The 120,036-nt window shown below is 37.6% G+C and overlaps 5 protein-coding genes across 19 annotated transcripts; 3 read left to right on the top strand and 2 right to left on the bottom strand.

Moving 5' to 3' along the window:
- The first annotated feature begins 2,954 nt into the window (after positions 1-2,954).
- ORC2 (origin recognition complex subunit 2) lies at positions 2,955-40,327 on the top strand. Its single transcript, XM_010991966.3, has 18 exons — positions 2,955-3,367; positions 6,435-6,483; positions 7,408-7,511; positions 7,982-8,125; positions 15,492-15,581; positions 17,047-17,139; positions 17,810-17,841; positions 20,563-20,623; positions 22,847-23,040; positions 24,007-24,105; positions 26,977-27,086; positions 29,188-29,320; positions 30,048-30,144; positions 32,089-32,235; positions 32,829-33,000; positions 35,641-35,702; positions 36,387-36,505; positions 38,526-40,327. The coding sequence occupies exons 3-18, from the start codon at positions 7,415-7,417 to the stop codon at positions 38,610-38,612; spliced, it is 1,737 nt and encodes a 578-aa protein (XP_010990268.1). The 5' UTR covers positions 2,955-3,367; positions 6,435-6,483; positions 7,408-7,414; the 3' UTR covers positions 38,613-40,327.
- A 252-nt stretch (positions 40,328-40,579) lies between these two features.
- NIF3L1 (NGG1 interacting factor 3 like 1) lies at positions 40,580-72,626 on the bottom strand. 11 transcript variants are annotated; one of them, XM_031452026.2, is made up of 9 exons: positions 57,469-57,492; positions 56,727-56,894; positions 56,328-56,516; positions 55,172-55,623; positions 54,121-54,283; positions 52,013-52,139; positions 50,196-50,334; positions 48,475-48,558; positions 40,580-44,026 (listed from the first exon to the last, which is right to left on the bottom strand). In XM_031452026.2, exons 4-9 carry the CDS (start codon positions 55,596-55,598, stop codon positions 43,842-43,844), a joined length of 1,125 nt encoding a protein of 374 aa, XP_031307886.1. In that variant the 5' UTR covers positions 55,599-55,623; positions 56,328-56,516; positions 56,727-56,894; positions 57,469-57,492; the 3' UTR covers positions 40,580-43,841. The 11 variants fall into 11 exon arrangements, with proteins under 11 accessions (XP_031307886.1, XP_010990264.1, XP_010990261.1 ...); XM_010991962.3 differs by lacking the exon at positions 57,469-57,492 and adding an exon at positions 57,064-57,434 and having other exon boundaries at positions 56,767-56,894; XM_010991959.3 differs by lacking the exon at positions 57,469-57,492 and adding an exon at positions 57,064-57,434.
- On the top strand, positions 57,553-66,607 carry PPIL3 (peptidylprolyl isomerase like 3). 4 transcript variants are annotated; one of them, XM_031452033.2, is made up of 7 exons: positions 57,553-57,606; positions 58,448-58,528; positions 59,737-59,811; positions 60,866-60,959; positions 61,314-61,381; positions 64,034-64,152; positions 66,201-66,607. In XM_031452033.2, exons 2-7 carry the CDS (start codon positions 58,526-58,528, stop codon positions 66,325-66,327), a joined length of 486 nt encoding a protein of 161 aa, XP_031307893.1. In that variant the 5' UTR covers positions 57,553-57,606; positions 58,448-58,525; the 3' UTR covers positions 66,328-66,607. The 4 variants fall into 4 exon arrangements, with proteins under 4 accessions (XP_031307893.1, XP_010990267.1, XP_031307895.1 ...); XM_010991965.3 differs by lacking the exon at positions 57,553-57,606 and adding an exon at positions 57,636-57,926; XM_031452035.2 differs by lacking the exon at positions 57,553-57,606 and adding an exon at positions 57,968-57,995.
- Positions 72,627-72,696: 70 nt separating the features above from the next.
- CLK1 (CDC like kinase 1) lies at positions 72,697-81,931 on the top strand. Its single transcript, XM_010991957.3, has 13 exons — positions 72,697-72,853; positions 74,260-74,420; positions 74,828-75,056; positions 76,078-76,168; positions 76,587-76,653; positions 78,633-78,749; positions 78,833-78,999; positions 79,538-79,632; positions 79,726-79,855; positions 80,451-80,533; positions 80,993-81,072; positions 81,345-81,435; positions 81,557-81,931. Exons 2-13 carry the CDS (start codon positions 74,260-74,262, stop codon positions 81,698-81,700), a joined length of 1,455 nt encoding a protein of 484 aa, XP_010990259.1. The 5' UTR covers positions 72,697-72,853; the 3' UTR covers positions 81,701-81,931.
- Positions 81,932-91,726: 9,795 nt separating this feature from the next.
- BZW1 (basic leucine zipper and W2 domains 1) lies at positions 91,727-108,168 on the bottom strand. Of its 2 annotated transcripts, XM_010991956.3 has the most exons (12): positions 108,027-108,168; positions 106,725-106,798; positions 104,206-104,382; positions 102,085-102,179; positions 101,232-101,297; positions 100,481-100,616; positions 99,538-99,647; positions 99,219-99,389; positions 98,769-98,915; positions 97,937-98,075; positions 96,608-96,730; positions 91,727-96,252 (listed from the first exon to the last, which is right to left on the bottom strand). In XM_010991956.3, the coding sequence occupies exons 2-12, from the start codon at positions 106,786-106,788 to the stop codon at positions 96,221-96,223; spliced, it is 1,260 nt and encodes a 419-aa protein (XP_010990258.1). In that variant the 5' UTR covers positions 106,789-106,798; positions 108,027-108,168; the 3' UTR covers positions 91,727-96,220. The 2 variants fall into 2 exon arrangements, with proteins under 2 accessions (XP_010990258.1, XP_064341186.1); XM_064485116.1 differs by lacking the exons at positions 104,206-104,382; positions 106,725-106,798; positions 108,027-108,168 and adding an exon at positions 102,484-104,171.
- Positions 108,169-120,036: the final 11,868 nt, after the last annotated feature.

The following is a 120,036-nucleotide window of genomic DNA, read 5'->3' on the forward strand; positions in this document are numbered from 1 at the left end:
AACTGCTTTGTAATACCACATCCAGTTTGTATTACCATACTCTTCCTGAAATTCTTCTCCACCTTCAATCTCTACCATTGGACGTTGGCTTGGCCTTTCCTCTGCTACCTGGCCCCCTTACTCACTTACCCGTCGGCCTAAGCTAAATGGTATTTGTCCTAGTAGTTCCTTGGTAAATTTTACCTTTGCACTTAACACCTCAGTATTGAAATTATGTGATTGTTTCCTAGATACTTAGTTCTTTAAGGGTAAGGAGCATACCTGGGCACTATGTCTCTGGTACAGGTAGGCGCTCAGAGTTCACTGAATAAACTGAACTGTTCAAAGAAAAGTACCTAGAGATAAAACGGATCTTTTCAAACAGCAAAAGTATCAATATAAAGCTTTTCATGAAACTGGCAATAAAAATAAAAGTTAACTGAGTTTCCCAAATTTAGGAACAAATGCAAATATCTTTTAACTTGTCCACAAGACATTCTGATTTGTTGTGCTGACAAATGAGATCATTGGTGAAGAAAAATGTGCAGCTCATATCTTGATACTGCAGTCTGCTGTTTAAAAATTAAAACTTTAATTTTTTTTCTTTAAAAATCTAAATTTGATGACCCATATTCCTTTTTATGTTCCTTCTTTTACAGATATAAAATCTTGGTCTCTGAGGTATTTTTAATTACAGTTCTGAGTAAATTTTCTTCTGGATTCTACATTGTCTGTTTGCTCTTGTTCTATTTGTTTTGTCTCTTTCACAGTTTAGGCTTTATCATGAGTTTGGTGCAGCCAAAACTGATTGGAAACTCTGCTTGCAGGGCAAGGCTTATCCGCTAGTAGGTTTCAGTGTGGATCAACAGATGAACTGGCTTTTTCAGTTGGGGCCTCCTCATCTTCTGATTAGTCAGTCCGAAGAGGAGGTATTTAAATTTAAAGGCCAAGGGATATATGACTAGTTGCCAGTGTTCTGGGAGCCAAACAAGAGAAGATTCTTTGTTTTCCACATAATCTGTCTAGTTTCACCCCCCCCCCCCCGTTTCAGTATGACTTCTGATTCTTACCCTGTTGAGTCTGGACTCTCTGGTTCACCTTGTAAACTGCTCTTCCACCAAGTAGGACAAGAGATCTAGGATCTAATTGTTCCTTGTTTCAGACTTTGACCACTCCTCCAGTTCTCAGTCCCATCCTGCTCTTCTGATCTCAGAGGTTCCTGTAGACTAATTCCTGAGACTAACCTGAGTTCCGTGACTGGAATAGGCTTCTTCTTAGAATCCCTTTGCTAGCCTGACTTTCATCTTACTCTGTTTGCCTGATCACCACACATCTTCCAAAATTTTGTTAACTCATCTCACCTCCTCTCCTGTTCTTTTGTGTGTATGTTTATACTAAAAAAAACTTTTGTGACTCTTTAGTGGCATTTCAAGACAGTGTTCAATTCACCATGTTTGAGAGATTATATTAGAGACTTTTAAAGCCAGGCCCTTAATTTCAAACTATAACCCAATTTAGCTGCTGGCATCTCTGCCCCCTTAAGATGTATGTAAAATCAACCTGGTCCTCTCTTTCTCTATGGAAAAGTCTAATGTTCTACCCAAAATGTCTGTGAATCCATGGGGGAGTTGCCATTTTATAGTCACCTCTGTCTTCAACTTTCGGCCACCCCTGAATTCTGGTTCTCCATTCTGAATGGTACAGCTCTTTGTTTTTTATCTATCCTAGTATCAATCTGAAAGGAAGACTCAGTTCCTTCTCTCCATTTTCCACACATACACCCTAAAAACAAACCACCACTCACACCAAGTCCTCTAAGTCTGTAGAAGACTTTAAGATTTGCAGGGGAGATGGAAGAGAGTCTACACCACAGAAACATGAAGAACATATTAGTTGAATAGTCAATATTCCTAGATCTTCAAGTTTTTAAGATTTGTTCAAGTACTTCATTGTTAACTGTTGGCTGTGTTCTCTTTCCTCTTCTCTCAACTCACCACCCCCCCCCAAATTATTTATTTCTAATGTAGAGACATTTACCTTTCTCTTTTGTTTTCTTAAATCCTGCTAACCAAAATGAAATATTGAGGTATCCAGGCTACTATCATTCCCATTTCTCAACTGGATTTCCTAAACAGCTTCCAAAATGGTATGATTTCATCTCTTCCTTCCTTACCTCTTTTATCCAGACTGATCTTTCAATACCATTATGACTAGTGCCAGAAGGGCCAAACTAGCCCTTCTTAAGAACAGATCAAACTTTGGCACCTGCCTCTTGTCCCTTTGTGCATCTGCTATATTGATTTGGGCTTTCCACCTGGAAAATTTTACCCCTCCTCTTTGCCTGGCTTAAATCTACTCAGTCTTCAAGTTTTAGTATAAATATCTCTTCCTCCAAGGAAATTGTTCCTGAATCCTTCTGTCCTTTAATTAGATACTCCTGCCACATGGCTCAATAAACACTGGACTTCCCAAATCGTAGCATTTTCTCAATATTGTCTGTTCAGTATCTTTCCCTATAGAACCTACTCTGAGGGCAGAGATAGTGTTTAGCTCACTCAATAGAGTAACGTTGCCACATGGGTGGGAAATACTGTTACCCCAGCAAGTTCATTTCTTTTCTTCTATTTTACCCATTTCTTCATCCTATTAGCAGCCTGATCCCACTTCCATATTCAGTGCCCAGACCCTAATTTTCTTAACAGACAGCATTTCTCCTCTTCTTGAGATGCTAACTTTCACACCAAATGAGGAAAAGTTTAAAAATAAATAAATAAATAAACGCAAATTCATCCCCACTATCCTTTTCCCTCAAAAGAAGACATCCAAAGAAACCAGTGAGCACTTTTAAGATTGCCTAAACACAGGGAGACGGCTCAGCCCGCTACAACTCCTCAAGTTTCCTCAGGTGTAACCAACACTTCCTTCTCCCTTCCCCGGAAACGGAAAGAGAAAAGGCAAGCCCCAGAACCCAGAGCTTAGGGATTCGTTTTCCTCGGGTTTTGGTGGGCGGAGCCAATAGGCTGGCGCCCATTGGTCCGCAGAACCGTCGCTTTCGGCCGACTCCACTTCCTATTGGCTCCCCAGGGCTCCGCCCCCGGAGCAGGGCGGGAGATTCGGTGTGCTGCAGGCAGGCCTCCCATCCCCCCGCCGGCCTCCGGGGCTCCCCTGCTCGACCTTGCGACCCTGCGACCCTGCGACCCTGCGACCCTGCGACCCTGCTCCCGCACTGTCTACAAGAATCTGGCTTTCCCTGCTGGGGCGAAGCCGCTTTCCCAGCGCCGACCATTCAGCGGAGTGGAGTCCAGTAGGCGCGCCTGGCGGAGACCTGGCGGTGCGTGGTGGGGCGGCGGGGCAGCCTGCCTCCTCCTGCTTAGCTGGGGCTTGCGAGGTGAGTCTAGGGGAACCCAGTTCCCGGCCTTCGCCTCGGCACTCGGGGCAGGGACGCCGCACCTCCATCTCTGCCCTCCTCAGGCTGTCCCCAGCCCGGCCGGCCTGAGGACCCCCAGCTGGCGGAGCGCAGCCAACTAGTCAGTTGCGCGAGGCTCAGACCGAAGTCTGTAAATACTTGTTGGGGTGACAGGCTCCCTCTTTAAAGACCGTTCGTCTGTCCAGCAGTGATGGGTCTTCTGTGCAAGGGATGTCTGTTACCAGCATACATGTTTTCTGGCCTTAGAAGCCTTGTGCTTGCAGAGAGAGATCTGTAAAAATCCGTAACGAAAGTAGTAAAGTATCCTGGGAGAGGAGCAGGTACAGTGAGGGCCAAGAAGGAGAGATCTTGTCCCAGAACTGGCTGCCACTGGAGCGAGAACCTTTTAATGTCATCCCAGCCTGGAAGTACCAAATGAATCCTCCTAACTGAACAGTCACCTTGGGACAGTGCTTGATTGTAAAATATTGATAAACGAGGCTCGTTTGACGGAGCTTTTTAAGTTAAAAGGATGTTTATGCATTACTTTTCGTTTTACAAGTGAAATCCTGATAGAACCATTACACTTTTCCCTAATTAAATTGCAATCTGAAGAAAAATAGCACGGCCCCACACCTTTGTGTAGTAGCACTGCACGTGAAATGGACATCATTTATTCAACATTTGTTTAGCACTTTTGCTGTTAGTTGTGTCAAGGAAAATTAATCAGTAGTCGATCAGTTGAAAGAAATGGAAAGTTTTGTGCCAAACAGGATTACCACCTGGGAACAGCCTCTTAGAAAACTCTGAAGATTGTTCCATCTGTTAGAGGTCAAAGCACAGTTACATGTTTTTAAGACTGTGGACAGTACATTAAATGATGTATTATCGACAGTTTACACAATCCACATCTACACATTACAAAGCGAGTCGTGGGTCAAGGGTCATGGTGGCCCCCCAAGATTAAGAAGGAATGTTATCTCCTAAGGAGGTCTGGTTAATGTAGATGTGCAATACACACTAAAGGGGAGGGAGGAGGCCCAAATAGGCAAAGAAAAATTTTATGTTTAAATTCTTCTCATCATAAAATATGAATTTTATCTCATTGGATAAAATTGGTGGGATATAGAGGTGTATAAGAGATCAGCATGGTTAAGTTGAAGTGTAAAGTGAAAATACCCATAATAGAGAGCCTAATTAGCATCTTCATAGGTAGCACGTGATCTCAGTCGTCACAACTTTGTCCGAAGTCACACAGCTGTGTGTATGTATGTGGAATTAAGATCAGAACCAAGGTTTATCTGATATTCAGATTGGTGCATAACCACTAATCTATACAACCTTCTTTTCTTTTTTTTTTTTTTTAAGGATTATGTTTTTTAAAATTTTAGCAAATCCTTTATTTGCTCTCAAAGGACAGTGTCTGCTGTTAACACTCATTTTGTACTGCTGTATTACCTTGTTAACTCCCTGAAAGGAGTCCACTTAAAATTAAGCACCCAAGGCAGTGCCTTGAACAGTAAATGGTCATTAAATATTTCCATTTAATTGTGTGATGTTAGTGGGGGTTTTTTGTTTTTGTTTTCAGGAATTGTTGGAGAAGAACGAAGGAAAGTTTTCTTTCAAGGTCTTTGTAGAAATTTCTTCAATTTGGTGATTCTGTACTGTATAATAAGATGCCTTAAAAATCTAGAAAAGGAAATTACATATAAGTGCAGTCGGCTACAAACAAGACAAAGGCTGCCTCTGTCCAAGCAGTAAGGCAATTCTTATGTAAAATACCACAGGGAAATTGCCTAGGACAGTATTCAGTTGTCTAGACTATTTGTTTGTAAATTTTCCTTGAAAAAAAAATTTTTTTTTTTGCCCCTGAAGGAACTACTAAGCTTTTGCTAATAAGACTTATATAACTGACCTTTACTCCTATAGATTACCAGGAAGCTCAGAGCCAAAATTCTTTATATAATTTTCTGCCTTTACATTTTCCCTGATCCAGATTCCCTTTAGTATTTATAGTTTATCATTTGTTTTATTGCATTTGCTTATTGTCACTGCTTCAATTCTTGCAGAGCACAGCAGTATATAATTTTAAATAATATAGATTATGCTGCTCTTAAAGGCATGCTTGGTGTTCTAGTGATGTTTAACCTAATGAAGTGGAAAAATAGGGGAACCATGGAAGTCCTCGGATATTTGAACTGCCGTGTGGGAAAATGACTAAACAGGTTATGAATAGTTTCCAGAGGTCAAGACAAGCATTTAGGATAGCAGATTTGTATTTAATAGAGGAGAAGTGTGTCATTTAAAAGAATGATCAGTTTCTTTGGAATTAGTCAGACTTGGATTTCAGCCCTAACACACTTTCTAATTGTGTGAATTTGGGTAATTTAAAATATATAACCTCAATTTACTCATCTGTAAATTGGGGAAATTACATACATTTTTAACTACCTCAGAGAATCTGAGGATTTATTGATCTGGTGTATGTAGAAGTGCCTAACACAGAGCTTGACAAACAGCCCCTCAAAAAAACCTTTTCTTTTATACAGGTAGAAAGAAATTGTGTCTCTTAATTTTATATAAATGTCACATAGATGCATTAAATTTTTTCTCTAGTACACTCAAATTCCCTATAATAAGCAGCAGTATCATGACTGCAAAGTTCGCCCCAAAGTACATGTTCTACTGGCAATGGTCATACAAATTATAGATGAAGTAATACCTTTATATATAAACCTAATAGAATTGTTCTGAGGATTGAATAAGAATACATATAGAATATTCAAAATGGTGTCCAGCACATAGTGAGTGCTCAAATTTCGACCTCCTCCCTCCACCCACCTGCCCCCTCACAGTTTAGATCTCAGTCTCTAAGGCTTCCCGGCCAAAATGGCAGTGGTCGTTTTGCTGTTTCCTTGCCATCGTAACAACTTTAGCTTTGTAAGAACTGCCTTTGTCTATACATCTTGTTTGTTAAAATTCATAAACTTCTCTGGTTGCTTTCATTTTCCCATTAGCTGATCTGACTGAGTTCTTTTTCCATTTATAGGTGGCCCGACCTGAATTTTCCAGCTGCAGAATGTGTAGTACCTTTAAAGGTAAATGAAAACTGAGACAAAGCATTTAAGTGGGCTAGTTACAAAAGAAAACTTAGCAACATTTAGTAAGTAATCTGCATGCAAAACAACAGATTCATGCGGGACTCAGTAGATCCTCTTGCCAGGAGAAAAGGCATGAATAGGATTTATAAGTGAGAGAGGAGACAAAAATTCTTTTTTGGGGTTCACTGATTAGCTGGCAGCTAGTTGGAATCATTCATTCATTTCAGGCCATTAGCATTATAAGTTCTGAAACTAAATTTTTGTCAGAGTAGCCAGAGTTGATCAAAGTTTTGCTTGCCAAACTCTGAAAATTGTTCACTGAAGAACTAACTATAAAGTATTGCAAAAATTTATGCTTATTGTTTAGTTACCAGGATGCCTAGAAAGCCATATTCATAACTGTAAAGTTGTTTGGTAAGCATGCAATTCAATAGTAAAGGAGGGTGCCTGAGAATTATTTGGTCCAGGCTTGGTACACCAGTGAAGTACACAGACTTCCCCCAGTGGACTATCTTTCTAGTGAACAGATAATAAAATCCACCGAACTATTATTCTTTGTTTGGCTGTCCCTTTTCTAAACTGTCATGTATTAACCTCCCCTTTCAGGTTATGTTATTCTGTAGATTGGTTAGAGCTTTCTTTACAGGAAGAGTTGTTTTCCTGTCATTACATTTTAGTTACCTTGATTGGGTTTGGCTTTTTCCTATCTCAGACACTTCTTCCTCTCTTCCATTTTTCAGATAAAGAATTGAGTTGCTTATTATCAAAAACACAGTATTTAATATAATAATACATAATATATTTTTCATACTTAAAAGACTTAAAAATGTTATACAAATACATATATTCATTATATGAATGTTTATTTGGCTGTTGTTATGAATTTTCATCACTTTTGAGTGCTTTATTGCTTTTGTTTAGGTTGGCAATGATGAGTAAGCTGGAATCAAAGGAAGAAAAGATGCTGGAGGTTCAGTTTGTGGGAGATGATGATGTTCTTAACCACATTCTTGATAGAGAAGGAGGTACTGTGTGATTATACAATTGAAGAGATGCTTATACAATGGTTATGTATCATTTCACTTTTTAAAATAGTTTAACTTTTCATTTTGAAAATATAACAGAATGTTTGATCTAGTAGGACTGCAAATAAAAACTACTTTACTTTTTAGTTTATTCCATTGAAACTTTATTGAAAATTAGAAATAATAAAACCTCATCTAATATGAAATGTTCCTTAGTAATGGTAAGTGATAACTACCCATTGTAATTAAAACGTATAGTTATTTTGACCCCCCAAAATACACACTTTCAAGGTTTTTTTTTAACTTATATAAACTGGAAGAGAGGTCTGTACTTGAATCAAAGACAAAACACTGAATTTTTTTCCAGCTTTTAAGTAATGATAACATCATAGTACAGTTTACTTATTTAAATGTAGTGATTAGAAAGAATTTATACCTGTCATGTTCTAATTCTTTTGATATTCTTATAGGAGCTAAAATTAAAAAGGAGCGAGCCCAGCTTTTGGTCAACACAAAAAAAATAGTAAAGAAGCCAGAATATGGTTTGGAGGAAGACGACCAGGAAGTCTTAAAAGATCAGAACTATGTGGAAGTTTTAGGACGAGATGTTCAAGGTACTGGCAGGATTGGGGGGGTGGCTGGAGTTGGGAATGCATGCTTATATTCCTGCAGGTGGCTGAAATTACTTTGCAGGATACATAAAATTAATCTAGTAGGTTAGACGACATTGTGCTATTTTTTTTTCTAATTTTTATGAATATAAAATATACATAACATAAAATATACCATCCTTATTGTTTTTAAGTGTATAGTTCAGTTGTATTAAATACATTCATAATGTGCTACCATCACCACCATCCACCTCCAAAACTCTTTTCGTCTGGTGCACTGTGTTATTTTATTTCTCATCAGAAAAGCATTGCTTCATGTTTTTTTCTCTACAGTTGTAAAGGTTGGATGCACTGAATTTCTACTATAGGTTTTTCTCTACAGTTCTTCTTCTTCTTCTCTTTTTATTTTACAAACAACTAGTCTGGCACTTAATTATTTTTAGGAAGAGAGTCTACAGACCAAGCACTCTAAAATTATTTTTTAAGATATTTATACTTTTAACTAATTTGAAATAATTTTATAAAGCGAGCCACTTTACCTTGATCTTCTTTACAGAAATAGTTAGAAGGAAGATTCCAAGAAGTCCTATGTTCTGACCTAGGCATGCTAGTGTTAGTTTTTTTTTAACATCTAAGCCAGATTCCTGCCAGGTTATACTTACAATTTTTTAGACTTGTATTATAATTTATGGAAGTTAGGGCTCAAAGAGCACTAGACTTATATTACAGTGCAAGGAGCACAGATCTACTTAAGTTGACTTAAAACAAAGAGGAAAATCAGTACTGTTGGGCACGAAGGACATTGGAGCTGGGACCACATTAAAAAATGAGGGACTTTGCTTTCATGGACCTCCTGGTCTCCCTCATGTCATCTCTGTGCATCTGTTCTGTTCTCTCTGGGCCTCCTATCTCCCTCGTGTATGTGTTTTTTACTCCCTCATATTTGGTTTATAAATGGCCACTGTGACTACTCCTGACATTTGTCACTTCTTAAGTGATAACGCTCCTGGTTTTGTTCCCAGTGTTAAATGACATGATACAAAAAATGACCACTGTCCCTCAATAGGTTCAGTGGGCCAGGTAAATTCTTTTAAAAGAGCTCTCAACTAGACAGTTGACATTTTTAGAGCATATTCTGAATAGAACTTTGGATTCTTGACTGCCTATTACGCTAGACCTAAGAAGAGATTGAAAACAACATTTAAATAAAAAGTGTTTTCTTAAAAATTGTTACTTACTGTAAAAGTAATACATCTCTGCAGTAGTAACTCAGTGTCTCCGACCTTTTTCACATAATAGCACCCACAGCAGATGATATTTGGAGGCGCACCCGAATAAAGAGGAAGACGCTCCAGACCACCCCCTCTGCAGGCCCTGACTGCATCCTCAGAGGCCTGAGAGGATCACAACACTCAGCACTGCAGGTTACACGATACCTGTAACCCATGTCTTTAATTTCTGCATACTGGTTGGGGAACTTTGCTTTAAAGCAATATTTCTCAACCTTTTTTTTCATTATTATCCCCTAAGGAACCTTTTTAAGATTTTTTCCTCCTAATCACACTCACCCATGAAATTTTAATACTACACATATGCTGTATGTTTCCTTATGTACTATGACCCGTTGGAGGGCCACAGACCATTGTAATAGCGAAGGTGTTTTTCACATTCCCCCTCTTGCCACTGAGAACCATTTTCATTGCGACAGGAGCAACGTTATTCCTGTTGAGAATGCATGGTTTAGAGAACATGGACCTGTTGACAGTTTGGTGTGTATCTGTCTGTCTGTACAAGCATGCACACACATAGGTTTGTCTCTTAAATCCAGGAAGTGAGGCTTCCATTTGGCTGTGGGCATGTGCAACAGAGGAGCCCATAAAGTATAATCAAGTCTTGCAAACGTGACTCTTCCTGTTTGGATTTGGTTTTTTGTTTGTTTGTTTGCCAGAGCATGTAGAGGGGTGGAAAGTGGTGTTCCAGAAAAGGTGTAGGAAGGAGCGTTTTCTTTTCATCTTTTCTTCAGGGATGAAGAGGTAACATCTATCAGTTTCCTTTAACCTTATTTGAGATACTGAACAATAAGTTTTTGCCTAATCTTTGATTATAAACAGAAAATAGGTGAGCATTATTTTTTAAAACACAGAAGGATATTTGACAGAGAATCTTCAGGAATATTTAAGAGAAAAAACACATTCAACAAGGAGCTTTAAATTAATAGTTTATAAATTAATCCCTTTCTATTGAAGTGTAAGCTGCTACTTATAAGCAGCACCCATCATGACATACCTGGCATAATTCTCATATTCTATTAAGCCATCCACTCTGGTGAAAAATCATTTCATGGAGGTGCTAGGTGATCACAGGCAATAAGTAGAAGATTATCCTAAAGATCTCCCCAAAACAATCAGACAGGTTTGCTCAAGAGCAGTTTGTCTCATTGATGCCCCTCTTGAATAATTGTTTTTTAATTTTATGAACAGTATAATTCTATAGTTGATTCTTTATAAGTTGGCGGTTAGAAAACTCTAAGACAAATATGTGGTCTGTCCGTGGTATTTTTAATTTAGCCTTATTCAGAGTTCCATTTTTTAACTTAAGGACTATATTAGGTTTTTAATTGCAGTTAAATTTAAAAATGTACTTTTAAAAATTGTGGAAAGATATACATTAATATAAAACTTACCATCTTAACCATTTTTAGTGTATAGTTCAGCACTAAGTACATTCACATTATTTTACAGCTCATCTCCAGAACTCTTTTCATCTTACAGAACTGAAATTCTGTAGCCAATTAAACAACTCCATAGCCCCTGGCAGCCACGATTCTACTATATTTGACTTGATGTATTTGACTACTCTAGGTACATCATATAAGTGTAATTGTACACTATTTGTCTCTTTTGTGTCTGCCTTATTTCACTTAGCCTCAAGGTTCATCCATGTGATAGCATGTGTCAGAGTTTCCTTCCTTTATGAGGCTGAGTAGTATTGCATTGTATGTATATACCACGTTTGGTTTATCCATTTATATGTTGGACATTAGGGTTGCTTCAGCCTTTTGGCTATTGTGAATAATGCTACTATGAAGATGGGTGTACCAATATCTCTTTGAGATCCTGATTTAAATTCTTTTGGGTATATTTCCAAAAGTGGAATTGCTGGATCATATGGTCATTCTATTTTTTTTTTTTTTTTTACTATTTTAACATTGGTCATTCTATTTTTAATTTTTTGAGGAACCACCTTACTGTTTTCCATAGCAGGTACATCATTTTGCATTTCCACCAACAATGCACAAGTGTTCCAATTTCTCCACATCCTCATCAACACTTGCTTTTTTTTTGTTGTTTTTGATAATAGCCATCCTAATGGGTGTGAAGTGGTAGTGCTCTTTCTAAATTTAACATATTGTTAAATTCTTAGAGACTATTCTCTAGACAAAAAGAACTTTAATAACTGAATAATAATGCACTCTAATCCATAAACAATATACAGTTTCCTCTATTAGACTTTTGAATTGTTTATAAGTTTTTATTATAATAAATAATGCTGTAGTGATTACCCTTGGACATAAATCTTTGTTTAGATATCTTATTTTTTCATCAGAGACTCCGAGAAGTGGAATTACTGGTGAAAGTGTATGAACTTTATAAGGCATACATATTGCCACATTACTTTCTAGGAAGATTGTATCAACTAGTATTAAGATCCCTCATCAGTATTACACATTTTTTCGTATATTTATTAGACACTTTAATTACTTCTGGAATTATATATTCATAGTTTTTTGGTGTGGTGTGTTTTGAGTAATTTAAAAACTTTTTAAAAGTTTTATATATTATAGAAAAGCCCTCTTGGCCAGTGCGATTACAACCATTGTTTGTTGGTCAGTTAATCAAAATGTCAGAAAAGGAAGTCATAAAAATAATTTATATACTCTAAACATTTTGTTTTACACATAAACATATATATAAGTATACATGTATCAGAGTCTTTGAATATAAGTTTGTCAGAGGTCAGCTGATTGAAGAACAACAGCACCTTTTTGTTTTGGGGTTTTTTTAGACAGCATAATGCATCAGCTAGGATTTTCGGTTTTATTTTCTTCCATTAGATTGAGCATTTAAAGACACTTGATGCAATCTGAGTGTGATGTGCTTTTATGTTTTTTAAAATTTTTTTCTTAAGTGTTTTATGATTTCTCATCCATACCTAATTTTTTTTTAACTTTATTTTTTAGTGACATGTAGTTGATTTACAATGTTAGTTTCAGGTATACAGCAAAGTGATTCAGTTATACACACACACACACACACACACACACACACACACACATATATTTAGTTTCTTTTTCTTTATAGCTTATTACAAGAAATTGAATATAATCCCCTGGGCTATACAATAGGTCCTTGTTGTTTATTTTATATATAGTAATGTGTTATCTGTTAAACTCCTAATTTATCACTGTCCCCCTTTCCACTTTGGTAACCATATTTTGTTTTCTATGTCTGTGAGTTTATTTCTGGTTCATAAATAAAATTTGTATTTTTTTTTAGATTCTACATATAAGTGATATCATATGATATTTGTCTTTCTCTGTCTGACTTATTCATCAATACCTAATTTGAAACCAATTTTTAATTCATAACTTTTATCAAGTCTTTCTAAAGCAATTACTTTAGTTTACATAGAGACCATTTTAAATTCATGTTTTGTCTGTGTGCCAAACAATTAACTTATGTAATTACAGTAGCAAGTTCTCAATAAACAGACTCATGCATATGTGGAAACTAGATATATGATAGAGGTAGCATTGTAGATCACTAGGCTAAGGTCAATAAATAGTGTTGGGACAATTGGGTGTCCTTATGAAAAATAGAAGTGGCAGTCCTAAATGCCATCATAAATAACTTAACTGCCTTGATTAAAGATTGACACTTGAAAAGGAAATTGTAAATGTTTTTACAAGAAAATATAAGAGAATATGATTTTGGTCTTAACTATAGAAGAATTTCTTTAAAAATACGTAATCAAAAGAAAAAACTGACAAATTCAACTAATTAAAATTCAGAGCTTTTCAAGAAGACAAACCATAGACTAGAAGGAAATATTGCAAAAGCCATATCTGTTGAAGAACTATATATCCAAAGTATACAAAGAGCTCTTAAAATTCAACAATAAGAAAACAAACAGCCTGAGTAAAAGATGGGCAAAGTCCTGGAAATCGCACCAAAGAAGATACACAGATGGCAAATAAGCATATGAAAAGATGCTCAACATTATGTGTCATTAGGGAATTGCAAATTGAAACAACAGTGGGATATTACTACACACCTGTTGGAATGGCCCAAATCCCAAACATTGACAACACCAAATGCAGGCAGAAATGTGGAGCAACAGGAACTCTCATTTACTGCTGGTGGAAATGCAAAATGGTACAGCTCTTTGGAGGTCAGTTTGGCAGTTTCTTACAGATTAAACATATCTTACCATAGGGCATAGCAGTTGTGCTCATTTGTATTTATTCAAATGGGTTGAAAACTTGTCTACCCAAAAACCTGCACACATGTTTATAGTAGCTTTGTTTATAATTGCCAAGGCTTGGAAGCAACCAGGAAGTCAACCAAGGATAAATAAACTGATATATTCATGCAATGGAATATTACTCAGTGCTAAAAAAATAAATTATCAAGCCATGAAAAGACATGGAGGAGCTTTAAATGCATATTACTAAATGAAAAAAGCCAATCTGAAAAGGCTACATACTGTAAGATTCCAACATTGTGACATTCTGGAAAAGGCAAAACTATACAAACAGTGAAAAGATCATTGGTTGTCAAGGGTCAGGGGGAAGGAAAGGATGAATAGATGGAGTGCAGAGGATTTTTAGGGCAGTAAGTCTATTCTGTATCATACTATAATGGTGGATACATGTCATCATACTTTTGTCAAAACCTATAGAATGTACAATAGTACCATAAACCCTGATATAAAACTATGGACTTTGAGTAATAATGAGATGTCAGCATAGGTTCGTCAGTTGTAACAAATGTACCACCCTGGCGTAGCAGGTTGATAATGGGAGAGGCTGTGCATATGTCAGGCAGGAGGTATATGGGAAATCTTCTGTACTTTCCACCCAAGTTGGCTGTGAACCTAAAACATAAAGTCTATTTTTTTTTTTAATTCAGTACTTCTCTTCATCAAATGACACTGTAGAGAAGAGGAAAGACAAGACACGGGATAGAGAAGATAAATTTTCTTCTAGAAATAAGAAACATGTAAAAAGGTATTCAGCCTCATCAGTGATTAGGGAAAGGCAAGTTAAAACGCCTCTTCCTGTGAGATTCATTTTATACCCACTAGATTGGCAAAGATTAAGGAGTTTAGATAATATCAAATGTCAGTGCAAATACACATCAGTGGGAACTCTGAAGCAGTAAGGAGAGTGAACACTGACTTTGGAAAACTTTGGCACTGTTTTCTAGAAACCATGATAAACCCATTGGATGTTAACATAAATTACATATGTTTTGATGAAAAACAACTATTTTCCCAAAAAAGTTATTAAAGAGAGCATTGTTTTACATTTTTACAAATGTTTTTAATGTCTGGCTTAAAAGACAACTGGATTTTCCTACCTGCTTCACATATTCCATTAGCTGACAGGGTAATGATGTCACCATGCATCATGTAGTCTCTGGAATACCTCACTACACAGTCTTGATTGAGGGTCAGAAAGTCAGATCATGTCTTAGTGTTACTGTGAAATAGTTTTGGCCTCAGGGACCTCAGAGACCACCCACCAAACTACACTTTGAGAATTGCTGTGCTAGAGAGGAGGCTACTAGCCATGGGTGTCCAGTATGTTATAGGTAGCAATTGTTATTTAAAGGGAAGATTAAAGAAAGAAATCAGTGTCTTAATTGAGAGTAAGAAAGCTTCTATAATGTAACTACTGTTTAAATCTTAACCTCAGTTGACAGTTGGCTTTGCAGGTTTGCTTCAAGAAGGAAACATAAGTAATATTGTCCCTTCTGTCCTCCCTCCTCAGGGGCAACTGCTGTCATGAATTGAATGCATATTCCTCCAGTCTGGAGTTTTTTAGTGGACTTCTTATTGTTGTTGTGTTCTTATATATATTTTTGTGTATCTGAATAACATGTTTTCTATGTTTTAAAATTTATATAAACAGTATCATAGTCCAATGTGTATTTTAAACATTTTGTTTATAAATATATATTGTTGAACCTTTATACAAGACAGTAAGGGGTACAAATCTTAACTTTTTAGTTAAAATTTTATCTTTTTTTCCATTAATTAACTTCGCCCATTTTCCCTAAATACATGTTGCATTTTTTTCTTTCAGAATCCTTGAAAAATGGCTCTGCTACAGATGGTGGGAATAAAGTGTATTCTTTTCAGAATAGAAAACACCCTGAAAAGATGGCTAAATTAGGTATGTTGCTTTTCTGATTTCTGTAATCACTTTAGTTTTTTTTTTTATTAAGTGGAGGTTCTGGGGATTGAACCCAGAACCTTGTGTGTGCTAAGCATGAGCTCTACCACTAAGCTAAACTTTTCCCTCTGATTTCTGTAATTACTACTCACCCTTTCTCAGAAGGTATATTAACCACATTTCCCCCAGTTACCATCTCATTGCATTCACTAAAAGAATGATGAGGTAAACAGCAAGTTTATACTGTATAGCACAGGAAACTATATTCAATATCTTACAGTAACTTATGGTGAAAGAGAATATGAAAATGAATATATGTATGTTCCTATATGACTGAAGTATTGTGCTGTACATCAGAAATTGACACAACATTGTAAACTGACTATACTTCAATAAAGATTTTTTTAAAAAGCTAAAAGAATGATGAGGGGTATTATTTTATATCATATAATATTGAGCATACTTTATTATATACAGTAGTTTTTTTCATGCTCGGATGTCTCCTGTTCTTAGCTAGGTTATAAGCGTCTCATAGTAGAAACTCTCTTTAATTTCTCCCACAATATCTAGCATAGCTTCTTAACTAATTTTTGTTAAGTAAATGAGTGATATAAGTCACACAGATATTCTGAATTTATTAAATAAGAGTTTTACACTTATAGACATACAAAAAAAGTATTATTTGTATTATAGAAAACTATATAAATTGTTAGGAATCAGTTGTTAATAACATTTTTCTTACCCAAGTTACGACTTATACTAATTACATATGAATTCCTGATTTTCAGAGGACTAGACTTAAATAAATTACATAGAACATTAAAATTAAACTGGCAATTTAATTCCTTTATAAAATTCAGATGGCACTATATTTGGACCCTGTGGTATAGAAGCGTCATCACTTTTGAAAGCTTGAGGAAAGGAAATAACATGTGAAACACTTTAAAAATTAAGTAGATCCACAAGTATATGAATGCTTGGGAATACCAAAAAAGTTAAGAGCACGGGAATAATAATAAACTACCTGCTAAAACGTAATTGTTGTGTAAGAGGACTTTTAATCTATAATTATAGAACATCTATATATATTTCTTAAGTGGTGTATTTTTGTGCAATCATTCTAGCCAATGATTATGTAAACATTCAAGGTAGAGTGAAAATCACCCTTATTAAATATTGACACTGATGAGGGACATATAAGAAGTAATTATGAAACCTGTATTTCTGAACATAATATAATTTAATCATTTGCAAAATCCACTTTTTCTGAAAGGTATATTATATGCATCGTTAATTTTGAACTTAACATAGTACATACAATAATTTACATTAGTTGATGTGTTTCTTAGTGTTAGTGTCTACATCAAGAAATCAAAAGTTTTTTTTAACCTGTTAAAATGTATATATATATATATATATATATGCACATACATATATTATATATTTTTTTCTGGTCTCTTTACAGCTTCAGAACTAGCGAAAACCCCCCAAAAAAATGTCTCATTCAATTTGAAGAATGATCCTGAAATTATGATAGACATTCCTCAATGTAGCAAAGGTAAGATTTTTATCTCAGTTGTTTAAAGAGAGTTTTCATAGTCGCTTCAAGTTACAGAATGTTACTTTTTTCTTGTCTAAATGCATTTTTATATATATTTTTTCTGTTCTGAAAATTCATTCAACCAATGCAATTAATACCCTAACCTGTGTACTTCAGTATATACGTATTTAGCTGTCAATAAAAGGGAAAAATACCTGTGCTGGTTGAGGCTGTACAAATTGACAGGGCCAATTAGAAGCAGTCTTAAAATCCTGTTGTCATTTGCTTGAGTAGCCAAATGTGCATGGAAGATTTGCTTTGGCAAATACTACTTGAAATAAGGCTTTTGAGGTTTAGAATTCTTACAGTTTGTGGAGAATTGTGGAGTAGTTGTTTCTGAATAACCTGTTCCAAGTAGATTAAACAGTGTACTTTTTAAATAATAAGCAATGAAAAAGACTGCACTTTTTCTTGTTACATGAATGCTATGGAAGTGTAGGACGTAGATGTCACTAATGGGAGTAATCATAAAATGAATAGTGACCTTTCGGCCTGTAGTGGAGATGCAATTAATTGAGAATTCAATAATATGTAGTGGTTTCTGGGTAGAAACTGCGACCCTGCTTTTAATGAAACTAGGCTATGGTGAAAAATGTAGTAAGTAATGGTTTTTTGTTTCATTTTTTAGGGCATTCTGCTTCAGACAAAGTTCAGTTGAAGGTAAGCAGTTGACTAAAAACAAGCAAAAACCTTAGTGTTACAAAGTAAGACATGATATAAATTTTCCATTTCATCTCTTTGGGTAGTATTTTACAGGTATTTGCCCATTAAATACTTTACTCATAGATGAAGAATCTGAGGTTCAGAGAGGTGAAGTGTCTTGTCTAAGTTCACCAAACTAGGAAGGAGAAGAGCTGGAAAATGAAGCCAGGTTTTTCTGGATCCAACTGTCATGCCTTTTCTGTGCAGGAACTATTCCTGGGTATTTTTAGCTTGGCCTGGAAATGTGTTGACTTGGTTTTTCTTTTGTATATAATGTTCTTTTGTTTCTTGGGAGATTGATCCCAAGATCCATTAAATCCATTAATCTATCGTTTTACAATTTACACTTGAAAACTAAGTTGGCTTTGGTAAATTCATTCCATGGTAGCTGACAATAATTGACAAGTTTATCCTCTCCTTTGTGTTTTTGTGGTTTTGTTTTTTCATTATACATTGTCACGTGGCCCTGCCTGGATGTGGGCAAGCCCAGATGGGCATGGATGAATCCAGGACAATGAGTATGCAAGTGGTGAGTGTGTCCAGGCCTGGTGGCTGTAGATTTAGACATGCCTGGACTTGTGTACAGGTTAAGTTGAGGAAACCCCTCATAATAATGTGAGTATAGACATTCAAGGCCATGTGCAGGAGTGTCCTATTCAGGCAAGTCCAGGTATGGGATTAGACATGTCAGAGCTTCCCTTGTCTTTAATAATGTTTTTTTCCCATGTTATATCTTGTATATTGCACTACTATAAAAGGAAAAAACTTTCCCATAATCCAGTCAAGAATTTAGATATATTAGCGCATTCTTTTTCAAGTTGTGGATTACAACACATTAGTTGATCTTGTTGGTTCCCTAAAAGACCATCAGAAAACCTGTTAATCAGTGGTATTATACCTACCACGAAAAGAGAGAATGCCGCTCTGAGAAAGTCTCAGTGCATTGTCTTAGAAGGGGGAGTTCAGGAAAGAATATGTGTAGGGCTTGGGGATTTGGACTTGAGGGATTTAAGGCACATCTATCAAGATGGGGAACTGATCTGTATTAGACAAAATTCATGACATGGTGTTTTAGGAGTAGTGGACATAGTGAGGAGAGGGTCTTGAACTGAATTTTGATAAGTAAATCAATATTTGATAAGCAAACTGTTGGCTCTGGTGACTAATCTACTGCCCTGATGGTAGAACAGGTTCCCCAAATGAGCAAACTGTCAAGATAAATTAGTTTGCAGAAATATCAGTAGCAAACAGTGACGTTATTATTTGATAGCCTTGTCTTTTTGAGCAAGAATTTTCTGAAATGGTTATTTTGACACAAATATTCTCAGACCTGATAATTAAGCTCTATGGATATAGGTTGTCTCAACTCTCAATCTTTTTATTTGTTTGTTTTGTTTTGGAGGGGGGTAATTAGGTTTACTAATTTATTTTTATTTAGCAGAGGTACTAGCTAGGGATCAAACCCATGACCTCGTGCATGCTAAGTGTGCACTCTACCACTGAGCTATACTGTCCCCCTTCAACTTTCAATCTTGAAATCAGTTTAGTATGACATGATCTACAGTTTTAAAAGTGAAATTGTATAAGCATTATTTTATTATAATTTGTTTCAATTGTATAGGCACGTGTGTACTGGATCAAAGTAGCAAAATATGAAAAAAGAATTTTGAGGATCTGGATCAAAAAAGTTTGAAATATACTGTGATATACCTTATAAACCCGTTGGGATCAGCTCCATTATTATAATACTCTTCTTAATACCCCAAATCAAAATTTAGTTAGTTATATTTGTAACTAGCACCAACAACCTATCACAAGACAATAGACTTAAATTTTTTGTCCTATTTTCATGTTACCAAAAGAAAAAAAAATGGTACTTTATTTATCAGTACCGTTGAAAGTTAACATGTATACAACAGTGGGCATCTTAGTGTGCTAGGAATTAAATGGTGGTAAAATATTATGTTCTGTGAGGAAAAGAAAAACATACTTTATACCTCTATAAAATGTTAAAAAATTTACAAATACAGGGGGAGGGTATAGCTCAAGTGGTAGAGCACATGCTTAGCATGCATGAGGTCCTGGGTTCATTCCCACTAACTACTCTAAAAATAAATAAACCTAATTACCTCCCCAACTCCTGCCAAAATAAAATAACTAAATAATACAATGATAAATATATAAAAATTTAAAAATTCAGAAGTAAAAAGTAAAAATCTCTGTGTATTAATTCTGTAAGGAGGGGAGAAAAAGAGATTTCTACTTTTTACTTCTGTATTTTTACATTTTTAAACATTTTACAGAAGTATAAAGTATGTTTTTCTTTATAAAAAATACATTCTGTTAATATGATGGTGAAGAGTGGTAGATAAAATTATGTTTTTTCTTGACAGAATAATAGAAGTACATACTTCACAGATGTCTGGAATACAGCTTCTAGAATCACTCTACGAATCCCTTGGAGTTTTGTCTTACCATTTTTGTTGTTGTATTCTATTTTTTTCCCCAATGAATTCATTTGTTGTCTTGTAGGACGTAGGTTCATCTAGTGCTAATGTTATCTGTTGAAAACAAAATGTCTTTCTTCTTTTCTTGCCTTTCACTCAGATCTGTCATTAATTTCCATGTCATTATTATTGGACTATTTAAACTATTAATTGCTTTTTTCTTTTTAAACAGAACAATGATAAAAGTGAATTTCTGTCAACAGCACCTCGTGGGCTACGGAAAAGATTAATAGGTGTGTATTTCTTTTTACACTGATTTTTAATAAAAAAAAGATATAGATCTAAACAAGGGCAGTAATGGTTAAGTATAGAGGTTTTAGTCTTGGAATGCATGTTTTTCTCTTTGGCCTGCCACTTACAGGGACCTATGTCTCAGGTGTTTCATTTGCAGAATAGGGATAATAATGGTACCAGCCTCAGAGCTGTTTTGAGATTAACTGAAGTAAAGGATGTCAGAAGTGCTTAGTGTAGTGCTTGACCTTGATATTTGCTTAACAGGTGTTAGCTATTATTATCTTTTATTAATATAACTACTTATTGCTATTTCTTTTCATGAAAAAAAGGATTTGTTCATGTCCTCAATTAGACTGTAGATTCCTTAAGGGCAAGGACCGTAATATTTTAACTTTAACACTTAGCACTGCCTTTCACATTAAAATCAATAGATACTGAGTTTAGTTAAGATGTCTCTCCAATAAAATAACATGCCTTTTAGTATATTTGCTTTGAGACAGTTTGGGAAGTGGTTCTATTGATTTATTTAGAAAATTTATATTGAAATAATTTTAAATATTCACAGCTGTACTGGATGTTATACAAAGCCAAGTAAACAGACATGGGTCCCACTTTCAGGGAAATTAAAAATGGTTTTGGGTTTTTAAATATTTAACTTTGGAGCAAATGACTTTGTTGACCTTTATATTTCAGGATGTCAACTCCTTTCTTAGGGTTGACCCCTTGACAGTAATATTAGCTAATATCGTCAAATTGATGCTATACCCCTTCTCTTTTCAAGGGTAGAGTTGATAATACTACATTTTTATCAACATAAAAATAATAATACTAAGTGATTGGATATGTGAAGCTATAAGAGATGATATATGCAGTTACGATTATTATTTTGTCAGATAACATCCCACCTCCTAAGTTTCCTACATACCCCGCAGAAGAATCCTTCTTCAGAGAGAAGGTGAACTTCCTCTTCCTTCTCAATCACCACCAAACAAATATACCTACGTGTGTGATGTATACATGTAAATAGGGTAAAGATGTTTTCTGGCACCTCCTACCACTTCTAACCCATGCGTCTACCGTGGGCAGCAATCAATGGAAATCTGAATCTGCTAAGCTATATGTGTGCCCACAAAATCAGGCATTTTTTTTTCCTTCTTTTTTTTTTTAGTATTATATTTGTTATATGCTGACTCTAGATATTCTGAAATATATCTATTGTTCAAAATAGTGATTTGCTTAAAGTTATTTCATTCATATTTTGAAAGTTAATCTTTTATAATAGTTTTATACTTATTGAGTGTAACACTAATTTTATCCTTAATGATTATAAAACTAGCTTTATTATTTCTGGAGGGTGGTGAGGGTGGCCATGGTTTGTTTAAAAATATAATTCTTATATCAACTCTGGATGGATTCTGCCTGTGTATTGGTAGTACTTATAACTATCCTTTATCAAGTGCTATGTCAGTTAGGATGGCATTTTCAGTAGGAAACAATGGAAAATTCTACAATAATGGCTTAAGCCATAGACATTGAAGTATCTCATAAAGAAATCTAGAGATACACAGTTCCCTGGTTGATGTGGTGACTTAACAGTCTTGAAGGATCCAGTTTCTTCCTATCTTTCTGCTTTGCCACTGGCATTATGATCTTTAGGCTTGATATTTTATACTGCAAAATGGCTTCCATAGCATTATGCCGTGGGTATAAGTAAGGGGCTTTTCTTCTGTAAGTGAGAAACATCTTTCCTAGAAGCTTCCGGCAAATTTACCCTGAAGTTTCATTGGTTAAAGGGTTACATAGCCAACCGTAGTTGCAAAGGATGCTGAGAGAGCACGTATCTGGCAAAGGTGAAAAGACAACTAAATTACCATGATTGTTTATCCCATAGGGTGGAGCACACTGCCAGATTTTACAAAGAGTTCTATTAGCAAGGAAGAAGGATAGCGTTCCTATGTGTCAGGCATTGTTAGTTGCTCTACGTGTATTTCAGTGTCATCTTCACAATGGTTTTTTAAATTAAGTACTGTTAGCCTCATCTGATAAGTGAGGAAACTGGTACTCAGAAAACTTATATAACTGGCTCAGGTGAAACCATCATTAAGTAGTGACAAAACCAGAAGTCCCAGTCTCTTACTTCAAAGCCCACACTCTTCCTTTAACCCCACAATGTCTCTCTTGTCAAACTGTCCAATTTCCCCAATTGCTTGTTTCCCCCACAGTTCCAAGGTCTCATTCTGACAGTGAAAGTGAATATTCTGCTTCCAACTCGGAGGATGATGAAGGGGCTTCACAAGAATATGAAGAGGACACTAATGAAGTCATACTGAGTGAAAAGATTCAAGCTCAGAATAGAGTAGCTTCAGCTCCTGTTTGCAAAGAAACACCATCCAAGAAAATGAAAAGAGACAAAACAGTAAGTGGAGAGAGAGACTTCAGCCTTAAAGAAAAATTATGTAATATCTCAAAGTTAAGCTACCTGAGGGAAAAGATCCAAATTGGAGGATCAACATACTTTTTTTTCTTCATTTTTCTACATTTTTGCAGCGTTTCACATACATTCTCATATATTGTCTGTTTCTGAACTTTGTGTCCTGGCCTGTCTGCATCCATATTCATTTATCAGTACCATAACATGTGCTGAAGGTGACAATTCAGTTGGATAAAAATGAGCTTTTAAGTAAAGATTGATTGGATAATCGGAGGCAAGACTTTTCAGTACATACTTTTTTATATACTTTCATTTTTGTAACACGTCGATGTGTGCAAGTCAGTGTAAGTAATAAATGATGTGACTGTGGATCCACGCTGAGTTGTTTGGAAGAACACTGCAGACACCTTGGCCTGAGAATAGGCTCAGGACCCTGGCGTTCTCTGTAAAGACGCAGAGCAGTGCAGGAAGCCTGCTGCTTGAATGGCTTTCCATTCCTTGCTTTCCACCATGGAGTCAGTCCTGCCCAACAGTAGAACATGAGGGAGTCATTTTACTGGCATAGTAGGCGAGTCTTCTTTTCCCTCGCTGTTGCTGTCTCTCTCATGTTCACAGTTCCTCAGCTGTGCTAATATTAAAGGATTTGTCAAGACTGTGTGAGGCAAAACAAAGGTCCTGATATCTAAATGGGAATTATATGTTGGAATTTAGGAATCATTTTTGGGAACAGTCTGCTTCAATCTAGTCATTTCTTTAACTTTATGGTCCTAAAAGTTTTATTACTAGAATTAAATTTGCTTGGTCCTTAATCTGTGTTGTTTCAAAAAGAAAATGCTGACTACCAAATAAAGAATTTCACATATCCTATTTTTTTTGCTAATATTACTGTCTAGTTTTGATATAAAGCAAGTATCTGAAACTAAGAACTGGCATTGCTTTGTCCCCTTTTAGAGTGACTTAGTAGAAGAGTATTTTGAAGCCCACAGCAGTTCAAAAGTTTTAACCTCTGACAGAACGCTGCAAAAACTAAAGCGAGCTAAACTGGATCAGGTATGTTGCAAGGAATGTTACTTCTAAACGTTCTTATTGTGAGCTGAAAAATATACTACGTAAGCACCAAATCTAAAGAGTACGTATACACAGACAGCATTAATGTCCCAATAAAATGGAACACAGATTAATGTCATGTAACTATTACATATTTTATTATGTACATGGTAGACAGTTCACTGGATTAGAATTCTGTTTGACACACTATAAGTATACATTTTTTTCTCTTATTACTTTATCATTTCTTCAGCATCTATAATAATCATCAGGGTCATAGTTTCTTTCCTATCTGTGTACCATTAATCTCTGTTCTTCATTTAACTCACATATTCACTGAACCTCACACTAGTCATAAAGCAAAGACTGTGACCCGACTCAGTTACAAACTTTGCAAAAAGCAGAGGGTATTCTGCTTCTTGATATTATGGAAAGTCTGTCCAGTGTAATAAGGTAACAAGGTTACTATATACTATAGTCCTGGGGCGTCATTTTATAATCAATACCATATAGTTATTCTCAGGGCTTTGATACCTCCCTAGGAGAGGACACAGAACCATCTGAATAAGAAAATTTTGTATTAGAAAGTGGGCTGGGTAATTTAAGTCAAGAAGAAGAGTTGGTTGTTGGTTCAAGGAGTAGCAAGATATTTTATTCTCTGCAAACTAGAATTCAGTGCAGTTTTCTAAGGTGCACAGACAAGGCTTTTGACAGAGTTTTCAAGCTACAGAAGAGAAGAGAATATGGGGTAAGCCTCTATGTCCTGGATGGCCTGGTGCTTTGTGGTTGGGGTTTTTTATTTTATTTTCTGTAGGTTTTTTTGTTTTGTTGTTTTCCCCTCCCGGCTCATTGGTACTACAACTCAGATCACAGACTAGGTGAAAACATGTATCAGCAAACCAAGTTGTTCCAAGGAAGAAACGGCACTAACGTGTGTTTAGTGCTTGTATTTTCATATAAGCAACATGGGGGAAGGATAAATGGATCTGTGGTCAAAATAGGACTTCATAGGACCTGGAGACTAAAAGATCTCTCAGTGGCTGAATGGAACACCTGTTATCGATAATGAGGGAAAGGAAGTTCTTTCTTTGATTGTGGACATAGCTAACGGATACAGTCTCAGTAGCATGTGTAAATTATTTATTTCTCATATCTGTGGGTCAGCTTGGGTGGGGGAGTTGGCTGATCTAGGCTTTGCTCCATGTCTCTTTTCCTTGTTGGATCTCCTTGGAAGGCTAGCAGAGGCATGTTCTTCTCATGACAATATCAGAGATATAAGAGAATAAGTGGAAAAATGCAAGACCTCTTGAAGCCTGGGCTCAAAACTGGCTCACTGTCACATCTCCCTCATTCTAGTGGCCACACTGAATCACATGGCTGAAAACAAAGTCAAAGAGCAGGGAACTGGACTCCACCTGTTCAGTGGGAAGGATTACAAAGTCAGGGCAAAGGGTAAGGATGTAAGGCGGGGCAAGTACTGGGGCCAGTAGTGTGATCCTGCACAGATACTAAAGCCTGAAATGAAGGCTCATAGGTACAATAACATTTCAGAGTTCATGCTAAGTGTGAATATGCGCTGATACTTCGGTATAAACGGCTACTGCAAAAAGTGAGCTGTGTTTGATTCAGCAGCGAGCGTGAATTTCCAAGTTTTAGGTGCAGAACAATTCATCTTCCTTAGTTTATTTACGTTACTATTTTTAAAACTATACCATACTTATCAAAGATAAAGGATTTGTTAGAAATAGCTTTTGGCAGTCCCACTCCTGGGCATATATCTGGTGAAAACTATAATTCAAAACGACACATGCACCCCAGTGTTCATAGCAGCACTGTTCACAATAGCCAAGACACGGAAACAATCTAAATGTCCATCAACAGATGAATGGATAAAGACACACACACACACACACACACACGTATTACTCAGCCATAAAAAAGAATGAAGTAATGCTATTCGCAGCAACATGGATGAACCTAGAGATTATCATATTAAGTGAAACAAGTCTGAGAAAGAGAAATATATGATACCACCTATATGTGGAATCTAAAAAAAATAGGAATTTTATTTACAAATTAGAAATAAACTCACGGACATAGAAAACAAACTGTGGTTACCAAAGGGGAAAAGTGGAGACAGATAAATTAGGAGTTCAGGCTTAACAGATACACAATACTATATATAAAATAGATAAACAACAAGGACCCACTCTACAGCACAAGGAACTGTATTCAATTTCTTGTCATAAATTATAGTGGAAAAGAATCTGAATATATATATATATATATATTCTGAACTGCTTTGCTGTATACCTGAAACAGACATTGTAAATCAACTACACTTCAATAAAAAATAAAAGAAATAGCTTTTGGAAGAGGAGCAGTGAATTTTACTGATGATAATAATAAATTATAAAAAAACTTTAATATTTTCTGAGAATTAACATTGAACTCTTACCTCAAACTTTTACATTTTTCAAATCCATAGGTTTTTAAAAGTCTGGATTTGTTGTCAAAGCTGGGAGGCAGGTTTAATCATCTCCTTATGGTAGCAATCTTTTTAGAAATTAAAGCCTTATGTTTGAAATTTATAATCACTGTAAGTAGTTCTAGACAAAACTTAGCAAATTGTTTTCTGTTTTACGTATTTGTATTAAAAGGAACATTTAAAGTATTTTAAGAAGACATTTAAATCGTGTTTGAAGTATTATGTGTATTCGGTTGATGCAGTCATTACTGAACCTGATTAAAGTAATACGTCCATTAATGACCTCTTCTAACCTCTGCCTCTAAGGAAACATTTTTAGTTTGGATTGATTTGATGTATGTGGCTTGAGAGTGATTTTCTTCCCTCCCTCTTCCTTTTCTTTAAAGCAAACTTTGCGTAACTTATTGAGCAAGGTTTCTCCTTCCTTTTCTGCTGAACTTAAACAACTAAATCAACAATACGAACAATTATTTCATAAATGGATGTTGCAGTTACAGTAAGTACTGTCGTCATTGCAAACCCTTATAAAATAAAGAATAATATTTATTTATATAGTCTAAGTTAAAAGCAAAGCAATTTGACATTTAATTTTCTTTTTGCAGTGAACTTGATATGTATTTTTATTTATATATAAAATCTGAAAAATAGGTGTTTTCCCAGTTTTATTATGCAAATGTAGAAATGTAATATTGTTATATGACTCTTTTTAGAAGTTCCAGTTTTCAAGAAATTTGTCTTTTCTAAGTTTATCAAATTTGAAAGCTATCAGTAAAACAGCCTTTCTTAGAATGATAGATAATTACTAATAAAAATATTTGAAAATATAATTTGCCAAGATTGATAAATACATCAATTAGATTTTAATCCAGTTTTTCACAGCAAAATTCCTAAAATGAAATACATTTTCTTTTCTCTTAATCTCATTATATACATATACTATAGACCTTCAGAATTTCATATCTGTTCTTATAAACATTATTTTACCATTTAAAATTATTTCTTAGAATATTTTTTCAATTTTATCATTTTTCACATACCTTAGGTTAAATTTTAAATTTTCATTAAAATACCTAGAATAACAATTAAAATTAAGGGTTTTTTTTTTTACTATAATTACTTTCATACTTGTATTAAAAAGGACCTTAGTATAAAGAAGTGCTTAAAGTTTATGTTAAAATGTGAATGTCCAGTAAATACATAGGAACTGCCACAGTTTTCCGCAATTGATCCTGGTTTTCTTTTGCCAATAATACATCAAAGGATTATGCTAGTAGGAGAATGATTATCTTCCCTGTTAGGACCTCTGCTTCTCTCAATCATCATTTATGGATCTGTTCATTATAAGTGTTTTTAAGGTAGATCTTCACTCTGATCCCATCCCCCAGTTCACCAAGTCTTCCTTCTTCCCGGATGTCAGCTTCGATAGCTGGATTTGCTTTACTTGTCAGCCCAGACCTCATAGTCAGCTCCTTCAATAGGATTGCTAGTTCTCTGAACTCCCTTGCTGTTTTTCTGTTGCTTCTGCCTTGCTAATCTCGGCCTTTGGGGGTTATCTCTTTTCTGTTTTTCTATTTCTATGCTATCCTGCATTGCTACAGAGCATTACACTAGTAATGTTTCTGACTGGCCTCCGTACACAATGATGGAGTTGAACTTCAGCTTAACCCCTAGTGCTTGGTGTTCTGGGTCATCTCATTCACTCTCTTGTCTTCAGCTGCTTTTGGTATGTGAATAGCTCCCATAACTGTATCTCTTGCCCAACCAGATCTCACTCCTCAGCAGCAGACATGAATGTATATTGGAAATTTCCATACGGATGTCCTATAAATAATTCAATACACATAAAATTTAACTCATCTTAAACCCATCATTCCCACCTGCCCCTACTACCTAGTGTAATGTCACCCCCTTCATGTAGTTGCCTATGCCAAAAAACTGAGCCACTCTTAGTATTCCCTCCCCCTTCCCTTCCATATCTAATCATTCTCCAAATCCAACTGATTTGACCTATAAAGGTCTTGACACCTTACATTTTTCTCCATGACACCTAATTCTAGTCCGTAGTCTTTGTGGTTTTGCTCTCCTTATCCATTCCCCGACTCAGCCAGTGTAATCTTTCTAAAAAGATTATATTACTTTCCTACTTAAAACCTTTCAGTTAACACCTATTACTTTTCAGTGCTTGTATTCCTTAGAATAAAATCCAATTAGTGTCTTAGTTGACTTAACAAGACCTTTGTGACCTGGCCCCTGCTTACTTTTCCGTTTTAATCTATCAATTAAAACTACTTCAGCCTCTAAAACGTTTTAGTGCCTTGTACGTACCATGTTCTCCCTTGCCTCCAGGCATCTGTCACTTGAAAGGTAATAGGAGCTGGAGAGAAAGCTACTGAAAATTGGAACTATAAGCTTGGTGTACAGATAATAAAATTGTGTTTTTGCTTTATATATAAGCTGGGAATCAGTATAGTTAGCCATTCCCATTCTTCCTGTATTTTTTATAAGCTCAAATTAAGGAAACTGATTGATTATAAAATTCGTAGTAAGAAGTACTGAACTTTAATTAATTTAATAAGAAAGTGTTATCTTTCTTACAGCCTGGGGTTCAACATTGTGCTTTACGGTTTGGGTTCTAAGAGAAATTTACTAGAAAGATTTCGCACCACCATGCTGCAAGATTGCCTTCATGTTGTCATCAATGGCTTCTTTCCTGGAATCAGTGTGAAATCAGTAAGTTTTAAAAATGTTAAAAGAAACAACATCATATCCACTGCCAACCCACACCCCCCATGTTAATGACGATGCTGTTTCACATTCTGGAGTGTCCGATTTTTGTTTTTAGCCTTCACAACAGGAGGACTGCATAGTGCTTAAGATCATGTGTTTGGACTAAGAGGGTTCTAACTTTGAATCCCCATCCTTGGATTTCCTTTTTGGTGACTGATAATGTATTAAATCTTAGGGAAATGTTAACTTTGTTTATAACACCGAATATCAACAGTACTTCTCTGAAAGACAGAATTATGGGGCACTTCAATTTTATTATACTTTTTTGTCACTTTCATACTCTAAAAATAATAAAAATATAAGTAATAGTTTATAGTTGTTTTTAAAAATGTCCTTAATGTTTGTGTCCTCTTTCATCTGATAAATCTACAGTGTTTAGTATTTCTCATGTTGTAGGGGGGTGGGGTGGTTTGTTTGTTTTTACTACCTGCTTGTATTATTTTTACATCTTTGCTATTTCTTCCATTTCCTTTTAGCCATAACTTAAGCAAAAATGTGAATTAGATATATTTAAGTACCAGTTGAATTTTTGAAGTGATTTTTTAGACTTTTGGTGGGAAATCCAAATTCATTTTTAATTTATAAGGAAAGAATTGGTCTGCTAGTTGTATTCATCCTACATGACAGAGTAAGTTATAATTGATAAACCTCTTGCGTTTTTATGGCATAGATCCTGAATTCTATAACAGAAGAAGTCCTCGATCATATGGGTACTTTCCGCAGTGTACTGGATCAGCTAGACTGGATAATAAACAAATTTAAAGAAGGTAACATGAAATAGATGCTCTGGTCTTAGGGTGTAGCTAAGCATACACTTCTACTTATTTGTGTACTAGTATACACAAAAATGAGGATTATTTTAATAATGGCACTTCTCTCAGTGCTGATTTAGATTTAGATTTCTTTAAAATACTTTGTCCATTTTCTGTGAGCTTCACTTACCTAACAGGGAAGAATTTCTCCCACTACCTTGAATTTAGCCAAAAGCCTCTTATTTCAGAATAATTTTCAAGTTTTCTTTGGCCGCTGTGAAGTGCCTCCAGTTAATTGGTACATCTTTGTCTGATATTTTTATATTGTTTAATATGTTTATAAAGCATACTTACATCTTTATCCTGAGTAAATATCAATGCATTTGAATAATTTCATTTCTAAAATCTGTGGAATGAGGAAACACATTTGTTATTCTTTTGGTGTGAATGTTTTGTTTATATGCGTATTTCAGAAAATTAGAAATAAAATTAATTAGGTTCTAACAGTTGGCATTTAGTCATTGCTTAAGAATTAAATGGGGGAGGAGGATATACCTCAAGTGGTAGAGCGCATGCTTAGCATACACAAGGTCCTAGGTGCAATCCCCGGTACCTCCTCTAAAAATAAGTAAGTAAAACCTAATTACCTCCCCCTACTAATAAATGGAGTAATTGGTTATGCTTAATGATTTGATGGATAATTTCAATATTGTTTATATGCTTATTAAAATAGGTGCCTGGGTCCTTTTATATATTTATATACATATTATATGTTATAATAAATATATATATTTATATAAAATATATCTATAATTAGATGTTATGTTTTTACATAGTTATATAAATGTTATATAATTATGAATTATATAAACTAATTTTTATATTACATACATAATAATTGTATATGTGTGTTTATGTATAATTTAAATTAAAAAAGTGACTGTAGTCACTTCTAGAATTTAAGGAACCTTGGACTTTCAAAATGTGTCATCTCAGAATCTTCATCACTATATTGTTCCTCTTTTCCCTCTATCCCCAATGGAAGAGAAATTTACTTATTCTTTCTAAAAGTCTCATCTTCCATTATAAATGCCAATGTCCCATTTCTTACCAACTCCTGAGGGACTTAGCAATGGTTTTAAAACATGTACAGAACTTTTTCCATCTTAAGAAAAAAATCTGCTTGATTCTGTTGCCCTTTCACACTATTTTATTTCCCTGTTTCAGTACAATTTGAGGGTTTTTGAAGACGAGTCTTGCCTTGTACTTTTTACTGATTTGTTTCTTAATTTCTTGCTTCTGTGCTACCTGAACTGTATGCTCAGAGAGGACCTGTAATTTCCTTCTTACTGAACACATTGACCTTGGCTCATCTTTTGTTTATATTGATCGCTCCAGTATTTGTTGGTGTTGACATCTCTGTCATGCAAATTCTTCCGTCATTGACTTTTGTGATATTCTGCCTCTCTGACCCTACTGATGGATGCCTTGAGCAATATCCTAAGCCCCTCCTCTCTTTTTCTGTCTCTTGACTTTTCTGATAATCAGGGTTTACTATATTCTCAATGACTAATGAGAACTTTTTTGGGGAGCATGTCCCCACTCCACTCCCACCTTGCAATTCAATATGTGCAAATTCACTTTCAGTTCAATATCTGTCTTGCCTGATTAAAACTGCTTTCTTCATGGTCTGATTCAGGTGCTAACCATTCCACTTAAGTCTCTAACCACTCCAGTCCTTAGTAATTTCCAGAGAATTTCTTTTTTTCAAAGACTGTAATAATGTCTTGCCTATCTTATGAGTGACTGACATATCTTCCCCAATAAATTGCATACCCCCAAGCAATAGTTTATTTTGCCCTGTACTACTTTGCTGTGTTCTAATACAGAGGCATTGCATGTGGTAAGGACTTCACAAGTACTCGCTGAAAATAATAATTGAATTCTCTTTCCTTTCAGATTCTTCTTTAGAACTCTTCCTTCTTATCCACAATTTGGATAGCCAAATGCTGAGAGGAGACAAAAGCCAGCAAATTATTGGACAGTTGTCATCTTTACGTAACATATACCTTATAGCATCTATTGATCACCTCAATGCTCCTCTCAGTAAGTTGAAGTGTTACTATTTTTTCCTTCTTGAGATACCAGTCTTACAAAATTCACTTTCTCAATGTTGTAAGTCGCAAGATTTTTGTTTTGCAGTACAGTTTTCCTTTGTTGCCTGTTTAAAGACATGGTTGCCAAAAATATGTGTCCTCAATCTGATTTAGAATGTAATTCTTAGAAATAAAAATTTAGATACTAAAGGGTGTGTTTTATAGCTAAAGTTTCATGAAGGAGACCCAACCGTTATTTTGGTTTCCTTCTACTCTTCTCTGTGGTATTGCAAAATTTATTTTATGCATTTAATTCAGGGACTTTGTGATAATTGTATAAAACAAAATGTTACAAGAATGCCTTGGCAGTGCTAATATATTCTGACTTGTATTTAATATACAAATAAAGATTTAGATGTCGATTGACAATGAAATTAGATTGTGATTTGGATGGGGAAATGGCAGAAATGAAAAATTTTCAGGATTCACTTTTTATTTAACGCTTTCTCGTTCTTTCCTAGAGTGGAATCTAATAACATGACAACATGAAAATAATTAGTAATTCTTGTTTTTTGGTTTTTTTTTTTTGCTTGTGTGCTGTAGTGTGGGATCATGCAAAGCAGAGTCTTTATAACTGGCTCTGGTATGAAACTACTACATATAGTCCTTATACTGAAGAAACCTCCTATGAAAATTCTCTTCTGGTAAAACAATCTGGATCACTACCACTTAGTTCTCTAACTCATGTCTTACGAAGCCTTACCCCTAACGCAAGGTAAGATTGAAAACTATGGTTTCTTTTAAAAAGCTCTATACATTTTAAGATACACACTACGAGGTTTTAATGGCAATGGTAAAATCCTTACTTAGTTTGCACAATTAAGAGAAATAGTAGTAATAATAGTTGCCAGTACTGGGTTATGCATTAGGTAGTCTACCAATTAGCCTGATAATTAGGCAGAGTATCAAATTTTTTTTCTTTAATAGATTTTTATATTTCTGAACAAAAGCATCTCAGCCATCATAGAGAAAGAAGCAGGATTTGAGATTTTAATTCTTAAATTTGATAGTCCTTTTTTTTTTTTTTTTTTTTTTTTTTTTGAAAAGGAACCTTTCTCTTAATTGAAGTGTAGTTGATTTACAATATTGTATTGGTTTCAGGTGTCCAACACAGTAATTCAGTACTTCATTTAAAGTTGTCAGAAAATACTGGCTATATTCCCTATGCTGTGTAACATACCCTTGTAGCTTATCTAATTTTATTTGTTGAAGTAGCTGATTTACAATGTTGTGTTAGTTTCTGGTGCACAGCAAAGTGATAGTTATCTATATGTATGTATTTTTCATACTTTTCCTTTTTGGTTTATTACAAGATATTAAATATCATTCCCTGTGCTATACAGTATATACAGTAGTTTGCATCTGCTAATAACAGACTCCTAATTTATCCCCCCATAGTTGTTTAATTACATAATGAACATTATGATTCGAACACAGGGCCCTTATGTGAAATAGTTCATTTGATCCGCACAGTCACTCTAAGGTAGATAGTAAAGGGCACAGAGATTTTGATCCAGATCTGCTTGGCCCCAAAGCTCAAGCTTTTCAATATCTTTGTATAATGTCTGCAGTGAAGCCCTTCAGCAGCCTAAGAAAGAGGCATGTCTGAATTAATAAAAGCTAAGGAGAAAGTTGAATATAGTGTAAGCCAGCAAGAGATAAGCTGCGCAATTAACCTGTTGAAAAGGCTTTTAGTAGCTTCACAGGAGGCTACAGAGAAACGTACAGGGAGGTCCTGAGCACTCCTTCCCCAGCCAGCGCGCTGCCAGCATCACACCACAGAGCAGTGGGAAAGCCGACACACTGATACTGGCACAAGCCATGGAGCCTGTTCAGATTTCACCTTTGATATGTACACTCGTTTGTGCATGTGTGTGTGCGTGAGTTTTGTCACGTGTGTGGCCTTATATAACTGCTACCACAATCAAGATACTCAACTATATCATCATTAAGACTTCCTCATGTTAACCCTCGAATGGTAATTTTAATGAATTTTGTTACTCTGTAAAGCTGTTTTTGTATACTTGAAGATTATCATTGCATTAATGCATTAATATTGAAATATGCATTAAATGGGTAAGTAAAATTTTTGATGGCACTGGAAAGAGAAGAAGCATTCATCCAATTTTAGACTTAATTACAAATGGACTGTTGCAAGTGGCTACACATAAAGCTGGGCATCCATGCAGTGCAAGTATTCACAGCACTAAATATGACACTGACTGCTCTAATGCAAATATGTTTTAGTTTGGCATACCTGAATAGCTGTGTGCTAGCCTCCAGTCCTTTTTATAAAAAATTTAAACTATTTTGAAATTATGGGTCATCCTGTATACTCCAATATCATTTATCTTTACTTGGTATGAATGTGATTGATCAAAAACCTTCACCAAAATTTAGCTGTGTAGTCAGTGGTAGTACTTGATTATAAAGTGGTCATATGGATGATCAAAAATATGCTTGTAGAAATTATCTTCTGGACTATCATAAAAGTGAAAGTGCAAAGGTTTAAAATTTTCACCACACTCAAGGACTCCTGGGAAACTTAGTTTGTGTAGCACTGCTTCCAATCCCATAATTCTACCTGGTGTACTCTCCTACAGAAGCAGTTTAAAATATGAAAGAATATTTATGTACAGTTTTATTAATTAAAATTGGAAGTAATGTGGACATCCAAAACCAGTAGGGAAGTGGTAAATCTGTGGTATGATGGATGAGCAGCCATTAAAAATAGTTTAGGAAGAATTTTTAAAGACATGGGAAATCAGTAAGTGAAAAAGTGAGGTATAAAATGGTAGTATCATATATAAATGCCTGAATTTATATTTTCACCATTTCATTCCATAAAGATTTGAGAAGGGAGCCATACGCAAATGTGATCTCCACATCAGTGCTAGCAGCTGTTACCTTGGTTTTTATTACTTATTCCAGGTTTTCTGTAGTGAACTTGTAGTCTAAAAAGAAAATAGTTGAGCCTTGAACAACACGGGGGTCAATCTGTGTGTAACTTTCACAGTTAGCCCGGCATGGCCACGGCTACTCTACATCCGCAGAGCCGGCTAACTACAGGCCATGTCGTGCTGAAGTACTTACTGTTGAAAAAAATCTGCATATACCCACATAGTTCAAACCTGTGATGTTCACGGGTCAATGGTACTCCTAGATTTTCCGTAAAAGGAAATAAAGCTTCTCCTTTTTAGGTAGACCAGGATATGACGTTCCTTGGAGAAAGGAACAGAAGGTAATACAGACAGACCAAATGTTTCACTTTCTCTTTGTGTATTTTACTGTTAGCTGTTATCTTTTGATGTTAACATTCTGGCTTTGAATTCCTGTTTGTCTGTTTTTTCCTTAGGGGGATTTTCAGGCTACTAATAAAGTACCAGCTGGATAACCAGGATAACCCTTCTTACATTGGTATCCAATATTTATGATATTAAATTGTGTGACTTTTGTTTTATCCCATAAATTCCTTTTTCTAGAATCTACTAATAGCACTGCAGTTTTTCCCAGCAGTGAATAAATGGTTTGCTCTGGGATCAGTGTGTCTGTCATATCGCAGACTTTCAAGTAGCCCTTATAGGTACACTGCGGAACAGGCTGATTGTCAATACGAATTGAAAGACAAACCCAGCTTATTTTTTTTTATTTCCTTTGCTAACTATGGATGTTGTGTCTACCAATTACACATATTTCATATGCTGGGCATCGTAGATTTTCATCCCCTTCGGTAAAAATAACGTTAATTTAAACACATTTTAATAATCATTCAGCTCTCATTTGACTTACTAGTTCCCTCTTTAAAAGTCAACTTTATTCATGTTTAAACTGCCCACAGGATTATGTTATACTTGATAGTTGACTGCTTTGAACTAATCAATTCTCTTTAAAAAATGTAAGCCACAGTATATATAACACCTAAATATTTGTAGTTTTGCTTCTTCCAGAGGTAGTTATTTCAGTACTGACTGCTTTGACATACTTTGGTAACAGTACGTTGTTTTTTGGGGGTTTTTTTCCTGCTCTTCAGTATGGGTATCCATAAATGGGGTCACATCTTAAATACTGACTTACGTTCACATTTCCTTTCAAATTCTCCAGGACTTTCTTTTCAAGACTTTTACCAGCAGTGTCGGGAGGCATTTCTTGTCAATAGTGATCTGACACTTCGGGCCCAGCTCACTGAATTTAGGGACCACAAGCTTATAAGAACAAAGAAGGTGAGACTTTGCTGCTATAACACTGTATGCGAGGAATAGCATATCTCATTTACTCAAGGACAAGTATGTCTGATCATGAAAGTGAGGTTCTGTGATGGGTCACAAGGATCCATTTAAGCAGATGGACCATTTGAGTTGTGTAGGAAGAGATAAGGTAGAAGTACTCTGCTTCAGAGCAGAGCAGAAGACTTAAGACTTCTAGTCCAGAGTAGTAGGCCATTAGAAATGAGTCAAATAATTCTATTCCCTTCTCCCTCTCTTCCTTCTGCCCCATTCATTAATGCAGTCTGTATTCATGGGACACTAACTTTACATCAGATACTGCACTAAGCATCAAGATACAGTAGTAAACAAAATCCTAACTTATTTCCTCACAAAGCTTAAAGCCTAATGGAGGAAATGGACATTTCTCAAATAATCACACACACGTAAAATTTTAACTGTGGTAAGTCCTGTGATCAGAAGGGACATGGTTCTGAAAGAGCCATTACAGTAGGTGGATGTGACCTAGTTATGGATATCAAGAGACCATGAGCTGAGACCTAAAGGAAGACTAGGAGACAACTAGTCAGAGAGGGAAGGGAAGAGCATTCCTGGCAGAAACAGCACGTAGAGGCCCCAGGACAAAATGAAGGCCAGTGGGGCACAAATGAGGCTGTAAAGATGGTGATGTAAGAGCTAGATCATGCATGACTTTTAGGCCAAGGAAAGGGCTTTAATTTTTATTCTAAAATAACAGGAAGTCATTAAAAACTTGTTCTGACTCTGGTATGGAGAGTGGTATGGGGCAGGGTGAGATGGGGATTGCCAAAAGTCGATGCACAGAGACCAGCTAGGAAGGTGTTAGTAATCTGGGTGACTAGGGTAAAGAGAGAAAAGTGGCTGGATTCAGGATACACTTAGGAGGCAAAATTGACAAGAACTGATGATAGATTGGATGTGAGAGCAAAGGGAAAGTGTCAGGAGTGATTCCTGGTTTCTGGCTTGCATCACCAGAACGATGGAAGGATCACTGGATGGGAAACTAGAAGAGCAGCATTATAGGGGAGACACATCATGAGTTCATGATCTTAGTGCATTTGGACTTACTTTATTTTGGGGTTCTTCTGAGATTTCCAAGTGGAGATGTCAGATAGGCATTTGGATTCCTGGGGTAAGAAACCAGAGGAAAGATCTGGGCTAGAGATACAAGATTATGATTCCTACATATTCAGATTATAACTGAAACCAGGCATCGATGGGACTACCTAGAGAGAGGACATACAGTGAGATTAGAGGGCCAAGAACTAACCCTAGAAGTGTGGCATTTCACGGCCAAGGAGAAGGCAAGCCTGCAGGGGTGAAAGAGCCCGAGAGCCAAGGAAAACAAGATATCACAGACAGCAAGAGAAGCATGTTTTAAGAAAGAAAGGTCAGCAGTGTCAGATGCTGCTGAAAGGCCAAAAAGACAGACTGAAGATACCGAATTGAACTTAGGAATACGAAATTCCTTGGCAGTCTAAGCAGAAGCTCTCAGTGACATGATCATAGTGGCAGTAGCTCTGTTGGCCTGGGTCGAGTGAAAAGTGAGGAAATGAAGACCAGCATTTATAGACAGCTCTTCTGGAAAGGTGCCATGGTTATACGATAGTTGGAGAGGAAGCAGCAGTCTAGTGAGGGTAATTTTAAAATGAAAAATACCTGAACCCACAGCCACTGGGAAGGATCCAACGGAAAGGGGAATAAAAGCACAGAGAATTCAGTGGTATAAGGTTCTAGAAAGAAAAGGAAGGCGGGGGGGAAAAAATCCTCACCTACTCATCCTCCAGTCTTCTTTTCCACTATGAAGTGGTTTAAGTATGAACTCAATGTATTTAAATATATATATATGTATGCCTGTGTGCCCTTGGGCCTTAATTTTTATACTTTTATATTTATATAAAATATTAAAGAAATCAAATCCATTTTGTTTAACCTAAAGTAGGATTCAAATATATCTCTTTAAAATGACTAAAATCCAGGGTATTCTTACATCTTTTAGGGAACTGATGGAGTGGAATATTTATTAATTCCTGTTGACAATGGAACACTGACTGATTTCCTGGAAATGGAAGAGGAGGAGTTTTGAAGCTCTTGAATCTTCTGTGGGAGGGTTTTTGTACCCCAGCTGCCAATCCTCTAGTCTGAAGTGTTGTGTTTACATTCAACATTAGACTCTTTTTCCAATGTATAAGATTTAAAGTTGGGAGGGGGGAATGTCATCAGTTAGAACCTTGATTAGCCTGGCTGGTGTGCCATCTCTAGTACTATGCAGCGGTCCTCAAGTTGGAGAAAATGTGCCTTTCGTTCATTACCTCTCTGGAGACTTCTTGTCGGAATGAACAGGGTGTGCTCAGGGACTATTTGGAACTGGATGTTTCTGAATTCTTTTATACCAGAGATGATATTATTCCTAGTTTTTTGAGGGCCTTTTAGCACTCCTGGAGCTGACTGCAAGTGTGCTTGTTCCAGAGTGTGGAAGTACAAAGACATTGATTGGCATCACATAAATCTACTTTATTTACTATTCCTTGTGTCAGAACTGATGAGTATAATAGAGAAAGAAGGTCATCTCTTACTGTTTTTGAAATGGCTTAACAAAAAAGGTGTGAGACTGGGGCCAAGTAGGTGATCCAGCTTTCTCCTCTTGGATTTAGGCTACATACTGGTAGAGGAAGAGGGAGCAGGACACTATTCGGTTGGGAAAGTGGGAAAAACATAACAAATATACAAGGTGTTTACCCACCCCGGAAAGCACAGAACAACAACATACCGCGCTACTCAGGACAGTTAAGGTCTGTGCCATCACCTTCATGATACAAGTGAGAAGCCAGGCTAGAGAAACACAATCCTGAATTACACGTTAGTCATTTTCTTCTAAGACAACAGAAGATACAGATTTGTTCCTGTATATCAGCATATTTTTCTTCTTGAATAACATGCAGGTGAGTAGTAGCATATTAATTTAAATTAATCTTGATTTCTCTGTCAAGTAGACCTAAAATTCACTGTTAAGACATTTCAGTTTTCTTCTTAAAGTGATGATTTCAAGCCTCCTTAAATACTCACACAAGCCTTTTTTCTTAGGAAGGAAAAAAAGGCAAACCTTGGCTCCTGTAGTCAGATGACAGTCTTCACATACTCCATACTCGTATTTCATACTTGGAAATGAAATTCTTTAAAATATCACTGTAATACACTGCATCAGCATTTTTCACTCATTTCTTATCTTGTAAACCCCTTTCATGAAAGTATTTCCCAAAATGCTCTAATTTAATATTTCTTTGTCATATAATGAAATAATTTTGTTAAATCCACATATTAAGGGGTTTAGTCTTAAATATAATTACTAATCAAAATACTTAAACAAATTTGTACTTGAATATGATTCTAATTGTTTTTAATTGTACCAAAGGATATTCAATGAAAAATCAGTTTCCTTACCATTCCCAAATCCAGTCCACTAGGCAGCACTGACAGCAGTTTAAGCATTCTTCCAGATGCACATCTAAGGGTATCTGTCTCTGTATCTCATTTGAAGAACACAAATGGTAGCATATGACACTTGCTGGTTTGCACCTTGTTGTTGTGTTTTTGTTTTTGTTTTTTTTTTTGCTTAATATATCTAGTTTATAATAACTTAGTGTAAAAAGTATATAAAATCTTTAATGACCTAATGTGCAAACTTTGCATTTGCCCTTAAATATCAACTGGTTTATTTTTATAATTTTTGTGTCTATACTGTTTGCAAGCAGTATGTGTGAACAGTCTTTATTATCAATAAAGAAACCAATTTGGATAGAATCACTTATTTTTCATTTATGCTACTGGTTTTTGCTTTGTTTTGTTTTGTTTTACTAAAAATATCTTGAAGTGCTTCAAAAATTTCACAACTGCATCTTACAGTTCTGATGATGATCTTGGCAGAATTATATGTTCTTCATTAACTTGTGTCAAGGTCAGTGTTGCTTAAGCTCTATCAGTTTGACTGCTCAGGCTCTAAACTTCTGCTGTTGTTTGATTCTGGCAAGATGGAACAGACCTGAAACCTTGAAAAATTTTTCTGGATACTTTTAATAAAATGGCCAAAAAAAGAAATAGGGGATGTAGGACAGACAGTTGCACTCTACAGACTTGGCACAATACTGAACTCCTTATGCAGGAAGGGCCACACCAGCTCTTGTGAAACTCCAGAAACTGGACTTTCTTAAACATCATGTTTGTTGTTTTAATACATGAACATTTCATTCATCTAAAAGATCAGTAAGTTTGAGGGACAGTTAATAGATTCTACTTAAAAAATTACTAACAAAACTCTAGAAGTCTACCACTGACCCCTGAACAGCATGTGTTTGAACTGTGTGGGTCCACTGATAGGAAGATTTTTTTCAATAGTAAATACTACAGTACTATATGATCCACGGTTGGTTCAATCCATGGGTATATAAAGACAAACCAAGCCTACGAAGGGCCAACTAAGTTAGACTTAGATTTCTGACTGTGCGGAGGGTCAACACCCCAACCCCTGTGTTGTTCAAGAGTCAGCTGTACTACCTGCCCCCTCTAGCTAATTCACACCTGGAGCCAGTAGCATTATTCTGAATGTATTTTCCTGCATTCTAGGAGATGCGGCAACTCTTCCAGCTTAGTCCTGAGTAGCTGCCAGAGATGACAGTGAGTCATGAGAGTCTGCCTCATCATAGGTTGTGTCCCTTCTAAAAAACAAGGGATGAACACTGTCATGTAAATGACTTTCTCAGGCTTTCTGTAATTACTTGATTTCTCACTCATGAGAGTCTTCCACATTTAAATTTTTTAAATTGTTGCTTAATGATTTAAATTCATGTTTGTTGAGCACTTACTAGGCAGAAAGGTCTGTGCTAGACAGCTGAGAGGATACAAAGATGTAATGTGAAATATCCAGCTGAGATTTTAATAGCATTAAAATTACAGTATCTTTATTGTGTTGAATAAAGTAAATTTGAAATAACTAATGCTATGGAAAATATAACTTTAAGTGTGCGTATAACTAAGCTCATTACCAGATTTTTACAATTTTGGCATATATCCCTTTGGCTGTAAGTCTTCCAGAGTTCTCAGGTCACCACCTTTACTTCTGCCACCCAAAGTGTGGTCCTCAAAATGGCAGCATCAGGAGCTCCTGGGAGTCTTAAGAAAAGCTTGGGCCCTACTACTGCATCTGAATCAATCTGCATTTAACTCAGTCTCCACATGTTCTTGTGCACATTAAAGTCTGACAACCACTAAGCAATCAACACGTTAAAATTAACAGTTCAGAAAATCTGATAGCTGAAAGTGAAGAATAATCTTGAGTGACACTTCATTTTTAAAAAATTGTAAAGGATGTGTTTGAGGGTGTTTTTAATTATCTAGAAATGCTAACATGCCAATAAAGAAACTTTAAAAATATATTACAGTAATAATGTCATTCTTAAAACTATGTGGCAGTAAGTGTGTCCAATCATAAACAAATTGTTTGATCCCCTAACCCCTTCTAAAACTCTACCAAAGGAATTCATCTACAACCTTCAACTCCTCATTGCCGTCAGCAGTCACAGTTACAGATGAAATCACATCACACTTAAAAGTGTCCTATAAAGAAAAAAGGGTTTGAGAGCCATTGGCCTCAGGCTATTTCTTCATCATCAGTTCTGTTCATACCTTTCCTGCCTCCTGATTTCCACTGTCAGGTAATGAATTAATTACTTGGGCTTTTTCAATTTACTGTGCTGTTTCTCTATTTAATGCATTTATTTGTTCCAGCTGTCCCTCTTGACTTTATTCTACCCCTTTTTCCCAGAAGACCTTCCCTATAAACCCTCTGCATACCTTTGTCGTAGTTACTTAAGAGTTTATTGAAATCGTCACAAATTTCTGTCCTGCCCTCTCCACATCTCTAAGGGCCCAGCACACAGAAAGCAAACAATGAGTAAGTAAAGAAATACCATTAAGATAGTCTCTCAAAGCTGCTATCTCATTTACTCTGCTTCGACAAAGGTGACCATCTCTCACTGAAGCTTTCTCCTTCTTGGCTTCTGACACTTAGCTGTCCTCTTCCCACCTTTCTTGGCGGCTCCTCCAACTCTGAGGGGCATTTCATAAGGCTCACTCCTACTGGTTATTTCTACGGTGAATCGGTATTATAGGCAAACTACCAAGAAGAATTTATAAGTTAGTTTCCCAAATCCTCCAGGAGATAAAAGATTGGTAGGAAAAGGGCCTTACAAAAGAAATACAAAATTCTATGCTTTCTCATCTTAGTATTGTAAAAGATTTGCTGTTGTCATTATCACAGTAATATGCTCAGTAGAGAAATCAGAAATAAGTATAAAAGCATTAAAAAGAAAAATCTCGCATACCACCCAGAGAAAATTACAGTTAAATGGATTTTTTTCCCCTTTAGGATTTCTCCCATACCTCTTGTAACAATTCCATCATAAATGTATTTGAAAGATACACGAGGGTTAGCACACAGGCTCTGGAGCCAGACTGCCTGAATTTGGGCCCTGACTCCTTCTCTTCCCAGCCATGTAGCTGGCCTTGGGTAACTGATTTAACCCGTGAAATGGAAATAATACCTACGTGCTTGTTTATGAAGGACTGAAAGTGTTCATGAAGCACCTAGTAGAGTGCCTGGCACAGAATTAACACTGTATAGTAATCTTGAACCAGTATTATTTTGAGAGCTAACAATCTTTATAATAATTTATAACCATCTTCATAATAAAATTACAGGTGAGTAAACCCAAAATGCAATAAAGCAATAGTTATATGAATAATTATTACGTATATTAAAAAAACGCATCCTGATAAATCTTATTATGATTCTGAAACTTAGGTGGGAGATTAGTGATCTAGGAACAGGAACATACAAGACTATCTGGAGGCTACTACCTAGAAGTAGGTGCTCTAATCCCAAGGTTTTAAAGTATATTTTTAAAAAGAGATCTAGAATGACACAGCTCAGCTACAATTCAGTAAAGATGGTTACTTGAGCTACTTCCCAAAAATGTTAAGTAAACAGACTTTAGTCCATCATTCCTAGATTTTATAATGAATATATATTATACAATATATTCTGTTTTTTATAAGTATTTGTTCTTTAATGGTAGTTACGTTATAGATTTTACCTTATGAGCTATAGTACATTCAGTGAAGCAGATAAGAAACCAGAAATAATAATGTACCTTCTAAGACACTCTTCCAGAAGAATACCAACCCCACTGACTCATGTTATCTATTCAAGTTGGGAGCCAATCAATTTGTAGACTGTATCATCCTGTTGTTCCTATATACATTATACCACATGAAGAGGGTCCCTGTCTGTTTCTGACAGGATAATATTAATCTTATTCTCCAAGTGAGCACCCAGCATATCTTGAAGATCAGAAAGAAAGCCTCTCTCAGTGTTGCTATGTTCACAGAGGATGACACTTATTCCTTGGGAAGCAGCATCCAGAACATCATGATGGGACATCTCACCTGCCAACAAAGGAAAGAGCAAATACTTAAATATTATACAGAGGTCCGTGGAATGCTGAACCATAACACTAGAAATATCAAACTTATATTTTATAAGAGGCAAATGTAATATAGCAGAACTTTACATATAAATCTAGAAAGTTATGTGCATGTTTCTTACACGTCCTCCAATTTAAAAAGAGATGGAGACCATCCCACTGAGAATACCAAATTCCTTCTTGGTGGATCCAAGGCAAGAATCCAAACTCACATATCCAATAGTATCTAATACTGCCACAACTAGGCCTGTAAGAACACCCACTCAGTGTTTCCACAATGAAAATTAACAACTGCTAAGTAAAATGGAGCTTTCAGAAAGTTTCTTATGTAAGTATTAAATTAAAAATACCTTAAGAAAATCGTAGGTTTACTTCCCAAACACTCCTTTATGCTTTGTGAGTACCAAAATTTTCAGCATCAATCCTAATCTAATTCATAAAGATGAAATGAGCTGAAGGTTATTTTCTAAATTAAAAACAAGGTGTTTTCCTTTGACTTAGGCAAACCTGCTAGAAATTCTGAAGTTACTGGTGGATGAGGATCTCATCTTTTACGAAAAGATTTTGGGAAAACTCAAGTGTTTTGAATTTTAAAGAACACCATTTGCAAATCTGGTGACTTCTAATTTAAGAGAAAAAATACACTGTACACAGTTTGGCTTGTTCATAAAAAGCATAATTTTGAAATATACTTAAGGACATAAAGGCATAAAAAACAAGGGAAAAAAAGGTTCTTAAGGAAAAAAAGTCCCCCTACCCCAATCTTCAATTCCCCACACTCCCCCCACCCCAATGTGTCATTTCATTATAAGGAATAGTGTTTAGTCAAGCACTTTTTAAGACATCTTCATCTAAGTAATGGTAGAGGTAAAGTGAAAGGAGAAAAAGACACTATGGTGGCCCAGTGAGAAGTCATGCTCTAGGAAAGACAATCTGGCTGCCTGGACTGTTATAAATGCACTGGCTGGAGAAGGCATCAGAGTGGGGAAATCCATAAAGAGTAAAATAATAGGTGAAGACAAAGGAAAGAAAAGCCTGGCTCAGGATGGCAGATACGGAAAAGAAAAAGCAAGTGAGACTGTTTATACCTGCAAGGAGCAAGCTCCCCATCTGCTGGTCTGTCTAGGGTATTGCCCTTAAGGACCTAACTGTCAAGCTCAAAGGAAGGGTGATGAAATCAGCAGAGGCCTGCCTTTGATCTTTTGGCTGGGGCTTCCCATGCCTGAAGGTATATTCAAAGTGATGCCTTACAGATCATAGACATCTAAAGTTAGCCAGATAAAAAGATATTTTCTATTTCCCCAAGTAACCAGAAAGGGAGGACATTTTAACGTTCTGGAACTGTGTATACTTATCTTCTGCACATACTGTTTTATAACAACAACAACAAAAAAAAACCCCTAATTTTAAAAAAGTCATTATTTATGAGGAAACAATCAGACACTCCAAACTGAAAGATACACAACAAAGCAAATGACCTATGCTCTTCAAAAATGTCAACGCTCTGAAGACAAATTTGAGAACTATTTCAGATACGTTGTGTAATCATGGATTGGATATCAATTAGAAAAAAGAAATGCTATAAATCTTGGTCAATCAGAAAAATTTGAATATAGACTGTATATTAAATAAGTTATTGTAACAATATTAAATTCCTGCATTTGATCATTATAACATGATTATATAAGAGAATGTCCTTATTCCTAGGAGATATAATGCTGAGGTATTTAGGGGTCATGTCTACAATTTCTTACAAGTTTGGGAGTAAACAGATAAATATATATAGATACACAAATGTATACACACATATATATTACATTACATAGAGAGAGAGCATACAAATGGAGCAAAACATAACCCTTAGTAATCTAGATGAAGAGCATACAGGAGTTCACTATACTACTGCAACTTTTCTATGGTTCTAAAAGTCCTTCAAAGTAAAATGTTACAATTAATTTTAAAATGGTCACACCGCATTGTAAGATGTCAAACTGCCTATACACTGAAAACTTACTTCACTCTGGTATAAATGTGAGGGCTTATAAAAATCTCACATATTGAGAAGGACAGAAAAGAAAGCAGATAATGGTCACATACATTTTTAACTGGTTCAAAGCAATTACATCAGGCTTGTTTAGATGCTGCACCTTTATACTTGGGGGTGTGACAATGTTTCAAGTGCAGCAGCCTTTGTAAGAGGGTGTGCTAGATAATAAGGCATGGGTGTGGGTGGCAGGAGAGGCTGAGTGATGGAGAGGCTCAGATGTAGCCAAAGGAATGGGCAGAGGGTTAAAACCCTTGAGTCTAGTTCTAGAAGTGGGAAAAGGAATCTTAAACCCTTGTCTCCTAACCCTCAGAAGGCGCAGAGGTGGAAATGCGGCTGGCAGCAGCAAGTGTACAAAGTGTTTGTACAAAGTACAGAATTCCTTTGGAGGAATGATGGGCCAATTAGGTGTTACCTGCAAGGACAGAGTGGAAAGCCTGGGAGCCAAACAACTGCTCTCCAACAGAAATGCATATTGAAGGTTAAGGACAAAGAGACAGGAATCAGGAGAGAAAGGCATGACCATCAGGGGCAGGAGCCGGACATGGTCAAGAAAAAGCTTCTCAGAGGAGCTATCTTTGAGCTTATCACTAGAAGTACAAGAAAGGAACAAAGAAAAGGCATCCTAGCCAGGGAAGACTGCATGAGCTAAGGCTGCATGAAAGAGGATGACACGTTCAGACTTCACCAGGACAGATAAATCAACAAAGGGTTTTTAGCCAGGATAGTATTATACGCCACCATATTTGTACTTTTGAAAGTTAATTTTGGGGGAGTGTGTGGAAGACTAAGACGAGAGGCTTGATGAAATATTTCAGGTAGATGATGCCTAGATGGAGATAACGGAAAAGTTCTACAAGGATTTGGGGCCGAGCAGTCAGACCAGCCACTGAGAGGAGTGCTTCCTGGGGGCAGGCTCTGCACATCATGGGGAGACAGACGCTGCGGCCTGGGAGCCCTGGGCCCTGGCAGCCGAAGGAGAGCAGGAGGAAGAGGCAGGACCCAGACCCACAGTGGGCAGTGTTCGAACAGCCAGGCTGTGGAGGAGATGGGGCTGTGTGAGGAATCAAGCCCTTGGCACGGGACTGAGGATATTGGGGCTCAAAGACAACGTTGCTGTGGGGATCTGGGCTCCAGATGGGACTTAGGGAATGGGGGCAGATGTGAGTTTGGCACCCAAGGGAAAGCGGGCTGAGAGGGACCATATTTTGAGGACCCGTGCTTCTAAGAGGGTTGAAAGGAACGGGGCATGAAGACATGGGCTCCTGAGAGAGCGGAGCGGTGAGGACTTAGGCTCCTAAGAGGCAGAAGCAGGACAGTGAAAACCCAGGCTTTGAAGAGCTCAGAAACAGGGCAGCGAAGGCTTAGGTTCCTGGGAGGCAGGAGCAGTAAGAGAACACCTGGGTTTGGGAAGGAACAGGAGCGGGCGGTGAATACCTGCTTCTGTGTGGACAGGATGGGGGCTTAGAGACGCCGAAGTACCTGAAGGACCAGGGCTGTGAGGACCTGTGCTCCTAAAAGCGGAGAGTGTAAGGGGCCGTGGCTGTGAGGAGATCAGCCTCCAGGGAAAGGGAGAGAGTCTGGAAAAGATATAAGGATCCATTTCTTTCATATTCTCTGAACTGAGAGTGGTAAAGGATGTATTCAGGAAAGACGACTCCTTCACGCTGCCTACTTGGCTTTTGGTAGGTTTCTTGCGTCAGATACAATCTCAGAAGCCCACTTGCAAGCATCTTCACTTTCTGCTTCATTCTGGGGAAGCACTGGTATGAAGCTGAAGCAGTTTGAACTCAGTTACACACTTGCTAAGTGCTTTCAATACCATTCCACGCAACTCTGACTAAACACAGATCTCTGCATCTCAAATAAGAGAATGTCAGAGATGGAAAATCTGGGTTCTTTTAAACTCATATTTTATGTGAAGGGAGGCTAAAGTCCAAAGAGGCAAAAAAAAAATTTTTGGAGCCAGAACTCATATAAACTGATGATCGTCTTTAGGACTGAGTAAGAGGAAATATTTTCTACCTAAGGCAACAAGGTGAAAAGTGTCCCATTAACTTACATATGAAATCTGAGAGAAGTCATGTTTAGGAAGAAGACAGGTTAAATAAATGCTGAACAGCAGTGTTTTAGAGAACCTAATTCTGAGACTGTTACTTTTTCCCTCCTCAAAGAATATGGTATGGTATGTCCCCAATTTTGGCATAGTTTCTGTTGAGTTCAGGTTCAAAGAACATCATTTAGATTCATCTGCATGCCAGGTGCTGTCCTAAAATGTGCTATTTTATAACTTGTAAAAATATAAATCAAGGTAGGGAAGGGATGCACAAGGAAAGGGTAGAAAACAGATGCAAAGGCTGTCCTACCTGTGAGATAAAGGTCGGCCTCGGCCCCCTGCAGCACACTGCTCCCAGAACCCGCGCACAGGGCCACGACTTTGACTGGGGACTCTTCAAGATAAAGGAGACAAGAGAACAATACTTTACAATTCCCCTTCATTTTAGTATCATAATTTGTACTGAGAATCCTAAACGTAGTGCAGATTTCACTCCTGATGTTATCACCAGTGTATGAATTTTGCTTACTAAATTAAAAAATATATATGTCTTTATATAGGTGAACAGACGATTCCTCGGTGTTGCAGAGTTAGCCCAAGGCAGGGTTATCATTCCTTTGGAACGTACACTGCTGCACAAGCCCACATAAGGCAACTCTGAACAGTGTTCATCACTAACCCTAGGCTTTAGGCTTCATCACAATGCTGCTCAGAAAGCAGCCTCACGTGGGTCTCCAGGCAGCAGTGAGAGGTGGGCAGGTACCACCTCTGCTGCCCGGTGAGGAAGCTGAGGAACTGAAAGGGCTAGTCAGTGGATACTATGAGTGCATTTGCCACATTTTTTTAGTGGCATATTTATCCTAAAAGAGTATCCTCTGAAGAGTGGAATACAGAAACTTTCAAGCCAGAATCCAACAAGTGTTTAGCACTTAGGTTTCTAGAATGGACGCTTCATTAGGGGTATTTCAAAAGAGGGGCTTTGGAGCTGCTCAGAAATCAAAGCCTGTCTCCACCATCCATCTTCTTTGGAAACGAACTCTCATGAGTTGTTTGATCCAACTGTGGACTTTGGATAAGTTACTTATCTCTCTGAACCTCAATTTTTTCACCTGTACAACAGGAATAATAATACCTACCGTGCAGCTAACAACAGCTAGCACCTATTGTCCTTAACCTGCGGCAGTCACTGTGCCTTGTCACATGAACTACACCACCTCCTCAGTGAGTCAGGTTTTATTATTACTGCAGTTTTTACAGCTAAGGCTACTTAGGACACAGAGGGGTTGAATAACCCGTCAGAGTCACACAGCAGACAGGACAAATCTGAACCCCAGGTGTTCAGACTCCACACTCATAACACCTGCGCCCTGCTCACCACCTTTGTAGCGGGAACTCACACACGCAGGACACTTGGTACGGTGCTAGGCTCACAGCAAGGGTCCAACAAATGTCCTGTTCCTGTTGTTCCCCAAAGTACTGGGAAGAGTCAGAAGGAAAGACTGGCTACAAGACTCAGAAAAGTGCAGTGGATCGTTTCACTTGGCAGCACCTCACTGTGACATATCACCAGCACTGTAAAACTTGAGATTTGCGTGGTAATTGGAGCAGCCACAATTTCCAGCTCTCTTCCTGTACTGTGGTAAGGCTCTCTTCATGTCCTCACTAGGCTGTGCTGAGCAATAGGACTGATAATAGACAATGAGTTGAACAGAACATGTGTCATTTCCAGGCTAGAATGTTTAACTGACAGTTAGACCCTCCCTCTGCAACAATGACCAGTTAACAATGAGCAGACTTCCCCTGCTGACTTGAGATGAATGTGGAGTGTGACTGAGAAATAAATCTTGTCTAGACCAATGAGATATATACCACAGCATAACCTAGCCCAGCCTCATCGATAAAGTAAACCAGTCGTCTTCTGTGAGCTGCTAACCAGTCTACTATCACTTATATTGATATAACCAAGAGTTTGAATTTTTGCCCCACATTATCAGTAGGTACATACTGGACAAATAAAGGGGACATATTTACCTAAGGTCCTCCCTACTCCAAGAGCAAGGCGAACATGAGACAGTTTTAGGTGCCTTTTAATTCGCTCAATCATAGTTGCCAAGGAGACAGACTCATCCAGTGTGCATAACCGTCCCATTCCAGTATGTAGAAGCAGAGGCTGAAGAGAAACAGAGGTTAGAAAAACTGTCCATCATCAGTCCTAGAAAAGTCCTAGAAAACAAGCCTACAGAAATGCTGAGATCAATAAAACAAGCATACCATGAACTTACTATAGCCAGCTCCAGGTTACAGTTTGGGGATGCAAACCTGGCAAAAATATTCTGGCTTCTAGGAGCTCACAGTCTCCTGGGAAGACAGATGTTTAAAAATCATAATAAAAGGTGCTTAAATACAAGATAAGTGCTGTCTTTTATGGGAGCATAAAGGAATGACAAAATAAGTGAGTTGAAACTTGGTGGGTACTTGGAGCAAGTGGAGTCTAACAAGGACTTGGATCTCGAAGACAGACCAGAAAAAAGTTAAAAAAGGAGTGTGAGTCAAGTGCAGTGTGGCAGGTTAGGGATAGGGTGAGATCTGGAAAGGCATTCTAAGCAGAGAACGCGCAGAAAGGTGCCAAGGTGTGAGAGAGCACACTGAGGGCAGATGCAAAAGCAGACAGAAGACCTGGTGTGCAGAGCAAGGGATGGGGATGGAGAAGAGGCTGGAGACAGAGGTCATGACCTGTGAATTTTTGCCCCAGCTAAAAAGCCTGGATTGTCCCTTGTAGGTACCCACTTAGGAGATTATTCACATCCCAAGTGAGGGAAGATGAGAGCTTCAACTACTGTGGTTGCAGACAGAGAAGAGAAATATTGTTTAGATTTAGGGACAAAATCAGCAGGTCTTGGACTTATGGGGGCAAGAGAGAGTTGGGCAAACCTGTAAAATAAGGTAGATGATGATGATGTCACCAATAGAAGAGAAAAAAGAAAAGTCGTATTTAAAGTAGTGGTACAGTTAATATTTGTATATATTGGATTTTAAATACTTGTGCGATTAGTAAGTGGAAAATGTCCAGAAAGTGGCCAGAAATATGGCTTCTTTTTTAATTTTTTATCTTAAGAAAGCATTCCGAGCCAGAACGTGAAGACACAGGAAACATCAAACAAATGGCTGTCAAGTTAAAGGAGTGAATAAAATGGTCCAGGCCAAGGGTATAAGAGGCTGAACTTATAACTGAGTCTCTAATCCTGAAGAAGTAGTGCTATGGTCTGGGAGTTTCTGTCCCCCCCAAACTCATATGCTGAAATCGTAACCCGCAAAGGTGATGGTATGAGGTGTAGCTTTTGGGAGATACTTAAGTCATGAGGCTGGAACCCACATAAATGGGATTAGTGCTTTAAAAAAGAGGCTCCAGAAAGATCCCTAGTCCCCTCTACCATTTGGGGACAAGAGAGAAGGTGTCATTTTGAACTATGAAGTAGGCTCTCCCCAGACACCAGTCCAAAGCTGCCAGAGCCGCGATCTCGGACTTCCCAGCCTCCAGAACTGTGAGGAATATCTCTGTAATTTATAAGCCATTCACCCTGTTACAGCAATCCAGACGTGTTCTAAGCCATCCACTCCGTTGCTACAGCAATCCAAACGTGTTATAGCAGCTCAAATGGACTAAGACAAGTACCAACATTTTTCTATTCCTGACATGTCTCCCTTTTTCAATATACTTCTCAGGGTATAATACGCCCTCATCACCACTTTGTGCTTCTTTAGGTAATAGTTAACAGTCTGTTTATCTAATGATTTACATATGAACTTGTCAAACAAAAATGCACAGTAATATAAGACATTTTTATTACCTTCTCCAGTGAGAGAATTTCAGTCTTCTGATAAAACTCTCTGTTCTGGGAAAGAAAAGCCACCACCTGCATCAAAGCCTGCTGACTACAATTCAGACTGAGTCGTGTTTGTTCTTCATCATCAGTCCTACAAAAAAAGTCACTTGCTGGCTTAGGATAATCATAAACAATATATTTAAAACAATCCACAGTTTACAACATCCTGTAATAGATGAGATTTATATGGAGCTTAGATTTCATTCCAAACCAAGCTATTTTCTAGAATAGTGTTTCTCAAACTTGAGCATGCATCAAAACCACCTTGTGGCCTTATTAAAACACGGACTGCTAGGCCCTAGCCTCAGAGTTTCTGATTTAGTAGGTCCTCACTGGGGCTGAGAATTTACCTTTCAAAGAAATTCCAGGTGATGCTGATGATGCTGGACCAGGGACCTCACTTTGAAACCCCTGTTACAGAACTGCTCTTAGTCCTAGCAGTGCATCAGAAATCTCCTGCTAGTTTCTTAAAATAACAGCTGCTGGACCCTTCTACTGATCCAGTGACATCTATGAATGGGGCTGGGACAAACTGAAAAAAATTTTTAAAGCCCTAGAGAAGTTAATTTTCAAACATCATTGAATACAAGAATCTCCTGGACAGATTCTCAGGCAAACCCCTCCTAATTACATAGACCTAGGATGAAAACAAAAAATTTGCATTTTTCATAATGATTCTAGGGGTCCGTGAATCACCTTCTGAGAAGCAATATCCCAAAGCCTCTCCAAAAAGAAGGCATCAAGAAAGTTGTGTATTTAACCATAAACTTTAAATATGATCACAGAATTCTAGAACTAAAAGACACATTAAAAGATAATCTAGAAGTATAGTTTCAACATTGGAATCATCTGCGGAGCTTTGAAAAAACAAGGGAAAAGCAGTGCCTGGGCCCCAACCTAATGGTAAAACCCAGATACTATCTGTAATGTGGAGAAACTGGAGTTAAACTAAATATGCATCCGTTCTTTAAAAAGTCCATCAGTTAGGAAGAGGAATGCTTCAAGAAACTACTGTACATCTATAATAAGAAACACTACACAGCAGCTAGAGAGAGATAATTACACGGAAAAATTTCTATGACTTAAGTTAAAAAAGGCAAATACAGCACAGCATTTAATTAAGAAAGCAATGAATAAAGCAAAACTATTCACGTCTTCATTTCCCTGTACGTGCTTGGAAAGGTACCCACTTCTCTGAAAACAGGAAAAGGTGAGTTGAAGATACCCGGGACTGAGTAGAGGCGACAAGGAAGACCCGTTGTCATTTGAATTTTTCATGCTTTATTGGTGTAATTTTCTTTTTATTTCAGTATTTACACAGTATTTTAGGATGGTTAAAAAACATCTATGACTGGAATCTAATTTTCCTTGAGATTCTTGAAATTCCCCAGTAGTATTAGAGGACATTTAAAATGATTTTACTGTAAGATATCCACATTTAAAAACTACTCATTAAAGAGTCACTTTTTGGTGTAGCCTGATATAAATCTCCGTTTTATTAAAAAGTCACTTTCTTTGTTTTTAAACAGTTATTAAGTCCTAGCTTTGTTTAACTTGTCTTTTATGAAGCTTCAGCAGACATTAGGATAAATTAGCCTAAAAGAAAATCTCCTAGGAGGCAACATTTTGGTATCTCAACCTTAATTAAAGAAATGATTGAGCTTGTAAGAGGCACTTTAATGTATTTTTCCCTTTCAAGTGTTTGGGAATCATCATTTGCTGGGAACAGATAAAAGTAAACCTATGTCATCAGTATATCACTAGGGTTTATCCATATACCCTAAGGGAAAAATAACTGCCTTTCAACATCGCCAGGATTAGATATACTGTAAGATGTGAAGTATAGCTCCTCCCACATAGAAAATAGTCAATTAGTGTTACTTATCATTTTTACTGTTTTGAAAAGGTCTCACATTTTTCTTCTTCAAGAACCCATATGCAAATAAGTATACTGCTTTGTAAACCCACCAAGGGAAAATAATTTGTTGCAAACTAAAATAACAAGGCTATGGAATTTATAAAGAAGATCCTCACAAATGAACAAACATGAAAAAGAGGAAAGCACATTGTACCTCGCAGAAAAAGAAGTGACAGAAACACCTGCAATTCCTTTCACTGCAGAAATGACTCTGTCCAGGTCCTGGGTGTGTGTAACATTGAGTTCTACTCTGTGTGTTCCCTCCGTGGGGTAGTCAGGAGCTTTGGAAGGATGGATGGGCCTGGAGGTACAAACTCCTAGAAGAAAAATTGTCAGGAGCTGGAGTTTTTGTGGAGTTTTTTTTTTAAATTAAAAAGATAAACGATTATGGGCAAAACTTCTAAGAAATGAGTATTTTTCAAAAGACTCATTTTCAGATGCTTATATAATACACACACATATACATATCCCTAACATAGACATCCAATAGCTCCCATAATTTAGGATTTACTACAGACATACAAAATCAAATTTATTTTCAGAATTATTTTCCAGAAGACTCTTAAATGTCACAAAAACTTGGACAAGAAAGACTGACTCATGAAATTTTTTTTTCTGACTCATGAATTTTTAAAGGACATATAGAATTGTGACTGCTCACTAAATTTACTCATGTAAACCATGATTCAAACTGCAAATGCTCATTATCTGCTTGACCACATTAATCCAGATTATATCATCATAAAAGCTTCAGCCCCAAATGAGTAAACTAAAAAGACTTCCTAAAAATAAAACTAAAACACACTTGTTAAATTCCCTCACTGTGGTCATAAGTAAGCATTCAATTAAAACTGTCTATTTGACTGACATGTGAATTAAATTCTAAAGAGGCCTGAGCCTTTAATTTAAGCAGCATTTCTGGACTGCCCAAGTGCTAGGCACTGTGCCACATGAGTGAGGAATCACAAAACTCAGTCAAAAATGAAGATTTCCTATGCTCTCCTTATTCATTAACGATAAAAATTTCATTTTTCAAATGCAATTTAATTGCCAGAGTTCTGCAAGATTATTTTTAAATATATCATATAAAAATAGAATAATGGTCCCTACCCCTAAAGCAGTTAAAACACATTGGAAAGACATTCTAAAATGCCAAAGCATTGGTAGGAAAAATACTAAACACGAAAGAACAAGAAGCTTCTCACCAAGCCCTTTAGCTAACCAGTTGTTGACTCCCTGGGGAGCAGCGTCATAGGCCGTGTGAGGAGAGTAGATTGCAACTCTGTTCTCCAGAGCCTGGATCACCAGGCGCTCCTTCCAGCTTTTCCAGGTAATGCGTTTCATGGGTCGGAAAATAGGCGGATGGTAAGAGAGGATGAGATCAGCCTTCTTTTGCAGCGCCTCCTCCATCACTTCCACTGTCAAGTCATTGGTCAGGAAGAGTGTGTTTACAGTGTGTGGTGGGCTTGGTTCCACCAGTAATCCAACATTGTCCCAACTCTCAGCAAATGAGAGGGATGCAAAGTCATTCAAGGATGAAAGGAGAGCTTTCAAATCCATGAAGGAACGGGAAGAACTGCAGATCAGGGAACGGACTGTCGTGGGGACCAGGCGGACACGAGATGACAACATACAGAAATCAGGTAAAACTGAGTATCTGAAGTGAAAACACAGAAAATGGAACACATGTACACTTAAAACTCAGACCTCTGAGGCAGCAAAGCACATGAGCAAAAGAGCTGCAGCCACACATACCTGGGTTTAAACACTGCCTACACATGGTATCATAGGTAAGTCATTTAACCTCTCCAAGCTTGTTTTCTCATTTACAAAGTAGAGATACTAAAATTTACCTCACAGGCCACCCAAAAGGAGTAAATGGATTAGTATGTTTCAGTCTCCTCGCACAAGCCTGGTACATAATACACACTTACGCCCATCCCCTCCTCCCTGGCCCACACGCAACCTTGCTATTGTTCTCCCCAAACTTGCTTCAACCACCTCCTCCCTTCTCTACTTCTTTAAGTATTACCCTTTTTTCTAATTTCCCTTCGACTTCCTAAATAAAGTTTTTCTTGACAAACCTGTCTTTTCAGTGTCTCCCACTCCCTGCCCCACACCTGCTTCTGTCCTAGTTATTCTTATAATGTTATATTCCTGTTTGTCTGTCTCCTCCAGGACGCTAAAGCTACTGGAGAACAGTAACTCTTTTCTGTATCTCAGTATCATCATCACAGGCCAGCACTAAATGCTCACTGCACAAATTGACACATTCTCCATTCCCCCATGAGAGCAGAATGTGGAGTTAAGGGTGGTATATCTTGACATTAAAAAGTGCTTTATCAAAAACAGTAAACATACTATAGATCAGCAGCCAGAATCATGGGATGCATAAGTGGGTCACTCTAGGAATGGGCAGGGTCCAGGCAGTAAAGGGCAGCAGCTGCTGCCCCTGAATCAACGCCTGCCACACAAAGGGCTGGCTCACGAGGTGGGGGAGGTTAAGTTGCAGGGTATTCTGCCCACACAGTCTGTCAGCCTTCTAGACAGCTATATCCAAAACAAAAGACAACACTGTCAACTCCATTCTTAAATTTAGTATCTACGAACATTATTGTTCTTGAAAAAAAGCATTTAATAATATGCAAAATAACAAGCATAATCAATTGTGAACATGGAATATTCATAGCCCAATGATTTGAAAAGCAAATTTTTTTCAGTATTTCTACAGCAAAAATATTTAATATTTAATGTGAGTACTTAAATACGCGGTTCGGAGAGATGCAGAGCCTCCACAAACCGCTAGAGCCAGGATCATGGAAGATTTTCGAAGGGTCCTTATACCACACTACTTTCCAGACTCTTCTTAATCTGGCAAGCGCAGAAGTGAAGCTCTAGTGGGCCACCACGCTGGTTCTGAATTATCTCCTGTTACATATAAACGAACCGTTGGAAATTATTAATAAAATACCCCCCCATTTCCTACGAAGCTACGTAGCGTGAAGCCACAACAGTGAGAGGCAGCAGAGCACAGTGAGAACAATGACTAAAACCAGACTGACTCCCAGAGCCAGAGCTTTGTATCAGATTACTCTACCTCCGCGGTTACCACCTCTGAAGAATGGAAAAAAGTGCCCAGCTCACACTGTTGTCGCAGAATTAAAAAATAAACCGTGGAACAATGCCTGGCCAAGTCAGCACTGTTATTACAATTAGCAGGGCCTAGTTTACAGCCTTAAAACTGCGCCCTCTTGTCTCAGTTCCACTTCAGGCCTTTTCCAGGACAATGAAGAGCCCAGGTGGCATGGTCGGTAAGCCCGTGAGTCAGGACCCTGTCCCCTCTAGAGCCTTATGCTCTCGTGCGGCCAGCCGGTTCTCTCCGCCTGGCTTGTCCCCGGCCGCCTTTCCCCACAGCACCCCCATAACTACAGCCTACACGGACCACAGCCTACCGCCAAGGCCTTAGCTACCCACATTGAAACGTAATTCGCCCAAGACTCACCAGTTCCGGGACTGCGCGAGCGCTACTTCCGGTCCTGCGCGGAACTTCTTGGCGTAGTGGGCGGGGGTGGGAGGAACCCGGCGGGGGTGGGAGGAACCAGGCGGAAGTGGGCTTTCCCATTTTACATCTGAGTCCGAGGTATTTCTAGAGGTTGCTCAGAATTACGCTTCTTGTCCTAGTGTAATTATTAAGCGAGCCCCCCTTTCGCGGTCAGAAGTGTTCTGGTGGGGATAAATTACATTGTCTCCCTAGTTCTGGTCCTTTTGGTTTGAGATCGGAGGGAGGAGGCGGGGAGGAAGAAGGAGGCGAGCAGGCGAGGGGCGTTCTCGCAAATGGGTCCCCTTCTCGACTTCCGGTGCCTGAAGAAACTAGTTTCGAAAATACAGACCCAAGGGGGCACCCGCGATTGCGTCTTTGCTGTTTTAACAACAGCTGTGCTAATCGAAGTGGTTAAGTAGGTACGGTGTAAAGTCACTTATTCTTTCATTCACTTAACTCAAATGCTTGCAGGGTGCTGTGTTTTTCGAGTGAGTTTCCTGGACGGGTAATGTGTTGAAATAAGACAATAAAGCATATAGTGTATTAGTACTAAGCGTTGTGGGTAAAGGAAATTAAGGCAGCTTTAAATGGAGTTAATCAGGTCAGTGAGACCTGACTTTTGAGCAGAGGCTTGGTGAGGAAAATAACCATTTCAGGTAAAGTGAACCCCCAGTGCCTAGATCCCAAGGCGGGAATATCCCGCCTTGTTAGAGAATTGCAAGGAGGCTCTTAAAAGAAGAGTGAACAGGGGAAGTAAGAGGTTGAGGGGTTTAAGTTGTGTAAGATAGCCTCATCCGTTTCCATAACCGGATTTTTATTACTTGCCGGGGATGGGGTCGGAGTGGGGAGAGTGTACTTCGAGAGTTTTTCTTTTAAATATTTAGTAAAAGATGAGCATGTTTGAGTTAAGGAAATGAACTTTATTTTTTTTCTTTTGTAGAGACTCATTTTTAAACTTATCCCAATAAACTGAGAAAGTAACAAACAGTAAGTACTTCCTGAAACTATCAGAAGAAAAATGGTAAGTTTTATAGAATTATTATGTCTTTCATTATAAGTAATTTTTAGAAATTCAAGGGAAATAAAACTGCATGGAAATTGCAATGACAAGATAGAGAAAGGATACAGTGTAAAATTATTCTAAACAAAACCAGAAATAAGCGAAATAACTTTAAATCTTTGTTTTTCACTTAAAACACACAATTTACCTTTTATGGAAAAAGATTGATTACAAAGTGGATAGAGATAGGAAGAAGGTGTTGCAGGAGTGGAAGAGTGTAGCCAGGTGTGGTAATTTTAACTGAACAATTTTGCGCATGATCTAAGGAGGGCAGCTAGAGCTTAACTGGAAGAAAAGCGTTGTGCCCCACCTCCACCACACACACATTTACACTCATACTCCTGCCCTCTGTTCAACCTAGTCATAACTCTCACTACTAGATATTTTTGTAAAAAAGAAGTGAAATTAAAAAGGAAGCCTCAATAGTTTTCTACCCTTTCTGGAATGGAGCAACAAAAGGAGTATTCTAGCTACCAAAACAACAGATTAAACAAACAAGCAAGCAAGAGCCCTATGGTTAACCTCTGCACATTTAGGATCTGGGAACACTTACGATTTTTATGTCTGTTGTCTTTAGTGTAGAAAGAAATTGTCTTTTAACTGTCTCTCACAATTAAATTACATAAGGGAAATGGTGAAAACTACGTAAAATTCATTTTCTTAGTGGGTGTATAGTATAGCTCAGTGGTAGAGCACGTCCTTAGCATGTGCAAGGTCCTGGGTTCAATCCCCAGCACCTTCATTAAAAAATTTTTTTTCCTAATTCATTTAACTCATTGTCTGTTTTTCAATAAATATTAATGATTTAGTGAATTGCCATTTAAATCAGTAATGCTAACATAAAAATATTTTTATTTATGAAAAATTCAAATTTAATGTAATTATTTCCATCACAATATTTGCTCCTAAATTTTTAGCATAGATACCATTTTACCTTACCATTCATATTTATCTTCTGGAGTTTTTTTTCTACTGATGAAATAAATTTTGAAGAAATACAACTTATCTCTCAGAGCTACTATGTGAACAGGTCATCTCTGTAATGGTGTTTCTTTTTATTTTTGTTCAGTTTATCATCTTTAGTATCTAGTTACGGAGATGATAAAGTGCATAAAGTCACTTGAAGAAATCTCATTTTTTTTCTCATGTTCTCTCCCTCTCTTTTTTAGTCGGTGACATTGCATACAGACGTAGGTGATATTAAAATAGAAATCTTCTGTGAGAGGACACCCAAAACATGTGAAGTGAGTACCATAATGTACATATGAAAAATGAGTTAATGCAACAGGATAACTATTTTGAAATTGAGTCATCTAACTTAACATAAAAAAAACTTTTCTATAAAAACCATTGTCAAGAAAAACCACCAATCATAATTTCTGGCCTCATTTCCACTTCCTTTTCTGATACCAAAGGTGGACAAAGAAAAGGTAGATAATTTTTCTCTAACCATAGAGTAGCTGGTATCTTTTTCTTTTAGCTTGTTTTCCTCAGGAAATGTAAATAATCATTAGATATTAGGTAATAGAACTGTTCCATACATTATTTCACTTTTTTAAATGACAAGGATGGAAGGAAAGAGTCAGCTATGTATATTCATTAATTCAACAATTTATTTGTGAAAGGCTGTCTTGCCCGTATCTGAAACACAGTGATGAACAAAAGACATTCCTTGCTCTTGTGGAGCTATTATTCTACCTGGGAAGATAGGCTGGGGGTGGGGGGTGGGGTAAAAATTATTTCCAGAAAAAAAGCATTTCTAAAGGTTGACAATGCTTTGAAGAAAATGAAGTATTGAGATAGAGAATAATGGGAAATGATTTATTTAAAAGGAGGGCAAGCCTAGCCAAGGAAGTTATACTTTAAAAACTGAGTGTGAAATGTAATGAAGGCATCTCCATGCAAAGACTTATAAAAAGAACATTCCAGGCATAGAGATAGCAGGTACGAGGGCCTCAAGGTGGGATAGTCTGCCTTTTTTAGATGAGTTTTCAGAAGGCTGATGGGGTTAGCATAGTAAGCAGCAGGGAAGAGTATACTGTCATTTTGAGATGTAGAAGTGTAGGCCAGGTCATGCAGGCCTTGTTAGACTCTGCTGAGGACTTTGTGTTTTAGTCCAAGAGCAGAAGAAAGCTATTTAAATGTTTTAGGCAGGGAAGTGACATTGTCTAAAGTAATGCCTTAAAAAGACATAGTTTAAATATGCTTTTGTGGTGTTTTCAATAAATACAGTTGGTTCCTTATCTTAAATGTGTTTCTGCTACATCATATCTCAATCGTTATTTTTATTCTCTTCAGAATTTCTTGGCTCTTTGTGCCAGTAATTACTACAATGGCTGTATATTTCATAGAAATATCAAGGGTTTCATGGTTCAAACCGGAGATCCGACAGGTAAGTTATCCCAATAATATCTAGGGAATTGGGTACACAGTGTGAAGAAGAGAATAGACAAAAAAATAGACAAATAAAAGAATGTGGAGTTTTTATAACTTATTTTTAAGCAGAAGCTACTAGCACTGAGCCCTAAAATATGAAAAATATTGATAAAGGAGGGAGAGTTTTTGGTTTTTGTAGAGACATTTTATTTTTCTGATCTTTAAAGTTAAATTTTGGGAAGTAAGAGGACATATCAAATTTTATTTGTATTTAAGTTATACTATGTAAACTAGCCCTTATGTTTAGAAAATGAACCCTTTTTCAACTTTAATTAAATACTTCTTTTCATGTATTTGTCTGGTAATACAGGTACGGGAAGAGGAGGTAACAGTATCTGGGGCAAGAAGTTTGAGGATGAATACAGTGAATATCTTAAGGTATATCTGAAATACTTCAAAATCTATTTTTTCATGCCTTGTTTATGGGAACTTTGATACATATGTTGTAGTAATACAAGTTAAAATAATTAGTAAACAAATACACTTTTTTGGTATTTTTTGCACACTTGATAAATGATGTCAGGAAGAAGATATAAATGGCAGTTCTAGCCTAATATATACTGGAATCTCACCATCACACGGATCTTGACACAAAGTGAGCTCATCTTTTGGTCCAATCTGAAATTTTAAATCAGTAATATACCTAAGGGGCTTAATGACTCACTACAAAATTCATGTTGAATGACATGAATCATTGGTCTTTTTTGAGAGTGGGAAGGAAAGACTATCAGACCTCCTGGTGGCAATAATGCCCATTATCAGTCTCCAACTTTTATCATCTTTTGTTAAATGTTTGAATATTCCTGAATTAACTTTGTCTGTGGTAGATCTCAACTAGGTTAAAAAGAAGTGCATATAAATAAATCTTCAGCATGGTAAAATTAGATATTTATATTTCCTTTGGGGTTTTTTTTTTGTATTTTTCAAACTTTTTAAAGAAATTTTTTTCTAAAGTTAAGAAACTAGTACATACCTTTTTTTAAAAAAAAAAATCAGTTCCACTCCTTAGAGAAGACATCAGTTAACAATTTATTTTGTGATCTTTCAAACTTGTACCTGCATAGAATGATAACTTTATAATTAGAAAAAAAGAGATCAATTCTCATCAATCAAAATATATAATTTAGTATATTATATTTCAGTTACAGTAAAATATACTCAGCAAAACTGAAAATTATTCACTGCAGTTTTTATCTCTAGATGGGGGAACTCAGAGTAGTTTATCTTTTGGCTTTTCTATCATAAAGAAATATTGTTACAAAGTTTGGGTTGGGAGGTGATAAATTGTTTAAGAAGTCATCCTTTTCCTGAATTGGAAACAAAACAATTTTTTAGGCATTAATTATTGACTGCTTCCATGGTACTAATCTGCTATCCTATACCAGTGGTTTTCAAACTTTGCTGCTACAGACTCACCTATGGAAGTTTTAAAAATATAAAAGATTAGGGCCTTACCTCCTAAATCTAGAGAAAAAGTCAGTAGAACTGATTAGGACCATGATTATAATTTAAGGTTCTCTGGTGATTCCTATGTAGCCAAGGTTAAGAACTATTTTCTTATATACCACAGTTGAGAATGTGCATTGAATATTCATATACTCTAACCCAGAAATTCCATTCCCAAGTGTTTACCTTAGAGAAACTCTTGCATGTGTGCACCAGGAAACATGTACAACAGTGTTCCTAGGGTTGTACAAAACAACCCAAATGTCAATTAATCTTTAAATGGACAAATTGTAATATATTCAATTGTAAAATATTATACAGCAGTAAAAGAAATCAGAACTATAGCTATATATACATATATGTATCTTAGAAACATAATATTAAGTGTAGAAAGCATTTCCCAGAAGGCTACAAATAGTATGATGCTATTTTATTGAGCTCAGAAATGAATGAAAGGAAACAATATATTGTTTAAGTAGGTATAAAGATATTAGAATAATGTTTACCTGTTGGAGAGGCTAAGGTGATAGCTGAGAGGAGCACATAGGCATATGCAACAGTTTGATAAATTTTACTTCTTATAGTTTGGAAACAGGTTGATGAGTGCTTATTTTATTAAGCTGTAAGTGGTACATACATTCTTATGTATGTATCAAATACTATACTTGATTGGAGGTCACCTTTTAGGGAGACAATAAAGCATTAGTATCTCAATGTAGCTGCATCTCTGTGGCTTGTCTCATTTGGGTCCCCTGACGAATAGCTAATCATTGAGTTACTTATATTTGGGCACCCCTGGGTAATGTGGTCCTATCTGTCTTCAATCTTATCAGTAAAGTGTACGTAGTCCCTTATATAATGAATGTTAGAGCTCGATGAGGCCTTCCTTAGATCATCCAGTGCTGGGGTTATGAACTAACTGCCCATGGGTGGAAGACCCGCAGATGCATTCTCTATGGCCATTGGTTCCAAAAATATTGTAAATGTCATGAGGCAAGAGATACATTATTCCTTTTGCCAGATCCGACCACTCTCTTACATTCATGGGCATGGGTAAAATTGGGCATGTTTATATTCTGCCCACTTATCAATTTATTATTTGCTGAGCCTTGTGAGCATTTGAATTATGAATAAACCCCTGAATAGTCCAAACTCCCTTGTTTTACAGATAAAGAAACTATCCAGAGTCCACTGTATGTGTGAAGAGATTATGGGGATTTTGGTTTTGTTGTCTGCCTGATCATTTGTCTCATGCCAGCACACTGTTACTTAATAAAAATGTAAGGATTATTTCTATCATATACTGCTATTGCCAAAAGTGTTTGTGGCTGTACTTTTCCAAAGTGAAAATGAAATTAATTGTGGAATATGATTGGATATATAAACAATTTACATACAAGTTTTCAGAGATAGAGATAATACAGAAACTGAATATTTGGACTAGCCCTAATAGAAGCTGATTAGATGTTTTCTTGATCCCTTAAATATTGGAAAAGTAAAGAGTACATGTCTTGTTTTAGTCCTATTTTGGGGATACTTATGTAAAGACACAGTTAAATTAATAGTGTGGTCTCTCTTTTTCAGCACAATGTTAGAGGTGTTGTATCTATGGCTAATAATGGCCCAAACACCAATGGATCTCAGTTCTTTATCACCTATGGCAAGCAGCCACATCTGGACATGAAATACACAGTGTTCGGAAAGTGAGTATTCTGGTTATGGTTTTCTTTAAGTCTACCACTAAGTCTAGCCCTGTGACCTCAGGAAACTTAGAATTTCTCTCAGAATCAGTTTCCTTATTTTGTAAAAGAGGGGCCAGTACTTTTTTTCAGGATTATTATGCAAGTTAGCAGTAATTTATCTGTTTTCATTAAGAATAGCATATTGCAGCAGCTAACAGATCTGAATTACAGTGGCTTAAAAAAGATGGACTGGGGTGGACTCAATAAAATCAGGCTTCTGTGAATAAGGGGACAAGGGAGGGTATAGCTCAAGTGGTAGACTGCATGCTTAGTATGCACAAGGTTCTAGGTTCAATCCCCAGTACCTGCTCTAAAAATAAATATAAATAAACCTAATCACTCCCCTCCAAAAACACCCCAAAATAAAAAAATAAAGATTAAAAAATGATAATTAAAAAAAGAAGGGGAGACTGGATCCTAGGGAGGTGTTCAGCAGTCTCTGCCAGAATATCCATTACAAGAACTGTACCTGGGAATTGCTTTTATAAATCAACAGAAAGTCAGTTTGTCAACAAATATTTACTATACTCCATAAACCAAGGCACAGTTCTAGGGTTTGTTTTATCTAAAACAATGGTTCAGATGCCAACCTAGGTTACTTAAAAATACAAGAGTCAGCAACTTTCTTTCTCCTTCCATATCATGTCTAATTTATAGATTAATAATAATCAACGAAGAGGAATTTTACAGCCTGTAATAGTTTTTGTGTGTATATGGATAATCTAGATTCCTTTCCTTTTATTTTCTCCCTAACCTACCATTCAGAATTACTGATCAGTAATTACCAGGACTTATTTTACATGATTTGTAACAAAACTATACTTTAGGACAAGGATTCTTAACCTTCGGTCTAGTAACTCCTTGAAATTGTGTTTTGTGTAAATGCACACACAGTTTTTTTGGGAACATGATAGACAGCTTTCCACTGGTTCCCAAAGGGGCCCATGTCCCAGATACTTAACTAGACTTACCTCAATGCTACATGCCCTTTTTTTCTTCTTTTTTTTTTTGCCTGAGATTTGTTTCCTGTATCCTCTGTTTCTGTTACTGACCTAGAAGGTAGGAAAGCCTTTAAAACTTAACGATTTAAAGACCTTAATTCTCCTACATTTGGGAGTAAAATCAAAAGCTTTTGATTATAGTACCATTTTAGTGGAAATGTAAAATAAAATGTAAATCTGATACTTCTTTTAAAATTTATTTTTATTTATTTATTTTTTGGGGTGCAGTAATTAGATTTATTTATTTATTTTAATGGAGATACTGGGGACTGAACCCAGGACCTTGTGCATGCTAAATGTGCACTCTACCACTGAGCTATACATTTCCCTGCTGTTACCTTTTTTTTTTTAAGTTCATTATGTTTTGAGAATTGATTTGAATTGCACTAAAAGGTATAATCTAAAAAGCCACATTTTCTTGGCAAATGTTTCAGACTAACTTTCGAGAACATATTTGAAATACAGCTCTCAATATTTTTTTTTCTTGCAAAAACATGAAATGAGCTTGCTGGAAGTGGGCTTAACTATCTTTTCTGCTATTCTAATGACTGCTTTTAGTTGTCCAGAAGCAAAAAATAAAACACCATATTTAAACAATAAAGTGCAAAGTGGCCACTTACTTCAGGACCTTCAGTGTAGGGCAGAACTGATGATGGTGTCATTCTTACATACTTTCTTTAGGTATTTTCTATAGCAAAGAAAACCTATGACTGGTTATATTGGCTCCACTTTTAGCTATTTTGTGTGAATGAGGCAGAATACAGTGTTTGGATACATTAGTGGAAATATTCCTGCCCACTGCTATTGTTGTCTAAAGGCATAAGAATGTTGGCCCATACCTATGGCAGAAAATCAACACAGCATTTTATCATACACTCAACTAGGGAATTCAAAGAACTATGAGGCATGGTTCTTTTTTCTTAGGGAGAGTATAATTGCTATAGGTATCTGGATATTATGTTTCAATCTCAGAAAAAATGTTCAAACATGATATTGTTTTTCTTTCAGGGTAATAGATGGTTTGGAGACTCTAGATGAATTGGAGAAGTTACCAGTCAATGAGAAGACATATCGACCTCTTAATGATGTACACATTAAGGACATAACTATTCATGCCAACCCATTTGCTCAGTAGCTATAATAGACCTGAAAAAATATTTGGCAGACTACTAAAGAATCACACCTATTTTGGTTTACCCAGTGTTAATTATGTCAAGAGATTACATCATCGGCTGCTTGTTTACCAGTAGGATATTCTATGAGTTGGTGGTAACAAAGGGAGCCAGTTTTTACTCTTATTCTTATAGCATGTTCTTTACTGTAACTATTATCCAATGTATTTTTTAAAGTTTAATTAAAAAAAAAAAAAAACCCTGTTTAGATTTGTTTCTACATATAAACACTCATTCTTAAATGCTGAGTCTTGGGGGTGGGGAGGGGATAGCTCAAGTGGTAGAACACATGCTTAGCATGCATGAGGTCCTGGGTTCAATCCCCAGAACCTCCTCTAAGAATTAAATAAATAAATAAGCCTAATTACCTCCCCCAACCGAAAAAAAAAAAAAAAAAAAAGGATAAATGCTGAGTCTCAAGTCCAGGCATTTTTGATGCACCTAATTACATCCTCATATATAGTTCACATTCTGGAAGTATTATTTTCTATTAATTTATTCGCTTGGTACAGTTAGAAAGAGGAAGGACAGATAAAGAGATGGCCTAGAAAGGCCAGTCAATCCATTTGCTGTTTTCCCTGGACTTTAAATTTATAATAAAGGCTTGGAGAAGTCCTGGAGTATAGTAAACACTCAGAATTTCCCAACTGATTTGCCCATGGAACTTTTTTTTAAGTGTATCTTTTAGGAGTAGGCAGTGGCAGAAAAAAAAATAAAAATAAAGTATACCTTTTAAAACATTGCAGGATAGAGTTCCACAGATAATCCACTTGAAAAATACAATTAGTTGTAGAGTCCTAGTCTGTCTGAACCACAACTCTGCCCCCTACTAGTGACTTTAGGCAAGTTAACATTTCTAAGCTTTAATTTTCTCATCCATAAATAATATTCCTTCATATGACTATTGTGAGGATTAAATGAAATAACATGTGTAACACTTCTGGCATGTAACAAGTGTTCTGAAGCAAGTAAATGGAAGCTGCTCTCCTACCATAGCAGGGCTCTAACCTAATCAAGCCATTTAGCAGGCTCTCCCATTGATTTGATCAAGAATTATGCCCCACTCACTGTCTAAATCACCTTGATTAGATTTTGGGTATTACTAAAACTGATAGCAAAATTCTTGTTTTGTATCATTTCTGCAGATGGCTGATATAATGTTTTGATTCTTCCTTAACTGCAGTTTGGGAGTTAATTTGTAGTTATACTCTTGTTACTATCAGTACCCTCCATACCTTCCACTAAACCAAGGGGCCAATTATACTAATTTGATCACTTAAATTTAATCATTAGTATCTAGAATTAGCATTAAGGCTTTTTTGGGCCAGAATTTGGTTTGCCACTTCTTATACTTGATATTTTTCTTTTCTAAACATGTCACTGAATTTTTCGTCACCACCCTTGAGAGGATTTCACTGATTATCAGGATTTTTTTTACTGACTGACATTCCTCAATTTTTATTCCAAACTGCCATTTTTTTAGTGGTGCCAACATGGTGACTTTTTAGTTCTTAGTTCTTAGTTCTTAGAGCTCATTCTTAGGTCTACTCAGTTATAGACATAAGTATCTCATAGATGAGGAGGTATACTGGCTGCCCACCTTGGGCCTCTTGTAGGTACCATGAGGATCAAAATCCAGAACACTGATTTCTGTCCACTCATACTGAATTGACCTGTTCACTGATCACATTAGCAGTTCTGTTCCATGTATTACTTGGCAGTAAATATGAACTACTTAGAAGACTAGAATATTGCTGATCAACTCAAATTCTCTTTAAAACAAAAGTAATATAGTTCCCCATTTAGATCAGAGTTTGGCAAACTACAGCTCTCAGACTGGCTACCTGTTTTGCAAGTAACATCTTCTTGGAACTCATTCCCATTTGTTTATGTAATGCCTCTGGCTGTTTTGTGCTACAACAGCAGAGTTGATTGGATGTGACAAATACCAAATGGCCGGCAAGCTGCAAGCCTAGAATATTTACTATCTGGCCCTTTAGGAAAGTTTGGCAACCCTTGATCCAGACTATCAGAAGTTGCCAGATAATTATGGTTTCACAGCAAAGGGAGTTGGATGAGTTTAAGGGATAATATAATCAAACAATATCTGAAACCTCCTTCACCACTCTAGAATTGTACCTGACCTATCCCTTAGAATTCTTGAGTCCTATTAAATCTTGGTTTGGAGCTCTCTTTTGAGTAGAAGGCCTGCAGACCTTCTAGTTAATGGCAAATTGAATAGTTATAATTTATACCTTGTTGAACTTGGAAATTTGCAAATCCATTTAGCATACATTTATAAGCTACCTATGTAAGGCATTTTTTTTCTCTATTTTGGTTTTTGTTTTGTTTTTGTGTGTGGGGGAGTGTATGTATTTTTTTTTTTTTTTGCATTTTTTTTATGTTGGGTATTTCGGAAGATATGTATTTTTGTTTGAAAAACTAAAACTAGTAATTTACTGAGCTGCTTCCAGATTTGGAAACAAAGGTGCACAGGACAATGCCTACTCTATGAGAGCACTAAGGAGCTAAAAGATACGTACATCGATACATTTTAATACACAGGACTTAACTTTTAATCAGTTTAGTGAACTGGATAGATTAGTTACTATTTCACTAGTGAATTAAAAAGGAAACTGATGGTTCTTTTCCATTCAATTTGTACCAATTGTGGTTCAGGTAGTGGATGGGAACGCCACATAATAATTTTAAAGGAAATCTAGAATATATGACAATGGAAATTAAAAAAAAAATAAATTATAATGAAAAAGGAATTAACCCCAATCTTTTTTTTTTTCTATGTAAAGTATGAGTATTTATTTCAAGCTTTAGATCCCAATTGATTTCAAAAAACAAAATCTGATTTCTCTTCTCAGAGTAGTTGAGGCCTCCCTCCTTGTTAGGATGATTTTCTGGGGGCTGAAGGGGCCCTGTGCCCTTAGCAACACAATTCACCAGGCTTAGCAGAGTCCCTGATGCCCACTGTACCGCAGTCTTAAGAAGAGAAAGAAACAAAACTCACCACCAGGGGCTGAACAAATGCACACACGCTAATGTAAATGAGCAGCTAAACCTTGGCAAATTTGCTTTTTTTAAAAAAAGTGTTTTGTGTGGGTTTTAGCCTTTTTTTTTCTTTTGCTACCCAGCATATGCAGCACTTGTGAACTCCCAATGGGTTCCCAGCTTTAAATACATTAAACATCTTGATGAAAGACTAATTCTTCAAGAATCTAAAAACAGACCAAATGTGTTTCACTGTGAACACTTTGTAGAGATGATGTGAGGTGGGAGTTTGGGTTTAAAGAAACGGAAAAAAAAGAATCAATCCAGTGATGGGAGGGCAAAGAATGCAAGAATTCAGACATTCTGTGGAGGGTTCCGATCTGTCCGTTAAGAGGTCCATAAAAAGAAGCAAACTGAGATCCACAAGGGGAGTCAGCAGGAGCCGTGTTTGTTTTCCCCACCCCTGTGATAGGTTTTTGCTGAGGGGCCACTGCTAGGTCCCTACTTGCTCCCCTCCCTTTGGCCTGAGACCCAAATCTTTATAAAGTTGCAAATGTTAAAACTGATGGTGTAGGGAATAATAAAATAATAGAACAAGAATATAAAAAGCAGTGTATATAGGAGTTTAATTACTGCAGTATCCAAAATTATTTTAAAAAAGAGAAGTTATTCCATAAATTGTGTTAGGATAACTGATAAATGACATGGATGAAAAAAAGCAAAAGAACTTTAGCTCACAGGATACACCAAAATTCCACATGGATAAAAGAGCTGCTTTTTAAAGAAAACACAATAAACTTAAAACATTTCAAAGAACTCCTCTGGAGACAAATGGAATTTCTCAGTTTACAAACTTGACAAAAGCAAAGATGGACTAGGTTTAACTACATGAAAATAAAAAACTTTTTTTGCAATTTAAAAGGACAAAAGAGAACTGTATGATCAAAAAACCAGTAAGGTATGAATGAGCAAGTCACAAGAGAAAAGAAAAAATGTTCAATTCCACTCATTAAAAAATAAAGTTACAAGTTCAGTTTCCACCCAAATAACATTTTTTAATGTTACACACTAAGTTAGGGTGGCCATAACAAAGTACCAGAAACTGGGTGGCTTAAACAGCAGAAATTTTTCTCACAGTTCTAGGGACTAGAAGTTGGTGTGGGGAGGGCTGTTTACTCTGAGGCCTTTTTCCTTGGCTTGTAGATGACCATCTCCTGTCTACATTATCTTTCCCCTGTGTGTGTGTGTGTATCCTAATCTCTTTTCATTTAACACCAGCTAAATTGGATTAGGGCCCTCCCTAATGACCTCATTTAGTCATAATTACTTTGGTAAAGACCCTATCATCTGGTTCTGTAAGAATGAAGTCACTAGCCCGTAGAGTCACTGATCTTCAACACACCCTGAAAGGAGCTCAGGGTGGAGATCAGGAATGACGCACTCTGTGCTCTGGGAGAAACTGGCAAAACAAGCCCTCAGACCAATATTTTTAGAAGAGTTCATGAGCCCAGTGTCTTGCACCTCCTCACATGTAGAAAAGCGCTAAAATCATTATCAAGTCTCTCAAGGAGACATCTGCTCCTCAAGACTAGCAGCAAACCTCTGCCAAAATGTGTGCCTGACTGCATGTAACTCCCTTCACTAAAATCACATATAATACTGACCTCTCCACTTACCTCTTTTGAGCAGTTCTTCAGAATAATCTGAGAAGCTGCCTCCTGGGCCATAGTCCTCATTTAATTCACAGCTCTCACCTTTTCTTGGTGCACTTTTTTCAGTTGACACTCCAAATACAGTCGCACTCTGAAATAGTAGGGGTTAAGACTTAAACATATGAGTGTGCGTGTAGGGGGTGGGGGTAGGGAGGGCATTGTCCTCCAAACATTCAACCCGTAACATGCACTGAGACACTAAAACAGCTAATTTCATTAATGAAACTTTCAGTTTATCCCAAATCAGTAATTAGTTGGATGCGAGCTTTGCTACATTTAAAACCGTTCTGCAAAGCAGTTTTGGCAATACGTTCAAGATTTTTTTCAGTCTTTCACCCTGTAGTTTTACTGTGTTTTCTCCTAAAGAAATTTCTCTCTACACAGTCATTCACTGCAATTCTTCCCTGTAAGAGAATATGGTTGATGCCCATCTTGTAGACTGTTGTTAGGATTGAGAACTATGCAGTGTTTAGCTCAATGACCATGATTAGCTGTTAAACTCCAAAGACTAGGATTCCCTAGGTTTCCCTAACAATTAAATATGCTGTTAAACACATCCCGAACAGCTATACATTTTACAAGTTATTGTGAGGAATTTCTCCCTCACAGGTGAAATATTTACCTTATATTCAGTGATCCTGACCCCATGTAACAATTTGGACACTAATGGTTTTAAAGCATTTTCAAATCTGTTAGGAGAAGCGGCTTAAGAAAAGCAAATCAGAAGAGGAAATTTGGCAATGTGTATTCCTCATCCTCTACCAGACAGTAGTTGTGAATCCGTATTGGGCTGGTTATCTACGTTGCTCTCCTGTGCAAATGACTAGAAAATTATGCTTTAACGTAACGCGTGATAATTTTACGTGTTCTTCCAAGTTTGAATGCCTTATGTGAGGATTTTTTTTCAGGTGACACAATGGAGAAGGGGCGGAGCGTGGGGGGGGGTCAGGATCAGCAACTACTTTGTTGTATGAAATCGCAGCTTGAATTTTGTACAGAAGTTGCTTCATGATAATTCTGTCCTCTCTTAATGACTTTCCCTGTTCCCCTTTTACAGTTTACTTGAGCTTTACATCGCAGAGGCTCGCTTAATGCGAAAATGTTGCGTAATTATGAAGAGTCCCCACTTCCTGTCTCCAGGCTCTTGCTCACATTTCTTCAAATTTTCAAACCCTGGGGAAAACCTTTCCAATTCAGTTTCAGTGCGTGTGGGTCCCAGCCACTAAAGATTTTACTAGTTTTAAATAGGTCTCAAAACCTTAGCAAAAGCCCAAATCTAGACAGTAACTAATTAGGCTCTATTCAATGCAGGTGGCTTCATTTTTTTTTAAAGCATTGTTTTAGTAGTTGCACCAGGGCACAGGCTATTTTGTATCTGCTTCCCTCACTTTCCCTTATTTCTAGCGTTCACATGCGCGAATTTTAAAGAGCATGGACGAGTCTCTTCCCCCCAACACTTACTCTGTTTTCTCACACTCCGAACGGAGAGCCTGGCCAACATGGCCGCCGCCAACAACCTCCCTTCTTCCTCCCTCCACCTTCTGCCCCAGCGCTTCCGAGCCCGCGCCTGCGCACGAGGCGGCCAAGGCGCGCCGGCCAAGCCCCTCCCCGCGGCGGAGACGCGCTTGCTGTGTCATCGTGTTTTCCCGGAGAGTTCGGACGCTGCGGCTGTCAGCTCCATCTTGTTTTTGGAGTCCGTCGCAGCCGGCTGAGGTTTCTCTGTCGTTGTCTTGCAATCATCGTCTCCTTGGGCTTGGAGTCTTTGGCCAGGACGGTAAGACACAAGAGGAAGCGGGCTAGGGGTGAGGGCCTCTTCTGTGCCTCGAGACCGCTGGTGACGGTCCCCTCCAGGCTGGTTGGTCGCCCGCAATCTCCAGCACGATGACCCCCTTTCCCCCCTGCATGCCCCCGCCCCTGGCTGCACAAAGGTGGCCCGCTCGCTTTCTATGCTTTGCCGAGCCCGACGCTGCGAACTTCTGTTCGAATTGCGACGCCCCCAGACTCTGTCGGAGGGGAGTCGCAGGGTTTGCTCGGCAGGGAGAGCTTCTCGAATGTTCGTCCTCCCCAGAGGGAGTGGGGAGGGCCGAGCCCGGGCACCCGCAAGCGCCATGTTGTCTGCGCCCGCGGCCGAGCTGTCGCCGAGCTGTAAGATGGCGGCGGGGCGGAGGCGGCCGAGTTGTGGCCTGGGTGGCGTTTCCTTGGGTTCTGGAATTTGTGTAGGTCACGCTCTTAGAGAACTTGTTTATTAACAGATGGAGAGAGAGATGACAGCGATACCACTGATGCTGAGTCTTAAACAGTTCGAGGGAAAACGGCGAGTGTCTTTGCCCGTAGTGGTGTCAACAAAAATCGGGTTTAGGAACCCGGGGAAAGAGAAATAATGTTACATCTGAAGGAGTGGGTGGGAGAGGTCAGGCGACCGGGAATTCTAGGCGTAGGAATTTGCCTCTCCTCCCCCATTTCTTGGGAACAGTAGGAGCTTTTCATAACAGAGTTGTGTTCAGCGACGAGATGGAGCCGGGCGGATGGTTCTCGTGTGAACTGCAGTTGATGAAAAGTCGTTTTTATATGTCTTTTTCAAGTTGTTGGGCATTTTTGTTCGCAACCTTTCTGAAAGGAAAGTGGCTTGCACATTGATAGTGTAAGTTGTTTTTAGGCTAAACTAGGTTTTGTTATATATAGGACGTGCTGGGGAGTGGTGGTTTTTACCAATGCCATGGTTGGCTTCCGTGTATAATGAAAGGCCTTGTTAGTTTGATTCACCTCCCTTAAGGAAGTATAATGATGGTTCTGTTGCGAAGAAGAAAATTAAAATTGCGTTTAAGTTGGAGTCAGGTTTCGGATACACATGTAAATGGGTGAATTACGTGTAATAAATGTATGTTCCTGCCGGGAAAGGGTTTTTCCCAAAGTTGATAAATTGAGATTCCTTTGTTTTTTCCCCCTTACACTCTTCCAATAAATTTGAGCATGACGTATAAAGTTCAGGCTCCAGATTTTGGGACAACAAAATCATTGGGCTTATCGGTGATTTCCGGTTGGGTGACAGTGACTTTTGAACTTAAATTTAAAAGAACAATTAAAACGTCACAACTACAGTTAATTTGCAAGGAGGAGTTAGATTAAACAGTGTTGACGTGTGGGTTACAATTTAACTGGAGAAACTTGTCTTGTTTGTAGATGAGACACTCAAAGAGAACTTACTGTCCTGATTGGGATGAAAAAGATTGGGATTATGGAAAATGGAGGAGCAGCAGCAGTCGCAAAAGAAGGAAGAGATCACATAGCAGTGCACGGGAGAACAAGCGCTGCAAATACAATCACTCTAAAACATCTGATAGGTAAGGAGGGTATTTAAAGTGTCTCAATATAAAAGTGCATTTTTCCTACCATGTTACATGTCGGTTGTATCTCAGTAAAACGGGGCGAAGATACATTTTTACAGTTAAAACTTAATGTATCAACTTAAAAACTGATTATCATTGGTTTCTGTTTCCAATAATGGCTTGTGATGGTTGCAAAGTTGTATGTGGTTTTTCTGTTTGTTTTTGGGTGGGAAAAGCATGAAATTTTATTAAGAGTACTGTTTTGGGAGGGGAGGATGTACCTCAGTGCTAGAGTGACTCTTAAGCATGCACAAGGTCCTGGGTTCAATGCCCAGCACCTGAATCAATCAATCAATCAGCATTTTAAGAGATTGAGAATTTGAAGATATTTTGTGTTAACACAAAGCACTTTCTTCTTCTAGCCATTATTTGGAAAGCAGATCCATAAATGAGAAAGATTATCATAGTCGACGCTACATTGATGAGTACAGAAATGACTACAGTCAAGGATGTGAACTTGGACATCGCCATAGAGATCATGAAAGCAGATATCAGAACCATAGTAGCAAGTCCTCTGGTAGAAGTGGCAGAAGTAGTTATAAAAGCAAACACAGAATTCACCACAGTACTTCACATCATCGTTCACATGGGGTATGAGCTCTTTTAAAATATTTTGGAAATTTTATTTCCCATGTGGAACAGGAAAACTTGAATTTGTGTTTGATCATTTGAGGAAGTTCTGTTTAAGATGAAGTCATCTCATTTTTAACTTGCAGGATTCTTTCTGTGTTTGTGCATTGGATTAGGAAATTCCTGAAATACAGTACATGTTTAGTTATATAGTAAGATTTTATTAGTAGTTGGCAACTAATTGTCGTTACAGTGGAAAAGTGAAGGTAATTTGATTTAGGTTAGCTTATAGCAGGGATTACAAGATATTCTGAAAGATTTTTTTATGGTACTACAAGAAATCTGATTTGTTTTGATAAAGTCTTATTACAAATAGGAATAGGATTTTTATTTTTGTATAATTGAGGATTATGCGTGCCTCTGATTATTCTGGCAAAGCATGTGCTCTAGTTTTTTTCCCCACTAAACCACTTAACAGATTTGAAGATTATGGGTTATGTGTTCATTTGGAGGTCAAATTCAGATGACATTTTAAATACCTTAGTGTAATTGTGTGCCAAATATTTTTTTCTCCCCAAAATTAAGATTTTTATTTTATTTACTGTTTTAATATTTGTTTTCTTAGATAGCTAGGAAATTAATTTGGCCACGGTCTACTTCTGACAAGTAAATATTAACATCCTACAATTTTGCAACATTAAATTAGAACACTAGAAACGTAAAATTATGTTTCAGTGAATGCTACAACTAAGCATTTTTTTTTTTAAAGAACAATTGTATTATGTTTTGTTGCCTTGCCACTTTGAGTATCTTATCTGAAAATCTGTTCCTTGCCATGTTTTTCTCCTGTTAACATAAACTATGTGCCCTGTGAATTTCTGGGGACTGAATTTGAAATTGCTCCTGCCAACCGTTTGTGGCCTGGCGCGTATCTGAATGCCTGAATATCTCCCCGCTGAATGAATTTCGTATTCTGCCCTGAATTCACTCGGGTATATTGATTGGCTGGATGATCTTGGTGCCGCCCACTTGACGTTTCCAGAAGAGTCACCGAAGGAAAAGAACCAGGAGTGTAGAGGATGATGAGGAGGGTCACCTGATCTGTCAGAGTGGAGACGTACTAAGTGCAAGATGTATAGAATATTTTTCAACACTTCTTAACTTTTCAGATAACATAATCTTTATATAGATTAAGATTTCAGGGATTTGGAAATCTTTTTTCTTTCTCTGTTTTTGTTTGTTTTGTTTTTTTTTTTGTTTTTTTTTCCATTTCTTTTGGTGGGGGGGGATTGTGTTTTTACTTTCTTTAGAAATTTAATGTTTGTTATGCAGAACTTCCAAAACAGTAAATCAAGTTAATGAAATTAGCTTAAAAATGGAATTATACCTAAAAATAGTTTTGTTTTGGTTTTTTTGGCAGTGTTGACCAATAAAATGTCTAGTGATGAGGAAATTTGTAGTATCAACTAGAATAATCTGCATTTGATAGCCTTTATTATAAGTAAACTGTTTCCACTTCTTGATATAACTAAGTTTTATTTCTTTTTTTAGATGAAATTGTTGATACTTTAGGTGAAGGAGCTTTTGGAAAAGTCGTGGAGTGCATTGATCATAAAGCGTAAGTTTCCTGGCCTTGGATTGCACTTGGGAAGGTGAACAGTATAGAAAATTAATTTAGCTTCAGGATATAGTCTGACCATAAATTAGACATGTCATTGTATCCTTTTAGCTGTGGTTTTTGACTTAGGTGTAACAAACTCCCAGTAAAAGTTACTAGCCTGTTGTATTTTGAGCAGTAGCTATTAATAGTATGTGTAAGCCTCTAATTTCAAGCTGAGAACAGATTTTGTTTCAAGAAGTATTTTGTTGTCCTACTAGGACATTGTTAAGGCCTTTTTTTTTTTTTTTTTTTTTTTTGCTGTTGTTTGTTTTTGTTTTGTTTTTTTTCCTAGATCAGTGGTTTTCAGCCTTTGTTATATGTTAGGAGTCCATGAGCTTTGCTTACCCCAGGCATTGAACCAGCCTTCAGGGTAGTTACCTAGGAACCTTTATTTTTAGAAAGTAACGTAGTTGATCCTGATGATACATCTAGGGCTGAGAACTCTTTTGTTTGATGTCACAAGTTTTAACTTTTTATGCCCTTCAGACTTCTGAATGAAGTTTCTTAAGATAGTATAAGAATAGATAAACAAGTTTATACTTGTTTGAATGAAAAAGTAATGAAAAAGAATACGAAAACAAATAAATGATTGAAACAGACGTATGATTGAAACATTGTGCTGTACACCAGAAATTGAGGCAACATTGTGGACTAACTATACTTAAAGTTTTTTTTTTAAATGTTAAAAAATAAGATAGTGTAAGAAATTTTTTCTCTAAATTTCTTGTTTGAATTTTTTTCCCATTTGGAATGGCAAAGCTTTTGTAAATGAAATACTAGAAGAGGTTTCCTACCATTGGTTGATAAGGTTCTGAGAACTAGAGCTTTAAACTTTGCTCCCAGTTTGGTAACCTGGACCAAAGAAAGATTGAAATATTTGCCAGTGATTGGTACTGTAAGAGGAAAACTGTTTTATGTACATTTGTTTTAAGTCTTAGTTTGAATGTCAATAGAGGTGATACCGTTAGAGCAGGCAGATAGCTAGGTATGAGCAGAGAAAGGAGGACACAGGCCAAATGGCAGGAATTGGGCAGAAAGGAGGGACACAAGCCAAATGCAGGAAACCACACATCATGTAAGCAGCAGGGATCCTTGGGCAGACAAAGAAAAGCAGGAGCCTTGGGGCTGATAAGGGATCATGCTTTTTGGGGTGACTAGTGGCCTGGAGAAGAACAAAGGTGAGAAAAGGCAGAAATTTCTAGTGTCAGAATGTAACCTTTTGCTCATTATGCCCTCATTTCAATAAAATTAGCCTTGCAGATCAGATGTACCCATCATGCACTGATGCCTTGACACTTCCAATCCAGACTAAATAAGGACAAAAATCCCTCCTCCCTTTGGGAAGGTGGAGTTGGGATGATAATCAGGGAATACGATCCCAAACCCTTCCCTCCCCAGTGAATATTCTGCCCATTCATTTTTACACCCTATGTAGCTAACTTGCCAAAGAAACTTAGGGCAGCCACTCACCTGAGTCTGCCCGCTCTCCCCCTGAGAGTGTACTGTCCATCTTTTAATAAATCCTCACTTTACCTTTTTAACCACTACATCTTGTCTCTGAATTCTTTCTGGGACGGGACAAGAACCTGGAACACCGGTTGCATCTGTTGGCAACAGTACTATCCCAATATTGTGAAGTTAAAGCTATTGATACCTAGTTGAAAGGACATCATGTGAGTGGTGGTCTGATGAAAGAAATTTGTGTCATTCAACATGTATTGACATGTTGACCCTACCAAATGCCCGAAGATCATTCTAGTTTCTTAACATTGACTTGAAGTTAGAGTACTTACATATAATCAGACGAAACTGAATGCTACACCATAAATTTTAAAAAGTGGGTCAGAGAAGTAGTAGTAGAGTTTGAAGAGTGATAAGAGAAATGGAATTGGATATTATCTTTATCATTTTTCTAACTTGGACTTACTCTTTAACAGGGGAGGTAGGCATGTGGCAGTAAAAATAGTTAAAAATGTGGATAGATATTGTGAAGCCGCTCGCTCAGAAATACAAGTTCTGGAACACTTAAATACAACAGACCCCAGCAGTGCATTGTAAGTATCAAAATAAAATTTCAAAAATGGCCTCAGTTGGAATTGCGAGAGGCTGTACTCAGTTGTTTTTCATGTGTTTATAGCCGCTGTGTCCAGATGTTGGAGTGGTTTGAGCATCATGGTCACGTTTGCATTGTGTTTGAACTACTAGGACTTAGTACGTATGACTTTATTAAGGAAAATGGTTTTCTGCCGTTTCGACTGGATCATATCAGGAAGATGGCTTATCAGATATGCAAGTCTGTGAACTGTAAGTACTTGGCATATATTCTAGAAACTTGAGTTTACTGAGACTGATTTTAATGCCAGATCAATTTGGATCTTTAAGGAAAAAATAAGGTCTAACATATAGGACTTGGAAGCCTGGCTTAAGAGTAGGTAGGAGAAAGGTGGTGTTGATTACAAAACTGTTGGTAAGTTTATTGCATTTCATTGAGTAATATTGTTGTGTCTAAGACTGTCATTTAGCCTTTCTGGTTTCTAAAAAAAATAATCTAGAATCAGTGAGTTAAAATTAAGGAAAGACAAATCTCAGCTTCAGAAGGGAAGGATACTTCTTTCTTCACTTTTTAAGCAGTTAACTGTCCGTGAACTAATTTTTTAGAAGGGTGGTGGATTTTATTTGGTCCTGATGGTTTTCTAGCGGGCTGTTGAATGTTGACCACTTCTTTGGACATGTGAGAAGGCATCCAGAGAGGATTTTTGTTACCAGGCTTTGGGGTTTTGTTAGGTTAGGTTTTCTGGTTTTGACTTTTATAATACAGGAACTTACTCTGTTTTGTTCTCAGTTCTGCACAGTAATAAGTTGACTCACACAGATTTAAAGCCTGAAAACATCTTATTTGTACAATCTGACTACACAGAGGCGTATAATCCCAAAATGGTGAGTCTTTGATGTTTTGTCTTCACAGTTCCAAATGAGTGTTTTATGCCTTCTTAGTATTATGCATCTTTAATCATCATTTATGATTTTCAGAAACGTGATGAACGCACTTTAATAAATCCAGATATTAAAGTTGTAGACTTTGGAAGTGCAACATACGATGATGAACATCACAGTACACTGGTGTCTACAAGACATTATAGGGCACCTGAAGTTATTTTAGGTAAGTATTTCTTAATTGTGCTTTGAGAACCAGTATATGTCTTTATTGAAGCTGACTTTAAAATTTATTTACAGTTCTACATTTTATTCTTTGTGGGACTTTATCTTTTTCCCTTTTAGGGATTAGTATAATAAAACACATTAAGGATTTTAAACTCTTTATTTGTTCCAGATAGCCCTAGGACTTTGAGTAAGTGGCTTAACCTTTCTAGAATTTAGTTTGCCTGTTTGTAATATGTGGTGGGATTTTAAAACATAACCATTTAATGCCTGTTATATTCCATACACTTCATGTCTGTCTAGTCAGTCTTCATGTGGTATAGATGGCTCCCATTTTATAAATTAGGAAGTGGAGGCTCAGGAAAAAATGCTTTTCCTTAATCAATACTCCCAGAAGAGTGTGCCAGGTTTGGGACTTGAAATCAAATGTCTCCAGAGCCCTAATTATATCCTATGCTACTGTATTATGTTTAAACTTGGATTAAGTGATTCCTTTAGGTTCTTTCCAGCTCAAACATCAGATTATATACTTTTTAAAAACATGTTGTTGAGAAGTATTGAGGATTTTTTCATTAACAGTTTGGTTTGATTTGCAGCTCTAGGTTGGTCCCAGCCATGCGATGTCTGGAGTATAGGATGTATTCTTATTGAATATTACCTTGGATTTACAGTATTTCCAGTAAGTGACAATGATCTGTTTCAGTGGCTTTGCAAAAGTAAATTGCTATTATATGAATGAACACTTTAACACAAAGTACACACATTTAGGTCATGCTTTTTTCTTCCTTGTTAGAGACTATCAATTGTGGATAAATACAAAGAAGTAAAAATCTCATGTCATCTGACACTGTTGGGCATTTGTATTTCCTTCATAATTTATCATTTTATTTAAAACATTTCTCACTATATTACAGTACATTACATTTGTTTTATTTAGGGAAATTATTCGTGAACTTGTTCTGTAGGCCTTAATTTTTTCTTGTGCTGTATAACTTGCTAAAGGTATGCCTTTTTTCAGCGATCACCTTCCTTGTGACTTGTAATAATCTATGGACTAAAAATTTAGCAGCTCTGTTAAATAAGAACAAAGTGTAGTATGCAAGTAGAGATAATTAAAAACTTTTCTTTATTATTTTAGACACATGATAGTAAGGAACACTTGGCAATGATGGAAAGGATTCTTGGACCTTTACCAAAACATATGATACAGAAAACCAGGTATGTCTTATTTAAGAGTAAGTGCTATCATTAATACTACTTGCTCAAGTGTTCTGGTCAGAACTTTATAACACAGTGAAGTCAGACCTAATGCTTTATCACTTTTAAATAGTAGACTACCTTGCTGGGGAAGCCTGTTAATACTTCTGTGCTGCTTTTTAAATCTCTGGAAAGGCGTTGATTTAATTGATAGATCAGTCACCTTTGCTAGATGTTCTAAGTTTTCATTCTCAGCACTCATACACTCAGAATGGATATTGACTTACTCTTAGGAAACGTAAATACTTCCATCATGATCGCTTAGACTGGGATGAACACAGTTCTGCTGGCAGATACGTTTCAAGGCGCTGTAAACCCCTGAAGGTAAGCCTGGGTTTTTGCTTAAATGGTCAAAACCTTGAGTTACCCCTCTTAACGGGGTAGAAATGAAATTACAGTAAATGGTAGTAGAAAAGGCTATTGACTGTATTTCTTTTCCTTTCAGGAATTTATGCTTTCTCAGGATGCTGAACATGAGCTTCTCTTTGACCTCATTGAGAAAATGTTGGAGTATGATCCAGCTAAAAGGATTACTCTTAAAGAAGCCTTAAAGCATCCTTTCTTTTGCCCCCTTAAAAAGACTATATAAATCTTTAATTGTTCCACGCTCTTAAAAGAGATTGTATGGACTGTATCAGTCTAATTTTTAACTATTAAGTTATCTTGTACAGTTTTTGTAAATTTCTACATTTTTGTATTGCCGTGTTTTGTTTGGATAACTTGATTTAAGTAAATAGCGAAATAATGAACATCTTTTTCAGTAATTACTGTATAACCTGATTTATTGAGAATAAATTTGTGCTTATGAAATTTATATGAATTACACAGTTTTTAGCACCATTTTTATTCTACCTCTGTTATTATGAGAATGGTGGTGTGTCTCTTTCTTGGAGGTTTTTGAAAATACTCCCCTTTGATTCCATTTTAGGACTTACCCCTTCTCTAAACGAAATGTAATGAAACTAAGTTTTAGGATACAAAGAACTAAAGATTAGCCAAGGAAATTTTGTTCTCCCTTTATTCCTATTCGTATTTAATACTTCTTTTTAGAGTATTTGTAGTTTCACAGCAAAATTGAGAGGAAGATACAGAGATTTCCAATATACCTCTTGCTCCACATACACGGTCAGCCTTTCCCCATTATCAACATCCCTCATGTATCCAGCGTTATAGTTCACAGGGTGTTTTCACTGCTCTCAAAATCCCTTCTGTTCATCCTCCCCTCACTCCCAACCGAAGGCAACCACTGAAGTTTTTAATGTTCACAGTTCTACGTTTTCCAGATTGTCACATAGTTGGAATCACAACCATATGTGGTCTTTTCAGACTGGCTTTCACTTTTTGAGTAATACGCATTTAAGGGTCCTCTATGTCTTCATAGCTTTACAGCTCATTTCTTTTTAGTTTACAGTTTATTTTAAAATTCTGGAAAGGTGCTTGCAAGATCTAAACTTTGGTAGTGCTCCCCACACACACTTTTAAAAAATAATTTATCCCAAAATCACCGTGTAGAATAATGGCAACTTTTCGTTCAACAAATTATTTTATACTTCTTCAAAACTCAAGTGAGCTTGGAATGTTTTCCATAATAAAGATTTAGCATTACTATCTAATGCTGTTTTATCCCAGTGTCTTCTGAAACATTCCTGTTTAGTTTGTTTTTATCTCTTCATTATTGTGTTTGTCATAAATATCTTTTACACAACCTATACAGGCATTATTTTTCAAGGTGTTTTGGTCCAGTGAAAAAGTTGTGTACTAGACAGGACTATCTGGAACTAAAGAATTCTGGTTGCAAATTCTAAAACTCCATTCCTTGATTAAGATTCTGGCCATTTTAGACAAGTAGCATTCAAACATTTTCATAGGCCATCTGGAGGAATGGGCTGTGTTTTCAACTCAAAAACTGACTCCTCATCTTGTTTTCTTTTTCAGTAGTAATTTTATCTTCCATTATCTGTAGTTCCTTTTTTTTTTTTTTTTTTTTTTTTGAGTACTGAATCAGTAGACCATTGTCTGGATGTACCACAGTTTATCCATTCACCTATTGAGGGACATCTTGATTGCTTCCAAATTTTAACAACTATAAATTTGCTGTTAACATCTGTGTGCAGGTTTTTTTGTGGACATAAGTTTCCAAGTTCCTTTGGGTTGATATCAAGGAGTGCGATTGCTGGATCCAATAGTAAGAGTATGTAGTTTTGTGAGAAACAGCAAAGTTGTCTTCCAAAGTAGCTGTACCATTTTGCATTCCTACCAGCAGTGAACAATAATTTGATCAGGTGGTTTATTTTCTTATTGTTGAGTTCTAAGAGTTCCTTGAATATTTTGGACGACAATGTTTTATCATTTAATAACTTATACTAGTGTTTCCCTGAAGTCTGGCTTGGCTTGTTCTCGACATTGTATTTCACGGAATAGAAATTAATTTTTAAGAAGCCCAGTTTATCAGTTCTTTGATAGATTATGCCTTTGGGGGTGTTTCTGAAAAGTCAGTGTCATCCCCAAGATGTGTAGGTTTTCTCTTAAGTTATCTTACAGTTTCGTTTTCTACATTTAAGTCTATTTAATCTTTGTGAGGGAGATTTAAGCCTATAGATTAAGTTTTTTGCATGTAGATATCCAGTTCCTGCACCATTTTTTGAAAAGAGGGTTTGTGTTGAGGGGAAGGTATATTAAGGCTGAGATATTTTAAGCAGATTTGAAGGCCATGCTATACTTGTTGCCGAGACAAGGCTCCCAACTCCAGAGCCAAACTGCCTAGGTTCAAATCTAGCCCTTATGAGGGACCTTGGAATGTCACTACAGTTCTGCGTTCCTGTACTTGTGTAATTACAGATTATAGTATTTACTTCAGAGTTAGGAGTAGAAATTAGTTTAATATATGAAAAGCACAGTTGGAATAGTGGCCTATCTACATAGGCTACTTGTTCTGGGAGAAGGAACCCATGTTTTGACTGGTATTTTGCATATTCTGGTATTTTTCTTTGGCGTATGCAATAGTCTTAATTTACTTCCCACTCAAAAATTACATCAAGGTTACGTATATAGAGGATTTCTGAATTTTTTAAAGAGTAGACCCTAAATTGTTGGCATATTTTAAATTACTTAGGTACCTTAAATTATGTACTATAGTGTAACCTAAATTTTGAGTTTTGTAATTTGCCATTGACGATGGTGACTTGGATGTTCAGTTACACTAATTGCTAGCTAACATCTGAGAGTCACAATGCATTGGTTATGTGTTTGACTGAAAGATACATTAGAGTGGATGACACAAACCTATAGGGCCTGTATTTTCCTAAATTTAAAAGAGAGGCAGTTTCAGGCTTTGAGGCTTACCCTGCTTCCTCAGGAATGGTGTCCCAGAGCCAATTTGCTGACACCCTATTGGTCAAAGAAACAAACATGCCTGGGCCCCAGAATCTACATGGGAGGGTATAACAATATTACATAGCAAAGGGTTATGGACAAGGCAGAAGTGGAGAATGTACACCATCAACAGAATCATCCACCCTACCTCCTCCCAGTCTGTTACTAGGAGTCAGAGTGAGACTTTTGAGTATCAAGTCATTCATCTCCAAGACCTTCAAGTGTTTCTGTATCAGTTTTACCAAAGTCCTTATAATCACCTTAATATCTGTTAGTCTCTCCATCTTTCTGAACGCATTGCTGAGTCTCTTCTCTAATGCAGGGCTGTGTCCTGACTGGTCTCCTTGTTCCTCAAACTTACCAAGTACTGTCCTTCCTTTTATAGATATGTACGTCTCAGTCTTTCTCCTTCAGGTGTTTAATTCAGTAAGGCTTTCCCTGACTACTTGAAATATTGCCACAATCTCCCTTGTCAAGACCATCCATATGCCTCTTCTCTGTTTTATTTTTCTCTGTGGGCATTTATTTTTACACCTCTGAAAGGTAAACTCTATGATATTAAAGATGTTTTGATTTGTTCACTGTGTCCCAAGAGCCTGTAACAATGCCAGGTAGATAGAAGGTGCTCAGTAAATGTTGGTTGAATGAATGGATGATAAACTTTGATTTGAGCAGAGTTGTTAGGGAGAGATCCATGTAGATAAACCAGGAAAGATTGCAGACAGAGGAAACTGCCTGTGAAGCAGAAGCATCCTTAGTATGTTCAATGAGCAGCAGTAAGGATATCAGTGTGGTTGAAGCTGAATGGGTGTTTGAAAAAAGATGTTAGTAGATAAGGTTAGAACAAAGGGGCCAGGTCATGTAGGGTTTTATAGATTGTTGTAGTAAAGGCTTGATTGTGTTCTGCATGACATAGAAAGTCACTAGAAGTTTCCACATGGTTGCAAGAATGGTTGGCTGCAGCCCCTGGCTTATATTCTCGCAGTAGAAGAGAGAAAACTGTTTCCCTTTCAATGGCCACAGAACAGGATTCCCAGAAAAGTTATGGTATCTTGGTATTTATTCAAAAAAAAATCCAAGGGAGTTGGAGGAAGCAGTTGGGGTGAGCACAGACAAGATTGGCCATGAGATAATAATTGAGACTGGGTGATGGATCAGTAAGGGTTCACTGTATTTTTTTTTTTTCTTGTATATGTTGTAAGTTTTCCAATAGAGTTTGGGGAAAAAAACCCTTTCCTTGGAGCTGGACCACTTTGTGAATGAATGTTACTGTATTCCAATGAAACTATTTACAAAAAAGGGCAGTGGGTGGCTGGATTTTCAGAAGTTTGATGTGTCATGCTGTATAATTCTTACGGTTTTTTCTATTTGGTTGTACTCAGCTTCTCAAATATATAGGTCAAATTTGGGAAGTTTTCAGCCATGTTTCTTTGACTATTTTCAGCCTTGTGGTTTTTCTCCTTTCTGAGATGTCAGTGACATGAATACTAGATGTTTTATTATGGTGTCACAGATCCCTGACCCTCTGGTCATCCCCCACCAACCCCCCATCCATTGTGTTTATTACTCAGTTTGGATAATTTGTATTGTTCAAGAGTATGAGTTCTTTCCTCATTCCCCCCACCCCTTTCTGTGTTTAGCCTATCCACTGAGGATTTTCCCCCAGTGTGTTTTTCAGTTAACAAAATTTCATCTGGTTCCTCCTTATGTCTCCTTTTTATTTGCTGAGAATTTCTAGTTTTCCATTTGTTTCAAGTGTGTTTGCAATTGCTCACTGCAGCATTTTTATGATGACTGCTTTAAAATCATTATTGGATAATTCCAAGATCTGTGTTATCATGGTATCTGTTGTTTATCTTTTCTCATTCAAGTTGGGGTTTTCTTGATTCATGATATGATAAGTGATTTTTTTTCATTGAAACTTGGTCATTTTTGGCATTTGTGTTATGAGACTCTGGATCTTATTTAAGTATTCTATTTTACGAGGTCTCCTCTGACACCATCCTGGTGGGAAAAGAGGGGCACCACCTCATTACTGCCAGTTTGGGGGGTGGAAGTCCAGGACCTCCACCTGGCTTCTGTTAACACCCAGGGTTGGGGAAGGCCTTCTCATCACTGCTGTGCCCAGTGGAGTTCTGGCTCCACACTCGGCTTCTATACAATGCTGGCTGGGAGAGGCAGGATTGCTTCATTGTCGATATACTTCAGAGAGGTATTCTGGGTTCAATTCCAGACCACTGCAATAAAATGAATGTCACAATAAAGCTTTCAGTTTCCCAGTGCATATAAAAGTTGTATTTACCCTATGCTGTAGTCTATTAATTGTGCAATAACACGAAGCCTAAAATAAACAATGTGATTTTTAGAAACTGAACGTGGCAACCCTGTGGCGAGCAGGTCTGTGGGCGCCATTTTTCCAACAGCATTTGCTTACTTTGTGTGTCTGTGTCACGTTTTGGTCATTATCACAATTTTCAAACTTTTTCGTTATTATCATATTTTTATGGTGACCTGTGATCAGTGATTTTTGATGTTACTATTGTAGTTGTTCTGGGGAGCCGCAGGCCGCACCCACATAAGATGGCAAACTTAATTGGTAAGTGTTCTGATGGCTCCATGGACTGACGTCCCCATCTCTCTCCCTCTCCTCGGGCCTTCCTTCCCTATTCCCTGAAACACAACAATTTTGAAATTAGGCCAATTAATAATCCTATAATGGCCTCTAAGTGTTCAAATGAAAAGATGAGTTGCACATCTCTCACTTTAAATCAATAGGTGGAAATGATTAAGCTTAGTGAGGAGGGCATGTCAAAAGCTGAGACAGACCAAAAGCTAAGCGTCTTGCGCCAGCCAGCCAATTTGTGAATGCAAAGGAAAAGTTCATGCAGGAAATTGTAAGTGCTATAACTCGCGAATGAGAAGAAAGCGAAACAGCCTTATTGCTGAAATGGAGAAAGTTTAAGTGGCCTGAATAGAGGATTAAACCCGCTACATTCCCTTAAACCAAAACCTAATCCAGCCAAAGCCCAACTCCCTTCAATTCTGTGAAGGCTGAAAGAGATGTGGAAGCTGCAGGAAAAAAAGTTTGAGGCTAGCAAAGGTTGGTTCATGTGGTTTAAGGAAGGAAGCAACGTCCATAACAAAGGTGCAGGGTGAAGCAGCAAGTGCTGATGTGGAAACTGCAGTAAGTTAAGATCTAGCTAAGATCGTTAAGGAAGGTGGGAGGCTACCCTAAGCGATAACTTTTTCAGTGTTAGATGCAAACAGCCTTACCTTAGAAGAAGCCGCCATCTGGGATTTTAATAGGTAGCAGTCAGTGCCTGGATTCAAAGCTTCAAAGGACAGGCTGATTCTCTTGTTAGGGGCTAATGCAACTGGTGACTTTAAGTTGAAGTCAGTGCTCATTTACCATTCTGAAAGTCCTAGGGCCCTTAAGAATTATGCTAAATCTACTCTGCTTGTGCTCTATAAATGAAACGGCAAAGCCTGGGTGACAGCACATTTGTTTTATAACACAGTTACTGAAAATTTTAAGCCTACTGTTTAGACCTACTGCTCAGAAAAAAAGGATTCCTTTCAAAATACTGCTGCTCATTGACAATGCACCTTGTCACTCAAGAGCTCTGATGGAGATGTACAAGATGAATATTGTTTTCATGCCTGCTAACAGCATCCATTCTGCAGCCTATGGACCAAGGAGTAATTTCAGCTTTCAACTCTTATTATTTAAGAAGTAATAGGCTGTAACTGCCATAGATGGTGATTCCTTTGATGGATCTGGGCAAAGTCAATTGAAAACTCTCTGGAAAGGATTCACCATTCTAGATGCCATTAAGAACATTTGTGATTCATGGAGAGAGGTCAAAAATTCAACATTATCAGGAGTTTGGAAGAGGTTGGTTCCAACTCTCCTGGATGACATCGAAGGGCTCAAGACTTCAGTGGGGGAAATAACTGCAGATGTGGTGAAAATAAAAGCATTAGAAGTGGAGCCTGAACATGTGACTGAATTGCTGCCATCTCATGGTAAAACTTAAAACGGATGAGGAGGTGCTTCCTATGGATGAGCAGAGTGGTTTCTTGAGATGGAGTCTGTTTTTGGTGAAGATGCTGTGAGGATCATTGAAATGACAACAAAGGATTTAGAATATTATATAAACTTAGTTGATAAAGTAGTATCAGAGGTTGAGAGAATCAGCTCCAATTTGGAAAGAAGTTATACTGTGGGTAAAATGCTATCAAACGGCGCACTGCATGCTACAGAGAAATTGTTTGTGAAGGGAAGAGTGAATTGACCTGGCAAACTTTATTTTCTTATCCTAAGAAATTGCCACAGCCACCCCAACCTTCAGCAACCACCACCCCGATCAGTCAGCAGCCGTTAACACTGAGGCAAGACCCTCCACCAGCAAAAAGACTACGACTCACAGAAGGTGCAGATGATGGTTAGCGTTTTTTAGTAGTAAAGTGTTTTGTTTTTTGGTGTAAGTGATTGATAAGAGCCAATCATTTATTTTCACTGCCCCAGTCACAAGCTCTTCCTCTGTCCCCACTTCTGCCTGCTATGGAGAGTGCCTTCACATGCTTTCCCACGCTCTCCGCACCACCTCATCATCACTCTCCCAGTAGTAAGTGTTTTCTGATTAAGGTGTGTACATTGTTTTTTTAGACATAATGCTGTTGCACACTTTAAATAGACTATGGTATAGTGTAAACGTGTATACTTACCGGCAAACCAAAAAATTATTGTGAGTCACTTTATTGTGATATTCTCTTTATTGTGGGATATCCTCTCCAGCCCACTCCCGTCAGTCTATCCACATGCTTTTTTTTTTTTTAACGTAAGTGTTTATTAAACATTAGCTTTTACCATTTGTAAGTGTTATTCAATCCCTGGAGAATCTGAAGTGGCCCTACTCAGCTCTAAACTGCATTCCTGCACTTTTGAGGTATCCACATGATTTTTCTCCAGGCCTTTTTGTCTCCCTTCTTTCCATTTTATTCCTTTCAGGCCCCTGACTTACCCACTAATTTATTTGCCCCTGATGCTCAGGAGTCCATATACATATATATCCATACATCAGGCCACTTTTGTCTCTAAAACATGCTAATGACCAGGTAGACAACTCAAAGCTCTGCCCCCTGGGAGAGTTTTCCCTCACCACTATCTTTCAGAGCCACCCCTGAGTGGGACTATAACGCAAAAGCAGTCCATTTTCAGCTACACCAACCTACTGATCTGGCCTGTCCACGACAGGCCTGGAACACCTGCTCACTCCCTCCCTTCACCACACCAAGACCAAAGGTATGAGATGAGAGAGAAGAGCTGGTGCAACGTAGGTCCATGATGTGACCTACTTGTGCTCCGTGGACCTGCTCGAAATGGATCCTGTCCATAGATTGTGTTGGAAGACAATGCTCCATGAAAACCTTCATGCTTCTGCACAGTCAGGGCTTCCTGACTGTCACTCTAAAGAATGACTTAATGACAAACATACCTTGGAGATTAGAGATAATGAATTGCTGATTTCTGATCAAGATAGTGGAATAGTAGGACCACAAGCTCACCTCTCCTGGTGACTACAACAAAACCACAACTGACTGCTAAACAACCATCAAAAAAAAAAGGCTGGAACCTAGCAAAAAACATTTTCAACTGGAAACAAAGAGGGAACCACAGCAGGACGGTAGGAGGGACGTGCTCTTGATATAACTGGGCCCCATACCCACCGGGTGGGCAATCCACAGCTGAAGGATAATTAAGTCACAGAGGCCCTCCCACAGGAGTGAGAGTTCTGAGCCCCACATCAGGCTCCCCAGACGGATTCCAGTACTGGAAGGAAGAAGCCCCAAGATGCTGCCTGCCCAACTGCTGGGTAGAGCTTGGTCCTGGCCCTCTGGTGGGTAGGGCTGTGTCTAGAGGCGTTTGTGGCTCAGGAAGCCTGCTGCTGGGTGGGGCTGCGTTCCCACCCAGTGTGTTGTTTGGCCTGAGGCTTCCCGCTCTTACTCCTACAGGCTGTTGGGTGGGGCTAGGTCTTGGTGCTAATGACCTAAGCGAGATGTCAGCCTCCAGGAAAGCTCACATAGATTAACATTCCCGGAATGTCCTCCACCAGGTTTTATGTCCGCAGGGTGAACCATAGCCGCCCCTACCTCCCCAGGAGACCTTCCAAAACCAGCAGGCAGGTCTGGCCCAGGTTCCTATGAAATCACTGACCTCATGACTGGGTCTGGGCCTGGGGATGCGAGTGTCTGAGAACAGGTGCTCAGGGTGGGCAGCTCTGGTCACAGAGCACCTTGACGTCTCATGTTCAGGTGCTCACTGTCTCCTTGGACTCAGTTGCATGCCAGAAGCCACTTTTCAAACCGTGATTAGTTCTCTGCTACAGACAGCATGGCCTTGCTGCAGACCTGGAGAGATCCATGCCCAACACTCCGGTGGAGGCCTTCCCACAACATCCTTCTCTGCGTGGAAACTTCCAGTACCATGCTGTAAGGCTGTTAGCATAACTGATGCCATCTCAGGCTTGTTCAGCTCTCCTGTCCTTCCATTGACCCTGCCTGGGGCTGTACTGTGTCATATCTCTTATCTGTCATCACGGGCTCTGTAGTTAATAGATATTGTTTGATGATCATCAGGTCCAGGTGGCCTCTTATGCTCTGCTAGTCTCCAAACAATGATGAAGAGCTTCACTGACGTATTCCTGGCACCCATGAGACTAGTTACCTATTCATAAATCCTGACTTAGGACTGCACATCCTCTTTCCAAGCACATACCCTCGTAGCCTAGGTTAACTATAAAACTGTCCCAATGACTCCTCAACAGTGCGAAGTGCAGCTCCAAATACTTCCAGTTACCACCTGTCTGATCCTACCCTTTACGTGAGGCCTCTTTATGGTTGTCAGGGAAAACGTAAGGCACTGCCCTCTACTCTAGCAAGAGTGGGCCACTCGTGCCATGTCAGAGGGTTCAGGAATCTGGGGCTTCGAGGTTGTTAATAGATGTTGGCTTGGATTCAGGTGGTGGCACCGGAGAGAAGTCATTTCTTAACTGGAATGGGCAGGACTTGATCTGTTAGATGTGAGGGCTGAAAGGAAAAGGAACTTGAAGCTTTCTGAGAGGGAAGATGGCATTACTATTTTATTAAGTAAAACACTGGCATTTTTTGAATGTGTACATTTGGGTAAGTTTGAAGTACACATGAACCAAACAAAAGCAAACGTGGTCTGGAGGAGAAAAAATTGTTTGATGGTATTTTAATACCAAGGCAAATCAGAAAGGACCAGGATTTACTGAGCCTTAACTCAATCCTGCACTCAGGTTTTTAGTATACAACCAATGCAAAACATTGCTTTTCTCTTTACATTAATAAGGAGTCTCATGAAATTTTATTCAATTTCAAGGGTACAGATAAGAAGCAGATTTCACAGTTAAACAGAAATAATGCAGCAATGTAATCACTGGCTTGGGTGGCTGTACTTGAGGTTGTCCAGAGAGCCAAGCACTAGCTGGATTATCAGCTATCCAGTTTTCTTCATTCTTCAGCTGTTTGCCATGCCAGGATCCATCTGTCCTAACTAGAATGGAAATGAGGTGTATTTACAGAGATAATATTTTATTCTTAAGATGCCAGAGAATGTAGAACATCTTTCTGAAGTAACAGAGGCTTCAGTCTGTAAGTGAGTCACTTATTTCCCCATAGGTTTACCTGTGAGTCAACTTGAAGCACAGCCTTCAGGATTTCAGCTTAAAAAATGGTTTAAACTATTTTCATCCTAAGGTATTTAAAAATGGTTACACTGACTGGAAATTCCCTGAAATGAAACAGCTCTATTATATTTGATAACTTTGTAGCACCCCAAATTCATTACACACACTTAATGCATAGTTCCTAAACCTGCACTAATACAACCATAAACATTCTGAACATACTATAGTTTAACAAGATATTGGTCCCTCTAGATAGTCTACAAAGCAGAGGACTGAGCAGTTGTTGCCACTGTCTCTAGAGCACTAAACAGGCACAAGCAGTTGAGCTTGGGAGGAGTTACTAAATTGACAGTGATTGCGTGAAGTATTTGTAAAGTATCCTGTTTTTTCAATTCATTAAGCAGTGAAACGATAGTCTTAGAATAAGGATAAAAGCATTATAAGTGTATTGGAAAATTAAAATGCCTGGATTTGATGTGGCCGCTAATAGTCCATAGTTAGAGGGAAAAATGGGGAGGGAAAGGGAGTAGGGAAGCCTTTCTGATCCACACCAAGTTTCATACAATTTTGTGTAAGATTGTGTTCAGGCACAAATCCACTGCAATTCAAGTTTTTAGACAGAGGCCAATTATAAATTCATTATTTACGTCAAAAGCATTTATCGTATCTTCTGGATTCCGCTTAAATAAAGCCTACTTACTTCTTAATGTATTTTAAACCGTTAGGCCTCAGTAGGCTGAATAGACATACTCTACATCAACACTAGAGGACTAATACTTTACATGAATAAATCAGCATGGCAGTTTACCAGAATTTTCACAGAAATGCTTATTAGCCTATTTTACATGGCACCTGTAAGTAGCATCTGAGGACATTTTTACAAAGGTAATTCAGTAGTCTAAATAATAATATACACTAAAACTTTTGGCATTTATGTTACATTTAAAGCCAACCAACAGTTCTTATCAGTTCCTGCCATCAGCCTACTTGACTGTGACAGCAGACTCACCAGTAAAATTTCAATACCATTTATCAGTGTTATAACCAAGAACTTCAATTAGAACAAACCATTTGCCTACGATTTTAACTGACTTTCATAGATGAGAAGGAACCTGAATGATTCTGTTTATGATCCATTTATAATCAAGTAAGAATCTGTCAAGACCTCCAAAGCCAATGGGAAATGCCATGTCTGACTTCCCTGTGGTGGGAAGGGTGTAGAGCCTAACTGTTAAAAGACGGTGACTGGCAGAAGACAAACTTCCTCTATTTGCCAGTGACTCTGGCAGAAAAAAATGCTTCAGGATTTGGATACACATAAAGTATGTCTGCCAATGCAAAAGTTTATCACTAGGTCCTCTCCCCTTTAAAAAAAGATATATTAGGGCATGCATTCTGAATGGGGGTGGTTTCACCCCCAACTAGGACAATAAAACCTTACTCTTTTCATGTATAAAGCAGATACAATACATATACAGCTTACCTGTATTAAAATTTATTGGGGCACTATTAAAAAAAAGTTTTTAAAAGGCTTCGTTGGTGGGATTGATGAGAAAAAGCTTTAAGAAACACTGAATTAGAAGTAAATTAGTCACATGCATTTCCTTTCCCCACCATCATTATGTTATGTCAAAATATCCTGTGACATTTTTGGTATTTGGAGTTTTCATAAGAACATAATAAATGTCTCTAGGACAATGCTCCCAGAATAATTAAGAAACTTGTGATCAGCTCTAAACACACATTTAATTATGGCATCTGAGAGGAGGCTTATCCTTAGAAACTGACACCAAGTTAGGAAAATCAATCAACATTTATCCAATCATAATTACAAGTACAGTTTTAACATGTGTACCAAGAATTACATATTTGAGGCCATGAGTTGGCACTAGTAGCTGTTTCAAACTGCCACTTAAAATTCAAAATGAAAATCTTTTAAGTCTTTTTAGGAAGCATTCCCTTTCTTTACACTACACGGTCACAGGTGACTTACCCATTTACCAAACACTGTAGTAAGTAAACACTACTTTATCATTATGAAGGATAAAACTCTATGATCAGACAAAGATCATAATGTAGTTCTCAAAGACTACACACTCTTTCACTATACACAGTATATAATAAACAGGGTACACTTTGTACTGCAGTAACATGCAATGATTTGTTGCAGAAATGTTAATGTGGCTTCCGCTACATCAGAATTTCGTGTAGGTGTTTACAGTTTGGGAGTCATGAGAATGAAAAGAGCAATTATTTAATGCTTATACAGCAGAGACATCTGAACGCATAACATACAGTTATCACCAGGTATTAACATGGAATTTACAAAAAAATAAAAAATTAAAAAAGAAGACTGACCTATATAAACCTAAGTGTAAGGATGGACTTTATTTTTTTTAAAAAAGTCTTTTAAGGACTACAAGTTACAAAGTAAAAGCAGATCACTATGTAGAAACCTAGTGAATACATTTTGCCTGTGCATGAAAGCTTTATCAAAGTTATTCATTTAACAATTTCACCCCACTCACAATGGTATCAGTTATAATGCTCTTCTTCATAAGGTTATAATACCTTTATTTCAAACTATATTACATGTTACTCCCTCAAGATGAGTTTTTAAACACGAAATTCTTGGCTCTTAAGAATGGCACCTTTGAAAGGGGCGATTTCCATGCAGTCTCTGGTGGTATTATTCCAAGCTCGTTTCTTTCAACAATCAAAAAACTGTGAAAATACTCGTTTTTAACATGAATTCTTTCCACCAAAAAATCTGGCCACATTTTGTTTTTCTAACAACTACATATAAAGATGGGTAGCAGCAAGAAAAGAAAGATGGAAAGTAAAAGGCAACCATTAAAATAAATAGATCAACTGTATAGAAGAGATATTTGGCTCATGGCTATTTAAAAAATTGGCAACTAGGTAAGTTAATAGCCAGATGCTTAAATCATAAGTGAAATTTGTGAAGAGAATGAAGCTGGTCCAGTATGACCAAGTAGGAATATATAGTTATCACCGCACTTCATTCTTTACAACAAATACTCTAAGCCAACAGGAAATGGGAGTTATATTTAGAGTCCCAATTAGAACATGCTGACAACAATTTAGTTGTTTCTTTTCTTTCAACAATTTTAGTTGTTTAGTACAGTCATTTGCTTTTCTCACACTATTTTATGAGTCCTTTCTTACCAATCTAAGTGTATGATAAATTTAATACTTTAAACGACAAGACTTTTCTTTGAAGATGGTTGTATGAAAAGAATTACCCATGTTTTGTCTGGAAAGATACAAAATGAATGCAGAAGTTTCTCAATGGGAAAAAGCTCTATTTTCTTCTTCCCACCACCTCTGCCACATACAATTTCCCAAAGACCTCACTTTCAAGTTTGTTCTCCATGGCTTCATTTTAAGGAATGAAAATCAGAGAGCAAACAATTGGGCTCAAGCACATTTGGGGTTAAAAATGCAAGAAAATATTAACATGCAAACAATGGTCCAAATACTCAAGATTCATGTTAATGAATTCAATTACTGTATATGAGATTTTCATTGATGAGCAGGGCTTTGGGCATACCAAATTATGACACAAATCATTACTTTCTGAGACTTTGGATACTTTTACAGTTTAATTTGCAAACAGAATTTTTATAACAAATTATTTTTAACCAAATCATATCTTGAAAACTGTTCATATAGAAAACCCAGGGAATAAAGTGAACTGTTCATTGTGGAAGGCCTTAAATTACATTATTACAGTAGAAAATACAGGAGGTAGAAGATAACTGAAAAGACTAATGCAACATTAGATTCAAATCTATAGCTCCTATAGCTACCTCAAACATGGTTTTAGAAACTAAAGCCAACATTTCCAGTAACCATAGAAACAGTTAAAATAAAATTTGCCATGAAAGCCCTTATATCATGCTTGATATAGGGAGGTAGGAAGATGTAAGAACCAGGACACATGAGACATGACATTTTATCTACAACTCCTGTTTGCTTTACTGAGGGTGTAGTTTCAAAATTCAGTCACCTTCTTCAGCTTCAGACTCAGATTCTAGAAAAGGGGGAAAATGTAGTCAAGCATTACATGATATCAGAAAGCAAAAGTTTCCATTTGTAACTTTAAAGCTTTTTTATTTAAGGACTTTTATTAACTCTCAAAATCCATAAATATTTATTAAATATTCTCAAAATTTCCAATTTTCCTAAGAATGTTAGCATTATGGTTGAACCTCACCTGCCTTAAAGTAAGTGAGTTTTTGCAGGTCTGTTATAAATGAACAAAAATTTGTACTCTAGGTACAAAATGGTATCTGAATGAAAGGCAAACATGCATGGACACATTTTTGGCTACATTAAAATTAGTCTTTAGGCTTTACCAAATAAACTGCACAAATGAAAACACTTACCTTCTTCAGCATTTTTGAGCCACTCTACGAACTTTTTCATTTGCTCAAGGAAGACACTTTTCCCCTTTGCAACATGTGCATCTTTATACCACTTCAGAATGGGTTCTTCACTCAGGACTTCAGCTATAAAGAAAAGAACAGCCTTTACATTCAGGGAGTTTTCACATAGTACTTCTCTAACTAAGGCAGAGTTAGAAACCTCCTAAGGTGCAAATGACTATGTGGCAAAAAAGATCCTTTGAAAAGTAAAATACAAACAATTATCTTCGCTGCTTACAAACAATGTCTTAACTGGTTTCTTCAACAAATTAATTTTTAAAGAAAAGGAGAGAAGATGAAATGGGAACCCTATATCAAGAAACTTTTTTACACCTGAAACTAACAAAACACTGTAAATCAACACTACTTCAATTAAAAATAAATAAATAAAAGAAAAAAACTTAAAAATTTGGCCAATTTATGAACCTACAACCACGAAATCAACCTTATTAAACAAGGATCCTCTCAACTGAAAGCAATTTTACCCCCTGGGGACATCTGACAATGTTTATAGACATTCTTGGTTGTTACACTGGGGAGAGGTGCTACTGGCATCTGCTGGGAAGATGCCAGGGATGCTGTTAAACACTCTACAATGCAAAGGACAGTCACCTACAAAAGAGTTATGTAGCCCCAAACAGTATTACCAAGGTTGAGGAATCTTGTGATAATCAGGGGTATTTGATATATAATTCATTCATATTTTTAGGTGTGAAAATGTTAACCGTGATTTTATTAAAAAGCAAAAAGTCCATGTATTTTACAGTTAAAATTTAATTATTAATCTTCCCAGAACTAAATGAAGATTTCTAAGATTTATTTCTAAATAGTCTAAAGAGTGAAGGAAGTAGGGGTTATAGATACTTTAAAGAAACCTAAATACAAGCTGATAATCACTGAAGCACAGGGTATAAATAAATAAATAAATAAATAAATAAATAAATAAATAAATAAATAAATAAATAAATTAATTCTGGGGATGCAGGTAGATCTTTAAGTTTAAAACACAGGAACTAACAAAATCATCTGTCTGGGGAAGGGGACTGGTGGAGTACAGGAAGTGAAGTTTGAAGCCTCATCAAGAAGGCTTTAGATTTTAACTTGTTAGTAAGGTTGAGAGATGATTTTACGGTAATGTACTAAAAAGCACCCAATTCAAGCAGACAACTCAGTCCTGTGATTAGAGTAAAATATTTTAGGGTGATGTTTAGAGGACTACTCAGAATTATTTTGAGTTTTTTAGGATTTTTATTAAATGTATTCATTCACAAAATTCAAAATTTAAATTACCTTTATAAAAAAGCACCACTATTTTCTGGAAGGCTTTCATGAAATGAATGTTGTCATAGCAATACTCCTGAATCTTCAGTAACAGAGTCAGCTCAGACTGACCTTGAGTTGTAAAGGCAGCAAGTAGAGGGCTGTATTGCTTTTTAAAGGGAAGGGAGAAAAGATCGAGTCACTTAGTAAAATGACCATCCATTACAAAATTCCTAAAAGACAGAACATACCTCATCATTTACAATCACTGTAAATTATATTCTATTTAGTGGAAGTTGGGGGGGAAAAAAGAGAAAAGCAGAAAAATCTAAGTATCTAAGCCAAAAAGCAATACTATACCAAGGATTCCAGATAACTGTCAATACAATGTTAATATTTTAAAGGGGGGAAAAGGAAAAGAATCCTTCTATTTTCCAATATTCTCTCAAAAGCAAACACCAAATTGCAAGCTTAAGCTACTTAAAAAAAATTCTCTTTTTAAAATTTTTAATTGAAGTACAGTCAGTTACAATGTGTCAATTTCTGGTGTACAGCACAATGTCCCAGTCATGTATATACATACATACATTCATTTTCATATTCTTTTTCATTAAAGGTTATTATGAGATATTGACTATAGTTCCCTGTTAAACATGTATTTGTTTTTAACCTGTGAGCCAAAGAAAGTCAGACTTTTCAAAAGGTTATCATCAATAGTTAATATGTTATTTGTCTACTTACTGCTGGTTTATTCCCAGGAACCACAGGATGTGATACACCCTTTTAGAAAAAAAAGTACACTGACAGTTCACTTATCCCCACTTAAAGAAGAATAATGTTTTATCAAGGCACAGTTTAATACCTTCAAGTGCTTGATGGCTTGCTCTGCTACAAGCTCCTCTTTTTTGTTCCATTCCACGGTGCTCATTACACTGGACCACACTATTCCGATAACAATGGGTTCTGGAATGTTGTTTTTCTTCATCTCCTCCTTGACATACAAAATTATCTGCAAAAGAACCCAAATTTAGTACAGAAATACATTCTGATATGTATATACTCCACACATCAAATGCAGACCTTTTACAAAAGCATGAACATCTTTCCATGCAACTAGCAATGACTACATACAATAACAGAACTTTCAGAGTAAGAAGGGATAGAATTCCAATTCAAACCTTATATTACATATTAGCAAACCACCTAAGAAAAGATCAAGACGGAAACAGAAGGTCTTTCCATTGGCTTGCACCCTACAAAATCCCCAAATGTTATGAGCCATATAAAGATGATTTAAACAAAAATATCTCACATCCTTAAATGGATCACCACGGGACATCTGTTCTTGAAGTTCTTTCTGGAGTTCCTTACGAGCTCCTATGGTTTGCTGATTCCGAACATATTCTGAAAGCTCTTTCAAGCCTGCCTCAGTGAAATACTTCGTGAAGTGTTCAACGCTTTGTTTATTGGCAGGAAAAAGTTCCTGAAAAGAAAATGTGACCTGGTTAAATGGTCTTCAAATCAGATTAAGAAAAACACTTTTCCTCCTTTCACAGATTAAAAATGGGAAAGTTGTCTATTACATTTTCCTAAAGTATTGGCAAGAATGTGAAGAGTAAAAAGTTACAAACCATCAGTCTGTTATCCATGCTCACTTTTCGAAGACTTGCAGCTACTGCATTGATATCTTTCTCATTTATCCATGATTTAAAGAGCTTTACAGCAAAAGCTGCTGAAACCCCTGTAGAACAAAAGAGCTTACTCAACAGAAATACTTTCCTGGATTTCAACTACTGTTATCTCCCCATTTCCTCCTTCCAAGGTTCCACCACATGGGATTATTCACTTTATCCCCAAACTTAACACTAGAATATTCCCTTGCCACTGCTTACCATTAAACTCCAATTTTGCTAGTTGTATATTGTTAGTCAAGTTAAACTGTTTCCTTTTTATAGAATTTAAAACAATTTTTTTATTGAAGTTCTGATTTACAATGTTAGTTTCATATATACAGCAAAGCGATAGTTAAACTGCTTTGTGAGGTATAAAATAAGGGTAACAGTTCTTACACTTGACAGGGTTGTTGTGAGAATTAAAATAAGGCATGTTAAATACTCAGTATTCTAAGCAGTAAAAAAGACTAGCTTTTAAATTACTGTAAAGAATAATTTAACTGTAGAAATCACAAAAGGGAACTTTCTGTCCTTTTCAGCTCGCCATTCTCCCCAGTGTCACTTTCTCCATTAAGGATGTTCCCAAGTCTCCCAACTGGGATTAACCCCTCTCTAGGTTTCTACAGCATTTCTATTTTTACTTTATAATCACATTTTGTCTAGATCCTGGATATATGCTGTATGTCTAAAGAAAGCCATTAAGCCTAGATGTCCAAAGTATACATTAAATGACTAATGAGTTGAAATGAACCAATTAAATTTAAGGATAGTCAAAAACTAAGACTATTACACAAGTCAAATCCATATAAACTATGTATCTTTTTTATCAGTTCATCGTTTATACTCTTATCTACCTGACCCTCAGCCAACTAAAGATCACCCTTTATTAAAGGTTTATTACCTTCTTTAACCAAATTCTCATTATAAAGGCTATTAAGAATGGATGCATTAAGTGTTCCATTAGCCAGAAGAACACCAGTCAACATAGCCAGCTTGTTCCTCTCCGACTCTGAAAAACCCTTTAAGAATAGCAGCAGCTATAAAAGTAAAGAATTAAGGGTTAAAAGAGCAACTGCATTATATAAAGAGCAGCAGTAAAACATACCATATTGGTTACAAATGTGGGCTCTGGGGTCTGACCATCCAAGTTTGTATCTCAGTTCTAATACTCACTAGCTGAGTGATCTTGGGCAAGTTACTCAACCTCTACCCCAGTTTCCTCATATGTAAATATGGGCAATAAAACCTGTCACACAGGGTTTTTGTGAATGTTAAATAAAATAACAGAACAATGCCTTGTACTCATTAAATTTTACTATTAACATTACCAAGTTTTCTGTGCACTTACATGTAGAATATTTAAGACTCAAAGAACAAGTGTGTTAAACTTCTCTTTCTCAATGTGTTTAGTTCTGATCTGCTACCCTCGTCTTCTGAACCAACCCCACTTTGAGTTTTACCCCTTTGCCACTTGATTGGATATAGAGATAAGACACAGTGTACAGCAATTAAACTAAATTATATACCCCCAAATTTCAGAGACAGCCTACCTAAATATCTAAAATTATCTCAAATCCATGGAAGAATTAGGATTTAGCATTCCCTTCTGATTGCAACCTTTTGTTTTTCACAAAGCATACTGCTGCTCATACCTTTTTTACTTCATCTTCAAAACCTTTCTCCAGGTATTTGTAGCGCCTGATTAACTTGTTAAAAACCTGTAAGAATGTAAAGGAACTGAATGATAACTCCATATGTATAAATGTCAGATTCCTAAAAGATCTAGGTCAGGGCCGCTGAGATTTCTCCCACAGTATCTCTATAACAGCAAAGAAGTGAACCTTTCATCAGATGTTTAACTAGCTTGAGAAGTCTGCCAGCTCCCAAACACCACAATACTGTTAACACTTTAATCACCGCCAGGCAAGAGACTTTTACTGCCAAATATTAAATAAAGCATGGACTAATTATTGCTCAAATACAAGTCATTTACACATTTGTAGGATATTAACAGAATAAGATCATAAAATATAGTTCTACTTTCCTAATGACATAGACAACAATACCTAAGGTTAGATGTACTTGAATTCTTTGCTTATAGTAACACAAGCATAACTGTGTATGAAACTTTCAAATGAGATTTTTGACTAATAAGCTAATCTCCCTATAACTCATTCACCTTTAAAAAGCTATATGCAGAATAATTCAGTGATGAAAATCACTACAGGGAACTGATTTTCCTTTTTCAGCTTGACTTTTTCTTAAAAATGAATTAATTCTAGAGGGACAAATAGGAAAAGGAGAGCTAATTCAATTTTTTTCTACTTTGTTTTCCTCAACACATTTTAAGTTTCTATATCATCATACTGTGCCAAGAACATCTCTAAACCTTCAGCTCAAATTCCTTTAACCTTCTACCTGTGACCTCTTAAAAGTAGACTATTCCTTGAATACTAGTCAGATGGATAATAGCTAACTGCAATAATTACATGAAGTTTGGTTTACCTGAGCAAATGCTTGCATGGTCTCTAGGTCTTCTTGTGCTGCGAACACACAGACATCTGTACGCATCATGTCATCTGCCAGTGTACCACCTGGGGCTAAGGTATATTTCACAAAAAATTTGTGAAGACCTTCATTTAAAATTAGTAATTATTTCAATCTTACTTTTTAAAAAAAATTCAGTTTTTTTATTTTTACGGTTCAGGTGTACAGCAGTACAGTTCAACATCTGTGTACAACTATTCAATCTTATCATCTGTAAAGATTCTCATAAAATAAAATGGTAATTTTAATTTATTTATTATAAGTCAATTTCCCAATAGTTCAATATGTATGAATAAAGTGAAAACAATTTACTGGAATAAACAAAATAACCCTCTTTAGCAACCCAATGGAACTCACTAGATTAATTCAGCAGTGCCAAATCTTCACTCAAGTGGAGATGTTCAGAGTTGGTTTTGACGTTCCATATAGGAAACCACCTTTTAGAAGCTTCCAAAGAGGCCGGGCTATACAAATCCTCAAATTAAAGACTTTATCTTCTAGACACATTTGTAAGTATTTATGGATAAAATGATATCTGATGTATACTTTAAAATACGGGGGGGGGGGCGTGTGGAGAGGAGATGAAGTCAGTGGGGGCACAGATGGATGAAGATTGTTAAAAACTGAAGTTGGGTAACATCAGAAATTCATTAACCTAGTCTCTTAGGCTATATTTGAAAATCTCCTTGCTAAAACAGATTCTTTAAAAAGAATTTTAAAAAGTGGCTTATTGATAACAGCATTATGAATAGAAAATAGACACGTTTCCCATTTCTTACCATAAAATGGTACTACAATAAAAGGGATACTCATTAGACCAGGCATCAGAACATATGAACATTAAGTTCCCAGTTCCACCACCAAGCAATTGTTTGACTGCATGTAAACCAGAGAAGCCTGTCTAAGCCTCCATTCTGCATGTATACAAATAGAGTTCTGATGCTATCAGCTTGACTGTGAGGTTCAATACAATGTTACTGTAAGAACATTTTGAAATACCTTAAAAGAGCTATGGAAATGAAATTACTATCACCATTTGAAGGTACATAAGTAAGTAGCACATTCTGTTAAGATATCTGTTGAGGGTGAAGGCAGGAGTAAGAGCAGTGCTACGCAACAGAAGTATAATGTGAGCCATATAATGTAATCTCAAATCTTCTAGTAGACGTATTAAAAATAAAACGTGAAATTAACTTTAATATACTTTAACTCAACACATGAAAAATATGATTTTAACATCTCAGTATTCAAAATATTACTGAGATATCTTACATTCTTTTTAATACTGTCTTTTAAAATCCAATGTATATTTTACATTTTCAGTACATCTCAATTTGGACTAGCCACATTCTAAGTGATTGATAGCCACATGTGGCTAGTGGCTAATATACTGACAGCTGCAGGATTACAGTCTTCAGATATATAGTCATCCTGGATTGGTTCTAGAACCCACGTGGATACCAAAATCTGCAGATGCTCAAGTCTCTTAAATAAAACGGCATATCTTCATATAACGTACACACATCCTTCTGTATACTTTAAACCGTCTCTAGGTTACTTATAATACCTAATACAATGTAAATGCTATGTAAATAGTTGCCCAGACTGCGGGAAATTCAAGTTTTGCTTTTTGGAACTTTCTGAACACCATCCCGCCACCCGGTATTTCTGATCCACAGTTGGTTGAATCCATGGATGCGGAACCTTTGGACATGGCGGACTGACTGTATAGAAGTATTTGGTAACACAGGACAAGAAATAGTGGTTTCTTCATTAACTGGGAGTGTACAAACACAAGTTGGAAAAAGCACAGGGGGATGCTGTGGGGAATTAGGTATCAGACAGAAAAGTCTTCCCCAAATGGTATGGTTCTGTAATGGATTTCAAATATAAAGCTAGACAGAGCAAGGCAATCTGCAAATTTACCATAATTTGAGAAGAAAAAAAAGGAAAAATCGTAAGGGGGTAAAACAAACAGAAACAAAGCCACCCCAACTTGATACGCCTGTCAAATAGTTCATATTCTGGATTCTACATAATCTCCATACATCACATTCCCCACAAAACCCAGACACTTACCCAGCATTCCACCAGCCACCAGAATGTCAAAGAGTGTTTCTGCATATCGGCGGTAATCAAGTTTTGCTCCAGAAGCATCAAGAAACTTTGCTACTGCTTCCAAATCAGTACCAGTTTCAGTTAAGCCTTGAATAATACAGTCTTGAAACTGAGTAGGGTCAAACCTCTCTTTTTCATCTGGGGGGAGAAACCCCAAAAGATTTAGTTTTAGATTAAAAGGCTTACCAAAATGCCATGAAATCACAACTTTATGAAGCTATAACTACTGAATACATTAACCACATTCATCACAATTTCACTTATTTCAACAGCTGGAGAAAACAAACACTACCTAGATTACCCAAGACCTGAAATATGAGCAAACACAACAGAAGACTAAACGCACATCCCTTGCAAGTTCCACCTTTGCAAATGCAAGGCAGGACTGCCTAATCACAAGACGTGTGTGGCTTTTCTCCCACTATTTTTTCACACAAGACTCGTAAGTCAGCTAAATGAGCTAGTGTGTTCCTACTGCCAGGAGATAATTTCTACCTGGAATGCTCTTCCATTGCCTCTGAGCTTTTCTGAAATCTAGGACATCTTCTACACCTCAGGTAAATTTTATTCCTGAGTGAAATTTTGTTCAAAAACTGGAGCTCTTGATTTTCTTTAAATGCTTGTAACACTCTACTTTAAAAAAAAAATTCACTCACTTAGTACTTATTAAGGTATCGTTACAAAGTACATTTATTCAATACTCAATATATGACAAAAACTAAAGTAAATCTACCCTCAGTAGATATTTGTTCCCATTACTCAGAAGGGAAATTGAAGGCCAGAGAAGTTGAGCCATGAAGAGATTATACTGTGCAGCAAACTGCCTGATTCAAATCATGATCACCATTTAACTGTCTGAAGCTGAGCAACTAACCTCATTCTTCATGCCTAAACTTCCCTACTGTAAAATGGTGATTAAGACTAGTATCTATCCCATAAAGTTGTTGTGAGTATTTGAAAAATTTTTTTTAAATTTTAATCTTCTTTGGGGGGGAGAGGTAATTAGGTTTATTTTTTTATTTTTAGAGGAGGTACTGGGGATTGAACCCAGGACCTTGTGTATGCTAAGCATGCACTCTACCAGTTAAGCTATGCCCTCCCCTCAAAGTTGTTGTGAGTATTAAATCACATAAATAAAACAGAAAGCACGCTGAACAATGCCATGGGTAAGTACACACCCTAGCCTTTACTGAGTTGCTATCACACACTCAAGGATAGGGTTTGATTTATCTAAGTTAGATGATATCTTAATTTCCACACAGCACTAGGGTGACCAACTCTTCCCTGTCTGCCTAGGACTTTGTTTTTAGCACTGAAAGGCCTATGTCCTAGGGACTCTGTTCAGTCCCAGGCAAATGAGGATGGTTGTTCACTGTAGTCAGGACCTAATCATCAAGAACTAGGAGGCCATGAGTGATCTCAATCTGGAAGTGGGGAAGTGACATCTCTTCTCAGTACTAACAACAATAAAACTACTTGATACTATATTTACACAAAGGCGGTACCAATAATCCACTGTTTGCGGATACAGACTTCCCCCATTACTGCTGAATTCCTCTGGTTCCCAACTTCTATTCCTCTTCTTGAGAAAATTTACTGGCTCAAATCTAAATGAAACTGCAAAGACTAGGATCAAATCATTCCTTGGTCTCCCTGCTATAAGTAGGGCAGATGACAACCAGAGATTATAAAAGATTTTGTAATACATATCTCAAAGTGTCTGCCACACAGGGTAGAAAAACACAATTTATAACCAGTAGCCAACCCAGTTCTCTATTTCCTCAAAGTTTCCTGTAAGATAAGGTCAATATGTGCTTTTGAGCAACAACACTGTAAAGTTTGAGGGGAAAATACTAAACCCAATATAAAATATATCTGAGACCACATATTTAACTTTGTATAACTAGTGCAGTGCCTTACTACAGAATTCAATACTCATCTAAGTACCAACTATATTAAGTAGTTAATGTAATTCTTGTACTTTTCTTACTAAGTCTGTGAGGAAATAGTTTCAAAAGACTGCAATGTGAACTCTGTTCCAGTATTAACTTCCATGGGTTAAAGTTTGACTTTTCTCTCACAAATCTTCACAAAGTTTGGGTCAAACTAGTAATCACGTTAGGAGCTCTTCTTTTATTAAATTAACCCTTTCCCTCAAGCTAAAGTTTGTTTAAATGAAACTTAGCTAGTGAAAACACAAGCCATGCTTTTTTAGAGCCCCTTCATCTTCACAGTAAAAAGATAATTCACTAGCCTGTTTAGATATATATAAGTTGACACCAAAAATCTTAAAGGCTTGGAAAAGCAGTAGAAATACTAAGGGTATATCTAAAATGGCAGTGAACTAGAAGAAGTTCAAGTTCCTTCCTGGTATTTTCACTTCAGGTTTTAGTAGTAAGCAATAGTCTGCCGGAGAAACCAAGACATGAAAGTTATCCCGAAGGCTTGAAGAGAGAGATTATTAAAACATAAATATTTACCTCTTTTTCTGGTTTTAAAACGCTGGCCTGATAGCGTTGGCTTTTGCTGCTTTTGATTATTCATAAAAGACACCCTGGAAGGGGAAAAATAAGGCCTTAAAAATACCAGTGCCATAACATTCATTTTAGAAACAAAGCATCAAACCTCAGCGTAGTCACATATAAACCACACAGAACATACACTTTTAGCCTAGCAACAGACCTGGGCAGGCACAAAGAATTACATTTGCCTGAATTAAATATAAGTTCAAAACCTGCATTTCTCCAGACAAAAACCCTTTAAAGATGAAACGTGAAGTACACTTTCAAATGACTTTACAGAGCAAGAGAATGGTGGCAAAACAGCCCATTATAAGCAGTTTACCCTCTTCCTGGTTCCTCTTTAAATTCACCTACATCTTCCACTACTTCTAAGCCCCACAGAGGACTAACAGAGACGACCACCATAGTCAAGAGGTATCCAAAACATGTATGTCAATTTAAAGACATAATCAAAAGGCGAATGCCCTCAGTTGCGGGACCTGTTCATGAGCAGCAACACCCTACCCTCAAATCGTGCCCATGACCGCAGCGGCCGCTTGCAGCCACTCCAGCCTGCAAAATGAGCAGAGAGCAGGCCTAGCCTCCTTCGCCCTATACCCTACAATCCAAGCCTCCTCCCCAGGCGCTTATCTCCCTATCAAACCCCTCCGGGGCCTCCCGCCCGAGCAACAGACAACCTGCCCCCGCCCAGGACCCCCTTGGCCTCGGCCGGGCGCCGTGGGGGCTGCTCCTCGCTCGCAGCCCCTTCTTCACTGACCCCGTCGTTGGCGGTGGCGGCCGCCGCAACGAGCGGACCACAAGCGCCGAGGCGCTTCGCGCCGGGGGCCCAGCCGCCCCGTACATCCGCCCGCCCTCCAGCGAAAGCAGCGGCGGTGGAGGCGGCCGCAGTGGTGGTGGCGGCTCCTCCGCCCCGCCCGCCGGAACCCACCACGCGTACATCACCCAACAGAGGCCGCGGCGGCTTTGTTACCCAGGCCGGGCAGGGCCGGAGAGGGGCCTGCCTCCCCCACTGTCTCTGCCTCTGGCGCCCCAGGGCACACTCGGGCCCCACGTTCCGGCCCGGGCAGCCGCCTCTGCCTCCCAGCTGAGGCGGCAGCCCCGACCCCGGAATCCAGGCCCCGGATCCGGCCTGGCCTCCTGCGGCGGCCTCCGCCCGGGCCTACCCAAGCCGGGCCGCACAAGACCTGCCGCCTCCCTCACCCTCTGCCCGGGGACGAGGGACCATAACCTTGGCCCAAGGCGGCGGATCCCGCGCCTTACCGAATTTAAGGCGAAGAGAAAAGAGCCAGAAATCCCCGAGGTGGCAGCAACTGCGGTGGTGTCTCCTCTGCTACCGGAACTAACGCGAGGAGGCGGAGGAGGAGGAGGAGGGAAGAGGTGAAGCCCCCGCCCCGGCCGGCCTCCTATCGCGAGATTTCTTCCTCCGGTGTCCTCCCCTACCCCTCCCTGATCGCGGCTTTGGGGCCTGGGGTGGGAAAGAAGGCAAAGAAAACGAGAAGGGTTTTCAAGGTTTCTTTATACCCTTATTGGATTCCAGGTTTCCCAGACACTTATCCTAGACTAGCCCATCTTTCTTCCACCACCGTGTCATCCAGCCTCTTAGCGAGCACATGGAGGGGTTTGGGAGAATGAATATCCCCCACCACCCCTGCCAGAGCCGAGGAAGTTGGACACGTCCGCCTCGAGTCCCTTCCCCACCGACCCCCTCTTCCAGCGCCGGAAGTCGGAGCCCGAGGGCGGGGGAGCTCGGGTCCTTCTTGGGCCGAGGTCGAGTTTGGTAAGGGTTCCACACCTGGCTTCCACTCCGGCCGGGATTGGCAGTACTTGCTCAGGCTAAGTCACAAGCAGGGCAACGTTGCTCTGCGGTGCTGGCAGGGTGGCGTCGTGCACTCCTTCCCTTAGGAGCGAGGAAGATCCTGATAGGGGTCTGAAGGAAATTCGACCCTCCGACTGCGGCTGCCATCCTGGCAGTGGTCTCTAGTTCCCTCTTGAGTGCGGTGGTTCTGGGGACTTGGAGAGCATCAGAATCCCCTGGAGGACTTCTTAAAACACATTGCTGGGCCTCGCCCGCAGAGATTATGTAGATCTGGTGTGGGACCCAAGAATGTGCATTTCTAACAAGTTCCCTGTGATACTTGATGCAGCTGGTCTAGGAACCACATTTGAGAACCACTGAATTAGAGGATGTATTATCAGAGAGCTGGGGGAGATAAGATTGTGTGTGTGTGTGTGTGTGAAGCACTGTGGACATTAAAAACGTGTACAAATAGTGATGCAGAGTGTCTCCAGGATCTAGCCTCATTTTTAATTTTGTTTACACCTTAGGAGTTTGCCTTTCTATGTGATTCCTTACGCTTCTCCTACCTACTAGATAGAGAAACCTCAGAAGCAATTTTTGTCCCTAAAATCACCTTTTCTGGACCCTGCTTCCCTTCCTTATCAAACATTTAGGTAAATTAGTCTATATTAATTGACTTATTTTCCTTGACAGTCTGACCTTTACTCCCTGTACCTACTTCATGGAAAATTACTTTCTCAGAGTTTTTTTTTTCCTCCCCCAAATTATTGGTACTTATATCACGATCATAGACTTGACTATGGAGGAGAAAAGGTGATAAGTTCAAGCTGGTTTTCTTGTAGGTTTGCAGGACAATAGACATCTAAAGGAAGATCTAGTCCCTCGTTATTTTTGTGATTTCACGAGTCACTTAACCTCTTCGTAAAACACAGTACCAATGCTTTACATGATAGTTAAGACTTTTCTAACTCTCATAAATGGGGCTCCAGATTTGTTTGTAGCGTTGTTACTGGTATCCTTGAACTGATTGAAGTTCCTAACAATACATTCTGCTCCTATTTGATAAATGTTGTACTAGTGTAACTGATGACCTTAAGGAGAGGAGGAATAAATCAGATCTTGGCGGAAATGACTCATAAGACAAGGCCCAGCCTCATATTGGCTTTTGTTTTGTTAGTGCTCTATAAGACTTTATTTTTCAGACTTTCAGGGCTCAGTTAAGAATTCTAAACTTGCTAAACTTGCAGACTCCAGCTGTAAATAATAAAGGTTTTGGCACAGTATTAGCAACATTCAAGACAGCATCTTATGATTAAAAAGTATTTTGGAACTTTCATGATTGATAGGCCAGATTGAATTACCTACGTTGATTTATTCATGATTTATTTCATGAATGAGCATATTTTAGTGATCACTTCTGGCATTCTTCATAACATTTGTGTGGGCTTAGTATTATTTTCAAAATATTTGATGAAATTTACATGGGCCTGGGCTTTCCTCTGTGGGAAGATTTTTAGATAATACTTCAGTGCCTCTGCTTGTTTTAGATCTGTTCAGAGTTTCTATTTCTTCATGAGTCAACTTTGGTAATTATGTCTAAGAATTTGTCATTTCATCTAAATCGTCTAATTTGTTGGCATAACGTTATTCATAATATTCTATTATAAATCATCTTAGTATCTCTGAAGTTGGCAGTGATGTCTCTTGTTTCATTCCTGATTTTGGTAATTTGTGTTTTCTTTCTCTTTTTTTTGGGGGGGTCAGTATAGATTTACTGATATATTTATCAATTTGTTGATGTTTTCAAAGAAACAAAATTTTTAGTTTTCGTTGATTTTTTTCTATCTTTTGTTTTACTTCATTAATTTCCACTCTGATCTTTATTATTTCCTTCCAGACAAGAATGCCACAGAGCCCCTATTCTTATCCAAGGTTTAGCAGTTTTTCATGAATAAACATTTCTAAATTTGTTGTTGCCCTTTGGTTGATTTCTAGAGTCCTGAATTGGTAGTTTTGGACAATTTTGCCCAGTTTTATAGTTTTTTTGGAGAGAAGATTTGCTGACCACTTCACTCTGCCTTTGCTGCAAGATCCCCAATCCACTTTTGGATTAAAAATTTTGACCTAGTTAGATGAAAGGTGCTAGTTGCAACATGTGAACTTGATATTGCTTTTAACTTTGGTGGTAGAAATAGATAGACGTTTCTCTTTCAAGGGCAAGTAACAGTAAGTCTTTATTCCAATAACTAGGAAGATGCCAAGGGCCTATTTCAGAAAAACACATTGCTTCCCGTTGAAAATGACCTGGAAAAAGTATTTATACTCCCATGCTTTGAAGAGAAGATTATAGAACAGCTGATGAACCTGGGTTAGACACTATATCACATATACTCACACTCATACATCCATGTGTTATGTGTGTCTTTCACCTACAACAAATAGACTGCCCATTATTTCTCCAGCAAAAATAGGTTTATCTGGGATCGGCAGAGAATTATAGTTACTGCTCTGCAGCCATGGTGAGCCACATGCAAGTCCTGGCACAGGAAGGGAAGGAGAACTCTTATAGAGGGGAAAAGGAAGTGGGGAGGGCTATAGTGAACAAAGAGTCCATGGCTTTTCACTGGCTGAGGTTGTTGCTAAGAAAAAAGGATTCTTTCTTATCCTTGGGCTCTGCTATTGTCCCAGGCCATGAGAGCTTCTCCTCCTGGTCTTCCAACTCTGAGGTTTTGCTTATTAATGTTTTACAGTTTTCCCTTTTGATCAAGGTCTTTCTCTGAAGGCATCACTGATTGAGGGTCAGGTTTCCCAGTTTCAATGGCATTTTGACCCTCAATGCCGGGAAGGACCTTTCCCGGGTGTAGTGTCTCATCTTGGAGGGAAAGCACAAGGATTGGAAACCTACTGAGGTCATGTTTGAGGGAGAGCTCTGAAGCAGTTCTTATCTAATGTCCATATGTTGTCAAGATAATAGATGTTGAAGATTATCTGAAGTATTAAGTCCTCATCAGAGGTTTGGCAACACACTTCCAACAGGCCCGGTCTGGATATCTTGGGAAAGCTGTCTCATTAAATGTCATCTGCTTCAATTCTGGAAAATCTTTACTTTCAGGTCACAGATGATTTGCAGTTCCAGTCAGAGTTTGGTGCTTTCTTCAGTGTGTCATGTGAATCTAAGAGTCTGTTCCCTGGACTTTGGTGGCACAAGTGTTGGTTAGTAGTACTTAAAAGGCCCTACCCATTGAGGTCTTCTGGAGGTATTTTTACCCAAAGACAAAATCTCCAGGTTTCAAGGTATGATGCTTAAGGTGTTTGTCTCCTAAGAGTGCCTGTGGAAAGACACTACCAAAACATGCTTATTTTTCATAGAAGTAGTAATGGAGTGTCTGTGACTCTCTCAAATGGTGAGAGTTTATGAGTTCCGAACTAGAAGGCATAGAGCTTAGATTTAGAAAGACCAACTGCAGTGCTTTTGGCCAAGATATATGGAGGCCAAAAAAAATTTTTTTCCAATTGAGTCTTAATAGTGCTGTTAGTGTGTCCAATGAGTTCCTCCATCACTACGAAGTTGGAGAAGTGTTCTCCAGGCTGAGATTACTTTTCCAAAAGGACTTTAGAAGAGACAATTACCTGTCCGCAAGGGAAGTCTTCAGTTAAGTATGAAAACATATGGACCATGACAAAAACATATTTATAGCCATGAGCTGAAGGAAGCTGTATGAAATCCATTTGCTAGAGTTTGAATAGTCCATTGAGCAGTTTAAAATGTCTGGGAGCAGTATGGACAGGAATCCCTGAGTTGTATTTCAGACAAGTGGAACAAGGAGATAGGTACTTTTTGCAGCCTTGTTAGTGTTTCCCTACTGATACTGATTTATGAAGGCTCTCCTTTTGTCAGTAGAACAATGGTTTAGTGCAGGTGCAATGGTGAGGAGTGGGAATTTTAGAGTCTCCAGTAGGACTAGGTTGTTATTTGGTCCAAAACAGAGCTTTCTCTTTTTATGAAACCAACAACTGTTGAATTTTCAATCTTGTTTTTCCTTTTTTGAGGCCAATTGTTGGGCTTCTCTAGCCGATTTTCCTAAATTATCATTTGGGGAAATATCCCTTTGGACCATGACAGAGGTTTGGCTGTTATTGGTTCCTTCAAAGGCAGCATTCCTTGTGGAGATGTCAGCAAGGTGGTTTCCCTTAGCTTCCAGAGACTCAAGTTTAGAATGCCTCAGAATCTTAATGATAGTTAAAGTGCCAGGTAAAAGTATTGCATCCAATAATTCCTGGACATAGAAGACATTTTAAATTTTATTCCTGATGGAAATAAGGAAGCTATGTTGCTTCCAGAACATTCCAAAATCATAAAAGTACTCCAAAAGCACATCTACTGTCAGTAAAAATAATGGGGTTTCTGCCCTTGGCTAAAGTGCAAACCTGTGTAAGAGTGTATGTGATTCTGCATGTTGGGCTGAAGTAGTCATGGGTAAAGATGCTGCCTCCACAACATCAAAAGGAGTTGCAGTAGCACACCTAGCACACTGTTTGCCATTGTCACCTGCTAAATAAGAGCCATCATTGAACCATGAGACGTCAGTGTTACCTAAAGGTATTTCCTGCAGAGGTGACCCGTAAAAATTAAGTAGTGGTGAGGGACTTTGTCAGTGCTGGCGGGGAGGGGAGGAGAGTTGCAAGATTAAGTTTATTACAATGTAAAAGAATTATGTAAGGGGCATTTAACAAAAGGACCTTACAGGAGATGAGGCAGCCGTCTGAAAACTGTGTGTGATGAGAATTGAGGAGGCCTTCTACTGTATGAGGTACACAGTGGTCAAAGGGGATCCCACAATTATTTTCTTGGTGGCCTTAACCAGAAGTCTATAATGGCTGTAAGGCAAGGGGTGGGTATCCCCCTGTCACAGCATCCTATTTCTGGTTATAATACCCTATGGGTTCATGGAGATCCCCATGTTTTGGGGTGAGATACCCCAAGAGCATTCCCTTTTCATATACGAAAAGGAAAAAGGGGATATGATGATTGGGCTGCCCAAGGGCAGGTGGGCTCATCAAACTCTCCTGTAAGGCCTTAAAAGCTATGTTGTCTGGTTCTTCCTATAAAATTGGATTGGGATTGGTGTTCTTTAGTAAAACATACAGAAGTTTGGCCATCAGAGAGAAATTTGGAATCCAATTTTGGTAATAACCAACTAGCCTGAGAAGACCTTGCAGTTGGTGCTTTGTTTTGGGTTTTGGGAAACTCAGGACACCATGAAGTCTATCTGGATCTAGGTGTAACCCTTGCTCTGCTATCAGATGCCATAAATATCGAAGCTGGGTTTGAGTAAACTGCAGTTTTTCCTTAGTGACCTTATATTTTTTTTAAGGCTAAAAGCTTTACCAAGTGGGTGGTGCCTTCCTGTGAGGAGGCTTGAGATGGAGAGCAAAGAAGCAAGTCATCCACACATTGCAACAAAGTAGAACCTCTTGGGAACTTAATATCACCCAGATCAGCCTTCAGGATTTCTGAGAAATAAGGACTCTCTATTAAAACTCTGAGGCATTAGTTATTGTCCAGGTGAATTGCTTTTCTCCCCAAGTGAAGGCAAAATGGTATTGGCTAGCTTTCTTAATCAGAATTTCAAAGCATTCACTCCATCAATCAGTTGAAGAATTTACTCTGGTGCAAATGGATATTAATAACGTGTAGGGGGTTTGGAACAGCAGGGTGTCAAGGATAACAAAGTTGTTTATTGCTTGGAGGTCCTGAACAAAACTACCCTTGGCCCTTAGGTTTTCTCACCAGTAATATAGGAGTATTACAGGGACTAGTACAAGGGATAAGAAGGACTTGAGCCTTGCTGTCTTCTATTATGGGCTTTATGCATTGAAGGGCGTCTTTACTTATAGGTTATTGGTTAATTCTGTGAGGAGGTTTTGAAGGATCTGTTTGAATTTTGATGGGAGGTGTGCTGTGAATTTTGCCAATATCAGTTGGAGATTTTGCCCATAAGGAGGATGGTAACTCCTGATTCAATTTGGACAAATGATCAGTGTTTCCAGAATCATTTCTAGCGCCATGAGAGACAGAGCAAATCAAAGACTTCAAAAGGTCATTTAATTCACCTGGTTGGCTGCTTGGATAACTCAAAGTCTAGAATTAGTTCCCTCCTTTGGGAGCAAGAAATTCTGGCATGATACTTCTCTGAGAAGTTGTGGCCTAATAAATGGATAGAGGAGGAGGAACTAAGGAGAAAAGGGTGTGTGTATGTCTCAAGGGGCCTCAACAAAAGGGAATAGGTTGAGACCTCAAGAGGTTCATTAGAGACCCCCACTCTTGGAACTGTGTAAGTACTCCAAGGCAGCTGCTGCTTTATAACAGTAGGCTTTAGCACTGAGTGTGTGGCTCTGGTGTCAGTTAGGGCTAGAAGAGATTCAGCCCCAGTCAGGAGAAATGTTTCTCCAAGCTGATTAAGAGGAAAGATTGGGAAGAGCCCCTATAATTCCTTGGAGCCCCATCGCTGAGAATTGGGAGGTTGCTGGATAGGGTGGTTAGAGGGCTGAAGGTGTCTGAAGTGCATGAATTTGTAAAATCTTGTTTCTAGTGTCCTAGCTCTTTTCAGTAATAGCAGAAACTAGGAGGGTTTTGGTTTTGTTTAGGGACCTTCAATTGCTGGAATTGAAGATGAAGATTTTGGCAGTCTTCCTTTGAGGTGACTCATCTAGAGTGTGGGAGAGCTGGCTTGCCAGATTAACTAAATCTGGAGTGGACATAATTTCCATTATGGCATTTTTTACTTGAAGGGAAAGGTGCTGGTTCAACCCATTATAAACTTTGTGTTAAAAGCCACCTGGGTGGAATCAACTGCTGAAGAAAAATCAGATTTTTCTTTAAAAATAATCTGAACTCAGTTGTAACAGTCATGAATAGGTTCATCAGATTTCTGTGTGCAAGCCTGAATTTTGTTCCAATCAATAGGCTTTGGGAAAGCCCTAGGAACTGCTCAGTGAAGTCCCTTAGTGATTGTCCAAGCCTGATAATGTGGTAGTGGGCTGGTTTCCTCTTTGTAATTCCAGAGATCTTTTAGGATTTTTTTCAGTTAGCTGTTTTCATGCAATAGTGGGCCTGGCCTTCACTGACAAGCATATGAACTAGTTGATATAAGCCAGAGAAACTAGGTTGATAACTTTGAATGACTATATTAAATTCCCCAGCAAATCTGTGAGTGTCCTTGATTACTTTGGGAAAATCCTTGACTATGGCTCATAGTTCAGCTTTATTCCAGGGAATATAAAAAATTAAGGGTTTGAGGGAGAGGGAAATATCTTGTTGTTAGAGCTCATGCTTAGCATGCATGATGTCCTGGGTTCAATCCCCAGTACATCCATTAAAAATAAGAAGAAATTAAGGGTTTAGCCTCTGGATCCTCAGAAGGCTTAATCTTAAAGGGACAGGTTCTGATAAGTTCAGAGGGAAAGGGAATGTGGAGAGTTTCAGAGAAAAAGGGAAGTTTAGAGAGAGAATTAGTATGGGGAACTAAGGACATTTAAGGGAGGGAGATGGCACTGGAGGTGGTGCCTGAGACAAAGCTGAGGAAGAAGAGCCTGAAGCTTTAGGAGCCATTTTTTCTTTGTTTACCTCAGTTAATCTTAAAATCTTGTCTTGCAGAGAGGCAATTTTAGGTTTGGAAGCCTCAAAATACTGATTAAAATAGGCATTTCATTAAGTTCTAGATATTTTAGAGCTATTGTAGTACAATTTGGTTTTAAGAAAATTAAGTTTGGGGATTTCAAAAGTTCCCCATAATGGCCATTAATATTCTGAGTTGCCTTTGGTCATGTCAGTCCATTTAGTCAGAAATGTTCATGAGGGAGGACAGTGGGTTTTAAACTTGAAATCAGCTAGAGTCCCTGGAGGTGGGGGGGGGGGGTGGCCTCAAAATATTTAGATAACTGGGATCCCATTTCTCAGCGGTTTTTCTCCAGAGAAAAAGAATAATTTACCAACAGCTTACAGATCAAACAACTCAATTCAAACAGCTTAAACAGTTCAGATATCTCAAACAACCTACAACTCAGACAGCAGGCCTAACACCAGCCAATTGTGAGGGAGCATCCTGGTGTCAGAGGAGCCAGACTGAAGGCCTCTCAGCCAATTCCCATAGAGCAGCCTCTGTTCCAAAGAAACGCTGAAGGCTGAACTGGCAGTTTCAGTGAAGCAGCCCCTGTTCCAGAAGGAATGGGCTGAAGGCCTTTTTTTTAAAGCCGATTTCAGTTGAAACAGCCTGATCTCAAAATCAGACCAAAGTGCCAGATGAGTACTCATATATAGAATAAGGCCTTAACCAGAAAGTCAGAACCTTAAAATAGATCCTGAATAAGGGCTGGAGAGCTTCTAATGTAAAGAGGGTGGAAACTTGAATCCAGGAAAAAGAGATCCCTTCAAACTCCAGGGTCAGCGAGAAGAGCAGTGAACTTAACGGGCTCCGTCGTGGGTACTGCACCAGCCCGAGAGTTATCAGGGATCTTCTCTGGTCCCCGTATGGGCTACCAAAATGTTGACCTGAAACAAATAGACCGACAGTTATTTCTCCAGCAAAAATGGGTTTATTTGGGATCAGCTGAGAATTGCAATTCAGGGTCTACAATGATGGCGAGCCATGTGCAAGGCCCCACATGTAAGGGAAGAAGAATGCTTTTATAGAGGGGAAAGGAAGTAAGGAGGGCTAGAATAAACAGAGTCCAGGGCTTTTCACTGGCTGAGTTGTCAGAAAAGGAGTCTTTCTTCCTGTGGGACTCTGCTACCCTTGCAGGATGTGAGAGCTCCCCCTTCTGGTCTCCCTACTCGATTTAACTGAGATTAACGTTTATTAATTTTTTATGGTGAGTGGCTAGAAGCATTTTCATGGGCTTCACAAAACTCTTACAATAAAGAAGCTTTAAGGTGTAGTGAGCTTTCAGATAACTTCATTTTAGATGAAAATGTGTTAAATAGTTGCTACATATCATATATACAATTTCATTTGCTACATGCAATGATTTTATTAGTTATTTGACTACTATGGATATTTACTATTAATATTTATTATAGAAGATGTAGAGAAAAATAATTCTGTGAATATTTCAGTAAAATCTGGTAAATGAATTATCCTTTTAACAGGCTTATTTTGCCTTGTAAGCAATCACACTCTATTATTTAGATTTTTTGAGGCTTAGGGATTCAAGAGGGTCAATCGCTCTACATAGGAATGATGATAGGTTAAGGTGAAAACTCTTTGTTCCTCAAGTGTTTACTCAGAAAATAGTTTGAAGTGACCTGCCAAGTAAATAATATTTTGGATGACCATATCTACATTCTAAGTTATGTAACATTCAAGGCATTCATTAAAAAAAAAAAACCAAAACCCAACAAGATGAACTGTGATAGCAGTTTTGGTATAATTGTTATGTATAGGATTATTTAGGAAGGACTGTATTGCTTATTAATTCACATCCTTTAATATATCAAAATGCAAAAGAAATCTTCTCCTTGTCCTTAAAGGACAGAAAAACTGACTGATAACCCAGATTTAAGTGTTTCTGTGTTAGAAAATTATCTCAAATGTATGTTGAACTGTTGCTTGGCATGTTTACATGGCCATCTTTCTTTGATGTCTTTTTATAAACCAAATTCTACTTTTTTTGGATCCCTGTGTGCTATAAAGTTATTTACCAAAAATGAAAAAGCAACTAAACAAAACAGAACTTAGTCACTGCTTTACTATTACTGTTATTATTGTTATTATTAAAAGTAGTATAATAGTAGTAGGAGCAGCAGTAGTAATACTACTACTACTAGCATTAGTTACTACTACTACTGTTACTGCTCGGTGTGTTCTGCTGCTGTTAGTGGTGATACACTGGTCACGGTAGACTTTACATTTGTAGAGGGTGTTACTGTTTGCAAAATATTTTCACGTGGATGTTATAATTCTACACAGAAACTGTGTGAGTAAGAAGCACTGCTTTACTTTCAAAGTAAGCTGATGATGATGATTATTCTTCCAAAAGGCCAAGGACTACCATTAAGCTTAATGTCAATTTATCTGATGAGAAAAAGTAGAACCTTTTTTTTTATGATGCATTTCAGATTCTACTCTTAAAATGCAATATTAAAACTGTCTTGGAGGACTTTCCAGATCTTTCTGGGATAAAAAAATTTTTTCTTTTTTCTTTCTTTCTTTTTTTTTTTTTTTTTTTGCATTTTTATTTATTTATTTACTATTGAAGTATAGTCAGTTTACAATGTTATGTTAATTTCTTATGTACAGCATAATAGTTCAGTCATACATATACATACATATATTCCTTTTCATATTGTTTCTCATTATAGGTTACCATAAGATATCAAATATAATTCCCTGTGCTATACAGTATAAACTTGTTGTTTATCTATTCTGTATATAGTAGTTAGTATCTGCAAAAAATGTTTTCTTTAAGACATAGCTTCCTTTTTCAGAACCTGACCAGTGCAGAAGGCTGTAGCCTCAGAGGATGTTATACAGTACGCCCACAACAGAGCTTCTCAGCACTAGGTGACTTGTTACAGGAAGTGTTAAAGTAAAATTCTCCATCAGTTGTCTACACCTATTACTTTGAATTCAACTCACATTTTAAAATACATAAATTCTATGAAGAAGTCAAGTAAAAAGTGTTATGAAATAACATTAAGAACTTTGCTGTTTTCTAATTCAAAAAGACATGCATCTCATTGTTCATAGCAGCATTATTTACAATAGCCAAGACATGGAAGCATCCTAAGTGTCGATCAACAGATGAATGATTGGGTTGTTTATTTTTTTCTTATTGAGTCATATGAGCTGCTTATATATTCTGGAGATCAAGCCTTTGTCGGTTTCATTTGCAAAAATTATCTCCCATTCCGTAGGTTGTCTTCTTGTTTTACTTCTGGTTTCCTTTGCTGTGCAGAAGCTTGTAAGTTTCATTAGGTCCCATTTGTTTATTCTTGCTTTTATTTCTTCTAGGAGAAAATTTTTGAAATGTATGTCAGATAATGTTTTGCCTATGTTTTCCTCTAGGAGGTTTATTGTATCTTGTCTTATGTTTAAGTCTTTGATCCATTTTGAGTTGATTTTTGTATAGGGTGTAAGGGAGTGTTCTAGCTTCATTGTTTTACATGCTGCTGTCCAGTTTTCCCAACACCATTTGCTGAAGAGACTGTCTTTATTCCATTGTATATTCTTGCCTCCTTTGTCGAAGATTAGTTGACCAAAAGCTTGTGGGTTCATTTCTGGGCTCTCTATTCTGTTCCATTGGTCTATATGTCTGTTTTGGTACCAATACCATGCTGTCTTGATGACTGTAGCTCTATAGTATTGTCTGAAGTCTGGGAGAGTTACTCCTCCAGCCTCTTTCTTTCTCTTCAGTAATGCTTTGGCAATTCTAGGTCTTTGATGGTTCCATATAAATTTTATTATGATTTGT

The sequence above is a fragment of the Camelus dromedarius genome, chromosome 4 (genome assembly GCF_036321535.1).
Source record: "Camelus dromedarius isolate mCamDro1 chromosome 4, mCamDro1.pat, whole genome shotgun sequence".
Classification (NCBI taxonomy): domain Eukaryota; kingdom Metazoa; phylum Chordata; class Mammalia; order Artiodactyla; family Camelidae; genus Camelus; species Camelus dromedarius.

Bases quoted from the DNA above. Each gene is read 5' to 3' on its own strand.
- ORC2 (XM_010991966.3), top strand. From the start codon at position 7,415: ATGATGAGTAAGCTGGAATCAAAGGAAGAAAAGATGCTGGAGGTTCAG. The intron at 23,041-24,006 runs GTAAGTGGAGAG...GTCCCCTTTTAG, and splicing joins AAATGAAAAGAGACAAAACA to AGTGACTTAGTAGAAGAGTA. The intron at 36,506-38,525 runs GTGAGACTTTGC...TACATCTTTTAG, and splicing joins AGCTTATAAGAACAAAGAAG to GGAACTGATGGAGTGGAATA.
- BZW1 (XM_010991956.3), bottom strand. From the start codon at position 106,788: ATGAATAATCAAAAGCAGCAAAAGCCAACGCTATCAGGCCAGCGTTTT. The intron at 98,916-99,218 runs GTGAGATATTTT...GTTCTTTTGCAG, and splicing joins GTGGTGATCCATTTAAGGAT to ATAATTTTGTATGTCAAGGA. The intron at 96,253-96,607 runs GTAAGTGTTTTC...CCCCTTTTCTAG, and splicing joins GCTCAAAAATGCTGAAGAAG to AATCTGAGTCTGAAGCTGAA.
- CLK1 (XM_010991957.3), top strand. From the start codon at position 74,260: ATGAGACACTCAAAGAGAACTTACTGTCCTGATTGGGATGAAAAAGAT. The intron at 79,000-79,537 runs GTAAGTACTTGG...TTTTGTTCTCAG, and splicing joins GATATGCAAGTCTGTGAACT to TTCTGCACAGTAATAAGTTG. The intron at 79,856-80,450 runs GTAAGTATTTCT...TTTGATTTGCAG, and splicing joins GGCACCTGAAGTTATTTTAG to CTCTAGGTTGGTCCCAGCCA.
- PPIL3 (XM_031452033.2), top strand. The intron at 59,812-60,865 runs GTGAGTACCATA...TATTCTCTTCAG, and splicing joins GGACACCCAAAACATGTGAA to AATTTCTTGGCTCTTTGTGC. The intron at 61,382-64,033 runs GTATATCTGAAA...TCTCTTTTTCAG, and splicing joins AATACAGTGAATATCTTAAG to CACAATGTTAGAGGTGTTGT.
- NIF3L1 (XM_010991963.3), bottom strand. From the start codon at position 55,598: ATGTTGTCATCTCGTGTCCGCCTGGTCCCCACGACAGTCCGTTCCCTG. The intron at 54,284-55,171 runs GTGAGAAGCTTC...TTTTTCTTCTAG, and splicing joins CTGGTTAGCTAAAGGGCTTG to GAGTTTGTACCTCCAGGCCC. The intron at 52,140-54,120 runs GTACAATGTGCT...CTTTTTTTGTAG, and splicing joins GTCACTTCTTTTTCTGCGAG to GACTGATGATGAAGAACAAA.